Genomic DNA, 126,669 nt, shown 5'->3' with positions numbered 1-126,669 from the left:
AGCGTCATAGCGTGTATTTTATTAGGTCTACTAAGGTGTCGAATATTTTTTGTATTCTTATTTGTAAGGAAGTTTACAATGGATGAAGCATCATATTTTGTCTGGCTTACAAGACGAAAGGTAGGTAAGTGTAGATATTAGTTGTTGTTCAAGTAAGTTGTTGATTTGGGGGGAACATGTCTGAAGGGATGACATCCCTCTGTTTACGCACTCCTGGTTGCGTCAATAGTGTTTTGGAGCTATAAGCCTATTAATGAGTCATGCTGTATTCGATTATTATTATTAATAATAATAATAATAATAATAATAATGGGGGGTTGCATATTTTGGAAGGGTGGCAATGGGACAATATGGTCAATCTGACGAATTATTTTAAAGAAGACTAAAACACATTATCTTCCTCTATATTTGCATTCCCTTGGGACATTATAGCACGTGTGCCTTCACAGTTATTTGAAATGCATCTTCCATTCTTTGTAGTTTTTTTTTTTTTTTTGGTTGATCAGTGTGACTAAAACACTCCATACGCAATCTCTCCTCCTCTCCAGTACAATGGGATAATAGCCAAAACAGCATTAGCGAGATCTAACGCACAGGCATAAATAGATGAGTCAGAGTTCCTCCATTTGCGTACTGATGAGATCCTGAGCCTCTGTTTGCATCCATTGGTAAGAGTAGTTTGGGGCATGTTTAGGTGAGTCACACTTTTTGCTCTGTAATGGGGCAATTATTAAATTAAACTCTAAAAGCTTTCTGGTTTTATTGGCTCACTGAATCTAACGGCGGATAAGAATGAAGCTGTTCATTCACACTTCATTCGGTCATGCTCAAAAGCATTTATATTACAGTATAGAGTGTAATGATGGCATATGGCTGCCAGGTGGAGCCATGTAGTCACAAAACAAGACGCAAGGTCTGACAGTGCTGCCTTAAAGAAGGGAAGTGCAGAATCTTTCAGCTACAGAAGGCCCATCCTAATCTGAATGAGCTATTTTGTATTAAAACCTGTTTACATTTAGACTCATGCTGTTGTAAATATTTTGTACAGATCAAATGAAACAGAATTGTAATTAATCCAGTATCATTGGTTATACCAGTTGTGATATTTTCATCTCATGCATTCAGTTTTTTTCCTCTTGATGTCATGATCTGATGCTTAGAATTTGAGTGTGGCTCACAGTGCCATGTGGGTAAAATCTTCTCATTTTTTATTATTATTTATTTTATTTATTTTTTTATCCCTGGCAATGTTCTTTCCCTCTGTCATAAACACTTGTTACCTCAGTAAGTTGGGAGGTGTTGTAAGCACTGATACAGTGACGTTTGATGGCCATCCTCTCCCACCACCACAGGCTGATATGTCTCCCATGGGAGCTTCAGTTGCTGATCAACAAGCGCATGTATGAGGAGCTTAGCCAAGCTTTCACCCTTTGGCAGAACAACCATGAAAAATCCCATCCACCAATTCAGTCTTCGTTTCTGTTTTCCACCCTCTCTTTTTTTTTTCTTTTTTTTTTTTTTTTGCTTTTTCTTTCCACCTTGCTCCCCCTCCAGTAGCCTTTTCTCCTAATCTGCAGAGTAACTTCCAAACACCCCTCTCACACACTCTGTTCTAGGGCCAGTGCCCCAGTGCCACTCACCCCAAACACCAACCTCCCTCGGCCAGTGCTGGTCTGTGTAGAGATTATGTAAGCCTGCTGCTATAAATAGTGGCGCCCGGGAACTTTTGTCTTTACCTGCTTGCTCTTAACCCAACAGTTTTATTTCTGTTGAGCTTGTGGAAGCAGTGCCATGCAGAGAACCTGTTACCATAGTTACTTATGTTAGCGAGGATAGAAAGAGAGCAAGACGCCACATTCTTGGTTGGTTTCCTCATAGCAGCAAATGCAATCTGTTTGAATAGACTCGTCCCTTTTCAGTATGCAGTTGTCGCTCAGAAAAGGTGATGAATTCTTTTGAAGGCTTTTATTGAATCACCTTGATAGGGTCAGTCGTTATGAAGTCTGCTTTTGCAGAAATGTGCACAGTGCAAACTGTTAACAGTAGGAGAGAATTGCCTAGGCTGTTTGCAGGAGAGTTTGTATCAGAATGGAAGATGAGTTTGGTTTTTTTCTCAGAATAAGCTCAGGTGGCATCTGCAGAGCTGAGAAAAAGCAAAAGGCCTCATCCCCATTACAGGGCAGAGTGTTAAAACATTGAGCACCATGCTGTGTAACATGAAGTGTACCATATCACTGTGGTGCTAAGCGAATTTATCCTCTTTTATAATGATTAGATAACTCCAGGTTGCTGGAGGACAGCCAGAATGGCCTGCTGGTGTGCTCTGTAGCTGTGGCTCAGAGTAGAGAAGAGGTTGCTGAGAATGTGGGGGAGTCGGTTAGAGCGGGCGGGGAACTGCTGGAACCCTCTGCAGTCACGATCAGGAAGAAAGCCTGAGCTCCAGCCCCTCCCAGCCTGATAGGCGAGGATGGATTTCCGGGGACAAGGGTGGGCGAGCGGGTGTATTTCTGGAACACAAGGGAAACCTGCAGGTCTGTGAGTGGGGTTTTGCTTCTGCAATCGGGCTTCCCTAACCCCACTCCCACACTCCGTAGACAGAGGAGAGAGATAAGCGACTAGTTCCAAAGAACCATGCTTCTGCTTTTTTCCGACAGGGGCTTTAGCACTGGTGTACTGTATAATCTTGCATGGAAAAAGATATAACTAAAAGTGAGAGAGAAAAGGCAAACAGAAATATTTGGCAGCTGAGACAAGAGACTTGTATTTATGGCGAATCGTCGTTTTCGGTCGAGGGATCTCTGATGTTAGCTCTCTCAATCTCCTTTTTTTTTTCCAGTTTCTCAGAAGCTCCATTGTTGCTATGGTTTGATGGAGATGAGCCTTCATCCAGTGCCATTGGAGGGTTTGTAATTTGGGACGCATTGCAGGAATGTGAGGGCATTTGATTTTTCTGACTCTTCTGTAAGTGCTCCAAAGGCCTCCCTGCCTCTCTTCTGAACACATCCTCATGCATATCAAGCCCATAAGCTAGAACTTATGCTTTTCCAATGGACAATTTTTTATCTTCAGTATACCTCCTCTGCAGTTCTACAAATTTATGCATTATCACATTTGTTGAAGCACAGAATTTTGTTGGTTAAAAGCAAATATTTTATTACCTGTAACAATGGCTACTGGTAAAACCTACACTACCGGTCAAAAATTTTGAAACACTTGACTGAAGTGTTTCTCGTGATCTTAAAAATATTTTTATCTGAAGGTGTATGCTTAAATGTTTGAAATTAGTTTTGTAGACAAAAATATAATTGTGCCGCCATATTAATTTATATCATTATAAAAATAAAATTGAATAAAAAATAAAAATAAAAGTTTTTGAAATTGATGACTTGGACCAAATAATAAAGAAAAGCAGCCACTAAGTGCCCAACATAGATGGGAACTCCTTCAATACTGTTTAAAAAGCAGCCCAGGGTGATACCTCAAGAAGTTGGTTAAGAAAATGTCAAGAGTACATTTCTGCAAATTCTAGGCAAAGGGTGACTACTATGAAGATGCTAAAATATAACACAGTTTTGATTTATTTTGGATTTTGTTTAGTCACAACATAATTCCCATAGTTCCATTTGTTATTCCATAGTTTTGAAGACTTTACTATTATTCTAAAATGTGAAGAAATAAAAATTATAATAAAGAATGAGTAAGTGTTTCAAAACTTTTGAAAAGTAGTGTACATTTCTCCAAAAACACTACCACTGAGATGGAATGGTAGCATCTCAAAATTCAGTGTACGCACAGTCTAGATATGAACTCTGTTTTTAGTTCTTCCACTGTTCTTGGGTGCTAAGTAATGTGGCAAATATTATGCAATATGTCTTTTTACTTTCTTTTATATGCTGCTGCTTCCCTTGGCTAAATCTTTGCTTTGGGAATCAGTCAAAATGGAAAGATTATACCATTTGTTAATAGAGTTGTTGCAAACTCTAGGAATATGAAAGGAAATGAGTGAAGACAGATACAGTATTAATTTCATATACACATCCCTTGCACTGTGAGGAACAACCCAAGTTTTTGTAGTCCTTTGTAAAAATGTATGGCTAAGCACTAGGACATGATCTATTTTGCCATTCGCTTGTTCAAAGCTTTCTGTTTAACACACAAAGCAGCCGTAGCTTGTCCATCATCAACTGAATGGGTTCGAGATTGCAGTACCAGCTCGGATCATCCAATATTACCTTTCAAACAGACTTTTGAGAAAATACAGACGCATCCATGGTCTCATTACACTTTTACCTGCATTGCATTTCTTCTTTATAATAATCTTTGTAAGTGCAGGAATTATATAAACCCATTACTGAGCTCCTTGGCATTTTGCAGAGGTGAGAGGTGTACGCTACTCGGCAGTTATCACAACAGCGTCTCAGTGTTATAAGAGTTATGAACTCTTTAAGAGGAGAGCTTTTTAATAGCTTTAGGTCAACTGGGATAGACCATTGCAGAGGGGGTATTAGGGCCTTGAACAGGGGAAAGTACTGGGATGCGAACAGTTACTTCCAGAAAATGTCAAACTCTTGTTAAGTGCAATTTTATCATCATAATAAGAGGAATATTTAGTGCTCTGTCAAAACCGGTCCCATGATGTATAAGGCTGCCTCTTTGTCATCATGCATATGTATTTATGGAAACAAACTGTATGCTCAAATAGGCTATATGGACTTTTATTAGTTGCACTTGATGGCTTTCTACTAGTCCATCTATTAAATAATAATAATTATATATATATATATATATATATATATATATATACACACACTACCGGTCAAAAGTTTTGAAACACTTATTCTTTATTATAATTTTTTTCTTCACATTTTAGAATAATAGTAAAGTCATTAATACTATGGAATAACATAAATGAAACTATGGGAATTATGTTGTGACTAAACAAAATCTAAAATAAATCAAAACTGTGTTATATTTTAGCATCTTCAAAGTAGTCACCCTTTGCCTAGAATTTGCAGACATGTACTCTTGACATTTTCTCAACCAACTTCTTGAGGAATCACCCTGGGCTGCTTTTTAAACAGTATTGAAGGAGTTCCTATCTATGTTGGGCACTTATTAGTTGCTTTTCTTTATTATTTGGTCCAAGTCTTCAATTTAAAAAAAAAAATAATAATAATTTAATTACATTTTATTTTTATAATTAAATAAATTAATATGGCTGCACAATTATATCTTTGTCTTCAAAACTAATTTCAAACATTTAAGCATACGCTTTCAGATCAAAAGATTTTTAAGATCATGAGAAACACTTCAGTAAAGTGTTTCAAAACATTTGACCGGTATACAGTATATATATATATATATATATATATATATATATATATATATATATATATATATATATATATATATATATACACTGTATATATATATATATATATACACTGTATATATCACACACACACAGTATATATAATATTGTGTAGGTCCCCCATGTGCCACCAAAACAGCGCCAACCCGCATCTTAGAATAGCATTCTGATATTATATTCTTCTCACCACAATTGTACAGAGCAGTTATCTGAGTTACTGTAGACTTTGTCAGTTCGAACCAGTCTGGCCATTCTCTGTTGACCTCCCTCATCAACAAGGCATTTCCGTCCACAGAACTGCCGCTCACTGGATGTTTATTGTTTTTGGCACCATTCGGAGTCAATTCTAGAGACTGTTGTTCGTGAAAATCCCAGGAGATCAGCAGTTACAGAAATACTCAAACGAGCCCATCTGGTACCAACAATCATGCCACAGTCCAAATCACTGAGATCAATTTTTTTTCCCCATTCTGATGGTTTATGTGAACATTAACTGAAGCTTCTGACCCTTATCTGTATGATTTTATGCGCTGCTACCACATGATTGGCTGATTAGATAATCGCATGTATGATTGTTGGTGCCAGATGGGCTGGTTTGAGTATTTCTGTAACTGATGATCTCCTGGGATTTTCACGAACAACAGTCTCTAGAATTGACTCCGAATGGTGCCAAAAACAAAAAACATCCAGTGAGCGGCAGTTCTGCAGATGAAAATGCCTTGTTGATGAGAGAGGTCAACAGAGAATGGCCAGACTGGTTCGAACTGACAAAGTCTACAGTAACTCCGATAACCGCTCTGTACAATTGTGGTGATCATCTCAGAATCAACGTTGTTTTGGCGGCACAGGGGGGACCTAGACAATGTTAGGCAGGCGGTTTTAATGTTGTGGCTGATCTATATATAAAGTTTTCACATTCACTAAAAGAAAAAAAATAACCAATACATAAATAGACTGGGATGTATAGGTATACTTGTGTAGGCATGTGCTATATTAGTGTCTCGCTTTTTTCAGCCCACTGCTAAACAGACTTAGTGCTCTAGTGCCCTGTGCAAAGTAATATAGCACAAGAGTGGCAGTCACAGCTATCACTGCACTGTTATGGGGCAAACCTTAATTCTCAAGGTGATTTTGAAGGCAACTGAACTTCTGATAAAGATTCCACCTCTCTGGTACAAGTGGTCCTTCATGGGGCGACCCGTCTTGCGAAATGTTCCACGGTCGTTTGAGGGGGCGCCAACGTTGATATACATGGATAGTTGATAAATGGGAAATTGCACCCATGAGCGAACGTTCGGAGAGTTTGCTTTGGGAAACAGTTGCGACTCAGTCGTGAACTCGTACACGTAACGATAATCTTAAAAGATTTTACAAAGGAAATTGCAATATTGTTACATCAGGTCTACTGTTGTATTACACCAACAGCTAGAATGTCACCGGTAGGGCATTGCACACAGAATGTAGACTGTGAACAATAATTGCAGTGTGGAGTAGCCTACTATTTCAAGTGGCGCTCTCCATGGTGCTTGATATCAGTTCACTTTTACTGCCTGCTTGCCGTGAACAACGCGACGGATGGCAGTGCATCTCGTCATTGTACTCGTTTGTGGATAATATAGCACCGTTTTTCTTCACGATATGCTATAGTTAGGTTTATGTTCTATACTTGCTAAGCTCTCTGTTGAGAGACTAGACTGCTCCCTTTAGTGAACACAATGACCATCAAGGGAACGACGAAACATAACTGAAATGAAAATCTGAAATATGATATCATATCAGTTGCTATTCACATTTAATGCTGTGAATTGTTGAGTTGCCCTTAAATCCTGCAACTCAATGCATGGACGTTGGAACTTCATCCTGGAGAAATGAAGTGAGAAATGATTTTGGAGAAAACACAAATATGTCTGCGATCACAGACACCTTAAAAGAAATATTCCTGGTTCAGTACAAGTTAAGCTCAATCGACAGCATTTGTGGCATAATGTTGATTTATCACAATAATTTCAACTTGTCCCTCCTCTAACATTTTTTTTTTTTAAAAAAGCAACTAAATAAATAAATACATTTGTAACAGTGAGGCGCTTACAGTGAATGGGGCCAGTCCGTCAACGTTAAAATAGTCGCTATTATAAAAGTATAGACAATGATTTTCGTGTGATATAATCACTTACTAACCTTTTCTGTGTAAAGTTATCCAATCTTACAACTTCGTAGCCTTGACCAAGTAACGCCATAAACCCTGTTATCCCGGTATAGGCTACGACGATTTAAGCAACTTTACAGCTCAAGTATTACACGAATTGTAACAGAAGAATGAATGTGTGCTTTTATAAAGATATAAGATTCACGTTTCTGCCTTTAAACCCTCCAGAAATTGGCGCCTTTCACTTTCATTGTAAGTGCCTCACTGTAACCTCGAATTTTGCCTCTTTTTTTTTTAAGAAAAGGAGACAAGTCAAAATAATTTTCTATGGTTATCAACATTATGCCACAAATGCTGACAGTTGAGTTTAACTTAATTGTAGGCTACTGAACCTGGAATATTCCTTTAATGTTAAAGTTAATCGTAAGAATATTCCGGGTTCAATACAAGTTAAGGTCATTCGACAGCATTGTGTGGCATAATGTTGATTACCACAAAAAAAACAAAAAAAATGTTTTAAACTTGTCTCTCCTTTTCTTAAAAAAAATAAAATTATATATATATACAGGTGCATCTCAATAAATTAGAATGTCGTGGAAAAGTTCATTTATTTCAGTAATTCAACTCAAATTGTGAAACTCGTGTATTAAATAAATTCAATGCACACAGACTGAAGTAGTTTAAGTCTTTGGTTCTTTTAATTGTGATGATTTTGGCTCACATTTAACAAAAACCCACCAATTCACTATCTCAAAAAATTAGAATATGGTGACATGCCAATCAGCTAATCAACTCAAAACACCTGCAAAGGTTTCCTGAGCCTTCAAAATGGTCTCTCAGTTTGGTTCACTAGGCTACACAATCATGGGGAAGACTGCTGATCTGACAGTTGTCCAGAAGACAATCATTGACACCCTTCACAAGGAGGGTAAGCCACAAACATTCATTGCCAAAGAAGCTGGCTGTTCACAGAGTGCTGTATCCAAGCATGTTAACAGAAAGTTGAGTGGAAGGAAAAAGTGTGGAAGAAAAAGATGCACAACCAACTGAGAGAACCGCAGCCTTATGATTGTCCAGCAAAATCGATTCAAGAATTTGGGTGAACTTCACAAGGAATGGACTGAGGCTGGGGTCAAGGCATCAAGAGCCACCACACACAGACGTGTCAAGGAATTTGGCTACAGTTGTCGTATTCCTCTTGTTAAGCCACTCCTGAACCACAGACAACGTCAGAGGCATCTTACCTGGGCTAAGGAGAAGAAGAACTGGACTGTTGCCCAGTGTTCCAAAGTCCTCTTTTCAGATGAGAGCAAGTTTTGTATTTCATTTGGAAACCAAGGTCCTAGAGTCTGGAGGAAGGGTGGAGAAGCTCATAGCCCAAGTTGCTTGAAGTCCAGTGTTAAGTTTCCACAGTCTGTAATGATTTGGGGTGCAATGTCATCTGCTGGTGTTGGTCCATTGTGTTTTTTGAAAACCAAAGTCACTGCACCCGTTTACCAAGAAATTTTGGAGCAATTCATGCTTCCTTCTGCTGACCAGCTTTTTAAAGATGCTGATTTCATTTTCCAGCAGGATTTGGCACCTGCCCACACTGCCAAAAGCACCAAAAGTTGGTTAAATGACCATGGTGTTGGTGTGCTTGACTGGCCAGCAAACTCACCAGACCTGAACCACATAGAGAATCTATGGGGTATTGTCAAGAGGAAAATGAGAAACAAGAGACCAAAAAATGCAGATGAGCTGAAGGCCACTGTCAAAGAAACCTGGGCTTCCATACCACCTCAGCAGTGCCACAAACTGATCACCTCCATGCCACGCCGAATTGAGGCAGTAATTAAAGCAAAAGGAGCCCCTACCAAGTATTGAGTACATATACAGTAAATGAACATACTTTCCAGAAGGCCAACAATTCACTAAAAATGTTTTTTTATTGGTCTTATGATATATTCTAATTTTTTGAGATAGTGAATTGGTGGGTTTTTGTTAAATGTGAGCCAAAATCATCACAATTAAAAGAACCAAAGACTTAAACTACTTCAGTCTGTGTGCATTGAATTTATTTAATACACAAGTTTCACAATTTGAGTTGAATTACTGAAATAAATGAACTTTTCCACGACATTCTAATTTATTATATGTATATGTACCTGTATATATATATATATATATATATATATATATATATATATATATATATATATATATATATATATATATAAAGAAGTAAAAATCTGGGTTACAGTGAGGCACTTACAATGGAAATGAATGGGGCCAGACCGTTATTGTTAGATACTCACTATTTCAAAAGTATAGTCACAAGACATAAACAATATGCATGTTAACATGATTTTACTGTGATCAAATGGCTTACTAACCTTTTTGTGTGAAGTTATATACAATGTTACTACTTCGTTGACATAACAACATAGGCCTACTGTAATGCCATAAACCTTCAAACAACTGTAAAAATAATAATTTAAACAACTTCACAGCTCAAATAATATGCAAGTTTTAACAGACAAATTAATGTAAGTGCTTCTACTGTATAAAATTACAAGCTTCACATTTCTGTCTTTAACCCTCCAAAAATTGGCCCCATTCACTTCCATTGTAAGTGTTTCAATGTAACCTCGATTGTTGCTTCTTCTTTCTTAAAGGAGGAACATGTCAAAATATATATTTTTTATTATTATTTATTTATTTATTTATTTTTGTTTTTGTTGTGGTAATTGACATTATTTCACAAATGCAGTTGATAGAGTTTTGAACCCAAAACATTCCGGTATTTACAGTATGTTGTCAAAGTAATCATTGAGGTTGACTGGTAAATTAAGTCAAACGCATTCATAAAATGAGGTGAAAGAGAAATGGACTGACTTTTGCCCATTTGAGTGGTGAGAAGTTTTTTAAATCAGGTTCACCCTAAAATTATAAGACACTCAAGGCTCCATTTGGGGTTCCTCGTCTGCCACACCATGTGGAACCCTCTGAAGATCCTCCAGTATTGTTCCTGCAATAACTCAAAGTTCTTTAAAGGACTGTCTAAGGTTCCTACAGTAACCCCACAATAAAGGAAAGACTTAGAGGCACTTTAATTTTACAATAAGCAAAATCATTGCTTCTGACCATTTTTTTTCCTATCACACATTGATTAAATAGCCAGAAAGAAAGAAAAAAATCACAGAAGTTAATTTCTATTACTTTATAAAATAGGCTACTTTACATTTATTATCGTCAAGAACCCTAGCACATGTCAACAAAAACGAAAATATAAAGCACAGGCCTTTACTTTGAATTAGCTAAGAAAATTTCATATAGTTGCAGCCTGGTTCTCCCTCGTTCCTTTACACTTAATGATAGACTTGTTGAAACGTCAGAACCGTAACTCTCCTTTTTTGGGGAAACCCGTCATATCCTCTGTCCATATATGGTCACGAAGATGACACGCAGCGGGGAATCCTCTCACTGGAGACAATGAATGGGGAGGAGGGCTGATCGCTTAGACGGAGTGTATATAAGGCGAGCGAAGGGAAGCCGTTGGTGTGAGAATCAACAGATCTACACAACAGATAGCTGGAGAGCTATAATACCTAGACGCAGATCTAAAAATAAAAGGGGGAATTTCAAATTATTTGCATTGCTTTTTGGACGAAATCGTTTACGGACTTAACATTTTTCGTATTGCTCTTTTTTGTGCTTGCATACCCTCTTTATCCATAACCTGCTTGGACTGACAGCCATTGGAAACCCATTTACGGAAAGATGCTTAACAATATGGATTTGAACTCTCAAGATTCTTTCTACTCTCAGCTCGACAACTGTAACAGTTCTGCTATTGGGCTGGAAACTCGCGGCCCGAAAGACAGCCAGGATGTTTTCATGGATTCTGGAAGGACAGCACCTGCTCAGTTTGCACACGGTGAGTTCCTGGCAGACTTTTGTATCGCAGTCTCAACATGTTTGCTGTATTTATTATCGACAGATTGTTGGATTTGCATACTCTTGCATAAAAAATAATGCAGTATATAGCTAATACTATAACTATATAGAACTACATAGCTAGTATATGCAACGTGTTATATAACTGATTGCACAATTCACTGAAGGCAATTCTATACTGACGCATGGCTATTTTTCTCCATAGCAGGTGCGCCTATCACCCCCAAAACGGAGCCCACAAGTACAGATCAGTATAACTCTTGTCACGGTCCTAAAGAAAGCTACTCAACCTCCTTGTCGTACTCTGGCAGTTTCTATGTAGAAACATCTCAAGGAGCGCCTTGCAGCACGGAGACATTACTCAACATGATAACCGAAATCGTTGGCATCTCAACAACCCCCGTGTCGGATGCACAACAGTGTACAAACGACCCGATGAATACCAGCCATTCCTCTGTGGACAGCGGCCGTAGCAGTTTTGGAGACGAAGGGGTGCACAGACAGGCCTCCACGTGCCCGATCGGCAGCGCCACCCCGCCGTTGTATTCTCCGGGACAGCCAGGCCACAGTTACCCGGACTCCCAGACCACCACACAGGCCCAAGACTCTGCTGCATCGAATTTGAACTTTTGCTCCTCTGCGCAACAATCCACCCATGACACCGAGCCGCTGCCCGAGTCCGCAACGTTCCCAGTGGCGATCAAAAATGAATTCGAGAGCAGCTGTTACGAGTGGGGAGCATTTAACAAATCTGATAACTACTTGGATGCTGGCTTCCAGTCAGAGGCATTCACAATGCCGACTACTTTTCCAACCGATCAACAGGTGGATGTAAAAGAGCTTTTGGACTCTTATTCCCCCATTTGCCCAAACCCAGAGATTGAATTCAAAGTGGAGAGCACCCTTAAACAGGAGCAGTGCTTCGGAGATGCATGCACACAAGGTTTCAACACCCCCATGTTTAACTATTCTGCTCCAATTATGGATATCCCTTCCAACAGTCTTTTGAAACCGAGCATATTTCCAAATATTGAACTCCAGTCCAGTTGCGACACAACCTACTCGACCTCAACAATAGACTCCGTTCTGTATTCATCTTTATTGCCGGAGTCTTTCAGTCAAACTTACACACGGGCTCAGAAACCCAATCGAGTAAGAAAGAGCCCTGCCTCCTCCACCGGGCCGGCCAAGGAGAAACCCTTCACATGTCCCATGGAGACCTGTGACCGGCGCTTCTCTCGATCGGATGAGCTCAACAGGCACATCCGTATTCACACGGGACACAAACCCTTTCAGTGCCGAATCTGTTTGCGTAGCTTCAGCAGAAGTGACCATCTGACCACGCACACTCGCACTCACACGGGTGAGAAACCTTTTTCTTGTGATGTATGCGGAAAACGCTTTGCCAGGAGCGACGAAAGGAAACGGCACGGCCGCGTGCACCTCAAACAGAAAGAAAAGATGGAGTTGAAGCCACAAGTAGTTAATGCGTGGCCATTCACCTTGCCCGAGGCCATCTGAGCCCGAACTGTGAAGGGCACATGAGCTCTTGTTGTGCGCAATGTTAAATCTTACCGTCTTGGAAGATTCAAGCTTTCTAAAACAGTTCTTTAAGCCATAGATTACGACTCCAAAGCTCAACATGAACGTTGTGGCAATTGTTGCAAGCGACCCGTATGAGCGTAAAGGTCCAATGAGGTGTTGGATCGCGTTGTCATGACAAGCGCGTGATTTTAAAAGTGGACCTCCCACAATGAACCTTGCTTGCAGTGTGTGCAGCAAGTGCATAAACTTGTATTCTTTTCCTCGACCATCGTGTTTCCTTTACGGGAAGCGTGTTTTACAGAACAAGTGTATTGCAGTTCAGCACTTTCACTAAGGAACAGCTCCAACCTCGACCTTGCATTGTAATGCGGTAGTAAAACGCACAGCTGGAATGTATTGCACTTATCTCCACTTTTGAACTTCAGTGTTTTAATTCGTGCTTTTTGGTCTTTTATATTTTAACGCTGTCACCTGTTTGAGAATTCTTTAAAATGCATGTAAATGTTTACGTGATATAATAAAAATCTCTGATGGAGAAGTCAGATTTACCTCGTTTTTCAACATGGTGGCATTATTAGTTCATTTGTGCCAAGGTTTTTACAACGTATTTTCCCCCTTTATATGTTTCATTTTGTTGCTATGCTATCAAATGGTAATTGTGTTGTACAATTAAAGAAATAAGTTCTACTATTGTTAAATTTACACAGCAAGTGAGAAGAAATAAATGCATTTATATGCCAATGATCATTTGTATTTTTCTAACAATTGCAACTTTTTACATTTAATTTTTAACTGAAAGTCTGTTTATATCAGATTTTCAATGTGTTCTATGTGTTATGGAAAACACATGTTGTTATGGTTTTAAATTCATAATGATGATAGAATCTAGTTGACTGTATTAAGCAGGTTGTAATACCTTTGTCTGCCTGCTAGACAATCTGCAATTTGATAGAAAGTACTCACTTTTTTATCAGATCATATAGTACTTGTGTTATTGCTTGACTGTGTGACCATCATTACAATTCATGAAATAATTCTGAATAATTCCGTTCACATGGCTCCTATATTTTGTGACGTGATGAGACAAAAGTAGAATAGCACAGGGTTCAACATTGTTGTTGAGTGATTAGAGAGCATACATTGCTGCAGTATCAATAGTTCTTTCACATGATGAGCAGTTTTCACACACCTTTCAAACTAAAAGCTTTTGTATTGTAATAGCTGAATTAATCAATAGAGCTAATAGGCCAACGGTAGAAAAAAATGTGAACTTGCCTTAAGTTATAACAATTTTACTGGAGAAATGATTTTGTACATATACAGAAAGTTTATACGCAATACTTTGGATGAACATTTATGTCTGTTATTTTTATGACAAATATTTATGAATAAAACAATTCCTTGCGGTGTTTAAAGAGAAAGTTGTTCACTGAAAATGTTAATTGAATGATATGGGTAGCAACATTTCCTATAAATGTTATTTCGTATATACTCCTCCAATCTTTCCTGCCCTTCTAATATAAACATCTCCACTGGCTCTGAGTTCTTGCAATCTGTCACCAAAAGCTAAGCAGCAGCAACAGGGACTCCTCTGCATGTAGGTTGCCCTGTACACATGATGTCCCGCTGGCAGTACATCACTGGCTCCCACTCTGATGCGCAAGAAATTGTGCTGTCTCCCTCACACTCAGATGCTGTCAGTGATCAGCATGTGATGAACTGGCTTACATTACAACATACTGTAATGCATTTCATTGGACTGAGGCAGAGATCTCTTTAAAAGTAGCTTCTGATGCCATCGCTGTCCTCTTTCGAACAGGGTGTGTCGTTTATGATAAGTGGTTATGTACTGCTTTTATACTTTGGTGGACATTGTGGTAGTGCAGCACTTCATCTACAAAGCATTGTTGAACTGAATGATATTCACATTTTGAGTGTGGTACATATGAAAGCCTTCATACCATGCCAGTAACCATATACATCCTCTAAATATAACCAAGAGGGAGGACACTTGATGGTTGGCAACCAAGTTCATAAGTCTCAAAAATGTAAATTTGTCCATTATTGGAAACTGAGTTAGGCTAAAACGAAAACTTAATTTGTAAATGCCTCACAGCTAAAATCTTACAACAGTATTTCCCTCACACACACACACACACACACACACACACAAAAGAAAGAAAGAAAAAATATGAAACTAAATCAAACTTGGGTGAAACTTTCAGTTAATATGGCTCCAAGTGATTAAAAAAGCAGGTTTTTAAATCTAGCTCTATGGAGTAATACAGGCAGAAATACTGGTTATTTCTTGAAGTGAAGTACCTTAAAGGGTTAATTCACCCCTATGAAAATTCTGTCATCATTTACTCTGACCCTCATGTTATTCCAAACCAGTATTTCTTCCAACGAACACAAAAAGTGATGCTAGGCAGAATGTTAGGGATGGACAGCCTCAGTCACCATTCACTTTTATTGCATCTTTCTTCCATTCAATGAAAGTGAACGGTGACTGAAGCAGTCATTGTGCCTAACATCGCTTTTTGTGTTCCATGGAAGAAAGTAAGTCATACAGGTTTGAAACAAAATGGGGTTGAGTATTAAATAATTACCGATTTACATTTTTGGGTGAACACTTTTAGCTATCACTAGTAGGTGCATTCTTAGCTGCCGGTTCATAGCCTGATCTGATAAGTTTCTCCAAGCCTGTCAAATTAAGTGTTTGTATTATGACGCCTTAAGAATGCCTGACTTTTAAAAGCCGGAGGTCTTGTTAAGTGTTACTAGCTATATAGGTCTCAAGTACACCTTATTAATCATAGCTGCACTTCAGACTAAGCTAAAAGACGATGCGGCCGCTAGATTGATCCGTCCCAGTGCAATCATTGCATGATTTTATATCCACCTTGACTATGTGTAGCCGGCGTAGCATGGTCCTCGGGTGGGCTTCGTAATCAGGGTGCATAATCATAAGCTACTGATGGCAATCAGCCTTAGCGGATTAATTTGTCGGATGGCTCCCCGGCCTTACGGTCCTGTCTCCGATCCTGAAGAAGGGTGTGGGTGTTTTGGAGAGTTTAAATGATTAAAATGGAGAAGTGGCGAGGTAAAAGAGCTCGTTATGCAAACATGTAAGTGTTTGAGTCTCACCATTGCTCCGAATGTGAATATCTTCATTAATATTACCGGTCAGGGTAGACACTAGTGGATGGATTCAAGAACTTGCCGAGGTGTTTTTGTTCCACACTAAATGGCAAGTTAATCCAAGGGGTCAAGGAGTCTTGTCCAGGCTACCACTTTTATCCACCGTGAAACATCACTATGGCAACATGGGTTAAGCGTCACGCTGAGCCAAAACGGAATAGAGAGGTGAACGTTTTGAGTGAGATGAATTGCATGAAAGCAATTCAATCACATGGTAGAACAGTTCAGAGCTGTCCTTGATGGTGCGGTGGAGGCAAAGAGCCTTTAGACCCCACAAACTGTCAGAAGTTGAGACATACTGTCAATACACAGTGATACTGTAAGCTTAAAGAAAGGGAAGACAAGGATTCTTACAAACAAATTAGGCATTTCCTTTCTGGCAGAAATGCATTGTTGTATTAGTTTTGTGGAACACAATGAACATTAGGCATTACTGCAATGTTTCATGTTAAACCTTGATGTTCTTTTGGTATAAGGCCACCTGATGCAAAGGTCATGCTCTCTCAGTCTATTGCAGAATACTTATTAGTATTATAAATATTAGCACATTTTCAGCATCCATCCTGAAGATAAGTGACATGCCAAATTCATTTCAGATAGGAGACTCCATTGTTTCCTTTGCCTGGATGACATGGTTTTCCAATAATTAGGATGTAAAGCTAAATATTGGATTTTAAAGCCTATTTAAAAAAGAAGATTGAGACGGACATAACAATGCATCTCCATTGTGGTTTAATAGCAGGATACCATTTTTAACAGCAGTGAATGTGACAGTCATCACATTGCCATGATAGCTAAATTAACATGTTTAAAGATTAGGTTTACTGCTGAAAAAAATAAAAATCCTAAATTAATGACAAGTTAAAACTTATACAGAAAACAGCTAACTTAGACAGTAAGACAACTTTGTTGAAGGTAGTATATCTACTCAAAATCAGAAGAAACAATTCATAAGAAACTTATGAAATTTCTATTTAATATAATTTCTTTAAAATGAATTCTAATTATGTTCTTTTTATTAAATCATTAATCTATATTATAATTCTATTTAAAATGACATTTTTACCTAAAATATCATTCAAACTGAAGCCTATTAAGAAAGGACTGATTTTCTTCTTTTTTTTTCCTTTTTCTTTTTTTTTTTTTTTGCGTTGTTTTTGTGACAATTATGAGAATAATTTGAGGGGGAAATGTGTTTAATTGTCAAGAAAATAATATCACAATGCAAAAATGAATATTAATCATTCTAAAAATAGGCTTATTTTCCTTATGCAATCTTCAGGGTGAAATGTGACCTGGACATGTTTCCGTGAGATTCACCTGTATATTTCGAAACCCAATTTTAAGATAATCATCATGGTTACCCAACACTTCACCTTAAACTAAAAATGCAAAAATACCCATGCATCCATGGAGCACATTCTGAAGTTGTAAGTCAGAAAAAGCCTTGAATAGAGGCTGTTACCCTGTTCTCAGTGGGACAGTGATTGTGGTGTGGCTGACATTTGTGCTGCGGTAATGAGGCTTGGCCAGTCACATTGGGCCACCCATGTCAGCGTGTGTCAGAGAGACAGAGGAAGAGGTAAAGAAAGAGAAAGAGAGGATGAAATTGGGCAAGATAAAATGAAAGAAACTGCATGACATATTCAGATATGGAGAGATATTGAAATTGTGTGTAGAGAGAGAGAGAGAGATGAAGAAAGTTAGAAAACAATATGGTCAGTCACACCACTGCCCATGGTTCGCGTTCAATGTCAGATGAGTGAGGCAACAGTTACCTCAAATGAAGTTTACCACATCTGAACACACTGGAATCCACTAAGGGAACCAGGCAAGATTGCTGTGCTGCTATATTCATTACCAACGTTTATAAACTGTAGATTTCTATGTTGGTAGTATATATTTCTGCATGGCAATAGATTTCTGTATGTTTGTTTTGTATACCACCCTCCCCAGCCCACACCACCCCCACACCATCAGAATGTAATAGTTGAAATCCTGTTCCAAAAGGGCATTAGTAAATGAGTGGGTTGGGTGTGCTTAACTCACAACGTCAGGGCTCAGCAGGAGTAGTCTATACATACCCTTGCTGTATTCCTCAACACTCTGCCTGTCAGGGTTGGGGAGAAACGGAATACATGTAACGGGATTATGTATTTAAAATACAAAATATTAGTAACTCTATTTCACTACAGTTACAATTTAAATCATTGGTATTTAGAATACAGTCACATTCAAAAAGTATTTTGATTACTGATGAGATTACTTTGCATTTTATTGTCATTTATAAATAATAATTATTATTAAATATTAATATTTAGTCCTTTCAGATGGAAAGATTTATCCATATAAATGATGCGATCCAAAGTGCATTTGAACACTTAGGTGAAACACTTTCTTATGTTGTGTTACATTCAAACGAGCAGACAGAGAAGTAAGTCTGATGTAATTTTGAAGTAAGTTTGGAGCACAAGAAATAGAAATAAGCCTTGTGTAAATTGTCAGCTTTACGTTAAGCTAAAATGCTGTTTCTAGCCATTTTACATGCACCTGTTACCAGGCACGATCATATTTTTTTATCAAGAAAATTCATGTTGGATCATAATTTATTTTTTCTAGTAAGACCTTTTGATATCAGGGCAAAAATCATATTCTTGATAACAATTTTTGTATTGTTTTACTGTAAAAATATCTAAAAACCCTTAAAACAAGATCATTTTGATTTATCTTGTTTTAGAAACAACACTGCATAAGATATTTAGGTTTTTCAGAGAATGTATTTTTAACGTGTATTTTGTCTTACTGTACTGGCAGAGTTTTTACAGTCAAAACAAGAGAAAAAATCTACCAGTGCTGAAGAAGTAATCTAAAGTATTTAGAATACGTTACTGACCTTGAGTAATCTAACGGATACGTTACAAATGACATTTTACAGCATGTAATATGTAATCTGTAGTGGAATACATTTCAAAAGTAACCCTCCCAACCCTGCTGCCTAGGAATCAATGTGCTATTATATGTGCATGAGCTATATTAACATATATCATTTGTGTGTGAGCAGAGGTATTGCTTTTTTATGTTGACATTTTCATACTGGTACTGTATAGGTTTGAAAATTGACAAGTTTGTTGTAAAAAAATTCTACAAAGTGACTTGGCTTGCGCATATCTCAAGGGTTATGCAGAACCACTACCACTCAAAGAACCTCTGTAAGCAAGGGGTTATCAAAAAAGGGTTCATTGCATCTTTTAAATGGAGTTCCAATCTTACAGTAGGTTCGGGAGGAGCTTGTTCATATGGGCCTGCCAATCATATCCCATGGATTTATAAGCAGCTGCTTTCCTTGATCCGATGACGATTCTTCCGGCACCCCTCCACCTCCCCATCTCCACCTATATATTTCATAATGCCTATGCCAATTATTAAAACATTTTCTTTTTATTTCTTGCTTTAGTCAGATCTAATCTCTAATCTAGTGTCAGGGCTCAAGCCCAGCTTTATGATCGAGCCCCTCCGTTATGGAAAGCACACCAAATAAGTTTACCTTTATGCACTCCAGGAATATATGAACCAGTTAATTTGTGTACATGCTTTTTTTATTTGATTTTTTTTATCTCAGAATATTTTTTATAGGATATGAACAAACATGGCAGAAAGGACTGTATGTAACTTAATTTCAAAAGATAATAGCTTTTTTACGTTGACATCCACTTTAATATTTGTGTTGAAAGTTTGTGTCTGGTTATAATAAGAGTATACTGTACAGTAAACAACATGCAATGCCATTGTCTGACAAGTCATGCTGTAATAAGGACACCTGACTGCTGCAAATTCTGCTATGTGTCTTCAAATTACATTTCTGTGATATCTTTAAGTGACAGCTGAAGCACAGTCATTCATATAAGAAACAGGTTGAAGGAATATTCCGGTTTTAATACAAGCTAAGCTTAATCGACAGCAATTGTGGCATAGTGTTGATTACAAAAAATATGGAGGGATGTCAAAAAAAATAAATAAAAATAAATAAATAATAATAATAATAATAATAATATTATATATATCTATATATATATCCTCCTTTTCTTTAAAAAAGCTAAATCTGAGTTACAGTGAGGCACTTACAATGGAAGTGAACGGGGCCAATCTGTAAACGTTTGAATACTTTCAAAAGTAAAGCCACATAATTTTAGTGTGATAAAATCGCCTACTAATCTTTTCTGTGTAAAGTTATATTACATTTTCTTTGTTGTTATATCCAAACTTTGTTGCCATGATGACGTAACACCATAAACCCTAAAACCGTAATGATTACAGACAAAATGGCTATTTACAAGGAATTTGTGTACTTAAATACCCAGCTGCCTTTGATGCACCTAAATATTTCAATATGGCACCTATAAATAATGCAGACAAGACAAATTTGGTTGATTGAATCATCTACCGTTTGCCGCAACTACCATCAGCTAGCTAGCTAACAAATATAGCATAGAGACTTTGAGCTAATCTTGGCTAACTACACTATGTCCAGTGTCCACACCTTAGTTATATAGCTAGCAGAAATGTCTGAAAATATGTACCTTTGAAAAAAAAAGAACAACTGCAAAACATTAGCTAACAAATTGTTGCAATTTAATGCATGATAAAGAACAAACACCATCTAGCCAGGTAGCTGGCTTACATACCAGTGGTTTAGCTGTGTTTCTTTTCCTCTTCCTTTTTCTTTTTTCTGTTCCCAACTTGTAGGTGCGCTTTATGAAGACAAAAAACACTTTGAGAATGTGCGTGCCTGTCACATCTAGCTACAACTCTCTTTTTGCAGTTACATTCTTCTTTTCCTCTCGGGCCACAAGGGGGTCCCCTATAACTGTGTTATTGAGCCATGACAGCTGCCTTATTCTTCAAATCAAAATCAAATCAAATCACTTTATTGTCACACAGCCATATACACAAGTGCAATGGTGTGTGAAATTCTTGGGTGCAGTTCCGATCAACATAGCAGTCGTGACAGTGATGAGACATACCAATTTACAATAACATCAAATTAACACAACACAATTTAAACATCTGTTATACATAATTACACTCAACTTAAAACATCAAATTAACACAACACAATTTAAACACCTGTTATACATAATTACAGAACTTAAAACATCAAATTAACACAACACAATTTAAACATCTGTTATACACATAATTACACTCAACAATATACAAATAATAACATACACTGTACAGTATACAATATGCTGTTTTTGTTTTTTTGTTTTTTACTATATAGATACTATATAGATACACATTATTCAATAAAAATTAAAATATATATAAAAAAAGTATATATATATATATATATATATAGAATGTACAGTATTGTACTGTATTGACATTCAGGCTGTCGGTTGATAGTCAGTTGTTAAGAGAGACATAATATAATAACAGTAATATAATTTATGACAGTCCGGTGTGAGATAAAAGAGTAATAAAGTGCAGGGCTGATGTATTTTGATCGTGGGAGATCAAGAGTTCAGAAGTCTGATTGCTTGGGGGATGAAGCTATCATGGAGTCGGCTGGTGCGGGTCCTGATGCTGCGATACCGCCTACCTGATGGTAGCAGTGAGAACAGCCCATGGCTCGGGTGGCTGGAGTCTCTGATGATCCTCCGAGCTTTTTTCACACACCGCCTTGTATATATTTCCTGGAGGGAGGGAAGCTCACCTCCGATGATGTGTCTGGCAGTTCGCACCACCCTTTACAGTGCTTTGCGGTTGTGGGCGGTGCTATTGCCGTACCAGGCGGAGATACAGCCAGTCAGGATGCTCTCCACAGTGCAGGTGTAGAACCGTGTGAGGATGTGGCGGTTCATTCCAAACTTCCTCAGCCGTCTCAGGAAGAAGAGGCGCTGATGAGCCTTCTTCACAACGACTTCAGTGTGGATGGACCATGTGAGTTCCTCAGTGATGTGGACACCCAGGAACTTGAAGCTGCTGACTCTCTCCACTGGTGCTCCATTGATGGTGATGGGACTGTGTTCTCTGTCTTTTCTTCTGAAGTCCACCACAAGCTCCTTTGTCTTACTGACGTTGAGGGAGAGGTTGTGCTCCTGACACCAGTGTGTCAGAGTGTGCACCTCCTCTCTGTAGGCTGTTTCATCATTGTCAGTGATCAGACCTACCACCGTCGTGTCATCAGCAAACTTAATGATGGCATTGGAGTTATGTGTTGCCACACAGTCATGTGTGTACAGGGAATACAGTAGTGGGCTGAGAACACAGCCCTGTGGGGCTCCAGTGTTGAGGGTCAGTGATGAGGAGATGTTGCTGCCTATTCTAACCACCTGGCATCTGCTTGACAGGAAGTCCAGGATCCAGCTGCACAGCGAGCTGTTTAAGCCCAGAGCCCGGAGTTTCTCATCTAGCTTGGAGGGCACTATGGTGTTGAATGCTGAGCTGTAGTCTACAAACAACATTCTCACATAAGTGTTCTTTTTTTCCAGGTGGGAGAGAGCAGTGTGTATTGTAGATGCAATGGCATCATCAGTGGAGTGGTTGTTGCGGTATGCAAACTGCAGCGGGTCAAGATTGAGTGGTAATACAGAGCAGATGTAATCTCTGATTAGTCTCTCAAAACATTTGCTGATGATGGGGGTCAGAGCAACAGGACGCCAGTCATTTAAACAAGTTATTTTCGATTGTTTTGGAACAGGCACAATGGTGGATGTTTTAAAGCATGTGGGGACTACAGACAAAGAGAGGGAAAGGCTGAAAATGTCCGTAAAAACACCAGCCAGCTGGTTCGCGCACGCTCTGATGACGCGGCCCGGAATGCCGTCTGGACCCGCAGCTTTGCGGATATTCACCCGTCGGAAGGATCGGGTTACATCCGCTACAGAGACGGAGAGTGAACTAACCTCTGTAGCTTCGGCAGTGAGAGCTCTCTCCGCGAGGGCGGTGTTATTTCCCTCGAAACGAGCATAAAAAGTATTTAGCTCATCCGGTAGAGAGGCAGCGGTGTTCATGGCGGAGTTTTTATTCCCTTTAAAGTCCGTGATGATGTTAATTCCCTGCCACATGCTTCTAGAGTTGGTGGTGTTAAACTGTCCTTCAATCTTGCTCCTGTACTGGCGTTTTGCTGTTTTGATAGTTTTTCGGAGGGCATAACTGGCTTGTTTATGCTCCTCCGCGTTCCCGGAATTAAAAGCGGAGGTCCGCACATTAAGTGCCGCGCGAACATCGCTATTGATCCACGGCTTCTGATTCGGATAGATTCGCACAGTTCTGGTCGGAATCACTTCCTCTACGCACGTTCTGATGAAACACATTACGCTATCAGCGTAAAGCTCGATGTCGTCATCAGAGGCGGACCGGAACATCTCCCAGTCCGTGTGATCAAAACAGTCTTGTAGCGTAGAGTCTGATTGGTCTGACCAGCACTGGATCGTTCTGAGGGTGGGTGCTTCCTGTTTCAATTTCTGCCTGTAAGCGGGCAGAAGCAGAATGGAAGAGTGGTCCGATTTGCCAAATGGTGGGCGGGGGAGGGATTTGTAGCCATCCCGGAACGGAGAGTAGCAATGGTCCAAAACCCGGTCCCCTCGTGTGTTGAAACTAATGTGCTGGTGATATTTTGGTGCGACTGATTTTAAACTGGCTTTATTAAAGTCCCCGGTCACAATGAACGCGGCCTCAGGGTGCGCGGTTTCCTGCTCACTTATACTCCCATACAGTTCCTTGAGTGCCCGGTCTGTGTCGGCTTGTGGGGGGATGTACACAGCAGTGATAATGACCGCTGTGAATTCCCTCGGTAGCCAGAATGGTCGACACAGAAGCATAAGAAATTCCAGATCAGGAGAACAGAAAGACTTGATGGAATGTACGTTCCTCTGATCACACCAGGATTTGTTGATCATAAAACATACACCACATCCTCTGCTTTTACTTGAGAGGTTTTTCGCTCTGTCCGCTCGGAGCATGGAGAACCCCGTGGGTTCAATGGCTGAGTCTGGAATCTCCGCAGACATCCAAGTTTCCGTAAGGCAGATAATGCAGCAGTCCCTCGTCTCTCGTTGGAAAGAGATCCACGCTTTCAGCTCGCAGAGCTTGTTATCCAGAGACTGAACATTTGCCAGTAAGAATAGTGGGTAGCGGGGGTCGATTTGCGCGGCGTCTTACTCTGATGAGAACGCCGGCTCTGTTTCCCCTTTTCCTCCTGCGTTTCCGCGGCCGTGCTGCCCAGACAAAGGGCTCCGCTTGCGTGTTTGTAAACAGCGGGTCGGCATTGAGGAATGTGAAGTCCGGTTTACGGTGTGAGTTCGCTGAACCAATGTCCAAAAGTGTTTGTCTGTCGTAGACAATAAGGCAGACAACATCCAAGACAAAAAACATAAGAATTGTAAACAAAACAAACAAACCATTGCTATGTTGTGTCGGAGCCATACTCGGCGCCATCTTGAGTCCAGTCTTATTCGCAGCTTTTGGTGTATTTAAAAAATACAATTACAAATTTTGCTTTGCATGGCCCCCTGGTGGCTCGGGGGTCCTAAGCGGCCACTTATACCGCTTATAGCTAGAAACGGCCCTGGGGATGGTAGTGAAATGTTATAAACTATCATGTTGGATTGAGCAGGACGTCATAGAAATTTTCATTTTGGATTGTGGAAGTGATTTACTGAAACAGATTATTTCAAATATGATGTCCTATAATTGTATCTCATCTGTATTATACATTATATGGGTTTGAGAGCATTGCAACCACATACTCATGTCATCTAATTAGGATTAACGGTCTCTGGTGCACAGTCTTTTTTTGTAGTGATGACAAAAAATCTTTAATTGTTTGGTTAATCTGCTTCATTCTAGGTTTGATTTCAAGCTGAGTATTATTAGTCTTTTGGGGATATATGCAGGGAACTGTGAAACAAAACGTCTTCTTCTATTTGAGCAGAAACTGTAAGAGCCTTGTTATCTCCTCACCACCTCTCCTTCACATTGTGTCCCTCCCACTGTGGCTTTTTTAAAGTTGATGGATTGTCACTTTGATTGGAGTGGGGCCATGAAATGTGGGATGTGGTCTGTCTTTTTGGGGACCTTGCTGTGAAAACACAGTTGCTACTTGACCAGTAATTAGGCAAGACCATGTCAGAGGGTGAAACTGACCTCCTCTACTATCCTACAGTGCTTGAACACTCATAAAAGCCCTTAAATTACTCCCTTAATATCCCAGCCATTATACATGGTATGATTATTTGACTTTATCTAAGGCGTGGATATTACCAAGATGACATAGGTGGTTGGATGTTTGGTGTATGTGCAAATGAAATAGGATTTTACATTTTAAAGTAGAACAGGAACCGGTGGTTGTTCCCTTAATTTAGAAAACTGGTTCTCTCACCCTCATGGGGATAGATAAGGTGAGGTGTTTGTGAACCACTCAGAGGACAGATGTGGCCTCTTCTCTACAGTAATTATCAGCATTTACTACTGAGAGGAAGTGTGTCTGACAGAGACTTAGCTTCCTATTCTCTGTATAAAATTGCATTAGGACACTGTATACCTGTATATATACCCTGCTAAGATATTGTCATTCCCTAGACACAACACAAACTTCACCTAGGTAAATGTGATATTTTCTCACAGCAAGGACACTTCTTTTTTCACAACTTAACATTTATTTTAATCCAGTTCATTTGCTGATCAATCAAAGAATTATGGAATTAGTTTTTTCTATTTCTGTTTTAAAATTCTCTATAAAGGAAAATGATTATAGTATTCATGAAAGGGTATAAAATATCAAACAGCAGGAGCATCTTTGATCCCTTGATGTTCACTGCTTGTTATATGCTGTTTACATCTTCTTTGAGTTGAGCTGGCCATTCAGATCTATTAGAAATTAGTGGGAGACAGATCTCACTCCTGTTTCTCTCGTCCTTCTCTCAGTGAGCTCTGACAGTGGACTGGATTGATGGCTCAATGCATTCATGAGGTGTCAACCCACTGTCATTGGCAATCACTTGAGGAGGGAAACAAACTCTAAAGAGGCAACCCCATTCCTTCACTGTGCAGCTCTACTCCCTTTGCTTCTTTGTGCCCAACAGGCTGGTGTCCGGATGTACAGTTTAAGTATTAACCCAGTACAGTGGCTCAGGAAGCCTGTGGTAAAAGTGATGGGCATTCTGATGGCTCAGCCTACTAATTGACCGTGTCAAAGTCCTCCATAGACATGACGTCTGTCGTCCATCTTTATTTTTACAGTGGTACATGCCTGCATTCAAGTGACTTACAGCCTGTGATATAATGAGCTAGTTTTTTATTCTGTATTCTCCTTTATTAAATTCTCCAGACCTTGATAGACACAGTGGACCCAAAATAAATTTGGACAATGTTTGGACACTTACAGTAATTCGCACTTAAAATGTCTGAATATCATTGTATTAGGGTGCATCTCATCTCTCTCCCTAGCTCCCTATATGTCTTGAGTCAGTATATCATGAACACAAATTCAGGGACTGGCAAAGGTTTTCATTTACTAAACATTGGGACACTTATGACTCAATTGCTTGCGACACAATTACAAGGTAAAGCATTTAAGCGCAGCTGGTATTAAACATCAACATCGCTGTATAATTGACACTATTGTGCACTTTCATCATAGATATTAAAATGTAGTGTTATTATAAAAGATAAAGGAAGAAATAAAAATACAAAAGAGTGTAATATTCTAAAAACTCATGCACATTTGGGATGAAAGAAAATCACAAACAAATCGCTTTAAAAGAGAAAATAAGGCTTCATCTTCATAATTTCACAATTGCGTTCATCTTCTAATGACTTGAGAGACTTTAAAAGATATGATGACAGTTTCGATAAGGGAACATAGTGTGCAACTTGTTTTGGAACCAACCCTGGTTTTTACGGTGCATTCTAGGAATTTTTAGGGAGTGAATGTTTCAGTGCACTGGATCAATTTTGCCATTGGGTCAGTGATCTCCCTGGCCAGTGCCATGACTACTGAACTAGGGAGTTGATTCCGACCCACCCTTAGATTAGGGCTGCACAATTATAACAAAAAATAAAAAAAATTGAGTGCTTCCCTTGATATTGTAATTGCGATTATGAATAGAATTTAAATTTTTTAAAAATAGGGCAACTGCATGCCATATTCTTAATGTAAGCTATGCATCCAAAACAAGCTGAGAACTCAGACATCAGACTGCACTAAACTCACTCGTTAGGACTGAATCAGCGCATGCAGTATTCCACAGAATTGGGACACGCTTCATACACAAATATCCACACATTCCCTGCCCCTTGTGTGTTTAATAAAACTCTGAGCTAATTTCGTAATACCTTCAGCAATCATTAAGACTTTAGAACTTAGAACACATTTTACCATGTTCAAATCCATTCTGCAAAATTCTGTATATTTTCCAACAAAAGCAGCACAAGAAAAAAGGTAGTGTCAGATTGTGTCTGGACCAGGTCTAATCTAAACACTTTGATTCATCTTTGCATTCATGTGACCAACAAACATGTCTCTGATTGGTTACAATGCTCAATGTTGTAAACAAACACATTGTAAATACAAAATTTAGACACAACTTGAGGATACCTAAAAGGAATTCTGATATTGACACTTTTCAAGATTAGTTAATTGCCAAAGCTGTAACTGTAATCTCAATTATTTTTCCGATTAATCGTGCAGCCTTGCAGTATATTAGAAACACAATATCAAACCAAGTGGCATTTTACACAGATGATGCAGAGCTTTTCTTAGAACTAACTTCAACTCTCACTTTCGATTTTCATAATTTATTCTACCCAACTGGTCTCAGTATGATTTTTACATTTATTAATTTAGCAGACACTTTTATCTGAAGCGACTTGCAAAATAAGGAAGGATACAACATAAGCGATTCATCTTAAGGAGACAGTAACACAAAAAGTGCTGCATTACAAAGTTTCAGTTGCATCAGAAAAGTACTAGTCAAGACAGAGATTAGAGTGCAACAAGATTTTATTTTATTTTATTATGAGTGTATGGTCAAGTGGTCACAAACAGTTGTCTTTAGCCATTTTTGAAGACAGAGAGGGAGTCTGCTTCTCAGATAGAGTGAAGCCGAAATTCCGGGCAAGTGATTTGGTGCCTCATTGTGTTGGTGCAACAAGTCGCTGCTCATTAACAGATTACTGACTTCTGGTGGGAACGTAGCTCTGCAGGAATTATTTTAGGTAAGCTGTAGCAGACCCTGTGACTGTTCTGTATGCCAGCATCAGAGCTTTGAACTTAATAGGTGCAGCAACTGGCAGCCAGTGTAGAGATAAGGAATGGTGTAACATGTGCTCTCTTGGGTTCGTTGAAGACCAGACATGCTGCTGTATTCTGGATAATTTGCAGAGGCCTAATTATGCATGCAACATGCAGTAATCCAGTCTAGATATGACAAGAGACTGAACAAGGAGTTGTATGGCATGTTCAGAGCAGAAGGGTCTTATCTTCCTGATGTTGTAGAATGCAAATCTACATGATGGGGCTGTTTTTGAGATGTGGTCAGTGAAATTGAGTTGATTGGTGGTGGTTACCTCTAAATTTCTGACCGTTTTGGATGGTGTTATTGTAGATGAACCCAGCTGAATGGTGATAATGTGCTCAACAGCAGGGTTAGCTGGAAAGATGAGGAGCTTAGTCTTCGCTAGGTTGAGTTGAAGGTGGTATTCCTTCATCCAGGCTGAGATGTCTGCCAAGCAGTCTCAGATTCGAGCAGTCATTTGACTTTTTTTGTAAAATGCTTTTCTTGAAATGTGTGCTTGTGCTATATCATTATTTATAATAAATGCCACTTGGTATAACATTAATGCAATGACATTCATATATTTTAACCCTTAAATACTGACTTAGCGACCCAGGACCTCATTCCACATCCTTTATCGCATCCATTTTTTTAGCATTCCTCAGTCTTTTTCTAATGAATCATGACAATCATATCTGACAATAAAAAATAAAAACCAACCAACCAAACAAAAAAATTTGAACTGTTTAATTGCAAAAAAAGTATAGGGCCTTTAGTGACCAAAGATATGTATTAGTGTCGCAGTATATATTTGCACTTCTATAAATCATATTTTTATGATTATTTCAAATCTATTTAAGTTTAATACAACAATTTGTTTATTACAAGACAAATGAGTGCTATATTCATAAAATTATTACTATATAATGTTGTTTCTCTGCACAATGAATTGTCATATACCCAATCTATGCCCTACCCCATCTCATATGCTTGTACACACACATAATGTACATAATATACATGCTATTTGTTCCTCAAGGTGGTGCTGTTGTTTCAGTGATTGTCTTGGTTTACACTTGACATTGATATTTAACGAAGAACCAATAGGAAAGTTAACTATAGCAAGTACAACTGAAAACTTACTAAAATTCTGTAAATTGTATGTCTATTTAGAATCAATAATGTGTTAATTGTAGCTCAATCTTTGTTTGACTCTCAGCTGAGCCTCGTAAAATTTCAGTGTGGACGTAATGAATCCCGTTCTATCATTTGTTGCATCATCTTTTTGATATATGAAAAACAAAGCACCAAAATATAACAGAATACATTATATTCCATAATTTTTTTGAAATTCTTTGAAAATGCTACACTATGAGTATTTTGTAGATAGGTTTGTGATTGATATAAGTGCCAGGTCGCTAACCTGGGGTATGTAATAATGTTTGGCAAAATGGCCATTCATTTAAGGCTTAATTTTCAGTTAAATACTTTTTGGGACCACTGTATTGCTAGCACCTGAAATGAAGATACACTACACTTCCCGTGACTTTAACAGTTCATCTGTATCTGAGTGCATTTAATCAAACATGCAAACATGTTGTTGTATTTTAATTTTTTTCACAGATTGAAATGCCGCCCATCATATGGAAGCATACAAATGGTATCTTATTTCCTGATGGATTCTTCTACACTAAAGTACATTAAAGCACATTTAGGTATATGTGGTCTACACATATCACCATTAAAACTGACCCTTATTCTCTGTCCAGAGCACCTGGATTAACATTACTCCGGCAGTCGCTCAGCATAGGCCTACTACTTTGATGTGTTCAGAGCAGCACACATTCCTCATTATTTACCATAGTGCCCTAACATCAAACACCTTCAATATATTTGACAATGGGATGTGTGCCAGGCGATTCCCTGAGATGACTGGGGGCTATAAAGTGTAACAGGTTCAAACAATTTAATCTTTATGGAGATGCAACATGGCCCGCAGGCCACCCATCTTGCCTTGTGCAAAGAGATTGTTGAATTAAGGGTAAGAAGGGAGGAAAAGATTCCGTTGTATGTAGTCACCTCGTAGCAGAGCGTCAAAGCCATGGATTGGAACAGTGTATTTACCTGTCATTCATTCCTGCCAGGGATTGCAAATTCCCTAAGGATGCAAACAAGCACACTATTTTATGATTGGAATGTTGATCCTTTAATCATTATAAAACTGCATGTGTTTTTTTGAGGTGTTAAAATTGGCTCAATGTGCAGTTACTGGCAGAACGAAGACAACCATGTCCACCCTAATGTTGAAATCGCTATTGATTTGCCCTCTTCTGAAGCGACTCTATTTTTAGTTTACACATATCTTATACCATTTACATAAAAGCCCATATCGATCCTAATTCAGGCTTTATGACAGTAATTTGATGCGAACCCTTGCTAAGGGTTAAACAAACACACCATAGCTGTTAAATCTATTAACATGCAAATCAGTGTAACAACTCAACAGCCTGTTGTCATACCTACACTGAAAGCCCAAATAAGTTCCAGCATAAAAAAAACACACAAGAGCCATACTTGATAAGATATACTCTGTTACTATGGCAACATCTGTGGCTCAAGCTAAGAATGCAGAGGTCTGTATTATTGTCATTGCTGAACGTGATTTTCACACATTCGTCTGCACAGTGTCATTAACAGATAAAGATTACCAGCATTTGTTTGCACGTTTTTACTTTATGTGTTACAATTTTAAACAATTGCCTTCCTGTGAATGTACAAAGACACTCTTCAGTAAGCCAGCAATCCCTGAAATCAGTGCTTTTTCATGCCATTCAATGTCTAATCTAGGTTGATATGCATATTGTGTGCCAGTCATAATCATGCCCTTCACCTAGGTCTTGTTTGTTCATTTTAACCTCTCAGAATGCTCAATTGCCACTTGAGTTATATTATTGGCAGGCACTCTTTTTTAAGTTGTTTTTTCAGTGTTTGGATCGTTACAGTATTTTCCATAGAGAAAAACTTATGAATGTTTGCTGTATTTTTAATTTAACTTCTGGATTATTAACTTGAATTCAGAATTTGAACAAATTTCAAAAATACATATTTATTATTATTTTTTTTTCATACTGTATATATTTTTTGCTTATCTTCATGCCCTTCTTAGATTTTAATGATTCATTTGTTTGGGCGTCTTAATCTGAGCATTTCTGCTGAATTGCAGCACTGTTGTCTGATCTTTGACAAATATCGACATGAGTGTTACTGTAGAATTGCAGTACAATAGTTGTTTTAGTAAAAATTTTAGTGATATTGTTTTATTATTGACAGACAGCGTTGGATTTCACTTTGTTCATTGTGTGCAAATATTATTGTAAATTACAATGAATGACATGATACCATAATGCCGAATATATTTTAACCGTATAAAGCCTGAAACACAAAGTAACCAGAAAATTCTGTTTTTTATGGAGTTGTTTTTGAACCTATAGTTAAAATCTAATATTCATATATGTATATATATATATATATATATATATATATATACACACACACACTATATATGCATATCAGATATCAGTTACCATTTTAAATATATTTAATAAAAAAATATTTGTCAGTATTTTCAAAGCTCTGTATTTTTTTTTATTGTGGTCAGCATGAATGTAATGTAATGACGATTGAGAGATATACCTCAGAATCCTGCTGTATCATATTTGATACACACATTTTAAACATGATTTTTCTATAAAAACAATTATGAAATTTTAACAAAGCGCAAGTTGCTTCAGTTCAGCAGATACTCATTTAGAAATATCAGCAACAATAGAAATGTTTGTTACTTTTACTTTATCAAATTCATCAAAGATTTCACATTAAAAAAAACATAAAAAATAAATAAAAAAACGTGCATAATAGTACAAAGGCGGCTATTTTGGAAATTATATTACAAGGTCCTCTACTTCCAGAAGAGTACAGAAACTTTCACCATGAGGCATTAGACATTTGTACACTGCATACAACAGGTTTTTCAGCTAAGTATTGATCATGCTGATGATGTAAAGGCTTTACAAAATCATGTTTAAAATGTAACATGCGCAGTGCGGGTTAAGCACTTAATATACTAGTTGTTTGCACCTTCACATTTCCTTTTGTCAGTCTGATCAGTGACTTTTGTTGCTGATCAGACTGCACTTTTGTGCTTTGGTACATGCAGTTGTTTGCCCCCTTTGGAGAAGCTCTATCTTTTGCTGTCCTCTGTTGGTAGTACCCTTGTAACACAGAATGAGAGTAATGCAGATCGCTTGTCTGTGCAATCCTTTCCAAGTGGTCCTAATAGAAGGATGTGTTGATTTTATCATTGTGTAATCTACCATTATACACAAATATACAATCACCATAAACAGAGTTTGCATTCTTACTATTTCCTGCTTTTCTCTATACTGTATACTGCATGTCCTAATGTCTCAGTTTTTAAATTATAGCAGAAAAGTAGCACATTTAAGACACATGGTATCGTTGCTAAGCAAACAGAAACTAATAATATCCCCACAGTAAGCATTTATTGCTATAAAGCTACAGAAAAACACAGCACATCATGAATGCAATTCATCAAATTACAAAGGTAGATGACAGGCTAGTAATTAGCCCATAGTGTGGTTGTCACTTTTTAAATGTCCGAATTAAAAAGACCAGGGAGAATGTGCATGTGTGTTGTGTGAAGTAGGGAGAACACTTCCTTTAAATTTAACGGTGTTGAAGATGTTTCATCTGCTGTTTAGGAATTCCTTTGTCTTAAAGGCCTTATAGTTCACCCGAAAATAAAAATTCTCTCATAATTTTCCTTGTATCATGCCATCCCAGAGGTGTATTGTATATGGCTTTCTTTGTTTTTTCCACTTTACATCTTGCCATGCATTCGGTAGGCACGGTCATGATTTCAAGCTCGATAACACTTCCTACACTTGACACGAGCGCTAGATGGTGCATGTAAGGAACTGGCCATGGAGATGGTGTTAGGATCCATGTGCAGGAAGTTTATTAAAGTACACAAGCAAACAATCCAAATCGGCAGGCAAATACAGTTAGTTGTTAAGCAGGAGGTATAATCCAATAAACCAAACAGACAGTCCAACAAGGCAAACAAAACAAAGGGGTATCCAAAGGCAGTAAATCCAGGAAAACGGGCAATGGTCATAACAAGAGAACAATCAGCAATGGAAAACCACTTGGTAAGGCAGGGTAAACTGGCAATACTTCACAGAGTCAAAATGGAACAGCATGGTATTTATATAGTTCAAACAGGAAATCACCAAATAAGAAACAATACAGAGTTAGTAATCAGGAGAGGGCTCCCTCTGGTGGTTGGTAGGAGGGGTAACAACCTCAGATGTTACAGTGTATTTGAGCATGAAATAATGATCAGTAAAGAGACTGCTGATGTCAAGATTTATAGTGAAAAATGTTCTCATCCAAAACCGATTTAATTGCTTCAGAAGACATGGATTAATGCTGCCTTCACGTGCTATCAGAATTATCGTAAATATGAGTTTCCCACTCGAAAGTTGCACATGAATGACCCCTCGTCAATTGCCACTGGCAAACTTGGAGATAATTTTGATACCCGAGTTTCCGAGATGGGAGGAGTCCTAAACTTTCAACATGGCAGAGGAGAGTATAATTTCTGTAGTGAATGACAGGTTTTGTTCATTTTTCTAAATACAGCTTATTGTTAGCGCTTGCCATTTTGGCCATATTCATTTACGTATATCAGCAACCATTCTATGTATGTTGTATATTTTTACACTGTGAAAATAGCTTGTATTTGACCAAAATTCCATTATAGTCAGCAGGCTAACTGAGTGATATGTATTATGGTGTCAAAATAAAAGTTCCTCAAGAAATATGAATGAATGAACCGGGCATCGTCCATGTTTCCTGTTCTTTCCGACAACAAAGCACGTGAACACAAAGTACTCGTAATTACCACTTCAGACGTGGGAAGTAGGATAATTCTGATAGCACATGAAGGCAGTATAACCCTTGTGCGGTGTTCATTTGTGAGTCAAACTGGTGTTCACGGGTCAAAAATTACCTGAACATACATGTGTAATATTTTAATTTTTTATATTTAATTTACTTTAAATGTTATAAAGATATGTAATAACACTCATTTTACTAAAGTAAAAACACTAAAGTTGTGGATTTTTGGGGGGAATTTTATGGCATTTAGACCTCATTTAGCTCTAAATTACACCAATAATTTTCATATAAAATAAGCACATTTTATGTTATCTTCACTTCAATAAAAACCTTAATTTCAGTTGAAGGGGTGTCAAAACATCACAATTTGTCATACATTGGGGGTCTCTGGTGATATCTGCTGGAATAAAAAAATAAAAATAAAAACAAATACATGAAATAACAACTATGTCCAGTAGATGGCTTCAGTGCTCTATGCATTTGGCTGATCTCTATAAGCTAATGTTGTATCAAACTTAATTTCTAAATATTATCACAAGTTATGCATTGAATATATATTTAGACATTATTAAAAAAAAATCATAAATAAAAAACGATTATTTGTCAAATTGTAGCATTTTTTTTATAACCACTTGTGTTGAAGTGTCAGATTTTACAATGGTGCTCCAATGTGCTGTCAAACCAGACCATGCTGCCATAGTCAAATCTGATTGTGTAACAAAGAAAAGACAGAGTTATTATTTTGTTACCTGTCATTTATTTCAAACATCAAAATTCCAGCATAAACTTTGTCACACAGGGGGTCAGACTCAGACTTCGACCTGTGTGGTATGTTTGATATATACAGACAGGTTTGTCTACACTTGTGAGGGCCAAATGTCCTCATCAAAAAGCTCTTAAATGGGTCAGATGATGTTGATCTTCAAATCTAGTGATGTGCACATGTTTGTGTGATGGTTAGGTGTTGGTTTAGGGGTAGAGTTTGGAAATAGAAAATATCATTAGCCTGATATGAAATCAATGGAAGACAATGAGAGATAACTAATATAAAAAAACTAAAAAAAACCTGTTAAACAACTTAGACTTATCGAAACAAGTCTAAGTGCGTGTTTGGATAGCTAGTGGAGGAGAAAATCACCAAGTCTTGTACCACTCAGATAAAGGATACCATTTTAAAAAAGAAAAAAATCTAAATTAGTAAAAAATGACACCACATGAGGGTTAAATCACTGGAGTCTTATGGATTACTTTAATGCCGGCTTTATGTGCTTTTTTCGGAGCTTAAAATTTTTGGACACCATTCATTTGCATTGTGTAGACCTACAAAGCTGAGATACTCTTTTAAAAATCGTCGATTGTATTCTGCAGAAGAAAGTAAGTCATACACATCTGGGATGGCAGGAGAATAAATGATGAGAGAATTTTAATTTTGGGCGGAACTATCCCTTTAAAAGAGGTTATATAAGGCCAACGGAATGCACACAGCCATGTATGTTTGATAGAATATTGTTATATTTGTATGGGAAATGTCTGATGCAATTCCTGACATGCTGTAATTGCTCAGTTTGTGTAAGCATGTTTGGTAGAAGTAAGGGAGTCTTGCTGTGCTGGTTTGCATAAAAAGCAAGGCTTAAAACACGATTGTAAGATTCACTCATGCTTTTTTTTATTATTTATTAATTAAGAGAAAGAAAGAAAGAAAGAAAAGAGCAAGAGAAAAACAGAGGTTTGGTTTTAATGACGAGCTTTGATGAGACCTTTGATGATTTTTATTTATTTATTTTAATTTTTTGAAGAATTACTGTTTACTGTTTGGCAGAATAGATTATTTCAACCTCTCTCTTTTCACATTCGTAAACTGCAAAATATTAATCGTAATGATTAGACAGACAGGCAGGCAGGCAGGCAGGCAGACAGACAGACAGACAGACAGATAGATAGATAGTTTTTTTTTTCTGACATGGCTCTTGCACATTTACAATAAAACCACAAGATGACGCTATTGTCTTACTGTAATGTTCTAAGATGTTCTCCAATGCAAATCAATGCACCTGTTCCAAGGTTCAGACTGTTTCTCAATCTCTGCACTGCGCTTGATAAACATGATGTGCTGTGAAACAAATGAGCTATTATTTATTATAACTGTGCAATGACCAGGATGTGCTACGGTTATAGGAAAGAATGGTAAATAGGTAATCGGACAAATTATTCATAAGCTTTCTCTCTACACAAGCTTTATAACAAGCTACTAGTAGATTTACCTCTTGGGTCTTATTTTAAAACATTTGATTCTGTTGTCGATTCAAAAGCTGTCTATTTGACGAAGAGAAAGATGATAGCCTACTATAATTGCAATACAAGTGATGTGTTGACATAGATGCTAATGAACACATAAAAAACACACGTTGTGTTGCAGCTACCTTTATCATCACCTTCACTCCGTATTGACTGAATGCGTATCCTTGTCTTCCATATGCAGCTTAAAACAAATTGTAGCCTATCACAGTCATCTTAAATGCCGACTCCAGGCAGAACAAGTAGGGCATATCTTCCTCGTTACAGAGAGAATCTCTCTCTCTCTCTCTCTCTCTCTCTCTCTCTCTCTCTCTCTCTCTCTCTCTCTACACACACACACACACACACACACACACACTTGTTTTTATATCATTGTGGGGAATCTCCATAGACTTCCATGCATTTTATACAGATCTAACGATAATATCTATACCCTAACCCTCACAGAAACCTTTTTGCATTTTTACATTTTCAAAAAAACATAGTTTAGTATGTTTAGTAAGCCATTTCCCACGTGGGGACCGGTGGCCGGGCCCTTGTGGACACACACACACACACACACACACACACACACACACACACACACACACCTTTATTTTCCTGCGCTGCGCGTGTCTTCTGCTGCAGCGAGTGGCGCTCGTGACGTCATCCTGCTGGAGCTGCTGCTGGACACGGGCGGAAAAAGGGCACAGATCTGCGAGGTGAGAGGCATACTTTCTGACACATGTAACATGTTTTGGATAGTGACAGTCGGAATGGCGAGTTTGTAGCGATCGGTGCAGGGACAGCATTGCTTAATATTAGCAAACGGCGAATCGGCGATCATGTAAGGGCGAGAGGAGATTTGGACCGGAGCTCGTCTACCTTATAGGGAAAAAATGGTGAAAATCTGACTGGTTGCGCCATCGGGCACGAATTAACAGCGAGGTAACAGACCTCCAAATATATGCCCATCACCGATTTGATTGAATTGCAGTTGGCATTATCTGTATTTTATCTTATTACACCATAGGCCTACGTGGTATTCTCCACAGTTAATAAAAAGAGGTAGAGTTGCATGCGGTATCATTTCTCACATCCTCAGACCCAAGAGAGATAGATAGAATGATCTCCATTTCTGATTATGGCATGTTTGCACACGACTCTATCAGCATTTTTGGCCATAATATTGCCTGTTTGTTCCTTGTCTGCTGGGTCCCAAAGAGTGTTGACAGTTCACCCACAGCCAAAGATTTAATTACATTTATTCAGTTTTTCCAACACTTTTAACAGTTTTTTCTTCCAATCCGTTTTTGAATAATAGGAAGTAAAGACCTGGCTATTTGCACTTGATTTCACTTCTTTTTATAGCTAAATGACAGATGTTATCACTGCAAAAATCATTTTCTTAGTCTATATTTTTGTTTGGTTTTCCAATAAAAATATAAAAAAAAAAATTAAAAAAAAAACAAAATTGCAAAATGGCATAAGTATTAAGACTAGTTTTCTGAGAATTCTAACCATATATCACCCAAAAACAAAAATTCTCTCATCATTTACTCACCCTCATGCCATCCCAAATGTGTATGACTTTCTTTCATCTGCTGAACATAAATTAATAAGAATATTTCAGCTCTGCAGGTCCAAGTGAATGGTGTTCAGAAATTTGAAGGCCCAAAAAGCAAGCAAAGGCATCATAAAGGTAATCCATAAGACTCCAGTGATTAAATCCGTGTCTTCAGAAGTGATATGATGATGTGTGGGTGAGAAACATATCAATATTTAAGTCCTTTTTTATTAAAAATCTCCACATTCCCTTTCACGTTCTTCCTCTTTTGTTTTGGGGCGATTCGCATTCTTCATGCGGTAAGGAGGAGAAATGATAGTAAAATAAACATAAACATTGATCTTTTTCTCACTCACACCTATCATACCACTTCAGAAGACACAGATTTTACCACTGTATGGATTTGTTATGGATTTGAGTGTTATTTGTACTGGATGAGTCATATGAATTTTTTGAATAAATGAGCGAATGAACGTTACGTGTCCCCATCACTATACTGGGGCATTAGGACCCACACAGACCACAGGATAATCACCCCCTGCTGGCCTCCCTAATACCTCTTCCAGCAGCAACCTTATTTTTCCCCAGGTACTGACCAGTTTCAACCCTGCTTAGCTTCAGTGGGCAGCCAGTCTTGAGCTATAGGGTGATATGGCTGCTGACTTTATGTGTTTTTTGGAGCTTCAAACTTCTTGCTACCATTCACATGCATTGTATGGACCAACAAAGCTGCAATATTCTTCTAAAAATCTTCATTTGTATTCAGCAGAAGACAGAAAGTCATACACATCTGCGATGGCATGAGGGTGAGTAAATGATGAGATAATTTTCATTTTCGTGTGAACTGTCCCTTTAATAAAACTTAATATCTTATGTAATTTTGCTTGTCAAGCAAATGTGTCTTGTTTAAGGCATGTGTAGATATTTTTACTGGAAAATGAAAAACAAAATTTTTTGGGAGTTTAAATTTAGTGCACAAAGGTGCCCTGTTATACAGTAATTACATTAGTTAAATACGCCAAATGCATTAAAACGTTCAGTGATTTCAGAAACATCACTATCAATAAAGTCCAGGTACATAGAGATTAATGAGACAGTCCGTGATGCTTTGATCCAGAAGTCCAGAGTGACTGAAGTCAAGTCATTTCCAGATTCATCAATTCAAGTCTAGATTGTGTTACTAAAGAGAATGTAATATGCAGAGATGTCTGGATGGTTTGATTTTATTGAGGCGATAGTTGTTGTTTTCAGATTATTTTGAGGTATATTTTTTTCCTTAGTTAGTCTGCCATTAGGCTATAAGTAATAAAGTCCAGAGATTGTTGGTTATGGAACGGCCTATTGGACTGAAAATGCTCACAACTGCTCTATTTTCTTAGGAATACATGACGACAATGAGAATTTGTGAGAAATGACAATGAGAGATAGGATTATTTACTGCTTCAGACACTGTTGTCCCTTTCTTATAGTTCTTTTATTGATCTCATGTGTGCTCACGTTAATTTACCTCTTGAATATTGTCATATTATCTCAGATGTCATATATTGTGTCAGTGCAGTCAGTAGCAAATTGCAGTCTAAAATTAACTAAAAGTCTAAAGGTTTGGATAATAAGACTGACCACATTCGCAAATGGAAGGCCATTAATAGTAGTCTGTAATTTCTGGCAGACTGAGGCAGTGTCTTGACTGGGATACAGGGCACCATTGGCTCTGGTGCTGTTGACTTCATTTGATTTACTAAACCTCATGCAGTCCTGTAACATATAACCAAAAACTGCCTCTGAAGTCAAACTCAATTTAATATTGCATCCTTTAAAACTCTAGCCTTGCATTGCATTCATTCGCTTTTATCCAAAGTGGCTTTCAGCACTTTCAATGTTGAAATTAATTAGCACGTGTGTTCCCTGGAAATCAAACCCATGACCTTGGCCTTACTAGTGCCATGCTTTACTACTTTAAATACAGGAACTATAGGCAAGCTTACATTGAAAACAGGGCACCAACATTCCATTTTCTTTATATCACACATTGGATAATGTCACATAATTTTAAAGCTTTTAATATCATGAATGTATGCATACAGTCTCGTAAGGTAACACATAAAATAATGACTGCAACAGTAATAACCTGCAAGACATACAAGCACAGTGCTTAATTAACTAATTAGTTATGTTATGTCAGCTTTTGTCATGGTGCAGCATGCAACCAAGTCCAATGCTACACTTCACCAAAATGTGGCATATATACAGTATATTGCATATTTAGGGTTGGGAGGGTTACTTTTGAAATGTATTCCACTACAGATTACAGAATACATGCTGTAAAATGTAATTTGTAACATATTCCGTTAGATTACTCAAGGTCAGTAACGTATTCTAAATACTTTGGATTACTTCTTCAGCTCTGGTAGATTTTTTCATTTGTTTCGACTATAAAAACTCTGCCAGTACAGTAAGACAAAATACACGTTAAAAATACATTTTCTGAAAAACCTAAATATCTTATGCAGTGTTGTTTCTAAAACAAGATAAATCAAATTGATCTTGTTTTAATGATTTTTAGATATTTTTACAGGAAAACAATACAAATATTATTATCAAGAATACAATTTTTGAGCTAATATCAAAGAAACTATGATCCAATGTCAATTTTCTTGATAAAAAAATATGATCGTGCCTGGTAACATGTGCATGTAAAATGGCTAGAAATAGCATTTTAGCTTAGCGTAAAGCTGACAATTTACACAATGTTTATTTCTATTTCTTCTGCTGCAAACTTACTTCAGACTTCTCTGTCTGCTCGTATGAATGTAACACATCATAAGAAAGTGTTTCACCGCTGTTCAAATGCACTTTGGATCGCATCATTTATACGTATAAATGTTTTCCATCTGAAAGGACTAAATATTAAATTAAACAATTGACAATAAAATGCAATTAAAATGACAAATAAAAAGTAAGTACTTTTTGAATTTAACTGTATTCTAAATACCAATAATTTAAATTGTAACTGTAGTGGAATACATTTATTAATATTTTGTATTTTAAATACATAATCCCATTACATGTATTCTGTTACTCCCCAACCGTGTGCATATTGTATATCAATATGACCAATATAGGAAAGTACTCATGGTTTTCTGCTGTGCATTTCTAATACACTGTAAACACACATTTGTTCATTTTACTTAATTAAATTGTGCTAACTTGTTGCCTTAAATCACTTATGTTAACTAGATTGTATCAAGTTAAATAGAAGTCTCAGTTACTAAAATACTCAGAGTGTTCCTTACTTATTCTGAGCCAAAGTTACTTCAGGCAATTAAGTTAACTAAATTCTATCTCAGATAAGAGGAACAGTGGCAGTCCTAAATACTAACAGGTTTAGTAAGGATTAGCATACTAAAAAAAGTTAAACTAAAGGAATGTATGTGTTTTGCTTTATACACTCATGAGTGGAACTTAGTAGAGGTCGACTGATAGTGGATTTTACCAATACCGATATCTAAGTTGGTCAGTACCTGCCGATAACCGATTAATCAACTGATATATTTTAAAATTGATACTGAATGAAAAAAAATAACACTCAAATAGTTCTGAATCTTTTACAAAAATAAACAGTACTGACTGAACCACGACAATGTATTGTACTTTTTAAATGAAATAAATATTAATATACATGAACTAATATTCAATTTTAAAGTCAGCTGATATTTAAATTGACTTTGTTTCCTTAGTCCACAAGAGGGCACAATAAATACATAAACAATTCAGCACCGCTATATTGCATAGAACATTCCTATCCTGGCTGTTAAAAAAATAGCATTTCATTTTAAACTAATGTGCATAAAATAAATAAATAAAAATGTTAAGTCGGTCCATATTATCAAATGTTAAGTCAAAAGTAAAATGAGAGGGGAAACGCTTCAATAGACAGTTCACATGGTGTTACACTTGCACTGATTCCTACTACTCCAGACTCAAGTTTCATAATAACAGCGAAATACCACATTGTTTTTTATTCAGTATGTAGAGTAGCAATATTCACAGATAGCAGTGGTATTCGGCTGAACTTGGTGGTGAAGCGGCTCAGATTATGAGCCCAGGCCAGGGGCTGTTCAAACAGACAGAACACAACAGACTGGAACCGAATGCGAGGATGTTGAGACACACATTTCCAAGTTGAACATCTTTCTTGATAAAGCATTTAAACAACTCATTGCTTAATCTGAGAAACACTTATAAGAGAGCAAGACACAAAGGCCAAAGACCTCCACCAACTGTAAGGGGCTGTTCACAGTGAACTCTTTTGCAACCATCCATTTGTTTTTCTATGTAAACGCATGCTAGACGAACGTCTTTGTTTCCCTTTGTTTTTGTTTATTCAGCGTCTCATGCAGGAGTGCTGTTTTTTAGATGATGTGTCTAATTAAAAAGAACTTTAAAAGCATATTGAGGCACCTGCTTTCTGTTAAACTGTATTTATTGCGCCATGTCTAGCCTTTCTAGCGCAAGAATGTGATCGATCTGAAGTCATCATATTAGTGAGGATACATTTTTTTAATTGAAATCAGATGCGTTTCTGATCTGTTTATACGTTTCTCTCGGCTGCATGAAGATATTAATTTGCTTTCTCGTGTCACTAGCTTTAAATATGCAACTTAGCTGGCTAACGAATGCATAAACGTGACCAGCTAGATATAAACTAATGCAAATAGATGGTAACAATCGTGACATTTAAACATTTGGGTAGGACTTGCGTGTATTTTTGACACCTTGTTCTAACCGCTTGAGGTTATAGCTTTAATGTTAGCGTCCTCTCAGCCTTGTCGGCAAACATACTGCTGTTCTCTACTAATGCAGCACCTAGTCAACAAATTAATTACTTTATAATGATATGACAATGTGTACTGTAGTGTACTGAATACATACCTTTTCGTTGTTGATGTTTTAAATCCGAATCTGAGTGATCTGCTCCATGCAGAGTGTAGTCTCGTGTCAAATCAAACACCACAAGGCATCAGTGAAGTGATAGTTTTTATTTAGCCTCTAGAGGCTGCTCTCATACTGTATAACAACAGTAGACCCTACCCAGCCGCTCCAGCAACGAACACAACAAGGAAAAACTGTCGGTGTGGATTTTTGCCGATAACCGATTATCTGTTATCGGTGCCGATTAATCGGCAAAACCGATATATCAGTTGACCTCTTTAACTTAGTTACTATTCTATGGTTGGCAAAAGCAATATGTAGAATACTCAAAATGTACTGTATTGGTCCTAAACCTAGGCTCAGTCTCCCTCTCGAGTCCCATGATAAGTGTGCTAGAACTAGAATCCACTTTGTATGGCACTCATACAGATCAAGTTATCTTAACTAGGGATATCTGAGTAACAAATGCATTGTAACAAAATTGTAAGAATGGGTGGATGGATGGGGGGAGGGGGTTGCTTGGAGAGAAAGTGCGAGCACAGGGCGTGGTGAGTGTGCGCATTGAGGTGATCGTCTGTGCTCCAGAGTTTTTGGTGGCCCCCTAGGGAATTGGTGCCCTACGCAGACTGCGTTATATGCGTTTAGGGAGTGGCGGTACTGGTTAGCACATTTGTTGGGTTTTACAGTGTGGGCTTCACTGTGAAACAACTTGGTGTGAAATGAATGTGTGAACATCAAGTTCTGATTCTGTACTATACCATTAAATACACAGAAGTTACATTTTTTCAAAGTATTCCTTGAAATTGCTTGATTTATGTCAACAAGAAATGAAAACTGATGTTAGCTATGGAGTGGTAATAAAACCAATCTGCTTTGTGAAGATTTTTATCAGAGCTGCACAAAGCGTAATTACAGAGAGGTTGTAATTACAGTTGGCTGTGATTTGTAGAGTATTTCATAAATCTGCATAACATTTCAAAAAAATCTACCAAATCTGTGCATTAGAGAGAGAGAGAGAGCTGTGTGAATGTGTTGAAATTACATAGTGGTTACAGTTTACACATGGTGTGGCTGCAGGCTAAAATGGAAATCACACTTTAAACAGAGGCATGAGAATGCAGTGGTTATGTTTCTTAATTGCATCTGTTAAAACAATATTAATGTGTTGTTTCAATGCGTGCATTCATTTGAACCACAAACATTGAACTCAGTGGTTGTGAATGTTTGCTAACCTGTATGGAGTATAACATCATTGTGTAATCGATTGGCCTGCATCAGCTAGTGGTACAGAATGGGAAGTGTGAGAGGGCCTTTTAGTGTTTTACTCTCCCCAGAATATTGGCATGCGATGAGTAGTGGGAAATAAGGGGATAATTGGCTCAGTGAAATTGCATGGATCAATAGAAGACAGACGAGCCTTTAGCCAGTGGAGTTTGAAATTTTGGAATCAACCATCCAGACCAGCCTTAGCCATCAATGTCTTTGGTCTTACTGAGACAGCTACAGGCAGTAACGCGATAAAAGTAATGCGTGTTATGTAATCAGATCACTTTTTCGAGTAACGAGTATTGCAATATTTGTTGTTTTAGACCATAATATCTGAGTTACTTTTTAAATAAAGTAACACGTTGCTTTTGTACACCTCTACTGTCCCTGTATTGCGAGAAATCAGGAGTAAAAGTGTGCAAACTTCAGGGAGGAGACGTAGTGCAGGATTGGCATTGTAGTTCTGTAGAGTGTGAGGCCAGAGACTATTTAGTAGAGAAGAGTCACTTCTATTTAAATGAATGGGAGAAATTGGAATGCCCAACCAAGAAGCTCTAGCACCCAACAATCAATAGATGTTGAAAGGAAGTCCCGCCTTGCAGGTAAAAGAGCCTATTACATTTTAGATACAGACATCGCCTATCAATGAACTCTCTAACGCGCATGCGGATTTCGTGTTTTAAAGTAATATGAGGTTGAGTGAAACACAATTGATTCATGTGGTAATACACACTGCATTAAAAAAAATCTGTTAACGCGTTTAGGCAGAGGGATTATAGAACTAGTCTTCCACTGGACACGACATGATACACAGGGTGAAATACTCGCTCAGTTCACTGACTTATGCAGCCGAACTGCTCTGTGTTAGAGCTCCCTGTAACTGGGAGAATGGGATGAGAAAAGATTCTGGATTAGTGGCTCCAAGCAACGTTCTTCATCGATTGTGTATGCAAAGAAAATGTCTTAGTTTCTAACAATATTCTACATTTTTGTTTTATAATAAACAAGTAGTTTGATTCATGAAACAAACCGTTTTTATGACATTTTGGTAGCATTAAAAACGATTCCATTCAAGTTGTATCAGCATGTGCCTTTGAAGTTGTGGCATCTGTATGCACCGTGGATCAACTCAAAACAAGCGTGCACTGAGATGACTTAAGTGAAAAATATTCATTTATTCATCAGACTTATTGCTTGAACATGTTAGACTGGCATTCCCCACTGATTTTTCCTGACTTCTGAAGAACTTCTCAAGTTGACTCTGGCATTGTCGATGGGCAGTTGGGCACCACATATGATGACATATATAATGCAGATTCAAGTGTTGGACTTTGCTACTTTACATAAAACAGTGGTTATACTTCATTATTCATATTGGCTGCTATGTTGATGGAAAAACATATCATGCATAAGCATGTTATTGATTCTTTATTATAAATATGACGTGAAGACCTACTTTCTAAATATCTATTTGTTTACTATGTTGTTTTGACATGAGTGTTGTACAGTAGCTAGCGTGACCTGTAATGTCTCTTGTATGCAATGCATGGCTTATTTGTATGGAATGCTTAGCATAGCAGAAGAGAAAGTGACTGTGAGAAAAAAGTAATGCAAAAATAACACAAAAGTAAAATAACGCTTTACTTTCCATCAAAAATGACTTTTTAATTAAGTTAATTTTTTAAGGAGTAACGCAATATTCTAACGAGTTACTTTTAAAAGTAATGTTGCCCAAAACTGGCTACAGGGCTTTTTTGCATGTAGCTGCCTTTGCTTTCCCACTAACAAACTCTCAATCTCCAGTGGCCTGAAGGCTCTTCTGGATAATAAGAAGAACCTTTTGGATCAAGAATATAGAGGAATAGTTCACCCAAAAATGAAAATTCTCTCATCATTTACTCACCCTCATGCCATCCCAGATGTGTATGACTTTATTTCTTCTGCAGAACATAAACAAAGATTTTTAGAAGTGCATTTTTGCTCTGTATGTCTATACATTGCAAGTGAATGATGACCAAAATTTAGCTCCAAAAAGCACATATATGCAGCATAAAAAAAATCTATAAGACTCCAGTGGTTTTATCAATATCTTCTGAAGCGATCCAGTCGGTTTTGGGCAGGGGTGTAAAGTAACGAATTACAAATACTCACGTTACTGTAATTAAGTAGATTTCCCCAGGAATTGTACTTTTTTAAGTATTTTAAAAATGTTATACTTTTACTTGAGTACATTTTAAGTGCTGTAACTGTACTTTTAATGCGCTATTTTCCCACCGTCTGTGTTCGCTACTTCCCTGTCCTGATTTTATTTTTATCTATCAACATGATTGGCTAGGGAGTGTCTCGTGACTCCCGTCAAATCAAATCACATGTAAAAAAAAACTTGAATGGCAGCTGTAGATCGGGCGCCAACTGTTATGGATGTGGAGGATGCCTCAAACACATTTCAACACCTGAACATCATGGCCGCACATGAAAGGGCTTTTCGCAGTGAAAAAGGCCAATTGCTTGATTGTGTCATGTGAGTTTAACTTGCTCAAGCCAGATATCTGCATTAATCCTGCATCTTATTTGAAGAAACATTTCTAGGTAAATGTAATATTTCTGCTTACTAGATTCTGTGTGTCTATAATGTAGCCTGTAATTTAGCTATCTATCACTGAGATTATTGGGTTGATGTGAGAGATTAAGGCAATGTTATCAATAGGGCAGGGCGATTAAACAATCTTGATGTTTATCTGAAAAAAGAGAAAGAGAAGGATGTCCTCGATATCGATGATAAACTTTTGAGTAATTTTATACTTAGTCTATGTTCTACATCTAGACCAGGGGTGTTCATTACATCGATCACGATAGCAAGACAACCACTGGTTGGTTGATCTAGATATAATATAAAAGATTGACTTTTTATTTCCTGATGTCTGTAGCTGCGTGCTGTTTGATTGACAGGCGGCTAATGTTTGTGCGCTAATGCGGGTACGCGCCTAAATGGTCAAATACACTTTATAATTCCGCCAATGCCCATCTTGGTGAGGCATTAATGTAAACGCAGTCGGTTTGGTCTAAAGTGAAAGTAAACAGTGGGACAAAAAGCGTATTTGCATCAAAATGTTGGACTTCAAGTGTACTTGTAACCGAATTGAGCACTGTCTAGTAGGCTATGTCATAATAAAGGCTATTAATCAAACAACAAGGAAACAAGAAATCCACTCACTACTTTTAGCTGAATAACTTGAGTAGCTTTAAAAGTATTAATGTAAAAGAATAAAACAGTGACAGTTTTAATAATAATATTTTTTAATAATATTGTTAGTTTTTTTTTTATATATACATAATACCGACCCCTGATGTAGAGAGTGTGTTAATTTGTATAATAAATTACCAGGAAAGTAGAGGCGATAAAATAATTTATAATTATGCTTAGCCTTTATCATGTTTTTTCTAATGCCTGATAGAAAAGTATCAACCTTTGTAGAACAATACTTCAGGCAGAACATTCCACCAGTAACAAACTTCAGAAAATTGTGCATCATGTATTAGAATGAGAACACAACTATTTCTGGGCTTAAAAGATACAAGAACTAAATTAATGTGGAACATTGCATCTCAAAAGGAGGACAATGTGGCTCCCCATTTGCTACTTAAAGAAATAGTTCACTCAAAAATGAAAATTATCTTGTCATTTACTCACCTTCATGACTTTCTTTCTTCAGCAGAACACAAATTAAGCTTTTTAGAAGAATATTTCAGCTCTGTAGGTCCATACAATACAAGTGAATGGATGCCTAAATTTTGACACACCAAAAGCACATAAAGGCAGCACAAAAGTAATCTATGTGACTCCAGTGGTTAAATCCACGCCTTCAGAAGAGATATGATAGGTGTGGGTGAGAACCAGATATTTTGCCATATTTGCTAGAAATTCTTCTCCCTGCCCAGTAGTTGGCGATATACATAAAGAATGTGAATCACCAAAAACAAAAGAAGAAAGTGAAAGTTAAAGTGGAGATTGATTGAGCAGGGAGGAGAATTTATGGTAAAAATGTACTTAAATATTGATCTGTTTCTCACCCAACCTATCATATCTCTTCTGAAGACATGGATTTAACCACTGGAGTCACATGGATTAGGCTACTTTTATGCTGACTTGTGTGATTTTTGGAGCTTAAATATTTTGACATCCATTCACTTGCATTGTATGAACCAAAAGAGCTGAGAAACTCTTCTAAAAATATTAATTTGTGTTCTGCTGAAGAAAGTCATACACATCCGGGATGGCATAAGGGTGTGAATTATTCCTTTAAAGCCTGATGTGGCCCCTGTACCAAACAAATGCTCTACCTCCTCTATTGTGCGGGACATGACGCGCCAAGTGACCTTGCTTTTTTTTTTTTTAGTAGGGTTTTTTTTTTGCATTCCTTGCATTGTTATGTTTTATGCGCAACAGTAACTCTCTCTATCGACATTAAGGGAAATTTAGACATTACACATAAACTCATTTTAATGTAATTGTTTCATACATTATGATTTAAAATAGTGATCAGTGTATTGTAAATAACTTTTTAATCTTTTCATTTCTGTAATCATGTCTCCCTTTTATTTTTTTTGGAATCAGACTCATGTAGTGTTTATCATACATAAGTGATATGTTGTCAGTCACAAACACCTATAAAATACCTAAATGTTTTTATTCTTTCTGGCAAACAGCATAAAAGGGAATGTAAATTACGGTATGTGTGCTACATTTTTTAATTGCAGCATAGAGTTTTTATTATAAAGGGGCATAGCTTTCGCTACTCCGTACTCAATACTCACTACTCATGAGTACTTTTAAATGAGCTACTCTTTTACTCTTACTTGAGTAGCTTTTAGGACAGGTACTTTTACTCTACTCAAACTACATTTGTTGGATTACCATAATTAGGAACCACTGAGAATGGATGCAAAGAATGGCCTTCTCAGCTTCCATAGTTGCGACACTTGCGTAACACAGCAGGGTGTTCAACGCACCACCGTTTCTGTTTAAATAAATGTTTTGCTATGGGCTGAAAGTGCCCCTGTTCTTTGTGAGATATGACTTCATCAAGGGACCCTCTGCATGTGAGTCATTATACTTTATTTGTTGCTATTATTTTTCTTCCATTTAACAGGGCTAATTTCATACTATATAATGTTTATCTTTGCCAGACACTTTAAAAACAGTAAGTTTACTACAGTTTATGTCATGTATTCCCTGGATTTTGTCCAGACTGTGTTAGTTTTGTAGTCCTTTGTAGTTTTATTTCATGATTGGTTCTCCCTGATTGTTTCCACAGGTGTTCCTCGTTCCCTGATTGTTTCCCCAGGTGTTCCTTGTTTTCCCTTTTGTATTTAAGCCCTTGTTTCCCCTGGTTAGTTTGTCAGTCTTCACATGTGTTGTCATGTTCTGTGCCAGGTTTCCTGTGGTTTGTTTCTTTGGGTTAATAAAGCTGTGTTTAGATCCTCATTCCTCGCCTGCCTCGTCACAGTTTACTAGCTAGCTGTTGCATTCCTGTGATGTTGGGTAGAACTACATAGAACTGTTTCTTTTATAAATTGTATTACTCCAGTAACAAGTGGCAAATCGGCTGATCAACAGGTGAGGTACGTGCAGAGAACATAGGCTGCTGGTTATTCAACATTTTAGTTTAACGTTCATTTTGTATGGTCATCTGCTTGATCCTGCCCTTTGATCGTAAAACACCTTGCTACATGTACTGTAGTATCTTGGCTCATGTTTGTCTTGGGCATATACTGTATTTCAATAAGCCAATTCTTACTATTAATTTCTCACCATTTTATACCATATACTGTACATGCTGTGTACTTGCCATTTCGTTTTCTATATTGGGTCTAATAATGGTTTCTCCATTTATGTTAGGCCAAGTTGCAGGATCCTGCTAGGCATGTTGTTTCCCTTTTACACAGTGCTCTAGCTAATAACTCTAGTTCAATATCTCCGATTGGTAAGTAAATTGTGTTGAGTGGCATGTCATTGAATTAAATATTGCACTTCTGTATCACATTGGAATTTTGTAATTATCATTGACCACAATAAATTGTTTTTATTGCTTTGTAGTATAAGGCCACAAGGGCTTCATTTTTTTTTCTACAGATGAAGGGCAGGTTCAGTGAGAGCTGGTCAAGAGATACAGCTGCTGGCAACACACAAACTCCATGTAATCCAGGTCGTGGAGTTCTAAAAAGTGCTCTTTCACAGAAAAGTTGCTCCAAAAGATGGTGCTTCAGAATTTGCTGCAGAATAAAGAACAAAATCTAATTGAAACAAGCAACAAACTTTTTATAAAGTAATAAGTGATCACCTAGTGATCTTAACCCTTAAATTTTTTTTTTTTTTTTTTTTTTTTTTTTTTTTTTTCCCCTATGGGGGCAACAGATATTTGAGAGGCTGGGGGGAGGGACTGTAAGTGGGCCAAATATCTATCAAAATATTCAAAAGAGATCTGCAATTACTCAGGTCAAGTGACTTGGAATAAAAGCTCTGGCATTACTTAACCATCTTTATCTAGCATTGTGGCATACTGTGAGAAGGTCACAGACCTTGAAATAACAGTCATATCTTTCACATTATTTTCATGGGAGAAACTGTAAGATTAAAAACGGTATTATAAAAAAAACATTAGAGTCTCAGAAAATGTGTTAAACAAGGTGATTTTTCTGAGGTGGTTTATGTTCCCTCACATTTAGTTAAATCATCTACATTTGTATGACAACAATGATCTAAAAAGAGTAATCTGAAAAGTACCCTGTGAAGGAGGCTAAAATGCCCCTGGTGTAGTAAACTACAGCTATTAATTACAATTTAGACACAGTTTAGGACTAAAAGCATATCTGTGGGTGACGTGTAGGTAGGAACCCTTGCACAAGGGATGGAAAGCATAAAACAATTAACCACTCATACTGACAAGACAGCAATATCTAGGCTGATAACAAAAAATGCTTTCTCTAAAATGTTTATATTGCATGCTTATATGTACACTAATTTACTTTAAAGTGACATACATTATACAAACTAAAGACAGTCACCATATAGCAACTTGAAATCAGTGGTTTAAAGTCACTGTAACTACTGATGTTGACGCAGATACGTTGCATCCTCCTGTTACTAAGGCTATGATTTATTTTCCTGGGCTCACAACCTTTCAATTAATTATAAAGTGTCTTACATCTGCAATGACAAAAGTAAGATTGTATATTATATATAAATAAATAGCAGTTCTTAAAGTTCTATAGTTACATCACAGGAATGCAACAATTAGCTGGTCAGCTTCCTGTTTTTAGTGTCTGGCAAAGATACACAGTACTTACATTATATAACATTAAATCAGTCCTGTTATTATATGAAGAATTAGCAACAAATAAAGTAATAATGACTCCCATGCAGTGTCCCTTGATGAAGCCTTGTTTCTTGTGAAGACCAGGGGCACGTTCAATCTCAAAACGGTGTGCACCGTTTTGCTACGGTTTCCAGGTTGAACGACATGTTTCCTCGAAACGGTGTGCAACGGGCTTTGAGGTACGTTTTCTCTCATTTGGTGGGAGTGTCAGAGATGTTACCCAATCAGCAGCGATGTGTATATAAACCCAGCCGTATTAAAAAGGCAGTGCGCACAATGGATCCAACTAAAGTACTTTACAAATGTGTCCACTGCAGCTTGGTGTATGGAACAATTCAAGACATTTGAAGAAATGTTTGCCTTGTCATCCTGAAATGCGAGGCAAATGTTGGATCACCATAATTAGGAACCACAGTTTCCACATATCCCTTCATTCGATTGGGATGTTCTCTGCTATTCTGGATGGCAAGGGCAGTGACTGTAACATCAAGTGTATTTTGTAGTATTAAACACGGATTTAAACCGATTTCATCAGGCTCCGAAACTTCATCGAAAAGAACGCAAAGAATGGCCTCCTCACAGGCCCGGTTCTACGGGGGTGCTAAGCACCATAAAATGAAACTTAGAGCACCCTCAATTGCAGACCAGGGCAAACTGCTGCCCGCGGGTCGATTTATCATGAACATTTTTTATTAGATCTTTCACTTATCGCACATCCATAAGCTTTTAATATGCTCAGGGTTGCCAGAAATAGATGCAACACCCCAATCAGAGTGCTCAATAGTGCAATATTATACTCAAAGAAAAGTGTGATGCAGCCACTTCGTGTCCATTCGTGATGCTGCGTGTGCTGTTTAGTGCCAAGTCTGCGAGAAAACCTTTTCAGTGATAAACTTAAGTTAAATCCCAATAGATCTTCACTTCATTCGCACACGGAGGGGACACGTGAGCAAATCCAAGTGAGAGAGGATTTGGTCTTTGTGTTATTTGTAAAATGCTGAAGTCCCTCACACCTGTATGTGAATGTTACTCCGGTAATCATTTATCAGTGTCATGCAGCATGTTTTATTCAGTTGTGTGCTGAATGGGGTGCCAAATAAACCACTGACGAGACTCACATTATGACCCATGAGCGTGTAAACAGGTTGATAATGTTCTGAGAATAAAACAAATGTGTCCACTTTGTGGCCAACATTAAAATAATCCTTTAAAATCTATCATTTCCAAATATTTTATTTTATTTATTAAACCAGACTCCTGATGTAGAGTGTTAAACTGAATACTAAATTACCACTGCATTGAAGTATGGTAAAATAAACAATTAATAATTTTATTCAGCCTTTATTCAGTTTTACTGTGATAGAAAAGTAGCAGCAAAACTTCAAGCAGTCACAGAATGGTCTCATCAGAATACACTTCAGAAAATTGTGCATCATTCATTGAGTGCATGTGTGCACTACTACTTCTGGGATTAAAAGATACAAGTATGCAGAATTTTTATCTTCTCTCTTCCATGTTCTACTTAACGGCTGATGTGGCCCATGTATCAATACAATTGCACACCTCTGCTCAATTGAATATGTAAGTCTACTGTAAATTGGCAAGCAGATTTCCTTGAATCCCAGAATCCCAAAACACAAAAATCCCTGCAGTTTGTGAACACACAATTGCTGCATCAAAACTTATAAACGTGTATGACTGTGCAAATCAATATGTCCTAATCTGCAGGAGCAGCATTTTGCTGTGATTTTCAGCGACAGATCATGTGAAAAAACGAAGCAAAAAAAGTTTTGTACATAAACTGTTATTTACAGTTGTGCTCAAAAGTTTGCATACCCTGGCAGAAATTATGACTGATCATGCAAAAAAACTGTCTTTTATTTAAGGATAGTGATCTTATGAAGCCATTTATCATCACATAGTTGTTTTGCTCCTTTTAAATCATAATGATAACAGAAATCACCCAAATGGCCCTGATCAAAAGTTTACATACCCTTGAATGTTTGGCCTTGTTACAGACACACAAGGTGGCACACACGCAGGTTTAAATGGCAATTAAAGTTGAATTTCCCACACCTGTGGCTTTTTAAATTGCAATTAGTGACTGTGTATAAATAGTCAATGAGTTTGTTAGTTCTTACGTGGATGCACTGAGCAGGCTTGATACTGAGCCATGGGGAGCAGAAAAGAACTGTCAAAAGACCTGCATAACAAGGTAATGGAACTTTATAAAGATGGAAAAGGATATAAAAAGATACCCAAAGCCTTGAAAATGCCAGTCAGTACTGTTCAATCACTTATTAAGAAGTGGAAATTTCGGGGATCTCTTGATACCAAGCCAAGGTCAGGTAGACCAAGAAAGATTTCAGCCACAACTGCCAGAAGAATTGTTCGGGATACAAAGAAAACCCCACAGGTAACCTCAGGAGAAATACAGGCTGCTGTGGATAAAGACGGTGTGGTTGTTTCAAGGAGCACAATACGACGATACTTGAACAAAAATGAGCTGAATGATCGAGTTGCCAGAAAGAAGCCTTTACTGTGCCAATGCCACAAAAAAGCCCGGTTACAATATGCCTGACAACACCTTGACACGCCTCACAGCTTCTGGCACACTGTAATTTGGAGTGACGAGACCAAAATAGAGCTTTATGGTCACAACCATAAGTGCTATGTTTGGAGAAGGGTCAACAAGGCCTATAGTGAAAAGAATACCATCCCCACTGTGAAGCATGGTGGTGGCTCACTGATGTTTTGGGGGTGTGTAAGCTCTAAAGGCACGGGAAATCTTATGAAAATTGATGGCAAGATGAATGCTGCATATTATCAGAAAATACTGGCAGACAATTTGCATTCTTCTGTACAAAAGCTGCTCATGGGACGCTCTTGGACTTTCCAGCACGACAATGACCCTAAGCACAAGGCCAAGTTGACCCTCCAGTGGTTACACAGAAAAAGGTGAAGGTTCCGGAGTGGCCATCACAGTCTCCTGACCTTAATATCATTGAGCCACTCTGGGGAGATCTCAAACGTGCAGTTCATGCAAGACGACCAAAGACTTTGCATGACTTGGAGGCATTTTGCCAAGACAAATGTGCAGCTGTACCACCTGCAAGAATTGGGGCCTCATGGACAACTATTACAAAAGACTGCACGCTGTCATTGATGCTAAAGGGGGCAATACACATTATTAAGAACTAAGGATATGCAGACTTTTGAACAGGGGTCATTTCATTTTTTTCATTGTTGCCATGTTTTGTTTTATGATTGTGCCATTCTGTTATAACCTACAGTTGAATATGAATCCCATAAGAAATAAAAGAAATGTGTTTTGCCTGCTCACTCATGTTTTCTTTAAAAATGGTACATATATTACCAGTTCTCCAAAGGTATGCAAACTTTTGAGCACAACTGCATGTTGTTTTAGTAGCATTTAAACATGATTTAATATATTTTAAAAATTTGTCATTACGATACATCTCCACTTTATACAAAGCACCCCCACTATTTTCAGAATCACCCTCAGTGATTTTGATCTGGAACCGGGCCAGCCTTCTCAGGTGCCTTAGTTGCAATCGTTGCGCAACACAAAAGGGTGTTCGGTGCACCACCATTTCCATTTAAATAAACGTTTTGCTATGTTTTGTCAGGCTGAACATGCCCCAGGTGAGTTAGTTATGGTTCTTCAAAATAAAAGGGAGCCAATCACAACTAACTTCCTGGAAAAGGGAATATCCAATGATATTTGAGGTTACAGACAAAACAGCAAGAGCCCGCCCCACAAATTTAAAAGGTGTTCTCATGAGCAAAGTTTGAAGAATGATTTTGCTCGCGCGGCAGTGGTTTCTTTGTGCGTGCGAGGGTTTAAAACGAGCGTGTGAGTTCTTCCTTTTTCCTCGCGTGGCTTTAATCAAAATGACGAGTTTACTGTATATTTACTGTAAAAGAATAGTACTACCACTGACATAGGTGGCACTCTTTACAACTAAAATACTACTTTTTTAAGTGTAAAAAGCAAGCCTATTTCAATGTTCATGTTTATAATCAAAAGGGAGGGGTGCATATATCTACTGTGCTTTACCACGTCTTTCTGACCAGAAAAGAAAAGTTGTTTGGAATAAGGTGAGGGACACATTGATCAGTTCGACAGAGATCACTGGCTTTAGGCATTAGGGTTGCAAGAGAGGAGAAATCGCCAACTAACCAAACCAGTTCTCTAATGTGTCTTAACTGTTCCTCTAATGACCCATTCCCTATTTAATCACATCTTTGGATACCTGCTGCTAAAGCCCCTACTAACTATTTAATACATCAGTCCCCACAGCTGTCACTCCCCAACACTTTGCCCATTAGCACCCGCAGTGGTAACATCTCACAGGCCAGACTGAACATCACATTCAACGAGGTGAAGAAAGAGCTAAAGATTCTTCAGCAGGGTATGGCTTCATGATCAGTTGCCATCTGTCCTCGAATCCTGAGGGCCGTTTCTATTGAATGGAGTGATAGAACACCATCCAGTAATCCAGTGAAAGTAAAATGCATAAGCCTTAAGTAGGCTATGCATTTTAAACTTAGGTGACAGGGGTCAAGAAAGTTATCCTAGGCCTATGAAATGTCAGTTCAGTTCATTTTCCTAGACGTAAAAGAGTCTAATAAGTAAGTGTAATTATGATGACTTAATGGATGAAATGACAGCAGTCTGCTCGTACAGCATCTTTCTGGTACATTAATAGCATTCAAAGATGTCATCATGAAAATTATGTAATGTACTTATGTGGCAAGATATGCAGAGAACATTGCTCACCAGGATCTGATGTACAGTAATTAGGCACATTCAAGTGGACGTGTGTTATTTACGTTTGTCTGAAGTTAACGTTCAGTAAAATGCTAGAACAGGACTGTTGAATTGCAGGGCTTGACCAGACTGCAGGACTGATCAATGTACAAGCCACACTTAAAAATGTATGAATATCATTGCATCAGAAAATAAAACATCAAACAATGTGGCAGTTATTTTAAAGAAATATAGCGTAAGCACACTTCATTTTGCAAATAGAAATGTTAGGTTTTAAATAGCAAATTTTTTTATTTTTTTTTTCATTGTTATTAATTAAATTATTTCTCCCCAATTTTGGCATGCCCAATTCCCAATACGCTCTAAGTCCTCGTGGTGGCGTAGTGACACCTCAATCTGGGTGGCGGAGGACGAATCTCAGTTGCCTCTGCGTCTGAGACAGTCAATCCGCGCATCTTATCATGGGGCTTGTTGAGCGCGTTACCGCAGAGACCTAGCACGTGTGGAGGCTCACACTGTTCTCCGTGGCATCCACGCACAACTGACCACACGGCCCACCTAGAGCGAGAACCACATTATAGCAACCACGAGGAGGTTAACCCAACATGACTTTACCCACCCTAGCAACCGGGCCAATTGGTTTCTTAAGAAGCCTGACTTGAGTCACTCAGCACACCCTGCATTCGAACTTGCGAATGTGTGTTAAATGGCTAAATTAAATAAATAATTAAAAAAAAGTTTTTACACTCTCTGGTTGTCAAACTTGTCTTGTCTTGCTTTTGTTTGCAGATTCCACTTGGTTTGATATTTTCCGCAACAAAATTTGTAATTTTAAGTGTGGCTCAAGTGTCCGAATATTTTTTGAGGCCATTATCTGCTTTTAGGTATTTATCATTTTCAAAGCATTCTTTTAACACTTGTAGCATCTTCTTGTGGAGTTGTTTGTACTCTGTTCTAGAGGTCGACCGATAGTGGATTTTGCCGATACTGATAACTATGGTGGTGGGATTGGCCGATAGTTTTTAAAATTAATTTATAGTTGTTCAACCAAAATCCCAAAAATAACCATTTTGCAAGATTTGGTACAAAACCGACTTTTAAGTATAAAAAACCCAAAACACACCGGGGACTTTTATTTGTAAATGACGAAATGATGAAAAAACTATCGGCAGCTATCGCCATAGATTTCCGCCGAAAACGATAGTTCCAAAAGCAACTATCGGTACCAATTTATCGGGAAAACCGATATATCAGTCTACTCTGTTCTGCTATATCTGCCTCTGCCCAAATCTGCGAAAACCCATCGACTTAAATTTACCCTCTTCTCAGCCCATTCCAACACTCTTCCTGCATTCTTTGACTTATCCAACTAGTCCTCCTCTCCTTGTTACCTTTGTGATGATTCATCATAACTGGCTGGCTTTTTTGTATCTATTTATTACCGTGCTTCACATTCTGAGCTTGTATCCGTGGCAGCTATGGACCTCCATCTTGGGTGCAGACAAGACTCAAATGGCTCTCTGCTCATGAAGATCAGAGCTGATGGCAGGAATGTTGATCGTGACGTAGCATCGAACCAGTCACTCATTCGTAATCTCTGATGGTACAGGGTTGTAACTTTCTCTAAATGACTGCAGTTCAAAAGAGCTCTTTGATGGTTTTAGTTAGCCTATGTTTTTCCTCCTTAACTTCCTAATGATTGAGAAGGGCCTAATTAAAAGCCTATTTGTTATCCCATTACAGATCCAAGACGAGAGTATTCAAATCCCATTAGTAATGAAAAGGTTTACTCTGTCTTCTCTGCTAAGGAGGGAGGAGGTTATAAAGAGAGAGACAGACCCAGACAGAGATCATTTGTGGCACAATAGGGACAGACCAAGAAGGAAACAGACACCAATAACGATGTGCACTCCAGAAAGAATGACATATGAAGACATCCAGATAATAAAACAGATTGCACAGCTTGAGAATTCTCATGTGTTTCTGCACTTTTAAATGTGTGTCACAGTAGATGATATAATGATGATGCTGTTAAATCAGAATGCAGCCTTAGGGCAAGAGCCCAGGTTTTGTACTGTGTGGGAGAAGAATGTCACTAAAGTAACCAGACGTGATTTGACGAGCCAAGGACAGCAGATGTGGTCTGGGTATTGACAAGATTAAGTGTGTTGCCAGATTTGTTTTTCTTTTTTTCACTTTTATGCAATGATATATAGAATGAGACTGTAGTTGAATATATGTAACAGAAGATACTATTGATAATTTTGGGAACACTGAACCTTTACCATTCAAATTAAGTCTGAACAGTGGAAGGCAAACTACAAATATGGTTACAGACAAATAATCAACCATGATATTCTATAGTTATAATAATCAACTTTCTCTAGTCTGTGGAATACAAAAGAAAATGTGAGGCAGTATGTTAGCTTCGGTCACCATCTTACTCTTTTTTTTTTTTCATACCATGAAATTAACACAAATTAAGCTCAATCAACAGCATTTATGGCATACTGTTCATTACCACAAAAAAAGTATTTCAACTCATTGCTCCTTTTCTTTAAAAACAAAAAAAACAAAAATCGAGGTTACAGTGAGACACTTACAATAGGAGTGAATGGAACCAGTTTTTGGAGGGGCAGAATTGTGAAGCTAATAATTTCATGAAAGCACTTACAGTAATTCTTCTCTCAAACTTGTATATTATTTGAGCTGTAAAGTTTTTTAAATCATTGTTTTTATGGTCATTTGGGGGTTTACGGCGTTGTGTTGTCATGGCAGCAAAGTAATATTTGATTAAAGTTTAAATAGAAAAGGTAAGTAAGCCATTTTAATACACTAAAATCATAACGTGCATACTTGTTTAGGTCTTGTTGCTATTCTTTTGAAACAGAGAATATTTTAACGTTTATGGATTGGCCCCATTCACTTCCATTGTAAGTGCCTCAATTTAACCCAGATTTTCTTAAAGAAAAGGAGGGACAATTTGAAATACATTTTTGTGGTAATCAACATTTGTGCCACAAATGCGGTCAATTGAGCTTAATATTTCTTTAACTTCTTTAGTGATCCACAGAAGAAAGGATTTGGAATGAGGTGAGTAAATGATACATCTTTAATTTTGGGTGAACTATCCCACTAAGAAAGTGCCACCTAGTACTACTACTATGTATCACAGCATTTAACCTTATCAAAAATGTCCTGTTGGGGCCTGGGTAGCTCAGCGAGTATTGACGCTGACTACCACCCCTGGAGTCATGAGTTCGAATCCAGGGCATGCTGAGTGACTCCAGCCAGGTCTCCTAAGCAAGCAAATTGACCTGGTTGCTAGGGAGGGTAGAGTCACATGGGGTAGCCTCCTTGTGGTTACAATTAGTGGTTCCCGCTCTCAATGGGGCACGTGGTAAGTTGTGCGTGGATCGCGGAGAATAGCATGAGCCTCCATGTGCGGAGTCTTCGTGGTGTCATGCACAGCAAGCCACGTGATAAGCTGCATGGCTTGACGGTCTCAGAAGGGGAGGCAACTGAGACTTATCCTCCGCCACCCGGATTGAGGTGAGTAACCGCACCACCATGAGGACCTACTAAGTAGTAGGAATTGGGCATTCCAAATTGGGGAGAAAAGGGGATAAATAAATAAAAAATGTCCATTAAGTTGCACTCTGCATGGCACAAGCCAATAGGTCCAGTTTCTGACACGGCTTTACTTAAACCAATCAGGCAATTACACCTTCTGTCAAAAAACATAAAACAGGTAATCACCACAACAGCTTTTACTCAAATCCAGCAGAGCAGCCTTAAAGAATTTACCCTCCTCCCCAGCTCCACTTGTCTAGATCTGCCTTACTTGTCTCTCTTATATCAGCTGCAGAACGTTTCCAACAAAAGCAGCATACTGAATAATGTCAAGTAGCAGCAGCAGAAGTGTGCATAAACCAGATCTTGTCCGCCAAGTCCAAACCTACTCCAATGTCATTTACATTAATAAAATCCTTTATAAACTACTCCGCGAGTTGTCCCAACTGAATGATTTTTATCGACGTTCTTGATACTTCAAAGGCTGCAATGGTTGGTTATGATATACTTCACCTGATCCCCATTTAAATGCATTTAAGGCTATAGTCCACTGGGACCTAGGTCGAAATTCATTTCTCTAACATGTATATAAGATTAGTACTCAGCATTTCAGCTGAACAGGTGCTCATTCTTATCTGCAGTGTGCACAATACTGTGAGAATGAAAAGGGTGGGAATTGGAACATTAGGGAACACTAATGGGGATTAATAACACCTGTACACTAAGTCTAGGTGCAAGTGGGTTTGGCGAAATTTTGAATGCAAAGTGCTAATGGGCTGGGTTAATTGCAATTTAATTTGGAGGTTCTTCTCCGGTTATTGCATCGTCTGCATCCTATTATATAGTCCATTGCCTGTCAAGCACCAGAGATATAAACAAAGAAAGCACATTCATAAGAAGTGGGTAGTGTAAATGGGCTGTACGCCATGAATTAGAAGAGTAGAAATATGGACTTGCTTTCTTTTTTGCATTAACTGTGTGCTTGTTGAATGTCAGGCATATTTCTATGACAGTGACACACTCCTTTTAAACTCATGGAAAATGTGGCCTCATCAGGATTTAAACTTAGGCTCCGTTAAATTCTAGAGAATTTAAATATTATTAATAATTTTTATCTGCTCACACACAAATCATTGCCATAATTAACAGTTATTGTTTTTGCCTTCCAAATCTAAGTTATGATGCTTTTGGGAAATGGGCTGCAAAACTAAGATGAATCATAAGATGGATTCTACGATCTTCTTAGGTTTACAATGCTTTTGGGAAACGAGGCCCAGGTTAGGCTGTGGATGCTTACACGCACTTTACTACTGGTCGATTTTAATTTTATTGAAACATGAAAAAATTTAACCAAAAATATTTCTAAATTCAAATTACACTTCAAAGGAAATGAAATTATAATAAAAATAAAGAAGTTGTCAAAAAATCATGCCAAATCCAAACATTTTACCCTCTCAAAAGTTCTTCTGCCCCTTTTGCAATGACTTCAAAATCACTCTTTGACAAAAGTGGAAAAATACCAATATAAATTAGATTATATATACAATTGTAAATATAGCCTAGACATAATAATAATAATAATTGAAAAAAATTTGGAATGCCCAATTCCCAATGCACCTCGTGGTCACATGGTGATTCGCCTCAGTCTGGGTGGTGGAGGACGAATCCCAGTTGCCTCCGCGTCTGAGACAGTCAACCCGCACATCTTATCATGTGGCTTGTTGAGCGCGTTGCCATGGAGACATAGCGCGTGTGGAGGCTTCACACCATCCACTGTGGCAACCACGCTCAATGCCCCACCGAGAACAAACCACATTATAGCAACCATGAGGAGGTTACCCCATGTGACTCTACCCTCCCTAGCAACTGGGCCAATTTGGTTGCTTATGAGACCTGGCTGGAGTCACTCAGCATGCCCTGGGATTCAAACTAGCGAACTAATGAAATCCAGGGGTGGTAGCCAGTGTATTTTACCACTGAGCTACCCAGGCCCCCTGGAGGAACTGATTTTAGTTATATTGTATGACCTGCTTTATTTAAAGCATTTGTCTCTTGGTTTCTGGGGCAAATTATTATAGTACTGCTGCTGAAAGTTGTTTATGGTTCATTGTCGTTGTAACTTATCCTTTATTGGAACTATTTATTGGAAATAACTTAACTTTCCCCTTTACTGAGGATGTCATAATGGAGCTCCAAAAAAGAAATGTTTTCCAGTTTGTGCAGCTTTGAGGGAGAGATATTTGTATTTAACCATTGGTTTTATTCTATCTGTGGGTTACTTAATATTGGATATTACAGTTATTTTGTGTTGTTCTGTTTCTTTCTTTATCTAGGACAAAAGGTTGGGACTCCAAGGATGACAGACTTAGTGCAACAGAAAGAGACCTAAGAGTAGTCAAGAACTTATTGAAGAGCTAATTCAAGAACGTGTACATTGTGACTTAGAAGGAGAATGTGTGATGATCCTTCCTCAGCCCCTACCAAACCCAGCTTATCCGAGATGAGTGGTCCTCTGTGGTGCCCGACCACTGTACCTGCCTGCTCTTGGCAGTGCTTGGTGACGTGAGCAGATTGCTCCATCCTGGCAGCCACGGGAGCGTGGAATGGCCTCTTTGGACCTCCCGTACCGCTGTCCTCGCTGTGGGGAACACAAGCGCTTTCGAAGCCTGTCCTCTCTGCGTGCCCATCTGGAGTACAATCACACCTACGAGACCTTGTATGTGCTTTCCAAATCCAACAGCGTTTGCGATGCCGCTGCACTACTCCCCATAGTGGCCGACGGTGCTCTCGCTGCTGAATCTCGTTTTCCATACCGTGAGCTTCCCTGCTCTGGTGAAGAGCTAGGCCTTGCTCCCTCCTCTACTGCTCGCTACTTGCCCAATGTGGAGTTTCCCCTTGGCGAGATCCTAGTGAAGACAGCCATGAGCACCGGTGATGCCTTGACCGCCACTGGGAACAATGCTGTCGCAGTGGCTGCTAATGTGGCCGCCAGCACGATGGAAGCGGCTTATGAGGAGGGCCTGGCTAGGTTAAAAGCTCGAGCTTTTGAGAGGCTAGAGCTGGATGAGAGGCTGGAGAAGCTGTCGCAGGAGGTGGAGCAAAAGATAGCATCACGCGTCGGCCGTCTGCAGGCAGAGCTGGAGAGGAAGAGCTCAGAGCTGGAAAAGGCCAAGCTGGAAAGTGAAAGGCTTTGTCAGGAGAAACAAGACTTAGAGAACAAGGCCACCGAGCTTTCACGGCAGGTGGATGTTTCTGTGGAGATGCTAGCCAACCTCAAGCAGGATCTGGTTAACAAGGAACAAGAGCTGTCACAGAAACAACAGTAAGTTACATTCTCTTAGATATTGGGATCTTTGGGATCAACCGACCAATATTGTTTTTTAAAGACCGATACTGACTATTTTTATGCTTAATTGCACGATAACAGATTTTTAATTGTTTTTTGGAATTTTAAGTCTTGGAATTTGCACAAATTGTGAGTCTTGTTTGTAACTATCGTTTAAAAAATATTAATCAAACTGATTATCGGACTATCTCTATTCATGACCACTTCCTATATCTACAGACAAAATGGCTTGTTCAATGAATTATCTGTAGTTTCAAGTTTCTTGGGTAGTCCCTCTAAGAGTTCATATTTCTAAACAAGGATAGCTTGAGATCTATCTGTAAACAGACCTGTAAACACAAGGCCATTGATTTTATAACTTTCAGCCCCAAGTATGCCACATTTGCAGAAAGTTGTGAATAAGCGCATGTACATGTGCTTATTTCACCTTTATGCTAATCTGGCTCAGTCACACGTGTATTATCCACTATTTTGATTTTAGGTTGAACTCCACACAGGTCTAACAGTAAAGACTCTCAGCTGTGAGACTAAGTTGCACTATTGTTTTTCTCAAAGGTTGTATGGGCCAGAGATTGAAAACCCCCATCAGATGAATGACAGGACATCATAGCTGAAATAGACCAAAATGCCTAAACCTTATATAATCCCTTAGCTACACAGTCACAGTCTGGGAAAACAATATGAACTTTTGTGCTCTGACAAGTTTCTTATTCATAGGTAGGTTAGATCAAAGGAGTCAGCTTAAGATTTCCCCCATTAATGATTGCAATCATTTAAAAAAAAAAAAAAATGTTCAAAAGCTTTCCCCCAGCAGGGTATCTTCATTAGAATATAGAAATGATGTGCCCTGCCATTAGTTTAATAGTTACTCACAGTTGAAGAACTTTTATTAATTTCCTCATAATCATAGTTACCCACAATGTGTGTGATCAAAGAGAGGAACCAGAATATAAAGGACATTTATACTTTTCATGTGAATCTGGTGTTTTGTCCTCCCATAACTTCATTAACATTTTCAGCATACACAATTTTTGCTCCTCATTCAAACCGCATTATAATAACACCAAAGCAATACAATAATCTTTCATATCTATGGTTTTAAAAAACATTGTATCCACAAAATGGTACATTTCTTTAATGATCCAGGAACCAGATTTGTCAAAGTGGTGTCATCTCTCATTTCTTTGTCATTCGGAAGTACTATTTAACTTAGTTTACAATTGGCGGTGCAAGAGGTGTTTATATATATAAATATACTGTATATATATATATATATATATATATATATATATATATATATATATATATATATATACCCTTATGTTGTTCAAAACCCATATGCTGTTACTTTTACTTGGAACATAAAAATAGATATATTAAGCAGATCTGTTCCATAGAATAACAGTTTATATTGAGCAGGAGCTGTCAAGCTTCATGAAGGACAAATACTATAAAGTGTACTTAAAGTTTCAGTATAAAGACATCATAAAAGTTGTCCAAATGTGCACTATTTTCCAAGCTTTCTGGGGCCATAGAAAAGCTTAGTGTTGTATGAACTACTTTTATGGTATTATAATGATGATTCCCCCCCCCTTGACCTTGACAGCAGAGGTCAATATGAAGTGTTTTTATATGTAAAAGAGCATCGTTAGGATTCTTGAAGAAAAGATTGATTTAAGATTCTTTGGGGGGTGGGGGGGTAGAATGATGCACAACTTGAGGACCTTAAATAATTTTGTGTATTTTCTTTTTGCTAGCCAGCTGACGTCATGTCATTTTACAGATACATCAGTGATGAAAAGAAATTCTAATTATATTCGTCTTTTCTTTGATACAGCAAAAAAAAAGAAAGAAAAGATTACTGAAACTGGCATAGCAATGCAGACACAGTGTTTGTCTTGTACTCTGTGAACTTAAAAAAAAAAAAAAAACATATCTTTTAAAACCAAAAATTAAAACATTTTGGTCACATTTAAAAAAAACTTTAACACATTTAAAGCCTTTATTCAGAAAATTATAATTTTATCGTCTTTACTATTTTAAAGGACCGAGTACCATTATATTTGTGACCTCAACACCTGTGACCCCCCCCCCATAAAATGGTTTGGTCCCCCCCCCAATGTTCAAGACGTGGTTATGGCCTTGCCTAGAACTCCTTGGTTTCACCACACTTAAGCATGTTGAGTCAAAAATCGATCATATAAGCCTACTGCCATGAATATGCCTATAGAATGGATGCTACACCCCTGAATGAAGCTCTAGTACTTTTAAATGAAAACAAGTATGAAGAATAAAAATTGATTATGACAGAAATTTCACAGAGAGTTAAGGATAAAGTTTTTTTTCTAGCGCAACCTGAACACGATGCCACACACAAACATCCGTAATAATTAAATCTCAGAACAAAACACCACTAAAACATACATATCCTTGTCAAAAAACTCAAGTGACAGTGAAAGAAAACCATAAATGGGCAAATCGTCAAACGCTGTGCATATTATCTCGCATGAACAACATAACAAAACGAATCAAAACGAACAAACTCTGAATATTTAGCAGTTATTGTAATTAATATAAATCAATCATCAATAACTCAACTCCTCAAAGCAATGGCATGCAATTCATTGAAATGATGAGTGGTGCGCTTTAACTAATCCAACCAGCAACAAATTAGAATAAAATTAGCTTTTAAAACTTACCAATGAAGTTCACTATGCAGGTCTGCACTCAGTAGCGGTCATCTCCGAGGCTCATGTCAACAACTTGACATACATATGATCGAAGCTTTTGATTGGCTCAGGGACAAAGGCAAACTAGCCCCTCAGGCCATCGTTGAATGCTCGTTGCACATGCGCATGACGTTCTCCAAATCTCTGCTGATTAACTTTGAGGACAAAGGGCAAGCCCCACACATAGCAAATGAAAAGGGTTAAAAGGATTTAACACAGCAGACCTTGATAATAATATAATTTCTCGAAAGAATTTCTACTTTTTCTTGTATAATGGACATAAAACAAGTTTAAGATGTGGAAATTATATAATTTCTTAAATTCACGATGATGCCACGCATTTTGCACAACAGCGCTACCTCTGGCCAGGCATTTGGCAAATGCTCTTCTCCAAAGCCACTATGCTGCATTCAAGCTATACTGTACATTTTATCAATATGAGCGTTCCCTGGGTGTCAAACCCATACAGTTGGTGTTTCTTGTGACATCCTTGCTCTACCAATTGAGCTGCAGGAACTGCTCTTTATGACTTTTGTCAAGCATATTACTCCGGTAGTATCTCTATGTTCATGCCTCTATCAATTACAATTACCAGATTCAGCACTGATTGCATCCCTTTTCTCTGTAGCCTGTATCTCGCATGTCTTTAGGGTTTGCATCCTTCTGAAGGCATTGCAGTCATTCCTTGTTGACTGCAAATATTGTAAAGAGAAACCAGCTTTGAACCTGCATTAGACCAAACTCCAAATTAAATGACAGCTGTCTAATGCTATTTTCTAAAGACATGTTTTCCTGCAGCAGTGCTGCAAAAGTTTTCATTAAAGTCTCTGTCTTACAGCTAATCCAAATATGACTCCACTTTATGGGCCATTGCCTCAAATTGCTATTGTCTTTTATCAGTGGACTCTGCTGAAACAACTGCACTGAGACTATCAACCTCATATCATGATTCCTCTGTAGCAGCCCCTGCTGAAACTCAATAATAGGTTATCATGGTTAGATTTCACTGTCATATGGGAACAGTGACACTGAGAGGAAGTGATAAATGCAAGCCATGAGGTTACTTTAGTGTAGTTTTATCACATGGTATGGGCTCATAAGACATAAATTCAGTTGCTTAAAACGTTAAAGGAATAGTTCACCCAAAAATGAAAATTTGCTGATAATTTACACACCCTCAGGACATCCAAGATGTATCTGAGTTTCTTTCTTCATCAAAACAGAATTTAAGACTTTTAGGATTTCATTTCAGGCCTCCTCCTCTAAACAATGCAAGTGAATGTACTCCATTTCTTGATGGTCCAAAATGCATATTTAGGGTGCATCAAAATAATCCGCACGACACCAGTCGACAAATAAAGTTCTTCTGAATGCAAACGATTGATTATTTTGAGAAACAAATCAATACTTATATACTTTTTAACTACAAATGTTCGCTTCTGTACATCTCTGTGACGTGCGCTCATGAGAGGGATGACATAAGCTCGTTGGTAAGGTCACGCATCATGTGGGGTCAGGAAGCGCGTCATTGTTTACAAGATAAACTTGTGCCATTCACAAACCAAAACAATTTCAAAACAATATTAAAAAAATAAATAAAATCATTTCCAAATAATAATATATAAATAAAAAAATGATGTAAGCTCGTTGGTAAGGTCACGCATCACGTGGAGGTGTCAGGAAGCGCGTCACTGTTTACATCGTTTTATTTATATATTATTATTTGGAAATGATTTTATTTATTTTTTTAATATTGTTTTGAAATTGTTTTGGTTTGTGAATGGCACAAGTTTATCTTGTAAACAGTGACGCGCTTCCTGACACCTCCACGTGATGCGTGACCTTACCAACGAGCTTACATCATCCCTCTCATAAGCGCAGGTCACAGAGATGTACGGAAGTGAACATTTGTAGTTAAAAAGTATATAAGTATTGTTTTGTTTCTAAAAATAATCAATTGTTTGCATTCAGAAGAACTTTATTTGTCGACTGGAGTTGTGTGGATTATTCTGATGCACCCTAAATATGCATTTTGGACTGTCAAAAAATGGAGTACATTCACTTGCATTGTTTAGAGGAGGAGGCCTGAAATGAAATCCTAAAAGTCTTAAATTCTATTTTGATGAAGAAAGAAACTCAGATACATCTTGGATGGCCTGGGGGCGAGTAAATTATCAGCACATTTTCATTTTTGGGTGAACTATTCCTTTAAAGAATGCACTTTGAAAGCCATTCAGATTTGGCGCCCGGCTGAAAAGCCGTTACTGGTCAGTACGCTATCAGAGCCAAAGCTTCGGATTTAGATCAGTTGACTCTGTATCCTGAGAACTTAGAAAAGGAATTAATAATTCTGTGGAGGGAAGGCATAGATCTAGTGGGGTCGGAGACGAATAATAAAACATAATCTACGTAAAGCAAAAGCTTATGTGCAATACCTCCCACCACCACCCCTGGAAAATCATCTTCCTTTCTTATAGCAGCTGCTAATGGTTCCAGGGCAAGACAGAACAATAATGGGGAAAGAGGGCAATATAAAGTAACTTAATCCATCCAATAAAAGTATTCCCTAACACATATATTTCCAAAATCTTAAAAAGATAATCCCATTCTGGGGCCTGGGTAGCTCAGCAAGTAAAGACGCTGACTACCACCCCTGGAGTCGCAAGTTTGAATCCAGAGCGTGCTGAGTGACTCCATCTAGGTCTCTAAAGCAACCAAATTAGGGAGGGTAGAGTCACATGGGGTAACCTCCTCATGGTCGCTATAATGTGGTTTGCTCTCGGTTGGGCGTGTGGTGTGTTGTGCGTGGATGCCGCGGAGAATAGTGTGAAACCTCCATACGCGCTATGTCTCCGCGGTAACACGCTCAACAAGCCACATGATAAGATGTGCGGATTGATGGTCTCAGACGCAGAGGCAACTGAGATCCGTCCTCTGCCACCCAGATTGAGGCGAGTCATTAAGCCACCACGAGGACTTAGAGCACATTGGGAATTGGACATTCCAAATTGGGGAGAAAAAGGGTAAAAAAAAAAAAAATATATATATATATATAGGGCTGTTCGGACAGTCAAACAAATGTTCAGTGAGCTAGCCCATTCAACTGCTACATTAGTGCAACAGATGACCCAGTCACTCCAATGTCCTGCAAGAAATTCTCCACAAAACAAACTCCAACCAATAGGAGTCATAAGCACAAAGAATGTGCAGATTCATCCACAACACTGTCCCGAAGGAGTGCTGCTACACAAAACAAACTCCAGCCTCTACGCGGAACCAGCACAAAAAGAAAAAAATAGGCGCTCAGCTTCCTCGGAGGGTCAAGTGGATGTTCAGTGAGTCACGCTTACTTGGCTGCAACATAAGAACCACAAAATAACTGGACATTGCTTGCTGGGGACATGTAAATACTTTCCGGCCATACTTAGGATCTATTCTCAATTTGGCCGGGAACATCAGTGCAAAAGCTACCTCCCGTTGATGTAAGAGTTTCTTGCATTCCTTGAATCGATCACGTTTCTCTCTTGTCGAGTTCGCAAATTCTGGGAACAAGAAAATGCTGTGGTTCTTCTAAGAAAGCCTTCCATTACTCCTCGCCTCATGTAACATGAGATCTTTATCGGATGATCTCAGAAATTTGGCCAGAATTGATCGGGGCCTGTCTCCCTCAGTGGAACCTTGTGAGCTCGCTTGATTTCCAGCTTATGGCCTGTTATGTCAAGCAGATTCGGAAAGAGCCCGTCCAGGAATTCCACCATTTTCTGACCCTCTGCTCCCTCAGGAATTCCAACAGTTCAGATGTTATTCCGTCAGTTACGATTTTCCATATCCTCCAGCTTCTCCCAGACACGTTGCAAATCTGCCTTGGTCACTAGCGGATTAGCATCTAATTCCCTCTCCAATGACTCCAGATAATCGATCCGTTTCTCGACATCCCCCACTCTTGTAACCAACTCAGTGAATTTCATCTCCATGGCCATGATCGATCAACGTATTGCAGCAAGATCCTCCCAGTCAGCAACGACCTTTGTCAGCATTGCTATATGTTCAGCAATTCTAGCAGAATCTCTTTCACCTCTCCGGCCAGATTGACTCCCTGGCTCGAGGCCTCCGGAGGGGCATCAGCATGAGCATGTAAGTGTCTTTTAATGTCTTCAGAGCCCGAGGATTTTAAATTCTTTGACATATTGACTTCCTAGAACATTTATGATCAGGGTGTATTGAATCTCAAGGTTTCAAAGTATCAAAACTAGCATTCAAAAGTGCGCAGATCTTGGCGTTCACACGACCGAACCTTGCATGGCGTCACGTGACTTTAAAGGCTTTCCTTTGTTATTTTTTCTTTCTGAACATTACTTCCACAAATTCTGAATAATACTATTGCTATGATTTGAGATCCGAACGGTTTCAGCTATCAAATCTTGAGTATGAAAGTTAATAAGTAAAAAATTAAGTTAAATGTAAAACGACACCACCACTGAGGGGACACCTAGAGTTAAAAGCAGGTTAAAGCACTGCCTTAAGTGGTCACAGTGGTCATAACTATCCATCCCCTATTCAAATAGAATATCACATCTCCCAAACTGATTTTTATTCCATAAATTGATCGTAGCAGTTGGGGGTATTCACTCTGTAGAGTGGTCTGAGATTTAGAGAGTCATGTGGAGTTGGGTAATCTCAGCAGGGCTTCATTTGAAAGATATACCCGCTGTGATTGATTTGCAGCTGCCTGTGGATTAGAGCTTCCTTGAGAGGCCGGTCACGCACTGCTGGCAGGTAGAAAGAAAGAGGCCTCATTTTCTTCTCTCTCCCTCTCACCTCTCAGTTTTTTTACCCTCAATACCCTTCCTCCATTCTCGCTTTTTCCCTCTCACTGTCACCTCGATGTTGTTAGCACCACATTTCCCCATCTGATATATTTTTTGTGTCAGGGATGAGCCGCCCTTTCCGTCTCTTGCTTATTTTTGTTTTATATTACATAAGATTGAGTACCTTTCTTAAATGTCTATGCTACAGTTATCCTTTGTCTCAGCACGTATAATTTTTCACACTTCATAAGAGACAGATCATCCTTATGTGAAATTATTGGGTCCTCATTTGTATTACAATTCCCTATTCAGCTGTTTTAAATATGAATATACATAGAGCTGATGTCCATGGCTTCCATTTTATGCTAACTTGAGGTTTGTGGATCATGATTGATTTAACTCTTTTGCAATAATAGCAACTTAGCACCTCTGTACCATACCTCTTTCTTTTGCAATCAGAGAGTCATAGTGTCCATCTTGCAGAGGACAGAACTGGGAATAGGAAATTGGAATACTAGCTGTCAGGCACGGCTTGTCTATGGGGGCAGGTAGGGCAGAACCCCAACCTAAATATTCATCCACTTGAAAACATATGAAAACACTGCAAAAAATGATTTTCAAGACAAGTATTTTTGCCTTGTTTTCCCATAAAATATCTAAACATCCTTAAAACAAAATGAATTTACTTGAGAGGCAAAACTGCGTAAAATATTAAGACTTGTTTTCAGAGAATATATCTTGAATTAACCTTATATGTGCTTGGAACAAGAAAGAACTGTTTGCCAAATGGGTAAGAATAAATGCTTTCATTAATCTCCATTCAAATCTTCTTTTGTGTTCTGCCTTATAAAGAAACTCTTACATGAAGTCTTACATGTTTGGAATGACATGAGGGTAAATAAATTATGACATACTTTTTGGGTGAACTATTCCTTTAATAACAAAAACTAAACAATGTCAATAGCAGAGCCAGCTATCGACAACAGTGAACAACATCTGAATATTACATTTTGTACACAGAGCTCCATGTTCACTATATAATGATGTAGTCAGATATCACACTTGTTTTAGGTTCAGCTGAGTTACTAAACCTGTTTAGTCAAGCTTATGGATGCTCACCCACAAGTACATCAATATATTCAAGTATGCATGACCAGCAACTTCATAAAGACATTTTTGCCCACCTCTCACCTTATTTCTGCCAACTTTTCTCTCTTCTGTTTCTTGTATCTAATTATCATTCATACTCTGTGGGGACTGTGTGTTGCTTACAGCCTTACATAATACTTTACTGTGAATACAGTTAGCTGCTGATTACCCCTCTGCTGCTGTATTATGTGCACATAATTTATATGCCAACATTGTTGCACTCAGAGAATGAGATAGTTCTGGTTCTTTTTTCCATGAAAAACAAAAGGGGATATTAGGCAGAATGTTAGGGACTGACAGCCTCAGTCACCATTCACTTTCATTGTATAGCCAAAAGATGCAATAATGATTGGTAAAAAAAATTAAAGTTATTGGTGACTGAGACTTTTATGTTCCACAGGAGACAGAAAGTCATACGTGTTTGAAACAACATGAGGGTGAGCAAATAAATTATAATTTATAATAAAAATGTTAGTACACTAAATAAGTTGTCTTGTTTTAGCTATGTGCCCACTCTCCCCTACTGGCAGTGCTGGAAATAAAATGTTCTTAAGAATGCAAATCAGTATGCAGAATACATTTAGTGTGTGAATTGTCTTTATGAGTATGACACTCAAATGATTTTCCATTACAGCTTTTAAAAATGATACCCATGAATATTTACATCATGCTACGATGATGCAGTATACAAGTTGGCAGATACTCTGTTACATCCTGTGTATGTACTTTATTATAGTTAAAAAAGGCATGGAACATAAAGAATGATGATAGTATATTTTGAGCACAGAGTTTTTTATATTTACTCATCTCCTCACATTTCCGTTTCATGCTAAAAACGTTCTAGACCACCTTGCCTTAGTCATCCTACCACATGTGAATGGAATATCATCCTTTCAAAGTGAATGGAATGACTTGTGAAAGCACTTTACCGCTTGATGTGCTGTTCATACATTCTTTGTTGTAGCAATAAAAAGCATACAGTAATTGTCTAAAGACATATCTTTCAGCCAGCCAATAGTTGTTTCCATGGAAACAAGTCCGGAAACCAGTCTGTAGTCTCTGACAGATCAAGGTTTCTCTTTAAACATTTTCCAGCTGTTCTAGAGGTATCTTAATTCAAGCTGAACCTAGTCTGCTCGCAGCACAGGCAACATCATATCTGAACAGTTTCAATTTGTTGCTCTCAGATAAGTGCCGTGTGGAAGTACAGTGTCCAAGCACAAATGTTATCTTACAGTATATTCTGTAAGGTCTCTCTGAACACTGTGGTCTAGTTGTGTGCTTCATGTTTAGTTTGATGGATTGACGCTTCTTTCACACCATGTACTAAACAGGATAAAAGGTATTTCTTCCATGTAAATAATTGTTTTTTCTCCTAACTAGCTGCAACTGTAACTAGCTACAGGACATCTTATCGATTGCTTGGTTTCTATTTCTAAGGCGTCAAGCTGGGTAGCCCTGCCTGCTCACTGTAAACACTGATCGGTCCAAAATCTATATTTACATTAAGTCATTTAGCAGACACTTTTATCCAAAGAGACTTGCAAATGGGAAACATAAGAGAAGCAATTTGTCATACAAAATTCAACAATGTCTGCAGTATCACACTGCCAAGTGGCTGGAGTAGTATAGATGCTAAAAAGAGACAGACAAGGATTTTTTATTTATTTATTACATATTAAGTGCATTTATTACATTTAAGTGCAAGTGCTCATGGAACAGATGTGTTTTCAGCTGGTTCTTGAATGCTGAGATGGGATCAGCAGATCGAGTGGAGGTTGGAAGCTTATTCCACCTAAGAGGAACAGAGAAATATAATGATTGTGTTAGGACATAGACCAGAAGGAGTGAACTGAAGTAAGAGGGTGCTGTTACATTGGCTGTCCTGAAGGCCAGAGTCAAAGCCTTGAATTTGAAGCAGGCAGCTACAGGTAGCAAATGGAGTTAAATCATGAGTGGGGTGATGTGAGCCCTCTTTGGCTGATTGAAGACCAGAGGCGCAGCAGGATTCTGGACCATCTGCAGTGGCTTAATCGTGCTTGCTGGGAGGCCGGCCAACAGGGCATTACAATAGTCCAGTCTTGAAATGACCAGAGCTTGGACCAGGAGCTGGGTAGCATATCCAGACAGGAAAGGTCTGATTGTCCTGTTGTTATAAAGTGTGAACCAGCAAAACTTGGTTTGAGATGTTGGCAGTGAAGTTAAGCTGGTCATCCACCATCACTCCCAGGTTCCAGGCTGTCCCATCAAATATGTTCTGATAGGCTGTGATTGTACTATACTTTAATGTTCTGTGTGGACTCACAAATTGCTTGATGCTGGAATATTATTACATTACACTTGGTTGGGATATGGTGTCAGACCAAAAACTAAAGATCTAAAAAAAGATCTAAATACTGTCTTTATGAAAATATACAAAAGGGTAGGGTGTAGGTGTAGGGTTAGGGAATAAAAAAAATATCATTAGCTCAGGAGAGAAACTTTAGAAGTCAGTGGAAACTCCCCACCATGACTGAAAAACAAACATGTCGGTGTGTCTTTTTTAGCTGACAGAAGCTAGAGCAGAAACACTCCACAATTTCAAATGGCCATACCTATAATTCCCTCAGTGAGATGCAATCAGCCATGCACAAATTTGAAAGCCTGACTGCCACTCCCAGCACACTCTGCTTGTACCTTACTGGAATTTAGATCTCAGCTTTCTGAGCAGGTGGTCATATTATACTCATGTTCTCTTGTGAAAATGTTTCAGTCAGCACAGAGGCTGTAAGCGGTACTTTTTGGAAGAAGTGTGTGTTTTGATTGGGGCAGACAGTAGGAGACACACTAAAATATGTCATGCTGCTTCGCCTACTTAATTGTGTTCACTTTTCATATCATTCTAAGTGATCAGCTAATATATTGGCCAGGCAAATTAATATAGCTTGATATAAATTTTTAAATCCCAAGAGTGACTCACTCGCAAATGCAACCAAATTTCATGCTGCGTGACTTAAAATGTCTATGATTATCCAAATGGCTCTATCTCTCTCTCTCTCTCTCTCTCTCTCTCTCTCTCTCTCTCTCTCTCTCTCTCTCTCTCTCTCTCTCTCTATATATATATATATATATATACATACACCGATCAGCCACAACATTAAAACCACCTGCTTAATATTGTGTAGGTCCCCCTCATGCCGCCAAAACAGCTCTGACCCGTCATGGCATGGACTCAACAAAACCTCTGAAGATGTCCTTTGGTATCTGGCACCAAGACATTAGCAGCAGATCCTTTAAGTCCTGTAAGTTGCAAGGTGGGGCCTCCATGGATCAGACTTGTTGGTCCAGCACATCCCATAGATGCTCAATCGGATTGAGATCTGGGGAATTTGGAGGCCAAATCAACACTTTGAACTCTTTGTCATGTTCGTCAAACCATTCCTGAACAATTTTTGCATTGTGGCAGGGCGCATTATCCTGCTGAAAAAGGCCACTGCTATAAGGGAATGCCGTTGCCATGAAGGAGTGTACATGGTGTGCAATAATCTTCTTGTAGGTGGTGCATGTCAAAGTAACATCCACATGAATGCCAGAACCCAAGGTTTCCCAACAGAACATTGCCCAGAGCATGACACTTACCTCCGTCAGACTGCCTTCTTCCCATAGTGCATCCTGCTGCCATCCCTTCCCCAGGTAAACGATGCACACGCACCCGGCCTTCCACATGATCTAAAAGAAAATGTGATTCATCAGACCAGGCCACCTTCTTCCATTGCTCCATGGTCCAGCTCTGATGCTCACATGCCCATTGTAGGCACTTTCAGATGTGGACAGGGGTCAGCATGGGCACTCTGACCGGTCTGCGGCTCCTTGGACCACTTTTGGTAGGTACTAACCACTGCATACCAGGAATACCCCACAAGACCTGCCATTTTGGAGATGCTCTGACCCAGCTGTCTAGCCATCACAATTTGGCCAGTGGCGAATTCTCAGGGCCAGCAAAGCCTTCTCTGTTGGCCTGACATGCCAAATAAATAAATATTTTTCATCCTTTCATTCTCAATCACCTTTTTGCCTATGTATTTTTAATCGCTTTCCACTCTTAATTAATTTACAAACAAACAGAGAAAAACGAAAAGTTTATCCAGTAAGAATTTATTCCTTGATGCTTACAAGCAAAGCGTGACAACTTTTTCACAAATCACATGCCCAAAGCAGTGCGTGAGTTTGAGCTACACCCCCTCAGGCCTTTAGAATTTCCACAGAATCCCTCAACAGTGCAAATGAATGGGCAACTAAAGTCAGATTGTCAGATTCATCAGCCAGTCAGATTGATTTATTTGTTCTTGGTGGGTGTGATCTTTAGGATATGTCCCGGTCAAGGCCTTCTAGCTGGCCTTGAGTGACGCAATCACGCTTTAAATAATGTAATTTGAAAGCGAAGAGCACGAGATCTTGCTGACAAGTCGACTGTCATTACTGCCGCTATCGCCATTGAGAAAGAAATCCTTATGGATTTAAAAACACGAGATGTTCTGCATGACCGTGTGATTGCTTAATTTATTAAACAGGACAGATTTTCACTTCAAGTAAATTGGTAAGTGCTTTTTGCATTGTTATAGCAACATCAGGAGTTTTCTAAGTGTAAATTAGGCTTCTTGAGTATTCAGTGTTGGATTAAGTTTTGAAAAGTAGTGCTGCCTTCCATTCAACTCGGAAAGTCGGATTTTACAATTTCCTACTAGGAAAGGTGCAATGGAATGCATCTTGAAGTCAGAATTACAACTTGTAGGTTCGTGCAGAAATTCTCAGCTCCGATTTCGCCGAGATGCAGGGGCATGATGTCACACAAACCTGTCGACAATCAGGGAGATATACAAAGTGATAAACATTCACTTTATTAAGTAATATCGATAAATGAGCTCGTTTCCACATTACATGATATTAAAGCTTGTTTAACAAACGCCTGCAGAAACAGGTGTATAAAACATTATAATCTCTTTTGATAATCGTACACCTGAAGCACAAATGCTAGAGCTGCAGCATTGTTTATCAGTTGGGTTGCTAGGAGACATCTCTAAAAATATTCAAACCCCTGCTAAGCTAACAAGAGCATTGCAGTTTCATTTCCTTAAACGTTATCTTCCGAATATCAGGGAATGGAATGCATTTATGATCGGAGATATCAAGTAGGAGTATCCCTCATCCAACTTGAATGGAACGCAGCATAACCGTGTATCCTGTGATGTGTATTTTGTTGATTCTTGTATTTCATGTCTTTTATTTTGAAAATTCTAGTTCCTGTTTCATGTCATGTGGTTCCCTTGTCATGTGATTTCATGTATTCCCTCCATGTTCATGTGTCTTGTTTTCATTGGTTGATTGTCTTGTTATCTTGTTTAGAGTTCTGTTTGTTCATTGGTTTGTTCTCCCATGTCCATGTATTTATACTCTCATATTTTCCATTGTCCTTTGTCAAGAACACGCGTCATGTCATGTCATGTCATGCCATGCCATGTCATGTCATGTCATGTCATGCCATGCCATGCCATGTCATGCCATGTCATGCCATGCCATGTCATGCCATGTCATGCCATGTCATGTCATGTCATGTCATGCCATGCCATGCTATGTCAAAGTCAAGTTTAAGTCTATGTCAAGTCGTTTATGTTTATTATGTTTCGGATTCACATTTTGGATTTCACATATTGTAAATAAATTGCACTTGGGCTCATCTTTATCATGTCTTCATCGTCTTCGTCATTGCCAGTGCCAGCAGCTACGTACGTGCTCCTGTGCAATTAACAGCATTATCTGAGAATACATTTATATCCAATGTAAGCAAAATGGACATTATAACTGAAATATATGCAAATTAATCTGAATCAAATTGAAATCAGAATCTAATCAAATTGAGAGCTTCTGTGAATTGGAAACAAATCGGGAAATCTGTATCAATAACCATGAAGGAAAGATAAAACACATTGTAACGGGGTAAAGGTGGGCAAGGAGGAGGCGGGAACCGGTTGAGCAGTCAGCAAAACTTTTTAATGACTTAAATTAACTTAAATCAACTTAAACACAAACACACAGACACACACAGCAGCTGCATGTGGCTCTCTCTCTCCCGAACTGGCGCCTCCGGCTTGTCTTTATTCCCCTCCTGGCTGATTAGCCCGATTCAGGGCCAGGCGTGTGTCTTCACAGCCCTGACCCACCCTCCTCCTCGTCACACTTCTCCATCGCCGACTCAGGCCAGGGAAACCCCTGGCATGAATTAATCCCCTCCCTTCCTGGAGGGGGGGGGGGGGGGGGGGTTGCCCTTCCACCCCTGCCTGCCAGCAGGTCTTCCTCGCTTTTCTGGAGCCCTGGGTGAGACGAGGGGAGGGAAAGGGGTGAGGGAAAGTGCGAAGCAGAGCGACAGAGAGAGAGGAAAAAACTGGCTCGCCGGTCCCTGGACACGCCGTCGCCTGGTCCTCAGCCACTCCTCCGACCACTGGCGGCGACAGCTCGCTCCTCCCCCGGCGGATGGCAGCGAGTCCTCCGACCCCTGGCAGACGGAATGGCTCCCAGGTTTCAGCACCAATGTAATGAGTTCAGGATGGGCAAGGAGGAGGTGGGAACTGGCAGAACAGTCAACATAACTTTAATGATGTAACTGAACTTACACACACACACACACACACATTGGCCATGCGTGTCTCTCTCGCTCTTGAACTGGCATCTCCGGCTTCCCTTTATCTCTCTCTCCTGCTGATTACGAGACTCAGTGCCGGACCATGCCCTCCGCCTCGTCACACACATTTATCAAGCTGACCAAAGAAATTAGGTGCCAGCCCTTTAATTATTACAAATGTCACTACTGCAGTTCAAGATACATTGAGAGGCAAAGGCAGACTTGCATTGTATATATTGCATTGTATGAATGTGTGTGTGTGGTAATACACAGTGAACCCATGCTGCTCTGGCCTGCCTCCACTTTACGGGGCCTGTAATTAGCCTGATGTACACTCTGTTGATTGACTGTCATTCTCTCTGAATGACAGTTGTAAAAAACATTGTGCTCAAATTTGCTTTAATTTCTCTGAGCCAGTTGAGAGCAGTCATTACTTCATTAAGATCACACAAGATACAGAAGATCTGCCGTAAGGAAGTTTTTTAGACATTCGCTATTGTTTATATTCTGTTGGGTTTTTTGGTTAGACTAGTACTTTTTTCTTATTAGTTATTGTTTGTTCATTTGTTATTTATTGTCTGTTGTCTCTTTATGCAGCTCTTCAAATGAAGACTCTTTTGTTAAAATCCCCTGTGCATATTCAGTTTTTATCTTAATGCAAACATCTTTCTGGTACAAAGCATTATTTCATGTTATAAGAAATCCTTACAAAGCTGTAAATCTGCACAACAACAAAACGTAGAGTTAAGTGAGGATATTTTAATTTTGTTCTTTTCCTTTAGTAAATGGGTGCTTTGGCAGATACAGTTTAATTCTGCTTTATATGCTCATCAGACTGACTTTTACCTCAAATACACCAACTTTGTGGAAGCACACACATTTTAGGCCTGCTGATGTATCAAACTTTATCGCCAGCTTTGTGTTTTTTAATTATGCCTAGCAAAATGTTTTCATTTGTGTCCTTTTGTCCCTTGTACGTACACATTTCAATGTGACGTGTGTCATTTCTTTGTTAAAACACTTTCTCCTGGGGGCTTGGGTTGCTCAGCGAGTATTGACGCTGACTACCACCCCTGGAGTCACAAGTTTGAATCCAGGGTGCGCTGAGTGACTCCAGCTAGGTCTCCTAAGCAACCAAATTGGCCCGGTTGCTAGGAAGGGTAGAGTCACATGGGGCAGCCTCCTCGTGGTCGCTATAATGTGTGGTTCTTGCTCTCTGTGGGGCGTGTAGTGAGTTGTGCGTGGATGCCGCAGAGAATAGCGTGAAACCTCCACATGCGCTACGTCTCCGCAGTAACGTGCTCAACAAGCTACGTGATGAGATGCGTGGATTGACGGTCTCAGGTGCGGAGGCAACTGAGATTCGACCTCCACTACATGGATTGAGGTGAGTCACTATGCCACCACGAGGACTTAGAGCGCATTGGGAATTGGGCATTCCAGAAAAAAATGAAGAAAAAAAAACACTTTCTCCTTTCCCAGCTTAAAAGGGTAGTTCACCCAAAAGTAATTATATGTCATAATTTACTCACACTCATGTTGTTATAAACCTGTATTTTTTTATTTATTTTTTTTACTTTTTTCTCTGTGGAGCACACATGGAGATAATAGACATAGTGATTGCCTCAGTCACTGTTCACTTTCATTGTATGGAGAACAAGATGTAATGAAAATTAATGTTGACTGAGGCTAATATTCTGCCTAAAATTTCATTTTGTGTTCAATGGAAAAAGAAAGTCATACAGGTTTGAAACAACATGAGAGTGAGTAAATGATCACAGAATTTTCATTAATGGGTAAACTATCCCATTAGGTGGCTATCCATTATTGCTCAAGAGAAGCATCCTGTAAGTAATAATGCTAACATGATGTACTCCAGATCTCTGAATTAAAAAAAGCTGCAGCACAGACTAACATGATAATTGAATACAGCTTGATCTTTATCATTGTTATTTATTTACAGGATCATTTAAGATTACACAGTTACGTAAATGTCATTGAGATTACATTTATACACATTCATTTTCCTGCTTTATTAACTGATGCTTTTAATTCTTGTGGCTAATCAGATAATCAGAGTACAGGAGCAACTTAATTTTTCTTGCTTTTAAAGAAGTATTCAGAATTGCAGTAAATATCTCAAAATAGTCTTTAGTATAGTTGCATGAAACTGTTACAATCAAGCTGTGTGAGAATATGTTTGTAAAGAAGTGAGAGTGATGAAGAGAGAATATTTTTGCATATTTGAGAGAGGGGGAAAGAGAGAGAGCAAGTAGCCTGGCATAGCTGAGGTGATGGTGTTGACAGAAGTGCAAGCCAGTGTTTATGTGTGTAGAGACATTTCCTACACAAAGATAACAGTCGACTGGCTTTCATTGGCTGTCTGCATGCTCCAGGGATTTGCAGAATGCTGGAGGAGATAAACAAGCATGAGAAAATGGGCAAATGGGAGGGAGAGGCGATGAATATCAGATGCCCTTTTCCCATTTGCTGAGGTGAGACAGGTTTTAAATTCGCATGTTCTGTAGTCTTTCATTTCTTTAAAGGAAATATGTCATCATATGGTTTTGGTATATGGATCAGTTCATGTACAAATCACAGCTAACATTTTCGGCAGTCTTGGAAATTGCCAATGGAAGACATGCTCAACTGTTGCTTCTGAGATTTGTCTCTTAAAGGGGTCATGACATACTCTCTATTTATAATTTTATTATCTTCCCTGAGGTCCACTTATAATTTCAGTAAAGTTTTTTTGCACCAAAACTTGTCAAAATGCTCGGTTTGAAGCTGTTTGGCCCTTTAAGACTTCAATGTAAATGCCCACTTTTCTGATTGGCTAACTTCGTGCTGCCCTTCAAATACAGCCATATTTGAAACTCAGTCGGGAGAAAATGAACAAGCTTCACATTATAATTTAGAAAACTGCATTTCAGAGTTAACACACAATGTACACCCAACAAATTTCATCTGAATGTATCAAAATTTTCACTCAAGCACAGCAACTACACTACCATTCAGAAGTTTGGAGCCACTTGCCTGAAATGTTTCTCATGATCTTAAAAACCTTTTGATCTGAAAGCATATGCTTAAATGTTTGAAATTAGTTTTGTAGACAAAAATATAATTGTGCCAACATATTAATATATTTAATTACAAAACGAAAATTTTATTTAAAAAAAAAAAAAAAAAAAAACTTTTTGAAATGGATGACTAGGACCGAATAATTAAGAAAAGCCAAGAGTACATTTTTGCTAAATCTAGGCAAAATGTGGCCACTATGAAGATGCTAAAATATAACATAGTTTTGATTTATTTTGGATTTTTTTGTCACAACATAATTCCCATATTTCCATTTCTATTATTCCATAGTTGTGATGACTTTACTATTATTCTAAAATGTGAAGAAAATGTAAAAAAAAAATAAATAAAGAATGAGTAAGTGACCCTAAACTTTTGAACGGTAGTGTATTAAACAGTCATGATATTTGAAACATTTGTGAATGAAACTTTACTCACGGGGCTGGTAGTGTTTTACTGCCCCATCTTAAAATAACAGTTCCTTTGCAAAGCAGGAATCTTATTGTGACTGGTTCACAAGCAGTCCGCGCTGATATGAACCAAAAACACATACAGTCCACACTGAAATGTTCTGAATAAGCAAACGTAATACAATCCATGGTGATGTTGGGTGCTTCAACAGGCCAAAGCAGAGATGCTGATCTTCACAGAAGCGACATCTTGCATCTTCCATGTTTGTTTATACACAGAACAGCATGTGTTTCTCCCAGAGAGTGGCACCAGCAGAATGAGACACGTTTTTAAAAGTTGCGCTTGTACCACTCTTAAAACATGGCGCACATCACCAGAAATGCATTGAAACAATCAAAGATGTCCATCTAGTGCATGTTTATAAAAGACCAACCGTTAAATGTAGCACAGATGGGTGCAAAAACGGTCCAGGATCCCTTCAAAACTGCAAGACAGAGCGCATCTGAATGAAATAGAACGGAGGTCTCCTTTTTAGAGTTATAACTTGACATTGCGATTTTTAAAAGAGGCGCAAGGTACATGATAACGGTCAAAGCCATTCATCTAGTGCATGTTTATGCAGAAAAACATTTCAATCCAGTCCCCTTTGCTTGCTGTAGATGAATCTCCCATGATAGGTCATCTCTCCACTTCATCTTTGACAGACTGAGCACCAGTGGGCGGGGCCAAGGGTGCAATGACGAAAAATAGGCGTTGATGTCTTGCTGAAGAGGCAGTCATATGCAGATGTACTTGGTCTTTGTGACGTCTTAAGTTCCACAAATTCCAAACATGCCGTTTCAACAGCCTGGTTTAAATAAATTCTCTTTTTCTTTTAAGGAGGAAGTTTTCAATTCTGAAACTTACAGTATGTTTTTGTTGTACAATGACCTCTTACATGTTCCCTTTAATATTTATAAATTGTTAAGCATATTCTGTAATAAAGTAAATTAGTTTAAGTAAATTAATATTATAAAACTAATTGTTCAGTTTAGACTGGATCTTTCTCACTGTATCTTTAGACTTTTATTGCACATTTAATACTCTTAATACCAACAATACTATATAAAAAAACACTTATACAGTAGCCTACATTTGATACATTGATCAAAAGTACCTGACAAACTATCACCACTTACACAACACTACATCCTTAATACTTACATCTTTTATTCTCTTTTCTTGTTCATTTTCTCTTTCTCACTCAGAGAGGTGGCCCAGATTGACCAGTTCCTGCAGGAAACAGCTGTACGTGAAGCCAATGCAAAAATGCGTCTTCAGCAGTTCATTGAGGAGCTGTTGGACCGGGCCGACCGCGCTGAAAAACAGCTCCAGATCATTAGCAGCTGTGCCACTACCCCGAACGGCAGTCTGGGACACTGCAGTCTTCAGGGATCCAAACCCAATGGTCGACAGGTATAGTGGCTGTGAGACAAAGACAGTGGAGAGGACATGACATCAGAGCAATGCACTTTCACTCTTGCAGTAGTTTCAGTTTTGTTTTGAAGTGACTGAATTTCTCCATCAATGCAAAATCTATAAAATCCAGCATAAACAATTTGATCTACAAGCAGAAGAGCTCAATTTATTAACACTGTTGTCAGATTTATTTTATGATCTGAACTACAGTATATTATTGGAATGTGATCGTGACTAGCCGTTTTGGACATTTTGGTCTTTCTCCATTCAAGTAGATTAAATGAGTTTACTCTCAAGAGTTTAAATGAGAGTTAGAGACGTAGAAGCTTTCAGTAATTCACTTTTTTTACTAATCAGTCTGGTGGACATTATATGCAAAGAGATAATGCTTAGATTTAACCTGCAGGCAAGAGTAAGCCAGAAAAAAAAATCTGTCTTTTGCCGGGCGGGCTCTTGTGTTCTGTTCAAGTGACTAAAGAGCTTCTTCTTTTACTGAAGAACTAACAAGATATCAAGCTGATCTGAATATTTTCATCTGTGATCGCACTCAGCTACATGTCTTCACAAATGCTGATTGTAATCTATAGTGATTCTGTCACCAAGCTTGTTTCCTGTGTTTTTCTTCTACACTAAATGATTAATGAAATCAGAATGTGGAGACACAACAGTCTGTTTTTCTTGAACTTAGTTACTTTACTCACTGAAAGCAGCATATGGACATACGCATTCTACGGCAAGCCTCAAGAGGATAAATACTAGAGCCCGACCGATATGGGATTTTTGAGACCAATACCGATTTTAGAGAGGGAAAATTCACTGATTACCGATATGGTGGCCGATATATTTAAATTTTGAGCTGGATGTGGATTTTTCACCGATTTTGCACTGATATGACTATGCAAAGGTACTCAGAATGCTGCTTTCTGAAATATTTTTATCAAAGAATATTTGACATTATTATTATGTTGTCAACAAATTCTAGAAATGAACACTGAGAAAATAAAGAATAAATAAAAATACAATAAATAGCTAAATAAACATCAGTACTGGATGTTTAGTATAAGTCAATGGCTGACCATTTAAATAAAGAATAAATACAAATAAAACAAATAGCTAAATAAACATCAGTACTGTTTAGAATCAGTCAAATGCTGACCATTAAAATAAAGAATAAATAAAAATAATATAAATAGCTAAATAAACATCAGTACTGTTTAGTATCAGTCAAATGCTGACCATTTAAATAAAGAATAAATAAAAATAAAATAAATAGCTAAATAAACATCAGTATTACTGTTTAGTATCAGTCAAATGCTGACTATATTAATACTGCCGAGTCAAGATAAACAGATAAGCAGCGGTGTTACACCGTATTCTGCTATACAAGTTCAGGGGAAACTTTCAACAGTGGAAAACCAGACTTTTAAATATTACATTTTATAAATGCAACGACTGGAATTGTTCGGTTGAAGGGGGTACCAATCTGCGAATCCTGAACAAAACAGTTTGGTTACACATTAGCTTCCACTCAGCTGACAACAGTGAAAGTAGCTACATGATTAGCTAGTTAGCTATAAGCTCGTTGTCACGGAGAATAAAAGACGAACGTTGTTTATTTTACTTTCCAGCATTGTGTCTCACCAACTAGGTAACAACATAGCATGAAATCAACACTCATCAGACACAATCCACCATCGCACCGTTGTCTGTTTAGCTCCAAAAAGATGCTCTGATGTTTGCCTTTCAATCTGCTACATTACTGACTGCACTGACAAACTATAGCTGGCTAACAGCAAACAGACATGAGTGACATGGTTGTCAGGGACAAGGTTAATGTTATATTAGTTATATTGAAAAGGGAAAATGATGGGGTCATTGTTTATTAACTTTCCAGTATGTATTTCACAATCTAGTTAACTTATCGAGACACAGCTCAACTCTGCCCTGTCTGTAGAGCCACCGTCAGCTCAGCTCTGTAAACAATGGAGTCGGAGCACGCTCTGCTGGACAAACTACGGCATGACACCAATTCTAAAGCATTGTTTTCTGCATTATATGTTCTGAAAAAAAGTTTTCATATCGGCGCATATCGGTAAAATATATGCCAATACCGATATATTGGTCAACCGATATATCGGTTGGGCACTAATAAATACACAATCACACACTTTCACAAGTAAAAGTTACTCCACGAATCACATCCTAAATCACTCTTTTACAATTGTTTATGCACATATCTCAGCAAAAAGTTGGGAAGTGTGACACCCTCGGCCAAAATGTAGTTATTTTGAGTCCGCTAGTGTGGCACCGACTATAGCAGTAAGTCCCTGCAGGTGGTGGAAAGTGCCTAAATGTGCTTTGTCATTGTTGCTGATCTGTCTGCAGTTGCTGTAGGATAAATAAATCTTAATACAGCGCTCAGAAAATGTCTCTTACTAAATGCTCATCAGAATGTTTCATAAACCTCCAGATGCCCTAAGGATGTTGAAAGATTGCACTGGAGCACCAGTCTCATTTTCTTGCATCTAGAGGGGATTAACATTACACTTGGTTCCTCAGCAGTATTTCTCCTAACATTGGCTGCACCAAGTTTGATGCATTCTAATCACCAAGGACCTATTTGGGCTGTTGTTACAGGTAACTGGGAAAAAAACACCTTAATTTACTGTAAGCCATTTTTGCTTTGACATTCCTAACGGATGTAGCAGTGAGTAAAGGTTTTGTAGAATGTATACATTTATTTAGTTTAGAGCTCTCCAGGCTCTCCATCCACTGCTGACGGCAAATTATGGCAACACCCTTAACAACTCAATCTCTGACATTAATGGGGACCCCCTCTGTCACCATGGAGACAGCATTGGACATTTGTTTTTTGCTCATAAACTCTATTGCACACAACAATATTGACTCGGTTTGACTTCACATGCAGCGTGTGTTTCCAAGCTGTGCAACATGATCACACGGGAAGTCGGCATGCTGTTTCCGAAAGTTCCGTTACCCAAGGATCAGCAAAAGTATGCCGACTCATTGACATGCCTCTATCTCCCATCTGACATATTTGGATCGGCTCAATAAGTATTACTTTCTCCTGTGGCTCAACTGGTAGCGCATAGAGCCAGTTGTATGAGAGACCACTGTTCAAACCCCAATCAAACAAGGAAGTAATCATGTTTGTATAAACAATCATGAGCATTTACATTAATGCATTTAGCAGACACGTTTATCCAAATCGACTTACAGTGCACTTATTACAGGGACAATCCCCCCGGAGCAACCTGGAGTTAAGTGCCTTGCTCAAGGACACAATGGTGGTGGCTGTGGGGATTGAACCAGCAACCTGATTACCACCTATCACTACGCCACCACCACACGAGCATGATAAGGAGGTTGCATTTTTGTCCCTTACATTGCATTTTGTCTCCACTAATGGTTAGGGTTAGATTTGGGTTTTGGTTGGGGGTAGATTAAATAAAATAAGCATTTCTCTTCGCTGTTTTACACCCTGTTCAGCTGAAAAAAAATCTTGTTGGAATTAAATAAACACTTAAACGCTTGCCTTTTTTCTGTAGATACTTAGTCGGCTGATGTTGAGCTGTCTCAGATGTGATCAGTGACAGCTTGGAGCATATTGACCTGAAAATATTTATGCAAAATCATTCTCTCTTTTGCTTTCTATCTCTCTCTCTCTCATAGAGAAATTCCATTGTCTCTGGGGTATCGAGGGGAATGTACCAAGTGTCTGATAGACGTTCCTCGCCAAGCACTGCGTAAGTCCCCGCAGGATATCAGAATTCTGCCTGCATGACTTTACAAAAGTATTCATGTTTTGGCATCAGGCAAATGTCTGTTGGTTTGCAACGTAACACTCTGGTAAGGTTTTTTTTCTAAACCATAAGTATTAAACTTAAGCAATGAATTGAGCCCAAACCACTTAAAGGGTTAGTTCACCCAAAAATGAAAATTCTCTCATCATTTTCTCACCCTCATGCCATCTAAGATGTGTATGACTTTCTTTGTTCTGTTGAACACAAACAAAGAGTTTTAGAAGAATATCTCAGCTCTGGAGGTCCATTCAATGCATTCAATGCTGCGTTTGATACAGCTGATCATTCAGTTTTAATTGATTCATTGAAGAGTTGGGTGGGAATTTCTGGGGTGGCTTTAGACTGGTTTATGTCTTATTTGTCAAGTAGGAATGTTTGTTGGAGATGAGGTCTCTTCCTCTTCTACAGTTAATTGTGAGGTTCCGCAAGGTTCCCTGTTAGGGCCTATATTATTTTCTCTTTATATGGTGTCTCGTGGTTATGTGATTCAACAACACAACATAAATTTTCATTGCTATGCAAATGATCTAAAATTGTATTTGTCTTTGAATCCCAGTGAATTAAATGTTCTTTAAGCATGTATAGTAGATATAAATGACTGGATGGCACAACATTTTCTTCAGTTAAATACTGATAAAACAGAGGTTGTGATAATTGGTTATGGTTCTAAAAAAACGTCAGATTCAGTTAGCACTTAGACAGGTGGTCCCAAATATTGAGCAAGTGGTAAGAAATTTTGGTGTCTATTTTGACACAAATTTACAATTTGATTGAATACCATCTCAAGCAGTTAGTTCAGTCTTGTTTTTATCAGTTAAGGAGCGTTTCCAAGGTTAGACATATTTTGAGTTTTAGGGATAAAAAGCAGCTTATTCATGCCTTTATTTCATCTCGCTTGGATTATTGTAATGCCTGTTTTCAATTTTAAATCAACGTACTATTTCACAAATACAATTAGTGCAAAATGTTGCAGTTAGATTTTTGACACAAACAAGGTCTTCAAGTCATATCCAGTATTAGCATCTTTGCATTGGTTACCTATCCACTTTAGGGTTGATTTTAAGATTTTATTAATTACATATAAAACATTACATGGCTTGGCACCTGAATATTTAGCAGAACTATTAAGACATTATAAAACAGCTAAACCTCTTAGATGTTCTCGTTGTGAGCTGTTGACTGTTCCAAAATCTAGATGTAAAACTAAAGGTGATAGAGCTATTGTTGCAAAGGCCCCACGATTATGGAACAGCCTGGCCTGGGTTATTATATATATATATATATATATATATATATATATATATATATATATATATATATATATATATATATATATATAATGTGAAGCACTTTGTGCTAAGTTGCTCAAAGGTGCTATACAAATGAAGTGATATATACAGTATATAGGCTATATATAGATATATAATATTCTGCTCAGGTAGTCAAAGGTTCTGCCCAATAGAAATAGTTTTTGCTCAGCAAAAACAAAAGTTGTAACATTTGCATACTGGATTGTGATCGGTCTTGTCTTTTTTTTCATACAGTATATTTAACCATTTATAGCTGCCTTTACACTGCACAGTGACTATTTTAAGTATTGTGTGCAGCCGACTGAAAACAAGAAACTGGCTTCCATGACAAAAGCAAAGCAACTCTGATGCAGTATTTCATTTACAAAGAGCCAAAGCCCAAAATGTACTGTAAGCTTACCCAAAACTTTGATTCTTTTTATTTTCTCTCTCTCTCTCTCTCTCTCTCTCTCTCTCTCTCTCTCTCTCTTTTTAATTTTTTTTATTTATTTTTTGCTGCTTTGCATACTTGATATTTCCTTCAGGAAGTACAAACTAGTTTTAATAGAGTGACTTATGTGTTGTATAAACTGTTGTCAATTGCAACTGCACAGGAGTGTTAAAATGGCTGATTACAGGAGAGTGAAAGTATACTGTTGTTTGATTTCCCAAGTATACGATTTAACATTAAATTTGGTACCAGAAGTTTTGAGTCTCAGATATGGCAGAGCAGTGAGTATTTTATATACTCTGAGCACTGGATATGTTGGAGTCAGTCTGGTTTTGGATTCGTCTTCGAAAATTACTAGATTGTTGCACTGCCTCAGGGTTAAACCAGTCTGCAGTCTCTCAGCCATGCAGAAGATATGCAGAAAGAGTCCAGTTACACACAGATACACAATCATAAACACACTGCAGTGTGTGGCAAGGTAAAGTACCTCAAAGCACAAGGTCTTAACACATGGCCATAAACACAGCCAGCACCCAAAGCCCTTGAAGAGATTGTGGTAATGTATTAGTTTAAACTCTGCTTCCTTGGACAGTCTTCATTTTTTCTCCTTGTGTGTGTATTGAGTGCATGTGTATGTGTCCTCTTGATTTTGATTATAGACTCCCAATCTAAAGTCTACCGTATGTATTTGAATATCGTTCATCTCAATCAAGATTTAGACGGTATATAATATTGAAAACAGAATTTCCTTGCTGTTTTAAAATAAAAGAGTTGGATCTGCTATTCTGCTATGTACTGTAGACATATTTAAAAGGCCCTTTCACATCACTCTTGTCAGGGCTTCAACACAAATGACATGTACCGCTCTGACCTCTACATGAAGAGTGTTACAGATAGCTTCACAGAAGGGCGATTTTACGAGGTTGCTAGGAGGCAAGAAAGAGGGAAGGGTACATAGTTAAATGTGAAACATGTATTTGAGATCAGAGCAGAATAAAATATTGCAAACATCACTATGTTTAAGATTGGCCTCTTCGAATTGTTCTCAGCTTACCAACTTTTGTCAGCATTACTAATATCAGGCACTAATGCCATTTATATGCATCAAAGACAAATTACACAACTCATTTATTTTTAGTTCCTCTCCCTTTGATGTGATTCCCCATAACACACCATAATTAACCTTTGTGTGGCTGCTCTTTTCACAAGGTTCTGATCTGTGAATGAGACATCACCATCCATCTGTTATGTGTGTGCGTCTGCGTGTCTGAGGCTGCACATGGACATGCATGCATGTGTTTCAAGCCATTTGGTGCTCCGACAGGGAAGGAAGGAGCGTGGGTTTGCCCAGAGTCTGGTATCCCTAAATTGACATCACACACACCACAGGTCTTCTTGATGAATCATACTGGAGATGATGGAAAAACTGGACAGCACATGATCACTGCTGTTCCCTCATTATGGCATAACTCACAATCTCAATGGCATTAAATAAACAAGTGGTATTAAAATACTGTACTTGTATATGTTCTCTACAGCAAAGCTAAGTGTAAAACAAACTATATATTAAATGAGCTAAAAGCTATATTACATGACAAAACAAAGACTTAAAGGAATAGTTCACCCAAAAATGAAAATTCTGGCATCATTTACTCACCCTTATGCCGTCTCAAACTCTTATGACTTTTTGTCTTTTGCAGAATACAAAAGAAGATATTTTGAAGAATGTCTTGGCTGTTTTTTGTCTCAATAATGTAAGGCAGTCCAAAATTTTCAAGCTCCAGAAAGGACATAAAGGCAGAATAAAAGAATGACTTGAGTGGTATAATCCATGTCTTCTGAAGCTATACTACAGTTTTGGGTAAGAAACAAACCAAAAATTCAGTCCTTATTCACTAAAAATCTTAACTTCCTCACATTTTTTCTATGCACATTCATGAGAGAAGCTCGTTCGAGCATCCTAGCACTTGACGCATATGCAGATCGCTTTACACAAACCAGACATGGTTTTGCCAGGTTTGTGGTTTTCACACCCAATTTGGATATTTTGAAAATGCAGCCACTGGCAAAATGATCGAGTCTCTGGGTTTAGGGGTACTTTTAAGATGTACAGTGGTCACAGAATGTTGGTGGTAAACACTGAAAAAAATTAAAATGCATCATTTTATTAATGTACTGTATAATCATTGAGTACCTGGCAACCGTGTGCAGCATTAAAACATTTCCTTCTTTAATCCTGCACTGTGTTCCAGATGGGCCGTATGTCAAGATTTATTGTGTATAAGGATTTATCACTTCATAAGATGTGGAATATACCAATCTTTTTGGAGTTTAAAAGTTTTGAACCCCATTGATTCTTCAGAATATCTTCGTTTGTGTTACAGAGAGGAAATAAAGTCATAATTATAAGAGAATTATAATTTTTTAAATGATAATCAGAATTATATATAACTATTCCTTTAAAGGCTCTAATTAGGTCTTTAGTTGGTTCTGACTGACCCTGGTTGTCATAGGAGCTATTTCAAATTGGAACCTGTAATGCATTGTTTAGAGACGTGTGTACAAATAATTTTAAATATATAAATATTTTTATATGTATATTAAATACAGTATCTATTTTCTATAATATACAGTATGTATATATGTTTATTTTATTTTTTAAAAAAATTTTTAATGTAAAATCACTGAAAAGTGTAAATACTAGCTTTGTTGCACTGTCAAAACGTTGCTTTTTCTGTTTGAGAATCCCGACCAGAACTACATAAAGTACATTGGCTCAACCAATGGTAGGAGTTTGGGACTGGACTATCTTTGTCCAACCAGTGGCATCTACTAGCAGCCTAACTGGCCCATGCTAACCAGCCAAACCCTGACCCCTTGTTCGAGTTCCACAAGGAATAAGCCATGAGCTGTTACCATTGTGCCCTTGATCAAGGCACTCCATCCAGGGTGCTCCACAGGGACTGTCCCTGTAGTAAGTGTTCTGTAGGTTGCTTAAGCTTTAAGCTTTAGCTAAATCACTACTTACTTACTCAGCATGAAAATATATGAAGGATTTTGATCTTTGTCATAGCCATGCATTACACAGTCCTCATGTGGAAGCTGTGATAAAGTGTCTCAATGCTCCATGTGTCTGTCACCATAGCCAGTTGCCTACAGTTAACTACATTTACACTACAGTGTCTCTTTAAGTCTAAGTGAAAGCTTTTCAACTGTAACATCTGGAGAGTGACAGTGGAAATTCTGTCCCCGCTAAGCCTCGGAGAACATTCCTGAACCACAATCCCATGCGAATGCCCTAACTGTTTCCTTGTTACACCTCTGATTTGAGTTTAGTGATTTCTTGTAATGATTAAGCAAAGGTCTTGTGGAGTATGTTGTGTTGTGCTGAGAATAATCTTCAGCTAAGCAGTGTTTTGAATCAAAACCACAATGAGTCACCCTCATACTGTATGTGCAATTAAGGAAATAACCCATTACTCATTCAGGCTTAAGAATAATATTCAGAAGACAAGAGTTATCAATCTTTCTTCCTAATACGTGAATTAGCAAACTCTCATTTTTTTTTTAAATAAATTAGTGAGTGTGTATTTTAGGAAGTCTGTCTAGACAGATCTGATTATATTTCCCAGTTAAGTGACAATATAGCTCACACTGTTCTTTTTACACATTCTCAATACATATCCTGTCTGTATCGTAAAGCAGGGTTTCCCCTAAAGGTTTGTGAAGGAACTGCAGAGACTTTGTGAAATTGTCATATGTTTGTAATAGCAAACTAACAACTATTTTGTACGTTTTCTGCAGTATACTGTATAGCACTATATATACTGTGCACAATATGCAAATATTTTGTATGCATAGAATATCTGGATGACCTACTACATTTGCAGAAATGAACTGTATAGGGAACAACACTGCACAGAATACCACTGTGGCAAATGCACCAGAAAAATCAGTCTTGATTTTTAACATCTCTAATATACACTGGCGGCCAAACGTTTTGGATAATGTACAGATTTTGCTGTTTCGGAAGGAAATTGGTTCTTTAATTTACCAAAGTGGCATTCAGCTGATCACAAAGTATAGTCAGGACATTACTGATGTAAAAACAGTAGCATCACTATTTGAAAAAAGTAATTTTTGATCAAATCTAGACAGGCCCCATTTCCAGCTGCCATTACTACAACACCTTATCCTTGAGTAATCATACTAAATTGCTAATTTGGTAAATCACTTGCCATTATATCAAACACAGCTGAAAGCTATTTAGTTCATTAAATGAAGCTTAACATTGTCTTTGTGTTAGTTTTTGAGTTGCCACTGTATGCAATATACTGGCATGTCTTAAGGTCAATATTAGGTCAAAAATGACAATCTAGAAACTCGTCAGTCAATCATTGTTTTGAGGAATAGGCTATACAATGCTTGAAATGGCTAAAAAACTGAAGATTTCATACGAAAGGTGTACACTACAGTCTTCAAAGACAAAGAACAACTGGCTCTAACAAGGATAGAAAGAGATGTGGAAGGCCAGATGTACAACTAAACAAGAGGATAAGAACATCAGAGTCTCTAGTTTGAGAAATAGACGCCTCACAGCTGACAGCTTCATTGAATTCAACCTGCTCAACACCAGTTTCATGTACAAGAGTAAAGAGAAGACTCAGGGGTGCAGGCCTTATGGGAAGAATTGCAAAGAAAAAGCCACTTTTGAAACTGAAAACAAAAAGAAAATGTTAGAGTGGGCAAAGAAACACAGACATTGGACAACAGATAATTGGAAAAGAGTGTTATAGATCTTAACCCCATTGAGCTTTTGTGGGATCAGCTAGACTGTAAGGTGTGTGAGAAGTGCCCGACAAGACAGCCACATCTATGGCAAGTGCTACAGGAAGCATGGGGTGAAATGTCACCTGAGTATCTGGACAAACTGACAGCTAGAATGCCAAGGATCTGCAAAGCTGTCATTGCTGCATGTGGAGGATGTTTTAATGAGAACTCTTTGAAGTAGTTTAAAAAAAATGCTAATTGTAATAGTAATTTTTCACGTTATTAATGTCCATGTATTTATTTATTTGGTTAGTAGCCATGTAATAAGCGGGATAAAGTAAGGGATAATGTACAGTCAGCTGGTTGTTATTGCACAATAAACCCCTTCAGGGTATTACAAGACCCATTCGCTTTGCGTCGGTGTTTATTGTGCGATAACAACCGGCTGACTGTACATTATCCCTTACTTATTTACTTAATTAAATGTGTATGCAGCCCTAGTTCACTTACTATTATTTAAAAAAATACTCAGCGGTATCCAGTAAATTCTGAACAGTATTCGCTAAGTATTAAGATTTTAAACATAGCCATAGAAATACCAATTCTGAATTAAATTAAAAAGTTTATTATAAATAGTATATATATTGTACATGATAGTTTAATAATATGTACTAATAATAAGAAAAAAGTACAGGAATATTTCAGAAGTTAACATTTAAATATGCTGTAAAATTTAAATATTTTGAAAGGTTAATATTTCATTTCAGGGAGTAGTTAAAATAAATATTTGAGGTCAGAGATGTTCAGCTGACCAAAAAGTTTTGGAACTACAGCATTACTGCAAATTAACCACAATATTGTGCCTGACTGTTATTTATTTATTTATTTCTGATCTGGACTCTTTCCTCTGTGCTCTTCCTAAACAGAGCATCAAGACGAGTAAAGTCTGTGTCTCAAGGTTCAGGAGGTTATGACAGTGACAATGTGGACCTCCACGCTCTGGAGGACTGTCCTGATGCTCAGTACTACCACGTCCAGTGCCGACTTGGGGTGGGAGGTGGAGGAGGTTACGAAAGAGCAGCTGCTTCCCAGAGCTGGGGTCTCCGCAAACAGGCCATCCAGAACTGGCAGCGCCGGCCATACCGGAACAGCACGGAGGGAGAGGAGGGCGACGTATCTGATGTGGGCTCCCGCACCACAGAATCCGAGGCAGACTTGTGGGAGCAAGACAAGCGAGCAGACTGCCAGCAGCACGGGGGAAGCCTTGGAGGATACAGACTAGCTACAGGTGCGATTCTGACTGGCACTAGGGGTGGGGCTTCTGGGGCTTAAGCCTCAAATGTTTTTATTAAAGCCCTAAATGTCTTTACCAATAAGTTTTTATGCCTGGTCATTTTTGTCACTGTTACAGGAATAATTCTCATAAAAATGAAAAATATATTATTATTTACTTACTTCAATGTGGCTCCAAACCTGTATGACTTTCTCACCTCCGTGGAACACAAAAGGTACATTTTTAAAAAGTCTTCACATGGTTAATTTGTCATATAATGAAAGTGTATAATGACTCCGGTCTGTCAATATCCAAAAAGGACAAAATACTCTATAAAGCCATAGTAAAAGTAATCAAATGCACTATATTCCGAAACTATACAATTAGTTTGTGTGATCAACAGAAGAAACTTGCGCTGTGAGTAAATATTGAAAGAATCTTTATTTTTAGCTGAACTATTATTTAAAATCTTATAGATTATGTTCTACAAACCGGATTCTGAATAAAAACAAAAAGGAGTGATTTATAAATTCCATTCACCCTGTGCTATATATATATATAAAAGCATAAAAAATTATAATTGTATGTGATGTTTTATGAATTTATTGGGTTTTTTGTTGCTGTTGTTGTTGGGACAGTCGAGTGTTTACCACTGTGTAACATCACCATTTCTTCTAATAACACTTATTTGGAACTGAAGACACAAGTTTAAGTTTAGCAAGCAGAATTTTCCCCATTCATCCATTAAGCAGGTCTTTAGTTGCACAATTGTATGGAGCCTTCGTTGCCACATTTTGCGCTTCATAATGTGACACACATTCTCCATTGGAGACAGGTCAGGACAGCCATGCACTTGTAATTTAGGCAGTATGTGGTTTGCCCTTGTCCTGCTGGAAAACCATTTCTGAATGCGTATGATCTCGGACCCTCAGACAACACTGTCTTAAAACCCGTCTTTCGTCTGAAATGGATATCATGACACTGGCTCGGGAATACTTTGGTAACCCATTGTCAGTCAACACCATTCACTGCTGCATCCACAAGTTACCATGCAAAGCAGAAGCCATACATCAACACTGTCCAGAAGCGCCACCGACTTCTCTGAGCTCGGTCTCATCTGAAATGGAAAATAGAACAGTGGAATTGTGTTTTGCGGTCCGACGAGTCCACATTTTTTTCGTATGTTGGAGGAAAAATCATATAAAATGTAATCTGAGAACAGAAAGGGCCAGCTCTTTAGCAAATGCTGCTATGTTTGCAAATGTCATTTTCCAGTATAAAACTTTGTGAGTTTGAAGTGTAGCCAACAGTTTGTCAGGCAGTACCCACTGTGCTCACTCTCTAAACAATGACTGTACAGTCAGGTCAGAAGACATGGGGCACAGACTGAGGGAAATTAGGTCAGCATGAACGTAACTGCTGTCGGAAACACAGGCCTGGGAGCAATGAGCCCATGTGTCACAAAGCCATGAGTAATGACCACAGTTTTCCACCTACAGATTCCAGGTCATCGTGGGAAGAGGGCAGACTGAGTAACCAATAGTTTACTATACATTCGCATAGATAATCACACAGCACGTCACAAAGAATGTGACCTAAGGCTGTGATATATGTTTCTCTATGTGTGTGCTTTTAATTTTCATTGACTAAGGCTAATTTGTGCTGTTTTGAGATTATGTCTCCTCTCCCTTTTTCACATGTCAGATTGTAGGCCAGAAAATGTAATTACTAACCTGTGCAGCAGAATTCTCAGCCTCAGACGGCATGGCAGTTGGCTGCCCACAATCCGTTCATTGACTGTCTGATGCATATTAAACGCAAAATTGTAAAGCACTTGCGAAAATCGTAAGCTCAACTCAGGTTGCCAAAATTACTCCAGGAGTCAGGGCTCATAGGTTTTTATTAGTCTGTCAAGAAACAAAGTCGGGCTGCTACACTGAGCGCTTCTGAGGAAGAAATAAACACTAAATTTAACTACGTTTGTAAAGCTAGTGGCATCAAATATTTGAAATATATTCAAAGTTTTATTGTAGACACTGTTTTCTTTACAGCCACTGACAAACCAACATTATTTGAATGAGTTTTTACACACCGATCTTTTATTGTGGTATCATGGATTTCAGATTTCAGATTAGTCCAGAATTTAGCTACTCGAGGTATCTTATTCATCTCAACATTTAAGTGGACAAGAGGCATTTCACTTTCAGAAAAGAAGATTGGAGATTTTCATAGATAAGTGAAATGACTACAAGCAACCACCCCTCAGCATTCAGCTTCTGGCATTTTGTTCTGCACCATCAGATCTTAGTTATTTTTTCAAAGAGACAGCAGCGTGTTTGTGTCACAGCTTTTTTCCTTGGTAGGTTCTGAGTGTCTTAAATGTTGGCGAATGCTGCAAACACCTGTTTCTTCAGTCTAAAATCGCATTAGATCTCCAGCACAACTTGTATTACTCAAGAGACGTGAGTCTGTCAGACTGGAGCTGTGAGATAGAAATGACCTGCTGATTGCATGATTTGGAGGATGTACAGCACCTGTGGGAGGCAGAGAGACCACTGAAGAGTGCTTGATAACATCCTTATGGAGCTCTGGCGCCACCATATGGACATGTTTAGTAATGCAGCATGGAGCCAATTATTTTAATTTTAGAGTACATCATTGTAAATAAGAGGTTTGTTTTTCTTGCTATTTTCAAGAGTTCTAAACACTCATATGCATTCAGATCAATGGGTAGGCATCTTGGCAGATTCATTGGGATTTTAATTGCTTGAAAGGTGTTGTTCATGTATAAGGGATTTTTTAAAGCACATATGGCATGTCATGATACATGTTGGGTACTAAATAGCAACATGGAACCAAAGAAGTAAAACACTACATTAAATCGACTAATGAGATAAGTCAAGTGTAAATAATGAATTCAGAACTAAATCTGTGATGCTGTTTTGTAAAATTTAACCCTTTTGCCGTATATTATTGCAAATCTTGGGTCTTTAGTGAACCAGCACTTACATCAGTCACAAATGGATCTAAACAATGCCCAGATACTAGTGTAAAATTTTTCAAAGCATTTTAAGACAATAATAGAGTATAAAATATCCTGTTATATTTTGGTTTTATTTTTCATATATCAAAGAAATGATGCAACCAGTGATAGAACAGGGTTCATTACTTCCACGCTGAAATTTTATGAAACTCCACTGGCTGTCAAACACATACTGAGCTTAATTTAACACTAAAGCTACAAGTAAGTTAAACATATGTATATATTTTCAGGGACTTACTGAGTCTTAATAGATGTACAACTTACAGAATTTCAGTACTACACCCACATTTCAATAGCCATGTCATAGTGTTCATGTGCTGTACTTGCTATAGTTTAATTCCATGTTGCTTCTTAGTCAAAAAGCAATGTCAAATGTAAATCAAATCAATCACTGAAACAACACTGCCATCTTGAGTAGCAAAGGACATGTAATATGTATTTGTACACGCATAGGGGATACTGATTATTCACCACCATTGTGCACAAAATGAAAGTAGATAGTGATCAGTGTCTGTTAAGCACCTAAAGGGATAAAACGTTCCATAAAAGTAATCCACACCACTGTGCAAAGACCAAAGTCATAATTCATTAAAAATGAAAGAATGGCATCATTTTCAATTTCGGATGATCTCTTTAAGTTTGCTGCACCTTCTTTCTTTACCTCTCTCTTTCTCTCTTACTTTTTATTATCCTCTGTTGCTCTCTCTCTGTCTTCAGGTCATTCTGAAAGGGGATACAAGCCTTGCCGCCATGAGAAAAGTCCCTCTAAAGTCAATGAGGTGATTAGTCCTGAGGTGCTAAAGATACGAGCCGCTCTGTTCTGCATCTTCACCTACCTAGACACTAAGACACTCCTGTGGGCAGCCGAGGTGTGCCGGGATTGGAAGTTTGTGGCTCGTCATCCAGCAGTGTGGACCAGAGTGCTGCTGGAGAACGCTCGCATCTCTTCAAAGGTTTTTAACACCCTTCACATTTATACTCTCACAGTAGTACTTCTGCTGTCAGATATTGTATAAGTGTTATCAGTTCACTAATAGAGCTTAACAGTGACCGCCCACTTTTTCAGCAGCCCTGAAATGGAGTATTTTCCCATTCATTTTCTCCATAAGCATTTCAGAAAGTTCTTCAATAAAGAGTTTTTTTAAGTCTTGAATGAAGCCAAATAGCTCAGAGAAATTTACAACATTACAACATTTGAATGAAAGCAAAATTATGTGGGAATGCATGAAGTGCTCATCCCATAAAACGACCCTCAGGGTGCCACAAGGTGGTGCTAGGGGTCTGCTGTATATATATATATGTATATATAAACTAAAATTACTGTTTTATTCTACTTTCTAATAAATACACATACATTTCATTTTAATTAAAAGGTATTTCTTCAGGTTTATAAACATAAAATATTAGTGTGGAGAGAAAAATAAGTGATGACAAAGTAAATATTTTCCATTTAATATTGTAATAATTTATTTTGGTTTTAGTACTATGAGAATATAAAAGCCATTTAGATGCAACATGTTGTCTTCATACCATGCTTACTCTTTTATAAGTCTTAGTTGCTCTTATATTTTTGGAAGGGGGTCCAAAATAGCGCAGGGTATCAAAAAGTGCATACAAATGTTTGAAAACCCCTGCAATAAAGTATTGTGAATTATGGAATTAAATCAGTCTGGATTTTGTTTTTTTTATGTATGCTGTATTCTTATCAGAAATACTGTAAAATCGGTGATTGAATGACTAATGTTTACTCACTGAAATGAGATAATTTCCTATTAAATCAATAGGGAAATTGGAATGTTTGGGCAAAGCAATGTGGTGGTGCAGTGGTTTCACTGATATGACGTCATGAGCAATCCAGTTATATATATATATATATATATATATATATATATATATCTATCAGTGGTACTATCCCTTTAATTTGAAGTTTGTAATTTTCAGTGGCACTTTCAGGAACAAAGAGATTTGCAACAATAATGACCATTTTCAAACAAGTTTCAAACACTCCGCCTGTCTTCCATTGATAGATCAAACAGGAAGTCCTGCCCAAAGTCACGGCATTGGTTGAGATGTTATTGCCAGTTTTAGTCAGGCAGCTCAAACAGATTGCAATTCTTTTTGGTGGTGCAGAAATTACACACTGCACCTTTAACAACCTTGGAGCATGGATAGGTTAAGTCTTGAGACGTTATTAGCTCAATTAATCAATTTCTATGTGGTGAATTTGAATGGGATTTTTACTTCCGGAACTCTGCTAATGTAATCTATTTGCAAGGCTGCTGTAGGATTTAGCCTTTTTGTAGACTTTGGAATTCTCCAATTTCAGACAAGACATTATATCAGATCTTAATGAGATGGTGGCATAAAGTGTCTGCTGTCAACATAAAGTGGGGTCCAAACATTTTTCTTTTTCACCAAATTAAACCTGGCAATATACCGAAAGCTTAGAAATTGTGAAAAATGTAAAATAAAGCAAAGTTATGACATAAAATGATTAAGAAACATTCAGGATTCTGCACTATTTTAGGTCACTAATCAAATGTAAGTAAATTAACTGTATGACATTTACCATGTTAACCAGTGTATGGTAAGTTACTCAAAAAAGTAATCCACTACAAATGACTAATTACTTTGCAATTACTTTGTTGTTATTAAATTATAATCTGAGTACTTTATAGATTACTTCATAAGAAAAGCAATCACATTATTAATTACTTTTAAGTTACTTTCAAAAACACAGGGTCTGTTCCAAAACCTAGTGAGCATCCTCCGGAGGCAGCATTTTAAGACATCATAGGCACACTCCCGACCCAAAGGCTATTCCAAAAGGTAGGTATCTTAATTATGTTGCCTCTAAAGATGTCTCATTTTGACCAAATTCTAAGGTAGCATCTTATGTATCCTTCCCCGGGTAGGCGATCCCAGAATGCACCGTGATGAGCTCGGTGGAAAAATAAATCCAAGAAGGCAGACGAAGCGAGAGAAACTAGTGCTGTGAAAAAGTATTTGCTGATTTCTTCTATTTTTGTGTATTTTTCATACTCAACTGTTTTAGATCTTCAAACGAGATTTAACATAAAAAAAGGCAACCTGAGTAAACACAAAATACAGTTTTCAAATATATATATAGTTTTTGAGGCAAACAAAATTAACCAACACCTATGTCACCTTAACTTAAAGCTACACTATGTAACTTTTGACCCTCTAGCGGTTAAAAAATAAAACTGCATGTGTCTTGCGGAAGAACATTGTTTTGGTAATGACGCAAGTTGTGCTTTGGCTCTGCTCCTCTGCATGGATGAATGTGGTTTGAGGCACCGGTGTACACAAGGATACAGGACATCTTATCAGAGTGAATGGACAAATAAATAACAAAAGAAAGTATAAGAAAAACATGTCATATGAGCAGATAAGTGCCATATCTTATGCTGTTGTTTTGACTTATTGGAAACAGTGATGTTATGAAATAAATGACGTTACAAAATTTAGGCAACGTTCGTTAACATTAGACATAATGATTGCTAGTTGTAAAGTTTTTATAAGTGCAGGATATACTGGCCAAATAGACCACGGTAGTAACTAATTTATAAATTGTCATTGTTACCAACCAGTTGTCAACATCATTTCAAGACACATACAGTATGTCCTTGGCAAGCCAATAGGACTAAAAAATTTATTTATATAAATTATTGCAGTTATAAAGAAAAATACACACGTGTGCTAGCAAGTGAAAAGGTCTGCGCCGATTACAGTATAATTGTTGTATATCACTACAGATACACACAGACGTGAGTGTGTGTGATCACACAACTATACATAAACCATATCAATAAAATATCTTACCTGTTGAGTAAGAAAAATGCCATCTCTGGGTCACTTTTAAATACTTTCAGATCTCGGAGTTGTCACCACCTCTGAAAAGCCAAGCCGATGTTGATTTGTGCTTTATTACGGACTCTGTTGCTTTCCCTTTTTGCTTGTAGACTCTGCTCTGTTCAGGGTTTCTTTGTTTTTACAACCGGTGATTCCCCGGAGATGGCAAATTTTTCTCGTTCATTGTGACAATAAACTTTCAGCTTCAGCTACACCCACACATGCGCTAAAGTAGCCGAATCTTATATTCTCTGTGTGTGGATATGATATGACACGCACGGGCGAATGACATATATATGCAATTTCCCGTGAAATCCATCCCGACAGCTCTAAAATTTAAATCATTATTATAGGTTTATCAAAGTGTACTTGGGTAAAGACATGGTTTGGAAGATGGATTTTTGTTGCACTCTCTCATTAATTACATTTAGTTGTTTTTTAACAAAAAAAAGTTACATAGTGTAGCTTTAATAGCCGGTTGTGCCACATTTAGCAGCAACAACTGCAACCAAATGCTTCCGATAACTGGAGACCAGTCTTTCACAACGCTGTGGTGGAATTTTGGCCCACTCTTCTTTGCAGAACTACTTTAGTTCAGCCACATTGAAGGGTTTTCAAGCATGAACTGCCCGTTTAAGGTCCTGCCACAGCATCTCAATCGGGTTCAGGTCAGGACTTTGACTAGGCCACTCCAAAACATTCATTTAGCTTCTTTTGAGCCATTCAGAGGACTTACTCCTAAGCTTTGGATCATTGTCGTGCTGCATAATCCAGTTGCGCTTGAGCTTCAATTTATGGACTGATGACCGGACATTCTCTTTTAGGATTTTCTGGTAGAGAACAGAATTCATGTTTCCCTCAATTATTGCAAGTTGCCCTGACCCTGAAGGAGCAAAGCATCCCCACACATCACTCTACCACCACCAGGTCTTAAAAACTTTGGCCACTGCACTTGGATTAATTACTATTCTATCCTGTGCTGGATCACGTCACTGTAATAGAAAGGTTTCTACATTCATCTGTACAGTCATTCCCTACAGAATCAAAATGTTTGTAAAAGTTAAGTTCATTTGCTTTTTCCTGTTCATTCAGTACATGCATTCCCCTCTTGTCAGAGTTCATGTTGGTAATTTCTCTCACTGCATCCCACAGTTTTTTCGAGTTCTTAGTTGAGACAGCTTCTCTGACACGTAAACTATGTTGCTCTCGTACTTCCCTTAATTTCCCCCTTAGTTCTCTTTGAACTGCTCTTAGTTCCATTGTATTGTTGTTCCTGAAGGCTTGTTTTTTTCTGTTTAATGCCATGTTTAATCTCAGGCATAATGTAGTCTTTATTGCTTGGGTATATCCTAATAGTCTTTTTTGGAACTAAAAGCAACCACTTAGCTCCTCCTTATTCCTGTCTTGCCACACACTGACAGTCTTTGAGACAGGTTTGCTTCTTTTAAGGGTGGACCGGAAGATGGAAATGAGCTGGATGGTGTTATGATCCGAATTTGAAAGGGGGAGGGGATCTAATCTTAGCAGCAAATGCATCTTAAATATTGCCATAACATTTGTCCAGTTTCTTATTTTTCCGTGTGCTATTATTGACATATTGCTGGAAACCTGGAAGAGTGTAGTCCATCTTACAGTGATTGAAGTCCCTTAATACAAATATCGGTGCATCAGGCTTATTTTGTAATTGCTGATGGACACAGTTGGCTATCCGTGAAGCAGCTTTGGATGTGTTCCCATAGTCTCTGGGTAGGTAAAAAGGTCTTAGACTTAAACATATGAGTTAAAGGTCAGGAGTACATACCTTGTCTTTTATTGAGTAATTCCTGCACCAGAGTCCTTGATAAAAACATGAATGCCACCTCCCTTCATTTCCCTGAGTTATTATTCCTGTTCATACAAACATTTTAATGCCTTTTACCTGAACCTTGTTCATTGAGTCTGGGAAATCTCCTTGAAGCCAGGTCTCTGGCTAGATAATGAGGCATGACTCATGGTATACATTGCAGACTGTTGTGTTCAGACGCAACTCCTCCATCTTGTTCCCCAGGGAGCGAGCATTGCTGAAGAGTACTGATGGCAGCGGTGGCTTGTTACACTTTCGGCAGAGCCGATGTTGAATGCCGCCCCTCCTCCCTTGTTTCCACAGCCAACTGTCTCCACACTGTCGCAACATCTCCTCTGGAACGTTATCTAGCATGCCCGGTTCTGGTACCGCACTTTTCTGTAAGGACAACAGGCATTCTCTGCCACAAACACGTAGCACCTGGTCGCTTCCCCGGGTAAACACGGTGGCAGTGTCGTATTGCGTGCAGACACTGGATGCAGTCAGCACCAACAACAACATCACTCCGGCAGTCTTCTTCCCCATCGTGTTATTTTGTTACGTTTGTTATTTTTGTTACAGACTTCAACACACTTGACAAACTTAACAAACAAACTTAACATATAAACAAACTTTTCAACAAACAAACAAACAAAACGCCTGTCGCAGCAGCGCCACACCACAGAGTTTCAGTTCAATTTCAATCACCATTTTCCTCATCATTTCTGGAATTTCTTTCGACCTTGGCATAGTGTGCTACTGGGTGAGTCCTTTTAGCCAAATTCCTGCTGCTGAAAATGTTCTATTTAGGTGTTGATTTGATTGAACAGGGCTGGCAGTAATCAGGCCTGAGTGTGTCTAGTCAAGCTGAACCCCATTATGAATGAAGTTTCATAGATTTGGGGATTTAGTAACTAAGGGGCAAATACTTTTTCACACAGGCCCAGCTGGTATTGGATAACTTTTTTGCTTCAATAAATAACATTATCATTTAAAAACTCTATTTTGTGTTTACTCAGATTGCCTTTGTTTTATGTTAGATTTTGTATGAATTTTTGAAACAATTCAGTATGCACTCTCTCATTAATAACATTTTGTTGTTTTTAAAAAATAAAAATAAAAATTACATTGTGTAGCTTTAATAGCCGGTTGTGCCACATTTAGCACATTTAGATTTAGTTTGAATTTTTGAAACAATTTAGTATGAGATATACACAAAAACAGAAAAAATCTAAATACTTTTTCACAGCACTGTAGATTATAAATATACTTATAATCCATATAATACTGAGAAGTATCCATAAATAACAGTTTAATATGATACAAATCAACTATTTTACCCAAAATGTGTGTGGTCTGTGCGTATTTTTGCTCATTAGAGGACGCTGTGCACGAGAAGTGCTATTTGAATGATGCGCGGAGCTGCCGCCTATGCAGAGCATTCCAAATCACTCTCTTATGAGGCATTATTTCAGTAAGGATGCTGCCAAAGAAGACAGCTGCCTATGTAGGTAGGAGACAGCGAGGCAGCTCACTACGTTTTGGAGCAGACCCATAAAAAAGTCGATTTTTTTCACTTTTATGGTTGCACACCCTTCACCTGTCACAGAAATGCAAACAGATGTACAGATATGAACATATGAGTTCATATTTTAAATTTATTGTACATTAATAATAGTAAGATAGTAACTGTAACCTGATTACAAAAACTGAAATGCAGTGTTACACTGTTTTTTACTTCAAAATATTAGATCATAGTAACTAATTTTAATCAGATAACACCAAACACTGATGTTAACTCCTTTGTACAGATGTTAGATGTCCTTGCTTCCACTGAATCACACAAAATGCTCTTTTCAAAAAGGGGACATAAAAATGCAAAATAGAAGCATCTCTCTAGTGGTCTCTGACTTCTAGACCCCAGTATATTTTGTGACAGCTGAAAGCCCTGAAAAAGGCTACAATCTCTAATGTTGTCTCTCATTGTGTTTGTGTAGTTCTTGTGCATTCTGTCTCAGTGGTGCACACAGACCCATTCCCTCATCCTGCAGAATCTCAAACCCAGACAGAGAGGCAAAAAAGAAACAAAGGAGGAATATCTGAAGAGCACACGGTAATACTAGTCTCCCACTGTGTCTGCTGTCTACTGTGCCACGCTGACCCTATTGTTTGTGTAGCTCCTGCCTTCCCACAGCTCTACACACCTCCACCTCTTTTCTCCACCATTTTATTACTTTCTGCACTCTGTCCTGATATTCTCATTTACATTTATTAATTTAGCAGACTCTCGCTGCCGCATTCTCATCACTCTTTCACACCAAACAGATACATACTAACTCACTCACACAGTCTGACACTTGATAATTGCTTGTTTAGGGTTCCAGAGTTAGGAAAGGGATCTGAAAGAGAAGTCTGTTAATTGCTCTGCTAAATCATCTAATCCAGAGTGCCAGTCTAAATCTAGGGCTGTCTATCGGAAACCATGTATTCAAGATCAGGGTTTTTTGCAGTAGAAACAGAGGATTGGTGTCTTTGTTGATTAGAAAAGAAAACTATGTAGACAATGGCACAGCATTAAGCAGTTACTAAGTACAGTACATTAAAGGTGCACTCAGTAATTTATTTACTCATTAAAAAAGTTTTACTCCTAAAGAAATGAATTGTAATTTTGAAAAATATAATGTGCAGTATAAACTCATGACCACTCACACAAGATGAAGACTAGTCATTTAAGTAGCTTTATAAAGGCTGTTTTATTCTACATGGAGAGGGTCCCCTCAGGGGACTTTAAATGATGCAAGTCAACATTCACGCCACTAAGTGTCACTGTAAGTCCAAGACAACATAAACAAAAAAGTTACTGAGTGCACCTTTAAGGCTATAAATTTCATAATTTTCCTCAGAATCAAACCCATGACTTTGGCATTGCTAGTGCTACACTCCTTTCTTTGTTTCTTTCTTTCTTTGTTTCTTTCTTTCTAGTGGGAGTCTGGAGGAAGGTCTGGAGGCCTTGCTGAAAGCCACTGGAAGTAATCTGCTCATCCTGAAAGTATCTCATTGTCCTAATCTATTGACTGATCGCTCTTTGTGGTTGGCGAGCTGTTATTGCCGGGCACTACAGGCTGTCACATACAGGTTGGTCCTCAAGTTGGCACTATTTCGTTTTCCCTGCATATTCTTATTTACCTTTACTTCATTCAGAGCATAAAGTCACAAAGATGAAATTTCTCATGTAGGCTATTTAGTGTATTTATTTAGGGGAACAGATGTATAAGATGTAAAAGAAAGGGCAGTTTAGGACAGAGCCAAAATAGCCATTTTAATTAACTTGTCTGGTCACTCAGTTTCTAATAGCAGTGTAAACCTCTGCAGGATTTGCAAATTCAGAGAAAAAATTTGTTTTCTATCTTATGGAAGTTTATCTATGTTTCTTAGAAGTGCAACTGACCCTGTGGGACAGGAGGTTATCTGGGCATTGGGAGCTGGTTGCAGAGACATCATTTCACTACAGGTGGCGCCATTACATCCATGGTAAGACAGAAATATACAGTAGCTTGTTTCTAAGACAATTATAAAGGTTTTTGCTAAAGTAGCTGCCTTTAAATGGCTTGATTAATTAAATTTAAATGCATTAATATTAAATCCATTTAAATATTAAAAATGCAAATATTGTATCTCATAGTTAAAAAAAAAATGATTCCATTTAAATGCATTTTTAAAATTTTGAGCATTTTAAATTTTAACTTGTAGTCAGCAGCCAGCGCGCTTCAGTAACAGATGCTTGCAGACCATTGGCAGATGCTGGCCACACCTCCGAGCTTTGGGTGTGGGCGGGGCTGGCTGTGGCATACAGGGATTGGCCTCTTTGGGTGAGTGAGAGTAAATGAGTGTTTGACCTTCAGTTTATAACAAATTAGTTAGACAAGAGACATAACAATCCAACTAAAAGTTACCTTAGATGGAGCATAGATTGGACTTAAAAAAAAAAAACAATTGTGTTTTGGCGACTCAAATTTGAGTCCAACTCAGGTTATTTATCCAGGGCTGACATGGAAGACATGAAATGTCGGAGAATTTTAAAACTGTTAATTTTAGATATGAAAAAGTCTGGAAGGTTCAATAGTGAATATAAAATTGGATTTTGTCATTGACATTTGCTGGACTCTGATTTAATCACACACTAAGACACAGAGCCAGTGAAAATAACACTTTTAACATGCTGCTGTGATCAAACCGGAGGCGCCTTTTTATAGCATTTGACATAAATAAAAAAATACATGTTTTGAATGAAGAAGGTGCATTTTCTGCTCTGCCTTCTGTTTCATTTTACCCATTTACTGTGCCATCTACATTTAGATATAATGGGTTTGACCTTTCTAAATCACAAGTTGTTATGACTTCTGTTGCTGCTGTTAGATAAAAATCCATTCAGCCTTAAATAGACCACTCAGAAGACTGAATCAGGAAGATAAACAGATTATTATGGGCAAAAAAATGTTTAAGTGCCAGTAGTATTTCAAGAAATCTTCTTTTAGTTATTCCATTCAAATTATTTTTATTTCCTCAGTATCCCACAATTAAATATGACTACAACTGTGTTATACAGTATATTATTAGGCTTGTTCTGTTACTGTACATGTTAGTAAAATATTAGCAGCATTACTTTTGCAGCCTCCTACCAGGGGAGCAATAGGCTGGCTACAGGTTTTCCTTAAAGAAACACTTTAATGACACTATAATGATATATCTTGCAGCAAGGAACTGCATGAGGCTGCAGGTGCTGGAACTGGACCACGTCAGTGAGATAAATCAGGAGGTGGCTGCTGAGATGTGCAGAGAAGGTCTGAAGGGTCTGGAGATGCTGGTTCTTACCTCCACTCCAGTAACTCCTAAAGCTTTGCTCCACTTTAACAGTGAGTGCACATTTCCCTACAGTATGCTAAACATCTCACTGTATCAGATACACATGCATCATCTTTTATTAGTACTTAATTAAATCTCAAGGATCACTTAAATCGAAACCTGGATTTTAAGAGCAAATCTGTGTTTTTTTTAATGAAATACATCAATTATATTTCTTAGTTATAAACTGATAATTTGCATCAATTTGTAGTCATTAATAATGTATACACCTTTTTGATGTAGATACTAATGAATGTTTTGAACTGCTTATACTAATTATTCATTTATGCAAATCATTTCTTAAGGTATTAAATGGTCCGAAAAATCCCTCCAGAGCTTAAGTTGAAATTAAAAATGTATTCATCAGCTGGTGGAGAGAACATATTTGTTCAAGTCAAATTCGTTATCTGAGCAGACAATCTTCTCAGTGGAACATTCATACACAGTGTGTCTTGTAAAACACCTAGCTGTACACTAAAACAGAACTCTATATAATTTTAAACTTGAACTTTTGTACAAGTGATATTTCTTCTAATTTGCTAAATGTGACAGTTTTTCAATTTGTCTTATAAAACAGTTAGTTCTGATAGTTGAAATTCTAAGCACACACCTGTTATATTAAATTTGCAACATTAACCCAACCTATGATATTATTGGTGGAATTGTTTGAATTCCGAGTATAATTATTACATTATTTATAATACATATTATTATTGCAAAACACTTCTATATAGTTTCTATTGACCTGTTTCACGTGACATCACTGTATGACCGCAGCGCCATGTTTGTGACCAAAAGACCATATACCTTCAATGTGCTGCACTGTGGGTATGTGACAAAAGCTTTCTTCAGGAGTTAAAAGCAGTTCTTATTATCCTACAGACGGGATTATCACAGACGTCTTTTTTAATACTAATGACTAAATCAGACCAGAAATCAACACAAAAACATTTGTAATTTCTGAATGAGATATGTTTACGGTGATGTACCGTTGGGTGTGTGTACTCGCCGGTCACACATTAGACCCGCTGCCGTACAGATATGAATCCATGAATCCGTGGATAAAATATCTTTAAATGTCTGCAAAAGTTCTATTTGGCAATATCTGTGCTGTCTTCAGACCTGTATGAACTTTTCCTGGGACTTGGAATAGATCAAAAGCAATTGTTGATGTTTTTCTTGATATTGGTTCTCGGGTGTTTTTCCATTCACCACCATTGTTACCTTCCCTGATGGTCGCAAATATGGTGGCTGCGAGGAAAAAGTGACGTCATTGAAACAGGTCAATATAGAACCCTAAAGAGTTCTGTCCCTCGCTTGATATTTAGAACCCCTTAAAGATTCTATATAGAACCCCTTTTCAGGGTTCTTTCAAATGCTAACTGAAAAGGTTATATATGCGGTAGAACCCTTAGGGGTTCCAAACATGGAATCATAATATTTCGTTTTGTTTAGTTTCTAATTTAGCTTTTGTTTTATTGCCAGACCTTTTTATGGATATGTGAATTATAATATAATTTATAGTTCATATAAATACTGCATCACTAGAAGAAATTTAAAGAACAACTGGCAGAACACATTAAAGTACTATTTCAGGTTGTGCCTAAGAACAACTCTTACCTGTGGTAAAATAACTGTAACGCACAACCTCTTGTGGATTATATTGCTTTTTTTTTACACACTTGCAATATGGAACTTTGCTGCTGAATTTTACTAGAGAGTTAAGATTCGTTCTTGGGACCTGATAATACCTTTAGATTTAGACTTTGCATTTCACAAAATACTCCCACACCTCCTTTGAAATGAACTCTATTCTCTCACAAACTTACTCACCCACTCCCCACTCTTCTTTCTTTGCAGGTGTGTGTCGTAACCTAAAGTCGATTGTAGTGCAGATCGGTATAGAAGATTACTTTGAAGACCCCAACAGTCCTGAGGCCAGAAAACTCTTTGATGAAATGGTGAACAAGTTGCAGGTATGGCATCATCTATTTTCAGGTCTTTGAGAGTGGAACATTTCATATTGCAGGCCAACAACAATATGACCCATGCATTTCTGATTATTCACTGCCAGACTAAAATTGCCAGCAAAAGCCATTCTGTAGTAATTTCGTCCTAGGTCATGGGATTTCCTGTGTCTGAAACTCAATCATCAAAGATGAGTAAGTGAAAAAAGAAGAGCCGTCATGCAGCTGCCGTTTCGAAGAACCATGAGTCAAATGATAGTGATTCATCTCATGCGTTTGCTTGCTTTGAGAGCACAGGAAGTTGCCTCTTCTCTGCTTCTAGATAAACTGGGAGAGAAAGGTGGCAAGTGGAAGTGGAGTTACACCCGCCAACATTAAAACTCCAGTTAAAGTTACTTCCAGGATCCAGGCTTGCTGTCTTACACAAGAGGTGCAGAAATAGAGTGCTGTAGATGACAGAGTGCATTGCTCATCAAATATCATTTTTTAACGATCCTGTCCAAACCTGTACGTGGATCTAAATCATCTCAGTAATTTGGCTCTCCGTGTAGCAATACTGATGAAAGTATTCTTTCATTTTCTAACTTTAAAGTAAAAGCAAAATGTTTCACATTAGATCAATTTGAACTCATTATTATTTACACTAACATCCATACATTAGTATTAATTTTATTAATAGGGAACTGAACCCACAATCTTGGACCATGCTCTATCAGCTGAGCTACAGGAACTCCCTAGATTTCAAGCTTTCAAATGGTATTTCACATTTAATTAATTACAATGCATTTAACCTCTTAAAGGTGTGTGTAACAAGTTTATGTTTAAAATGTAAAAGTCCCTGGATATATAAATAGTCATAAGTGGTACCATTTGAAAGCTTAAAATCTGAACTTTTCACAGAACCCCATAGCTTTTGGTTTTATGTTACATAGCAAGACAAGACCTGAAAAGTTCTGTGTCGCAAAAGAGCATCAATCTGTGGTAATGATGTAGAAATATGAATATACAGGTGTATCTCAATAAATTAGAATGTCGTGGAAAAGTTCATTTATTTCAGTAATTCAACTCAAATTGTGAAACTCGTGTACTAAATAAATTCAATGCACACAGACTGAAGTAGTTTAAGTCTTTGGTTCTTTTAATTGTGATGATTTTGGCTCACATTTAACAAAAAACCACCAATTCACTATCTCAAAAAATCAGAATACATCATAAGACCAATAAAAAAAAAAACATTTTTAGTGAATTGTTGGCCTTCTGGAAAGTATGTTCATTTATTGTATATGTACTCAATACTTGGTAGGGGCTCCTTTTGCTTTAATTACTGCCTCAATTCGGCGTGGCATGGAGGTGATCAGTTTGTGGCACTGCTGAGGTGGTATGGAAGCCCAGGTTTCTTTGACAGTGGCCTTCAGCTCATCTGCATTTTTTGGTCTCTTGTTTCTCATTTTCCTCTTGCCAATACCCCATAGATTCTCTATGGGGTTCAAGTCTGGTGAGTTTGCTGGCCAGTCAAGCACACCAACACCATGGTCATTTAACCAACTTTTGGTGCTTTTGGCAGTGTGGGCAGGTGCCAAATCCTGCTGGAAAATGAAATCAGCATCTTTAAAAAGCTGGTCAGCAGAAGGAAGCATGAAGTGCTCCAAAATTTCTTGGTAAAAGGGTGCAGTGACTTTGGTTTTCAAAAAACACAATGGACCAACACCAGCAGATGACATTGCACCCCAAATCATCACAGACTGTGGAAACTTAACACTGGACTTCAAGCAACTTGGGCTATGAGCTTCTAGACTCTAGGACCTTGGTTTCCAAATGAAATACAAAACTTGCTCTCATCTGAAAAGAGGACTTTGGAACACTGGGCAACAGTCCAGTTCTTCTTCTCCTTAGCCCAGGTAAGACGCCTCTGACGTTGTCTGTGGTTCAGGAGTGGCTTAACAAGAGGAATACGACAACTGTAGCCAAATTCCTTGACATGCCTTGACCCCAGCCTCAGTCCATTCCTTGTGAAGTTCACCCAAATTCTTGAATCGATTTTGCTGGACAATCATAAGGCTGCGGTTCTCTCGGTTGGTTGTGCATCTTTTTCTTCCACACTTTTTCCTTCCACTCAACTTTCTGTTAACATGCTTGGATACAGCACTCTGTGAAAAGCCAGCTTCTTTGGCAATGAATGTTTGTGGCTTACCCTCCTTGTGAAGGGTATCAATGATTGTCTTCTGGACAACTGTCAGATCAGCAGTCTTCTCCATGATTTTGTAGCCTAGTGAACCAAACTGAGAGACCATTTTGAAGGCTCAGGAAACCTTTGCAGGTGTTTTGAGTTGATTAGCTGATTGGCATGTCAAAATATTCTAATTTTTTGAGATAGTGAATTGGTGGGTTTTTGTTAAATGTGAGCCAAAATCATCACAATTAAAAGAACCAAAGACTTAAACTACTTCAGTCTGTGTGCATTGAATTTATTTAATACACGAGTTTCACAATTTGAGTTGAATTACTGAAATAAATGAACTTTTCCACGACATTCTAATTTATTGAAATGCACCTGTATACATTTTTCAAATAAAATAGTCATGTATCAAATGAAAGTGACTTTGCAGTTTATTTTGATGCCATAACACCACAGTTCGAATCATTACCAAAAGAATCACAAAGTAAAATATGATCTCTGTAAAAAAGACAAACATGTCATGCCTGTTCCGATCACTGCTTCTTTAAGCCGCAAGTAGCCACAAACTCTATATTAGCTCTTACCTTAAGCTGTTTTTCTTCAAAATGATAACTTTGTACTTTTCTGTTAGCTTGCTTTCATAAATAATCTAATATTATGTCTCAGTTTTCCAACAAAACTGTTTAGCAGAAAAAGCATGATAAATAAATCAGCAAAATATGTTCTTGACTAGCAGTTACGAAACATTATACATCATCGCAAATCAGAGGATCTTAGCTTTCCAACAACACCTAGATTAAGCTCCTAGTTCACTCAGAGGCAGATATATTTGACGAAACATTGGGGAAGGTGCGTGTGGTCTCAAAATAGACTGAATGCCTATGGACAAGCACATGGGGACTGCTTGGCCAAGCCACCTGTATTTCAGATATGTATATTGCAATGGAAGAAGGAAAAAAAAATTCCTTGTACTTGCTGCCATCCAGTGGAATGAAATATGACTTTCTGCAGGGACATAGAGCAAACAGAGCCTGAATCAAAGGCTTTCAAATGCAGGATAAAAAAGTATGTTTATCACAAGATTGTAAACACACAATATTATTTGTGAATAACTGTTTTTTAAGATTATTTTTAAAAAAAAATTTTAATACTTATGTAAAAGTACTGCTACTGAAGAAATAATTCACTTGAGTACAAGTAGAAGTACTGAGAAATATTATGACTCAAGTAAGAGTAAATAAGTAGTTTGCCAAAAAACTACTCAAGTAATTACGGTACAAGTTACTTTATGAAAATTATATTATATATAGTATATATGCTTCCATTTTTAGAACACAAAGACATTTTTGTTCTTGAAAGAAATTGATGCTTCCTTTCACCAAGGATGCATTAAATTGATCAAAAATACTGCCAAAATCATTAATTGCAAATTATTATTACAGTTTGAAATAATTGTTTTAAGTGGTGTTTATTCAATTTTTTCTTTGCCCATGATGGCAAACATATACTGTGTCACCTATTCCTTACAAAAGCATTCTAAAGTGCTAATTTGGTACTCAAGAAAATTTTCTTATTATTAGAACAATTGAAAATGGTTGCGCAAATCAGAATACAGTAAAATCACAATACAGTACGTTTTGTTCCCCATTTGCTGAGGTATTGAGTTCTTACAAGTTGCTTTACACTTGCAAGTCAAATTTTGGTTTTAAAAATAGGCAAAAAGAAACACATTTCTCATGAAATTCTATTTTTTCCTAGTCGTTCTCTGTTGTTTTAGAGAGATGGGGTCTATTCCATGCATTACTGTTTTGAAAAAAGAACCTCTAACCAGGATAGAGAGAGAAGTGGATGGCCCAGATGCACAACGAAAAGACAAGTAAATCACAATCTCTAGTTTGAGAAACAGACTCCTCACAGGTCCTAAACTAGCAGCTTCTAAATGCCAAAGACCTGCATTGCTGCAAGAGGATTCTGGGAAAAACAGAATATTTTAAGTATACAACATTTATTTAAATAGAAATAGCCATTTGTAACATTCTAAATGTCTCTAAGTCGTCTCTAAACTACATAATGTGCATTGTGACTGAAACACATTCCTATTTCAGGAACAGGAACGTATGTCCAGGTATTTTGGCTATTAAGTTTACACACTGTACAAAACTAATATAATGCAATATCATAGAGGAAGAAATTTATCCCCTGTGATATTGCAGCAATTATCCAGATATGGAATGAGATTATTAAGCAAACTGTTATCAACTCCTACATGCCAGCTGAATAAAATAAGGCAAAAATAAACATTTCACACAATGTTTAGTGAGAGATATGATATGATTGATTGATTGATTGATTCAAACATTAAAAGTGGTTGTTCTTTATATGTATTTTGTATTACAATTGTAATAATAAAGTCTTAATTAACATTTAACATATTGAGATATTATTATTAAGTCAGTTGTAGCATTTCAATACATTATGTTTTGTGATTTCTCATACCTTCTTTATATAACATCCATCCCATGCGTACTTTTGGTCTCTAGCGGGTGAGGCTTTTCAGACAGATAAACAGCAGCACAGGGCAGGGAAATACAGTACAGCACCCTGAGTGAGAGCGTTACCTACTAGGACAATTTATTTTGAACAAGAGGGGTGAACGGTTACATAATTTAACACAGGAGTACAATACCAAACTGATGCGGATTGATAGAAGCTTAGAGCCTGTCTGTGCACGCGATGGCGGGGAAACAAATATAATATTCAGTGAAAAGTCAAAAGATTGCAATGTATGTAATTGTAACTATATAAGATATGATTAATAAAACACGGGAACTCGTTGCGTGTTTCAGGGATATTTTTGTTAATTTCGGTGGCCCGGAGTCCCTGTTCATTTCTGACACTATTAGCATTATATATCTTTCTAAGGTGTTTAAAAGTTTGTTGTAGACATATAGTAGCCAGTAAACAAGATATCCCCACATATATGTCAAACTACATTGTGTTAATGTTTGACAGAGTTAAACATTGCCTACCTTAAAAACAAGTGAAGTTTGATCAGTGGTTAAACATGTTCAGAGGGTTCCCTCACATGAATGAACTGCTCCTTTCCAGAATAAAATGAAATATGCAGAAAATCACAGTATTACAGTTCTTGTATAGTGACAGGGTAGAAAGTCTTGAAGAAGCTAGAGAAAAGTGGGCATCGGCGGCAGTTTATTCAAGCTGCTGTGGTCATGATGTTGTGCCCCGCGGGCTTCCATCCTGCCACGCACAGCGCGTTTTAGTTTATAAAAAGATTTAGCGCTTATAACTTTCTTCTTTCTGTTTTTTGTTTTTTACTTTATAATTGTGGTGAAAAATAACTGTAGCAAAGTTGAGTACTTCAATTTTAATCAACTCAAGTAAAAGTACTATTAATTATTTATACTAAAAAAGTAGAAAAATGTGAAAAATGTACTCAAGTACTGTAACGAGAGTAGTTGTAATTCATTACTTTCCACCTCTGCAAATAAGACCAATATTTTACCATTAAAATAGGTAAAATATTTAAAATAATATATTAAAATAATAGGTCCTCTGTAGGTGTGGAAGGTGCTTTTACATTTGGATTTGAAAAATTACAGACAGCAGCCAAAATGTACAGTGTAAGGGGTTAAAACTTCGTTATACTTGAGAAGAAAGGCTCATTAGATTGACATTGTGTTCCCCCACTTTTCTGATCATTCCTATTCCCCTTGTACTGACCAAAATCCACAAAAAAAAGAAAGAAAGAAAAATAAAAGATTATGATCATCTGGAGATACAGTATTTGAAAATCTCAGATTTGGTAGCTTTAATGTCTTTGGTGGAAAGGCTTCACCACTCTTACACCTGTACATTCATACTCATGTCTTTCTGCTGTCTCCTCTCAGGCATTGAAGAAGAGGCCTGGTTTCTCCAAAATCCTCCATGTGAAGGCTGATGGCTTGTGTTAATGCTGTTGTACTGAGGCCAGGGCCACATGAAGATTCACTAAATATGATCGAGTTATTCTGTCCTCAATGAAATGAGGAAGAATCAAACACTTCAGTTTGAACTCTAAACACCATTCTACCATATCAAGTTGGGAGCACATCTGTTAGCGCTTCAAGCATCAACAATCTCTACAAGAAGGAATGAACACTTGTTCCAGTTAAACAAACACTCAGAAATACAGTCAAACCTAATTCAAAGCAGAATACAGAGGCTTTTTCTCCTAAATGCCAAATTGTAATTACATCCCAGAAAACATATCTCTCTTCATAGCACAGAACTGCAGGTGGGAGCAGTCTCATATTCCAGATTGGTGGACAGGTTTACCACCTGCAACTTAAAATCAACATTCAAATCCAAATAGCACAAATTAAAATGCACATTTGAGGCAGGGTTAAGTTAATAAGATGTGTTCGCAAATGTGAGTGTGTGTATTTGTGTGATCAACATAATTGTTTCGCTAATATTCAGCAACAGCTGCAAAGAGACAGATTTATTCATTACTTGGCACTTAAGAGCATTACGCTTTAAACTTGATGCACCGTTCAGCCATATCGTACTAGGACCACCTCAGTATAACATAATCACCAGCTTCAGACATGGCTTACTGAGACCCTTATTTAGGGATGCTGTGTCTCCATAGAAACTTCTATTACTCGCAGCTAACTTGTGCTCATAAGTGGGAGTTCAAACAGAAGGAAGAAGTCAATAAACACAAGAACTTCTCCTCTGGCAATTTGTTCTCACATCAGCTTCTTTGCCTCATTCATGCCAGACCCTCTAGCCGTTTAGTCATACTTCCGAGACCAGAGTAACTCTGGCAAAGTGTTGTGGCTCTGATTTCTGTTCGATCTCTTGTTCTGTAATGGGGTTCCAGATTCGCAATGCCTTGTCCAAAATGTACCATCCTACTTGTTTTTTATTTTATTTCAAGGTTGTTCATTTTGGTTTTTCCCAATGTGCCATTAGCCAATAAATGGAATTTCAAAAGGTAATTAAGTCATATCACACCAGGTGTGAACTTATCAAAAGGTAACATAAGAGCAAATTTGTGTAGTGGGGGAATGGGACAAATCGACATTCAGATGTCATGGTGCTGTCATTCCAGTGTACTTTCACCTCAGATATGTATGTCTCCATCTCTGTATCACTGACCGTTCAAACCATGATGATGAACCCATATCTTATATTGTTTTCTATGGAACACAGGCTGGTGCTACTGAGCAGATCAAAGAAGATTAATACCGCTTCCCCTGATCTGCTTCAGTTAATAGGATACATTCAAAGGGGCTATTCACACCGAGGGCAGTTTTGCATCCATCTGCACTGTTTATCAATTATTTTTCTATGTAAACATGCGCTAGATGGGCGTCTTTGACAGTTGTGCGGCATCTCGCAGTTTTAGCAGCATCTCGTGCAGGAGTGCAACATTTTTTTGATGCTATGAAAAGATAAAAAATGTGTCTTAAGACACTTGCATTCTATTCTGTTCTATTCGTTGTGCTGCATCTAGCTTTGTTTAGCGCAAGAATGCGTTCGGTCTTAGTGGCTCATAAGTGTTTTAAATGTAGATACGGAGATTTGGACAATTTTGAGCATGAGTTCTGAATGTAGTCACTGCACTAAACAGTAGGAAGGCATTACATACTGTATGCATCTTTGAAGGGACAAATATATTTACAGGTATTATATTGCTTTTTTTCAGACCCTGCAAGAACTTCACTTCTGATGTCTCTGGGCTAGATTTTGGTATTGGTTTCTGTAAATAGACTTTTAGTTGTCTTAACTAGGAAAGAAGTTATAATAATAGCCATGACAGGCCAGTTTAGCCACATCAAACTACAAAATCAAAAGGTCTAGATAGAAAATTATTCTGCACTGCTGAGATTAAATTCCTTTTCCTGGCCTTGCTCTCTGTCAGCATTGTGAAGTTAAATAGTTCTGTTCAGTAAATCTCTGCTGTTTTCAAAGGGAAAAGGTTAGGTGTCAACCAAGATAGAATTCCAAAATTTAAGACTGATTCTGAGAGCTGATATTTGTATTCTATGGACGATAAGTGATATGATGTTAAACAGCCTGATATAATACAGCTCCAATCCAGAAGTAAAATCAGATATTCTAACATTTTAATGTACAATAGAAAAGACAGAAAAGAGTATAGTACTTTTGAAACCTGTCAATAGAAAGAGTTTACTGTTTGAATTAGGGGAAAAAAGCACTGATATTATCTGCTTTAATACTGGCCGATGTAACACACTCTCACGGCGAAATCGTCAGGATTCGTACAACTTTTCTAAATTTGGCTAATTCGTATGATATCGTGCGACTGCACTCGTTTAAATTCCTACGACTTTCACTACAGCCAGTGACATCGCTGGACATTGTTTCCATCAATTACTTGCTTCTGTCACACACAACAGCTTCCTATCATGTTTACATACATTACTGATTGATTAGGTTTAGATAAGGGGTTTGGGTAAGGGCATAATATTAACAAGTATGTCCTTAATCCCTCGTGCGTGGAACTCACGCTTACTTCCGCATTAGACATCCGGGAATTTGCACGTGATGAAGTCGTACGAGTTTATGTGAACAACATCGTGCGATACCAATACGAAATAACCAACTCGTAAATTATGTAAAACTTTTCATGAGATCGGGTTAATGAACATCCTGTACTTTTACAGAATTCATTAATTTTGGTTAATGTCAATTTCAAAAATGTTTTACAATAAAAGTTTTTGTTAACATAGTTAATGTGTTTTGAACTGACTTGAACTAACAATGCCTATATTTATAAATTAACACAGAGATACTATAAGATGCCATGCTGATACAATAAGACTGATTCAAGTGATGTTCTCTGCCGCTCTCTTTGCTCTCAGTGCTGTACCATTTACCCATCAGGCATTGCTGCTCCCTTTGGCCTGCCTCCGTGCTTAAATAACACTTACTGTCCAAGCGGTCTACTTTAAGTGCTTTAGTCAAGGTGAGCACTCCCATGGTGCAACGTTCTACTTTTTTTATTTACGCTCTACAATTATTATTATTATTTTCTATTTATTTATTTATTTATTTTGTGAAACTGGTTCAACGACTTGGTGTTGTTCCCTGAAATTCACAACACTTAAATAGAGGCAATGTAGACCAGAATGGAATACAACATCAACTAAGACCACCACCAAGTGGAAAGTTGCAGAACTAGTGCGACCTATTCACAATCCAACATAATAACTTTTTGAGTGTTCTGGCACTCTTGTCTTCTGAAGACTTTAAAATCTGTATGTATATGTTGTTTCTATAGGAAAGGAATTATAAAACCGGTGTAAATATTTGAAATGTAACAAAGAAAGAGATAATCGGTGTTTTCAAGGGTATCGAATCACAAAAGATTTCTTGTGCCCATATTGAGCAGACATGACTTTAAAAGTATTGAGTTTGCAGTATGCTGTGTATGATAGACGCTTTATATTGAATGTGTATCAGAGTCCTATAGAGATGGAAATAATTTAAAAAGAGAGTACAGTTTATTTCAACTATTTATTTCTATAAAAAGAGATGTCTATGATGATGGCATGTTTGTGCTAAAGCATTTTATATATATATATATATATATATATATATATATATATATATATATATATATATATATATATATATATATATATATATATATCATGTTGCCTTTTCAACTGTTCTGCTGTAGATGTTATTAGAATATTAGATCTGAGTGCTCTGGATTACTGCTTGCTGCCTTTTACTTTTATTTAGACTGAGCAACTGTTGCACCATTAGTATAACAAAAAGTAACTGCTAATGTTTAGTATTAAGCTGTTGTTGTTATATTTTGTTTAATGTCGAGCCTATCTAAAGAACTGGACATACATAGTGCACTCTTTTAATCGGAGCGCTTGCAGTGCTCTGTGATGGTTAGTTTTGTGCAGCTGAATTCGTGTGCAATTGCCTCTGTTCCTAAGCTTTCCAATATTGCACCAGAAGACTTATCAGCTCCCAAGACAAATGTTCTCATTACGTGATCAGTCCATTAATAAAACTTTTAGTAACTTTTTATGAAACAATTGGAGTGTTCCTATTTAATGCATATAACCTGCAATATATATATATAAAAAAAATAGCAATATTAATATATTGTTATAATACTTATTCAAGTACACATTATATCATATGGTTTTCTTACTTTTGTTTTTTTTTTATTCATTTGCTCTGATTTCAGAATGTGATGTTATTGGTGATGTGCAAAATTAGTGTTGTGTGGACTGAGCACTTTGAATTTGAATCTTAATTTGACCAAATTTAATGTACTGTAAGCACTTGCAATATGCCTGACTCAGCATATTTAGTCAAGAGATTCTGGACTTTGTAACCAGCCCCCCAAAAAACTGAAGTGCCAAAAACTGAATTAAATGGATTTAAGGGGTTATAAAATGCTTTGAAAATTTATAAAAGAAAACGTCATTGTTACTTGTGTAACCTCCGTTCCCTGATGGAGGGAACGAGACGTTGTTTCGATGTAGTGACACTAGAGATCACTCTTGGGAGCCCGAGACACTTCTGGTCTTTGATAAAAGGCCAATGAAAATTGGCGAGTGGTATTTGCATGCCACTCCCCCGGACATACGGGTATAAAAGGAGCTGGTATGCAACCACTCATTCAGGTTTTATGCTGAGGAGCCGAGACAAGGTCCGGCCATTTCAGCGGGTAGTTCAGCGTTGTGGCAGGAGGGACACAACGTCTCGTTCCCTCCATCAGGGAATGGAGGTTACACAAGTAACCATGACGTTCCCTATTTGTCACTCACTCGACGTTGTGTCGATGTAGTGACACTAGGGGTCCCTATACGAAACGTCTGCGTCATGGTGTGCTGCTATGGCGGCAATGTACACCTTCAAGGTGGAAGGGGACAGCCTCCCTTCCAACCTCTCCTGCAGGAAGGAAAGCACTGATCCGACTGCGCATCTCTGGGGGTCTTCTCGTCGGGAAGAACACCACTTAGCGAACAGACGCCACTTAAAGGCATACAGGCGCTTCATAGAGGGGGCCCTAGCCTGAGTGATCGTGTCTACCACCGCTGGTGCCAGCGCGTCTATGCTGAGGGGGGCCTCGGTCGGGCGTACCAGAGCGGGCAGTGGGAGGATTCTTGAGAGGCGAACAGGTCCACCTGTGCCCGTCCGAATCGACTCCAAATCAGCTGGACCACCTGAGGGTGGAGTCTCCACACTCCCCTGTGGGTAACCTGCCATGACAGCGCGTCCACTGCAATGTTGAGGTTGCCCGGGATGTGAGTGGCTTGCAGCGACTTGAAGTGCTGCTGACTCCAGAGGAGGAGACGGCGGGCGAGTTGTGACATACAACGAGAGCACAGACCGCCTTGGCGGTTGACATATGCTACCGTTGCCGTGTTGTCTGTCCGAACTAACACGTGCTTGCCCTGGATCAATGGCCAAAACCTCCGCAGGGCGAGCAGAATTGCCAACAACTCGAGGCAGTTGATGTGCCAATGCAGTCACGGGCCCATCCACAGGCCGGTGGCTGAATGCCCGTAGCAAACAGCATCCCGGCCCGTTGTGGAGGCGTCCGTCATGACCACGACATGCCTGGAGACCAGTTCTAGGGGAACACCTGCCCGTAGAAATGAGAGGTCGGTCCAAAGGCTGAAAAGACGGTGACAGACCGGCGTGATGACCACGCGATGTGTCCCGTTGCGCTATGCCCATCTCGGGACTCGAGTCTGAAGCCAGTGCTGAAGCGGTCTCATATGCATCAACCCGAGTGGGGTGGATGCCATATGCCCCAGGAGCCTCTGAAAAAGTTTCAGTGGAACCGCTGTTTTCTATTTGAATGCCTTCAAGCAGGCCAGCACCAACTGGGCGTGCTCGTTTGTAAGGCGCACTGTCAAAGAGACTGAGTCCAGCTCCAAACCGAGGAAAGAGATGCTCTGAACCGGGAGGAGCTTGCTCTTTTCCCAGTTGACCCGAAGCCCTAGTCGGCTGAGGTGTGAGAGCACCAAGTCCCTGTGTGCGAACAACATGTCCAGAGAGTGAGCTAGGATTAGCCAGTCGAGAATGCGAATGCCCACCTCCCTTAACGGGGAAAAGGCTGCCTCTGCGACCTTCGTGAAGATGTGAGGAGACAGGGACAGGCCGAAAGGGAGGACTTTGTACTGATACGCCTGACCCTCAAATGCAAACTGCAGGAAGGGTCTGTGTAGAGGAAAGATCAAGACGTGGAAGTACGCATCCTTCAGGTCTACCGCTGCGAACCAATCTTGATGCCGGACGCTCGCCAGAATGCGCTTTTGCGTCAGCATCTTGAACGGGAGTCTGTGTAAGGCCTGGTTCAGTACTCGCAGGTCCAAGATTGGCCGCAACCCACTGCCTTTTTTTGGTACGATGAAGTAGGGGCTGTAAAACCCCTTCTTCATCTCGGCCGGAGGGACAGGTTCCATCGCGCCCTTCGGTAGGAGGGTAGCGATCTCCGCGTGCAAGATAGCAGCGTTTTCGCCCTTGACCAAGGTGAAGTGGATACCGCTGAACCTGGGCGGGTGCTTGGCGAACTGAATCGTGTAGCCGAGTCGGACGGTCCGGATCAGCCATCGCGACGGATTGGAAAGCGCAAGCCACGCATCCAAGTTCTGCGTAAGGGGGACCAAGGGGACAACGTCGTCGGACGTACCGGCAGGTGGGACCTCGTGGCGGGGTGGAGCTCGAGGTGCCACACCACGTCGTGGCCGTGCTGAGTCTAGGGACATCGAAGCACTTACCTGGCTCCTTGTGACCACCCCTGGAACAGCCTGGGACGGGGGAGAAAGAGGCCTGTCCTCGTAACCCGTGGAGACTGTCACATCGGGGGCGGCTGTGTGCCACAACTGGGTGCTCAGGGGCGGCAAGACCACCGCTGGAGTGCCAATCCTGCAAGGAAAAACCTGTGGACGGTAGTCGTGATGACAACCGTGCACACTGGGTTTGTGACTCAGGGAGGAAGGAAACCGCTCTTTTGCTGAACTGTTGGGTACCGCAGCCACTTGGGCATGTGGTGAAATCAAACAAAAAGGCAACAAAAGATTTTCCACCCGGCCCTCCACCGGGGGATGAAGTGGTTTTCTTACCAGCTCCAGGTGAGTGGGTTTCGTCGTCCCTGGGTCGCCCGTCTCAGGGGCGCTTTGACGACCTCCGTGGGTTCTTAGTGGCCGACTGTGAGACAGGTGGCATCTGCTTCCTGCGGTGGGCTCCACACCGGGGCCGGGGCGAAAGGGCGGGCTGCGGTGGTGCCGATGCAGTCACCGCAGGGGGATGCCCTTGGCGATGAGCAGACGGGGTGCAGGATCTTGAGCCTCGCCGGGGCAGGATGTGCCGGATAGCCTCCATCTGCTGCTTCACTGCCGAGAACTGCTGGGCAAAGTCCTCGACGGTGTTGCCGAATAGGCCAGCCTGGGAAATTGGGGCAGCAAGAAACCGTGTCTTGTCGGCCTCACCCATCTCGACCAGATTGAGCCAAAGGTGGTGCTCCTGGACCACTAATGTGGCCATCGTCCGACCGAGAGACCACGCCGTGACCTTCGTTGCTTGGAGAGTGAGGCCCTCAGGGCATCCTCAGGGAGCTTAGGGCATCCGCGCCAGGTGGCGGCACACTGCGAGCGCCTCATCCACTGGGGGAATCGCCGTATAGCCCCTGGCCGCCCCGCCATCGAGGGTAGTGAAGGCGGGGGAACTGCGGAATCGGGGCCGGGCAGTAAAAGGTGCCTCTCACGATTTAGTCAGCTCCTCGTGCACTTCCGGGAAGAAAGGCACTGGAGCGGGGTGTGGCTGCTTTGAGCGGCGCCGCGAGCCCAGGAACCAATCATCGAGCTGCGAGGGTTCAGGGGAGAGCGGAGGGTTCCACTCTAACCCGACGCTCGCGGCCGCCCGGGAAAGCATGTCCCTCATTTCTGCATCAGCCTGTGACTGGGCAATGGTCCCCGAGGGGGGGAGCCCAGCTGAGGCTTCTGCGTCTGACTGGACAAGTCCGCTCTCCGTTGCTGTGCTCAAGAGCTCATCATCTTCGCGGGCACCGAACAAGAGGCCAGACGAGCCATGAGACGAGCCGGCGGACTCATCCGGAAGCCCGACTGGGGCAGACGAGCGTGCTGGAGAATGGAAGGTCCGCGGGGGGATACCCGGCGGAGGCGATCCCATTGGGGTCCCCAAATCGCCCCCAGTGCTAGCCGCACTGGTCTCATACCCGTAGGTAGAAGGACCGAGGCGGGGAACCGCTGGGGTAGCGTGCTTTCTTATGAAAGCAAGCCGCGACCGCAACGTTGCCATGGTCATGTTCTTGCAGTGAGAACATGAACCATCCACGAACGCTGCCTCCGTGTGAGTCGCGCCCAGACACGAAAGACAGTGATCATGACCATCCGAAGTTGAGAGATAACGAACGCAACCAGGAATAACACACATTCGGAAAGACATCTTTAAAAAGACGCGTCTTTAAAAAGACGTTCCATGTGTGCCACTCTTTTAGAGAAATATACTCTTTTAGAGAAAAAAGCTCTTTCAGAAAATATACTCTCTTTTTTCTGCCGAAGCGCCCAGGGGCGTTCTCTGCAGTGCACCAGTGCGGAGGAGGGAGAAGACGCTGAAATGTGCTGTCAGATCCAGCAGAGGTGAATGAACAGTAGAAATTCAGCTCAGTGAGCATGACCGTTCGGCTCCGAAGAGAAAATCTGAATGAGTGGTTGCATACCAGCTCCTTTCATACCTGTATGTCCGGGGGAGTGGCATGCAAATACCACTCACCAATCTTCATTGGCCTTTTATCGAAGACCAGAGGTGTCTCGAGCTCCCAAGAGTGACCCCTAGTGTCATACATCGACACAATGTCAAGTGAGTGACAGATAGGGAACTGATTTTGAAGTCACTGAGCAGAACTTCTTGAAACAATCAGTTATAGTGTTGTTAGCTATTTTTAGGTGACAGGTATTGTGAGATTTTATGTGTCGCTGTAATTGTAATCATCACAGATCAGTAAGATATTATTAAGGTATGTCAAAAATACATGGATCTACAAACTGATGATTTATTAGTAGTGAAATATTATCTTCATTTGAAACTTTGGTAACACTTTACAATAAGGTTCCATTCGTTAACATTAGTTAATGCATTAGGTATCATGAGCTAACAATGAGCAATATATTTTTACAGTTATTTCATAGTGCATTTACAGTTAACAACTTTTGATTTTAAAAATGTGTTAGTATATGTTGAAATTAAAATTTAACGAATATTAATAAATGCTGTAAAAGTATTGTTCATTGTTAGTTCGTGTTAACTAAGGTTAACAAATAGCACCTTATTGTAAAGTGTTACTGAAACTCTCCATTAAGTTTTAT

General features: G+C 38.5%; 2 protein-coding genes across 5 annotated transcripts; both read left to right on the top strand.

The window, feature by feature from the left end:
* The first annotated feature begins 11,078 nt into the window (after window positions 1–11,078).
* Window positions 11,079–13,608, top strand: LOC127445215 (early growth response protein 4-like). 2 transcript variants are annotated; one of them, XM_051705108.1, is made up of 2 exons: window positions 11,079–11,436; window positions 11,665–13,608. In XM_051705108.1, the coding sequence occupies exons 1-2, from the start codon at window positions 11,280–11,282 to the stop codon at window positions 12,975–12,977; spliced, it is 1,470 nt and encodes a 489-aa protein (XP_051561068.1). In that variant the 5' UTR covers window positions 11,079–11,279; the 3' UTR covers window positions 12,978–13,608. The 2 variants fall into 2 exon arrangements, with proteins under 2 accessions (XP_051561068.1, XP_051561067.1); XM_051705107.1 differs by having other exon boundaries at window positions 11,662–13,608.
* A 23,742-nt stretch (window positions 13,609–37,350) lies between these two features.
* On the top strand, window positions 37,351–120,858 carry LOC127444569 (F-box only protein 41-like). 3 transcript variants are annotated; one of them, XM_051704017.1, is made up of 16 exons: window positions 37,538–37,687; window positions 50,404–50,488; window positions 50,638–50,762; window positions 59,739–59,768; window positions 62,582–63,570; window positions 83,672–83,879; window positions 87,576–87,649; window positions 95,143–95,504; window positions 99,250–99,485; window positions 106,225–106,340; window positions 107,210–107,362; window positions 107,663–107,758; window positions 107,978–108,096; window positions 108,982–109,140; window positions 110,990–111,105; window positions 117,181–120,858. In XM_051704017.1, the coding sequence occupies exons 5-16, from the start codon at window positions 62,852–62,854 to the stop codon at window positions 117,241–117,243; spliced, it is 2,421 nt and encodes an 806-aa protein (XP_051559977.1). In that variant the 5' UTR covers window positions 37,538–37,687; window positions 50,404–50,488; window positions 50,638–50,762; window positions 59,739–59,768; window positions 62,582–62,851; the 3' UTR covers window positions 117,244–120,858. The 3 variants fall into 3 exon arrangements, with proteins under 3 accessions (XP_051559978.1, XP_051559976.1, XP_051559977.1); XM_051704016.1 differs by lacking the exons at window positions 37,538–37,687; window positions 50,404–50,488; window positions 50,638–50,762 and adding an exon at window positions 37,404–37,461; XM_051704018.1 differs by lacking the exons at window positions 37,538–37,687; window positions 50,404–50,488; window positions 50,638–50,762; window positions 59,739–59,768 and adding an exon at window positions 37,351–37,461.
* The last annotated feature ends 5,811 nt before the right edge of the window (window positions 120,859–126,669 follow it).

The sequence above is a fragment of the Myxocyprinus asiaticus genome, chromosome 8 (assembly GCF_019703515.2).
Source record: "Myxocyprinus asiaticus isolate MX2 ecotype Aquarium Trade chromosome 8, UBuf_Myxa_2, whole genome shotgun sequence".
Classification (NCBI taxonomy): Eukaryota; Metazoa; Chordata; class Actinopteri; order Cypriniformes; family Catostomidae; genus Myxocyprinus; species Myxocyprinus asiaticus.
The sequence above is the reverse complement of the archived record's forward strand: the minus strand, read 5'-3'. Positions and strand labels throughout refer to the sequence as shown.

Bases quoted from the DNA above. Each gene is read 5' to 3' on its own strand.
- LOC127445215 (XM_051705107.1), top strand. From the start codon at position 11,280: ATGCTTAACAATATGGATTTGAACTCTCAAGATTCTTTCTACTCTCAG. The intron at 11,437-11,661 runs GTGAGTTCCTGG...TTTTCTCCATAG, and splicing joins ACCTGCTCAGTTTGCACACG to CAGGTGCGCCTATCACCCCC.
- LOC127444569 (XM_051704018.1), top strand. From the start codon at position 62,852: ATGGCCTCTTTGGACCTCCCGTACCGCTGTCCTCGCTGTGGGGAACAC. The intron at 63,571-83,671 runs GTAAGTTACATT...TTTCTCACTCAG, and splicing joins GAGCTGTCACAGAAACAACA to AGAGGTGGCCCAGATTGACC. The intron at 83,880-87,575 runs GTATAGTGGCTG...TCTCTCTCATAG, and splicing joins CCAAACCCAATGGTCGACAG to AGAAATTCCATTGTCTCTGG.